General features: G+C 43.4%; 1 protein-coding gene and 1 long non-coding RNA gene across 13 annotated transcripts in view; one reads left to right on the plus strand and one right to left on the minus strand.

Annotated features, from left to right (window-relative positions):
- AKAP7 (A-kinase anchoring protein 7) overlaps positions 1-36,169 on the plus strand; it is a 127,359-nt gene extending 91,190 nt beyond the window's left edge. Inside the window, exons 8-10 of one of the 9 annotated variants that reach the window (XR_012034763.1) lie at positions 434-502; positions 34,256-35,014; positions 35,094-36,169. Coding sequence is in view for 7 of the 9 variants with exons in the window: in XM_072833991.1 (XP_072690092.1) it covers positions 434-502; positions 34,256-34,372; positions 35,094-35,359 (452 nt within the window). In the remaining 2 variants the exon portion in view is untranslated. Of the gene's footprint in view, positions 1-433; positions 503-12,717; positions 12,840-34,255; positions 35,015-35,093 lie in introns of those variants that run through there. The other 8 variants (XM_072834000.1, XM_072833991.1, XR_012034769.1 and 5 more) reach the window with 8 other exon arrangements.
- A 14,865-nt stretch (positions 36,170-51,034) lies between these two features.
- On the minus strand, positions 51,035-115,316 carry LOC140637742 (uncharacterized). Of its 4 annotated transcripts, XR_012034783.1 has the most exons (8): positions 114,986-115,316; positions 94,966-100,009; positions 90,844-91,006; positions 73,437-73,558; positions 68,452-68,563; positions 67,652-68,345; positions 67,380-67,565; positions 51,035-51,686 (listed from the first exon to the last, which is right to left on the minus strand). It is a non-coding gene; the product is annotated as an uncharacterized lncRNA (long non-coding RNA). The 4 variants fall into 4 exon arrangements; XR_012034773.1 differs by having other exon boundaries at positions 67,380-68,345; XR_012034784.1 differs by lacking the exon at positions 51,035-51,686 and adding an exon at positions 58,974-63,719 and having other exon boundaries at positions 67,380-68,345.
- Between the last annotated feature and the right edge of the window lie 28,863 nt (positions 115,317-144,179).

Raw genomic sequence — 144,179 nt, forward strand, 5'->3', positions numbered from 1 at the left:
GGCCCCGACTGCTGTGCTGCTGGTAACACGTGTCTTACAGTACTTACAAAGGGGGCTTGAGAATAAAGTGGCAGAGAAGTCATTAGCCATAAATTAGCTCTAACTCTAGGTAGCCAGTCCGTACGTTGTGTTGGTAACGTGTGAAAGAATCCGTAGCAGACATTTGCGAGGGCCCAGCATGTTTCTGATCCATGCTGGATGCTACAGTACCTCCTGGGTCTCATCACTGTGTCCCCACCTAGAAGCCTGGTTAGTCTGCTGGGAGCCACATGCTCAGCGGGGAGTACAAGAGGCAGAGCACAAACATGCACATGCCTACACCCTGCAATTCTGCTGTAAAGGATGATGGCTCCTCGGGGCAGCTCAGATTACGGAGAATTAAATGAGGTTTTGATGAAAGTTTAAATTTGTGGATGTCGTTCTCAAAACACAGGTGAGTTGGAAAGCCCGTCCTCTACGGTCCTGCAGAGGTACACAGAGAATAGACCCAGCTGGCCAAGCGGTAAGAGTCAAGTGACCCCTTCTCCCCTCCCACAGCTGCTCTATCCTGCTTTTACCCTTGGTGGTGGTGGTAGATGGAAAGTGTTGCCATTTAATTCATCTGTTAGTGTTACTCTTTTAACCTATCAATAGCAAACAAGAGGATTGTTTAATCAACTAGTTGTGCCAGAGGCCTAGGTTTGTGTGAAAAGTTACCAGCATGTGTAGCTAGAAGTCTTGGTAATGGGGTGAAGAGCCAAATATAGTAGAACCCATCTTGGTTTATTCTTCAGTTAATGCAGCACAAAGCAGTTGCACCCATTTTGTTTAAATCCCAATAGTTTAAGGTTTTCAAGCATGGGATGAGAAGCCACGGGTAGGGATGTTGAAAGGGTGAGCGCAACAGCTAATGAATGGAGACACTGGCACCTCGGTTACTTTCTCGCCCTAATCTTCTGTGATACCGAAAATAAAACAGTATATATTTCAACAAGGCACATGTTTTAATTTTACAAGTCTGTGTCTTTTTATTGAAGTATAAGTTACATACAATATTATATAAATTTCGTGTGTACAACACATGATTCAACATCTGTGCACTTCAGGAACTGATAACAGAATAAGCGTAGTGACCATTTGTTGCCCAAGTTAATGCAGTGTTATCAGCTGGATTCCCCGTGCTACGTTTCCTTGACTTATTTCATAAGTGGACTTTGGTGTCTGCCTCTTGGTGCCCTTCACCCATTTTACTTCCCCATCCTCTCCTCTAGCAACCACTAGTCTGTTCTCTGTGTCTATGAGTCTGGGCTTTGTTTTGTTGGTTGGTTTTAGCTTCCACAAATAAGTGAAATCCTGCAGTATTTACCTTTCTCTGTCTGGCTTACCTTATGTGGCATAATACCGTCAAGGCCTGTCCATGTTGTTGCAAATGGTAATTTTCACTCTTTTTGGTGGCTGGATAGTGTGTGTGTGTGTGTGTGTGTGTGTGAGAGAGAGAGAGAGAGAGATACACCTTCTTTATCCATTCATCTATCAACAGGTTGTTTCCAAATCTTGGCTATTGTGAAGAAGGCCGCAGTGAACATGAGTATGCGTGTATCTTATCAAATTAGTGTTTCTGTGTGTTTTGATATACACCCAGAAGTGGAATTGCTGGATCGCATGGTAATTCTATTCTTAATTTTTTGAGGGACTTTCACAATGTTTCCCACAGTGGCTCCACCAACTTCATTCCCACCAACAGTGCATGAGGGTGCCTTTTTCTCCACATCCTCACCAACACTTCTTATTTCTTGTCTTTTTGATAATAACCATTTTGGCAGGTGTGAGGCGATATCTCACTGCCGTTCTGATTTGCATTCCCCTGATGATTACTGATGTGGAGCAGCTTCCGAGTGCTTATCGGCCATCTGTATGTCTTCTTTGGAAAAATATCTATTCAGGTCCTCTGCCCATTTTTTAAATCAGATTTTGTTGTGTTTTGTTTTTGAGTTATATGAGTTCCCTATATATTTCGGATATTAACCCCTATGGGATATATAATTGGTAAATATCTTCTCCCATTCGGTAGGTTGCCTTTTAATTGTGTTGATGGTTTCCTTGACTATGTAGAAGCTTTTGTTTTGTTTTGTTTAGAGGCTTTTTACATTTGGTATACTCTCATTTGTTTATTTTTGGTTTTGTTGTCCTTGCCTTTGGAGTCAGACCCAAAACCACATCACTAACATTATTGTCAAGGAGCTTACCAGCTATATTTTCTTCAAGGAGTTTTATGGCTTTAGGTCTCACATTCAAATCTAATCCATTTTGAGTTAATTTTTGTGTATTGTGTAAGATAGTGGTTCAGTTCTGTTCTTTTGAATGTGGCTGCCCAGTTTCTCAACACCAACGATGATACTCGCCTTTCTGCGTTGTATCCTCTTGCCTCCTTTGTCATAAGCTAATTGACCATGTATGCATGGGTTTATTTCCATTCTGTTCTATTAATCTGTGTGTCTGTTTTTATGGCAATATCATATAGTTTTGATTACTCTAGCTTTGTACTATAGTTTGAAATCAGGGAGTGTGATACCTGTAACTTTGTTCTTTTTCCCCAAGATTGTTTTGGCTATTTGGAGTCTTTTGTGGTTCCATACAGTTATTAAAATGATTTGTTCTAGTTTGTGAAAAATGCCATTGGAATTTTGATAAGGATTGCATTGAATCTGTAAATTATGTTGGATAGTATGGACATTTTAACAATAATAATTCTTCCAATCTATGAGTGTGAAATATCTTAACATTTATTTATTTCATTTTCAGTTTTTTTCATCAACATTGTATAGTTTAGTTTATAGTCTTTCCCCTTTTGGTTAAGTTTACTTTTAGGTATCTTTTGATGGAATTATGAGATTTTTTTTCTTGATTTCTCTTTCTCATAGCTTGTTACTAGTGTATGGAAATGCAACAGATTTTTGTATTTTAATTTTGTTACTGTAACTTTATTGAATTCATTTATTACTTTTAACAGTTTTGGGTGGAATTTTTAGGGTTTTCTCTATATGATATTGTACCATCTGTTAAACAGTGACAGTTTTACTTCTTTCTTACCAAATTGGGTACCATTGATTTCTTCTTTATGTCTTGTCTGATTGCTGTGGTTAGGACTTCTAATACTATGTTGAATGAAAGTGGGGAGAGTTGGCATCCAAGTCTTGTTTCTGGTCTTAAAAGCTGTGGGCTTGTCATATATAGCCTTTATTATGTTGAGGTATATTTCCTTTATGCCCATTTTCTTGAGTTTTTATCATAAATGGATGTTGAATTTTGTCAAATGCTTTTTCTGCATCTGTTGAGGTCATCATATGATTTTTATCTTTCGCTTCATTAATGTTACATTATTTGATGTTGAACCATCCTTGCATCCCTGAAATAAATCTTATTTAATGTTGGCATATGATCTTTTTAATGGATTGTTGAATTCAGTTTGTTAATACTTGATTGTAGATTTTTGCCTCTTTATTCATCAGGAATATTGGCCTATAACTTTTTGTTTTTATGGTGTCTTTGGCTTTAGTTTCAGGGTTGCTGGCCTCATAAAATGAGTTTGTAAGCACTTCTTTCTCCTCAACTCTTTGGAAGGATTTGAGAAGGATAGGTATTAAATCTTCTTTGAATGTTTTGTCAAGTTCACCAGTGAAGCCATCCAGCCCTGGACTTTTGCTTGTTGGGAGGTTATAAGTAGGTGTTTTAACAATATACACATATTTTATTTTACATTTGAGATATTTTTCAATATAGTCTTTTTGTTTACATGAGGTACCAGGATCATATTTGTTTCATAAATATGAGCCAAATCTCAAGGTATTTTGTTTCGGATGATTTGCAATTGGATGCCATAACATTAATATAAAAATTGAGATAAGCAGTGTTTCATGTCCAGTGAATACTTCTATCTTTGAACCTTAATTACCACAGTGGATATTGTTCAGCTATACTCAGGGAAGTCTATGTTTAGATTTTCTAATTCTCTGGAGGTCTTCCTAGAAGTCCTATAGCCTTATCCTTTGCTCTTCTCATTTGTACTTAGATACACCAACTTTGAGGTCCTCTTTCATATGTGTGTGCTAGCTCATCACAGATTTAAAGCACTGCCTATGAAGGGCCCAAGCTATGTACCTCTCTTCATAGCTCCAGAGGCTGCCTTAGTGTTTTCCAGAGGAGGCGTGGTCTAAATGTTTGTTAGTGAGGAGAATGATACGCATTTCCTGTTAACAAGTACGAGAGAACTTGGGTGTACATCGTCTGGCAGAGGACAGAATTTGGAATGACTCTGGCTGATGCTGTCACCTGTCAAGAACTTTGGTAACTGAGTGTATCAGAGAAGGCTTTTAATGTGTTCTCATGTAGATGCTACAGCATGCGCCCCAAGAAATGTGTGATAGGGAACCTCCCGTCAGCCGACAACACCTGTCCTCCTTCCTTGCCTGCAGAAATGGTTTTATACACAGGGACACAGCGTCACTCCAGTCCTGCTGCTGCCTATTGACAACGCCTGGCCTGTCCCTTGGCATGAAGGTATACTGGGGAAGTTCTTAACCTCTCTGGGCCTCACTTCCTCATATTGAAGAAGTAGGGGTTGAACTGTTATGACCTTGAAAGTTTTTTCTCTCCAGTTGTCCCTTGGAACTAAGAGTCTAGGAAATAAATATTATAGGTAGAATGTAGTTCTTCCTCCTTCAGTCTCTTCCTCCCTCCTTTCCCTCTTTTTTGTCCACCCCCACCACCTCTTCTTTTTAATTTGTTGAATGCAAATTAAAATTTCATTTGCAAAATTGCTTATGAAGAGAAACTGTTAGGAAATAAATGCTTCCTAACTGTCCCAGTTCAGAGGGGAAGTGGCTGAAAGCCAGTGGTTAGGAGGCATTCTCAGGAAGTCGTCCAGAGGTGCTGTGGCGTGGGAGGCTGGCAGGAGGCTGGGACCCATTATCTGCTGCCCCCTTTCTTTTTTTCTTTTTATTTATTTATTTCTTTTTAAATAATAAATTTATTTTTTATTGGTGTTCAGTTTGCCAACATACAGAATAACACCCAGTGCTCATCCCGTCAAGTGCCCCCCTCAGTGCCCATCACCCATTCACCCCCACCCGCCCTCCTCCCCTTCCACCACCCCTAGTTCGTTTCCCAGTTAGGAGTCTTTATGTTCTGTCTCCCGTTTTGATATTTCCTGCCCCCCCCCTTTTTTTTAAATTTTTTTTAAATTTATGATAGTCACACACAGAGAGAGAGGCAGAGACACAGACAGAGGGAGAAGCAGGCTCCATGCACCGGGAGCCTGACGTGGGATTCGATCCCGGGTCTCCAGGATCACGCCCTGGGCCAAAGGCAGGCGCTAAACCGCTGCACCACCCAGGGATCCCCCCAGCCCCCTTGCTGAAGCAGTGAAGCACCGTGAAGCCAGTGGTGTAACCTGAGACTACATTTTGTATGAAATTCCCGTGGGTAATATTGTGGTAGCACCAGTAATGTTGTGTGATGTAAAGCATTTAACCATAGTCATTAAAGATTAAATTTTTCCCCCTTTACTAAATAATGTATACCCAAGAGGTTTATGTTTCTAAAATTAAGTATGGAAACATTAGTGTAAATTCTCACAGTTACTATTCCTGTCTTAATTCCCTGATTCTCTTTGCTAATTCATAATCTATATAGTAACTGTATTTCTTTTTGTTGCTCTTCTCAGGCCTTTTTACAGTTTTCCTGGGTTATATGATCAAATGCTGAGTAATTTTCATTGGGAGTACAAAGGTTACAGAATTTTTCCCAGCCTCTTTGCAGTCTACTGGCTGCTGTGAGCTCTACCCAGATGTTCTGTCGAGCAATGTGACGTGACCTGTCTCCTGTCTCTTTCCTGGGGAAGGGCCATATGAAAAGGAGTGGAGGATCTGATGGACATAAAGGTCTTGGCTAATAGAAGAAAGCCTCATGTATTACCCCTTCCTGGGGCATTTGCATTTTAACAAGGCTCATTATCCCAAGTATCCCAAGTGCTCTTGGGAAGTATTTATAGTGAAAAAAATAAAATAAGCTAAGCAGCAGTAATTACTTAGTCCAAAATAATCTCTAGTGGAGGAATTTTGGGCAACTAGTAAAACTCTCTCAGGACATCTGATAAATCACTTTCTATGCGTAATTGCCTTCTTTTTAATTAAATTGGCCTTGTTTGATCTGTAGGTCTTTGAGATTTTATCCATAAATTTCCGATATCCACAGTAAAGAAACTCAAAAGAGCCCTAAAACTCTCAGTGCTGAAAGCAAGGGATTTTGAAGACAGGTAGACTCAACTTACATTTTTGGTTCTATTATTTGTTATGTAACTTCTCTAAACCTCTGTACTTTCATCCTAAATATCTACATATTATGAGAATCAAATAAGCCAATGTCTATAAAATGCCTGACACTGTCGTTGGCGTAGAGTAGACCCAGTAAATATCATTTCTCTGTGCCAGTGAGAGTGTACTGTATAATTGTAGTCATTTTAGAAGTCCGCTTGGCAGAACCATGGTTTTATTTCTATCATGCCCAGAAGGAAAACAAAAGAACTTACAATTTCAGACCTTGAATTGTTGAGTAGACTTATCAGTGTGGCAATTTTTCCTTTGGGGCACTCCCTCCCCTTCTCCCGGGGGTCTGTCCATCAGGATGCATTAATTCCCTGCCCGAGGAGAGACGTGTGGTCCAAGCAGAGTTAACTGAGAGTCTTCCCTAAGAGTTGGTAGAGGGTCTGTCTGTCTTCTCTGTCTTCCTTCTGGGTTGTGAGTAGAAAGGATATAAACATAAGATTGCTAGTTGGGAGGGAGCCAGTGGGAGTCTTCCTGAGAATGAAACCAGCATAGAAGAAGGGAGGCCAGAGAAGAAGAGAGAAAAGAGTCAGTCTTGATGATAGTATTTGAGCCTCTGAGTTATCTTCTTCATTACAAGAAGCATTAAATCCTCCTCTTTTTCTTGGCTTAAACTCGCTTGAGTTAAATTGTTGTCACCTGCAACCAAAAGGCTTCAGATACTATTATGGAGGATACTCAGTATCTGTAAAAGTGGGCCCATTCTGAAACAAATATTTATAAATCTGGCAAGGAAGTAAAAACTCAAAAAAAAAAAAAAAAGAAGAAGAAGAAGTAAAAGTTGATCTTTTCTGAACCTTCATGTTCCATTTTAATGGCAATGAAATTTAGCTTTAAGTGATAGCTGTCCACTTCAACTAATATTTTGAGCCCCATACATTTGGAAATCTCTGAACCATGTGTTCTGGAAGGTGCAATGCTGATACACAGTCCCTGTTGTTGAAGGATTTCTTTTTAATTTGCATGACTTTTTAAAAAGAGGTGTATTGGGGGGCACCTGGGTGGTTCGGTCAGTTAAGCATCTGACCGGCATCAGGCTCCCTGCTCAGTGGGGAGTCTGCTTCTCCCTCTCCCTTTGCCTGTTCCCTCTCTCTGTCTCTCTCTCTCTCTCTCCTGCTCTTTCTCAAATAAATAAAAAGTCCTTAAAAAGAAAAAATAAATAAATAAAAAGAGGTGTGTTGGACCCCAGTGTTTATTATGCCCTGAATGGAAAAAGCCAAGATAAAAGGCCTTGGTGTTCGCAGACGAGCAGGGCCACACCCCTTCCACACCAGGGAGGTTCCATGGCTGTGTGTGCCAAGTCCAGTCAGAACGAGTCCATTAGAGCTGCAACTAGAAGTCGCCTCAATCACCCGTCACAGGCAGTGGTTATAGCTTGATGCAAGCAAAAACACTGTTTCTACAACAAACATTTTAGAAAATTAAGTTTCCTACAACAAACATTTATAATGCCAAAGGTACAAGTTAGCAGAACTTGGAACCCGTAAAACCAACCTTCCCATTGTATAGTCAACTTCGTTGCCCTTAGCAAGTAGTCATAGACAGAAACTGAGCTGCATGATGAAAATATAAAGAACAAGAATGGTTTTAACTTAAAGTCTGTGGAAACTTGGCTATGAAGGATGTTAATTTTACTAAAGGCTGAGTCAAAGATATTTGAAGTTTGTAATTTTCTGTTTCCGCATACTGTCCCCAAAACTTGTGAGTTTATTCAGGGACGTTTGTAAGCCTAAGACATATATTCAGAAAAATGGTAGTGCCTGAGACAAAGTGACATGACAACAGGGTGCCTGGAGTAGATGGAGAGGAGATTTCCCGAGAGCTGGAGCTCCCCTGGTTGGTGACACAGATGGGAGAGGGAAGAAAGAATTCCATGGAAAAGGGTGACCCACTTTTCACGTGTTCCCGCAGCCCCCCCCCCGCCTTCGTCTTGTGGTTAGACTGTTGGTATTGGCATTTGCCACGTAAATTACTGCAAGTTTCAATTTGAGGTCTCACATCTGACTGTTAGAACAAAAATAAAATTCACACTTTCTAAGCATTTAAAATATCCAGCTAAAGTTAGCTGTGAAGCTCAGCTTTTTCAGAGTTTTGATTGATGTTTATGATAGCTAATAAAGTGGCAAGCAGATGATCTGTTAATCTAAGACCTTCTATCTAGATCTGTAGCAGTTGGACCTTATTTAAAATTCTGACAAGTGGGAGTGTGTCCTGAGGAGGGAGGCCAGGATGGTGAGGAACCTGGAAACCACATCCTAAGAGAGACCATGGCTGCTGAGCCAGAAGGAAAGAAGGCTGATGAATTAGTGGTCCTGAAATATTTGGGGGACCTTTATTTATTTATTTTTAAAATTTTATTTATTTATTTCAGAGAGAGTGTGTGAATGAGAATGAAAACGAGAGCGCTAGGGGCAGTGGGAGAGGGAGAAGCAGGCTCCCCGCTCAGCAGGGAACATGATGAGGGGCTGGATCCTGCAACCCTGGGATCACGAGCCCAGCTGAAGGCAGACGCTTAGCCAATTGAGCTACCCAGGCGCCCCTGAAGGACCTCTAATGTGGAAAGAAAAGAATTATTCTGTATGGTTCCAGCAGGCCAGAATTAGGACAATGGGTGTCTGTTTTTACATATTTTCTTTTGGTGGTTTTAGATATATAAAACCCAGTAATACTTTAATTAGGTCTGTAATAACTCTTGTTTAAAATAATGGAAATACTGAAATGGAGTCCTAAAACACAGAGAAATTATCATAGTCAAATTTCCCATTAATAGTTTTTTAAAAAGATGTATATATTTGAGAGAGAGAGAGAGAACACAAGAGAAAGGGGCAGAGGGAGAGAATCTCAAGCAGACTCCGGGCTGAGCAGGGAGTCTGATGAAGGACTCAGTCTCATGGCCCTGAGATCATGACCTGAGCCAAAATCAAGAGTCGGATGCTTAACTGACTACACCACCTAGGCACCTCTGCATTAATAATTCTTCATTTTGATCCACTCTAAATGGAAGACCAGAGTTTTTATGAAAAAAATGTATGCCTCTTTATTATTTTTTATCTTATAATAACTATTAAATGATCATTTTAAACTAATTTCTTTAGGATCAACTGACTTGCTTTAAAATAGAAATGTAGGGGCACCTGGGCGGCTCAGTCAGATAAGCATCGGGCTCTTGATTTTGGCTCAGGTCATGATCTCAAGGTTGATACTCTCAAATGAATGAATGAATGGATAAATAAATATTTAAAACCGAAATGTAATATACAACTTTGGGTTCTTACCTAGATATGTTGTTGTATGACATAAGCACAACATTAAATGTTGGTTGTTGAATTCAGTAGTAACAGTGGGAAGTTGGCATCAATAAATCCTAGAGTCATCAAGCTAAGGTGCACTGCCTTTTGTTTTTATAAATGAAATTTTTATGAAAACATTTTATCCAAATTTAGATTTTACATTAAATATGGGTATAGTAAATTTAAGATAACAATACATTGTGATGCCCTTGTGTGCCACTACTGTGTACTGTACACTGTACTTAATTTTCTATGTAAAATAAGATTTACAGATTTGTAGGGTTTATAGAACTTAAAGATGTGTACATAAAACTATATGAAATTTGAATATTAAATTCAAAGGCATAATAAGTTGTTTTATAGGGAGGCAAGTTCATGAAATATGCAGTTTTTCTAAAAAAAAAAATCAGCTTTACAGCTGCTTCTAACTTTGTACCATTTGCTCTTAATCGTCCATATCTTAGTCCTCTGTAAATACCACACTGTGGGGGGAAGGATTAGAAACCCATCATGTCAGTTAGGGTCCCATCAAGCAAATAGGAACTACACCAGGTTTTTTAACAGAGAGAATTTAATGTAGGGAAATGATGCAGGGATTTTGGAGGAATAAAGAATGAAAAGCCAATACTGAGGAAAAACATAGGTAGTGACTTTCAAGCTGGGATCACTTGGGGGAAGGACCCCAGGGGGCTGAAACTCAGGCTTTGGAGAAGGGGCTGCTGCCTCCCAGCAGGTACCCCAGAGCACAGCCAGGCCCTGGGGGGCTAGGATGCCAGCCTCCAAGGAGGGGACCCTGGCCCTCTTCTCTCTGAGGGAAGGCAGTGAGGTGCATTCCAGGAGCAAGGAAATAAATGAAAACTGGAACCAATTGGAACTAGTGGCCGCTGTCAGGGGGTCGAGCTCTAGCTAGGGCAACCCTATGGGAGCAATGAGCAAACAGCAAAGGGCAGGTTCCTTTCCCCCTCATACAGCTGTCCAATGTCCCTTTGGAGCTTCTTCTTGGAAGAACCACATATAAAAGCTGTGGAAGGTACAGGTTGTAGACTGCACAACCTGGAGGGTACTATCATACGCATCAGAGACCTCCCTGGCAAAGGAGAAACACATTTGCTGAGTCCCAGCTCCAGGATCATAAAGCTGAATGAAGGTCCAGAGCTGAGGGCCAGTAGGTTAGTAACTGGCTCACAGTAATTGGCTGTGTTTTAAACTTGTCTTTTATTTTCATCCTTCCAAGATAAACTTCTAGTTTGTCAATTTGTGGCCCTTATTTCTTTGGGGATAAAAATAATAATAATTGTATTAAAATAATGGGGGTATAAAATATCACAAGTATTTATAAACTAGGTAGAAATGTGAATATTTCAAAAGAAACGCAGTTTAGAAATAGGTAGTAGTGGGCACTGAGGTGGGCACTTGATGGGATGAGCACTGGGTGTTATTCTGTATGTAGGCAAATTGAACACCAATAAAAAATAAATTTATTATTAAAAAAAAAAGAAATAGGTAGTAGTAATCAAACTCATTGTTAAGATGTTTCTAAGGAAACCCATCACCCAGCCCAATGTAGCAAGCTTAGAACAAAATTTTTTGAAACTAAAAAAAAAAAATTGAAACTAATTCATAAAGTTTATGAAATTTGTTAAAAATAATTTATCTTTTTAAAGTTTGTGTTCTGCAATCTTACCAGTCTTACTTATAGTATATTTTTGGTGAATATTTTCTCTTTTCCAGTTTTATCAAGATATAATTGACATAATTTTGGCGAATATGTCTTTACACCAATCCTCTCATTCCAAATTAATGATATTCACAGTGAATGCATGACAGAGGGACAGGTTAGTGGATTAGGTGGGGGGGTACAGCTGCAGCCAGGCAGAGATTGGCGTTTGGAATGATAAGCGGTGCTCTCATGGCTTTGGAAATTAAAGGGAACCAAAGGCTCTGATGCCAGGAGGCCAAGGCAGGGTGTGGAATGTTCTGAAAAGTCTGAGGAATTTTTAAAAGGATCTTGGATCAGTCAGAACAGAAATAGAAAAAGAGCAGTCAAAAGGGTCAAGACAGTGAGGTTAGATGCCAGGAAGTCACATACATCAAGGCAAATTTATTCTTTTTTTTTTTTTTTTTTTTTTTTTTTATTAAAAGGGAGAGCTTATAGGCTCCCACATACAAACAACAAGGCACCTCGATTGACCTTGAGGCTGACGGGTATTGTCAGTCCTCCACCCCTTCCAGCGGCGTCTGTGTTCTCACCCTCTCAGCTTCACTCCAGCAGCTCTTTGGAGCATTTTGAGAAGAATGGGTCTCTCTTTTCTAATCCCCACATATAGAATCTGAAGGAAGGTACGGGTTATCAACTGCACAGTTATAAAAGTTGTACATTGTAAAATATTTTGAAGCAGTAGAAATGAAGTGTCTTGAGGAAGGGGCACTTGAACGCATTCACATGGGCACAACACATGTCCTATGGAGTGTGGGATGTGCGACCAGCGGTTGACTGCAGGGGAGAAGTGAAGTGGGGGCTCTTATCAGAAAGGGCGGGTGGTAGGGAGAAAAGGATTTGGGCCAATCATAAAGTGGACGTGGCCTGGAGCCCTGTGGGGTGGCCCGCAGTGGAGCCGTCACTGATCCTGGAGGAACCATGGTCTTCTAGTTCTTGACAAGGAGAACCACCGTGCATCCCCTTTCATTCTAAACATTGGGAAGCTCAGAATCCAGCTTGTAGCTCTGATGATCTGCACCTGTGTGGTCTATGCTTCCCTCTGTTCTTGCTGTTATAATTAATGTCTTCCCTTGGTGCCGATTTTTACTTTTTTACTTATCGTGTACTTCGTACTACATATATTTCTTGCCACTAATTATCTCACATCTCCTGAGATGGGATGAGGAACCGACGAATGATAGAAAGAAGCATGCGGCTGAAGGAATGGAGTGGCCCTCCTAGGAAAACAAGAGCAAAGATCGTGACAATCACTACACATGCATCCTGCACGTCCTAAAGTAGATATGTCCCTGGAAAGTTGCATAGAAACTAGACTCATGTGATTGTTTTTATCATTTACGATTTACAGAAAATCGCTGTTTCAATGCCTCACATTCAGTGTGGTGCCTCTAGAAACCCAAAACCATCGGAACCTCATTGTTTCAGCTGCTGTCTTCATGCGTCTGCTGAAAGGCCTGTTGCGAGATGAACTAGCAGTAGCTCTTCTTTGTTCAGTTGCAAAAGCAAGTAAATTCGAGCTCTAAAGAACAATGCACACATTTCTTGTTTGCGTCACTCCAACACTGTTTTAAGAAACATATTGTGTACGGTGAGTAGGGTACTCATTCTGCATTTGCTTACAGAGGTGTACAGCAAGGAGGTCATCAACAGATAGCCTTGAGACCTCATATGTTACGGGAGGGTCTTGATATCTCCTCCACTTACAACCAAAACAGTGAAGTAGCTAATTGTGTTGAATACTTACTATAAGGGGGGTGCTGCACTGTTTTGTATTATTATCTTACTTAATTTTCACAACAGCCGTAAGGTACAGAACTTCTGTTATCCTTGGTTTGCAGGTAAAGAAAATGAACCTCAGAAGGGTTAGGCAGATTTTACAGGGATACAGAGCTAGTAAACGGAGGAGCTAGGATTCTAGTCCTGGGGTTCTGACCCTATAGAGTAATAGGAAGCATTTTAAACATTATCTGGTTGGAAGTCTCATTTTAGTGCTGAAGACATATGATGTCTTCAGCATCATAGAAATATATTTCCCGCTGCAGGTAGGGAGCAGCATCGTGGTTTGAAGGCAAAGTGTGGTTTGAGTCCCGGTTTGCTGTATTTAGTTGCATGGGCTTGGGCAAGTCTGTTGGCTTTTCTGATCCTTGGTTTTCTCATTGGTAAAATAGTGATAATAATAGTAAGCTTTTCACTTAAATGAAATCCAGGCACGTAACAGGCACTTAATATTAGGCAGGTTTACTATTATTGAAAGGACCTACAAATATGATTATTATGAGTAAGTAAAGTAAGAGTGGGTGCTGCGGAAACACGGGCAGAGAGCGCCTCAGGGCTCCATGAGCAGGACCCTGGGTCTTCGGAGACGCTGGTGACGGGGAATGTGGCTCCTCAGCCTCCCGGGTGCTGTGTGAGAAGAGGCCCCAGCAGCCATACGGAGGATAGCTTCTGGCTTATTCTTCAGAGAAAAATGCCGGGCAAGCCCCGGGCACCTCTGATCTCCCTCCTCTGTGTCTTTGGTGCCTGCTGTCCCCAGGGCGCCAGGCTGCCCCCCGGGGGACTGGGATAGGAAGCCCAGTGTGGCCCTAACGGTGCCCTGGCCCCGGGACACACAGGCGGCTTCCTGCCCACTCTGGAGACTCCTTGCTGGGAGCAGGGGTCGGGGCTGGGGAAGCAGACTTCGGCTGACGGGGTGAGTCGGGTCCCCCGTGGAGCCTCCCGCACCTGCTCAACAAGCGGAAATGCCAGGGCCAGCTCCTGCTGTGGGAATCCCGTATTCAGAGAAGGTTCGTAAACGGTAGGTAGCGCCAAAAGGAACTTCAGGATTGTTTCATTTTCGTCGGAGTGCTTTTCTGGAAGCCTCTGGTAAATCGATAGTCACAGGTCATTGAGAAAAGAAAAGTAAATCCTAAATCACGTACTTCGGTCATTCTTCCTGAAGCTAAAGCAACACGTGTGTGGGCTCCCCACGCCTCGGTCTGCTTTATTTTTATTTATTTTATTTTATTTTTTATATAAATTTATTTTATATTGGTGTTCAATTTGCCAACATATAGAATAACCCCCAGTGCTCATCCCATCAAGTGCCCCCCTCAGTGCCCGTCACCCGGTCACCCCCACCCCCCCGCCCACCTCCCCTTCCACCACCCCTAGTTCGTTTCCCAGAGTTAGGAGTCTCTCATGTTCTGTCTCCCTCTCTGATATTTCCCACTCATTTTCTCTCCTTTCCCCTTTATTCCCCTTCAATGTTTTTTATATTCCCCAAATGAATGAGACCCTATAATACCTCGGTCTGTTTTAAATGAGTAATGAGACTGTGTCTCACGAGGACGAGCTGCCAGTGCAGGTGAGGAAGTGAGGGCGGCCAGGGCTAGGGGGTGGGGGGCATCACCTCTTGGCGCCTCTCCCTCTTGAGGGACTTATGCGTCCCCCTTGGAGCCTCTCAATGGTCTGAAGCTACAGCAGAGTAGGATGACTGGCCCCTTTCTCGGCTGGAGAAGCTGGTTCCAGGGCTAGGAACTCAGTGCTCACAAATACACTCTGTTGCTTTATTCATTTTTATCACATGCCCTGCAGAATGGCAAGAATGACCTTAAATTGTGTTTTCTCTTGGTTTTATTTATTTTGTTTTATTAAAAAAGTTTTGTTTTTTTTAAGTAGGCTCCACGCTGGTCATGGAGCCCAACGTGGGGCTTGAACTCACAACCCTGAGTTTAGGACCTGAGCTGGGACGAGGAGTCGGACGTTTAGCTGACTGAGCCACTCCGCTACCCCCTCTGATTTTATTTTATTTTATTTTATTTTATTTTATTTTATTTTATTTTATTTATTTTATTTTATTTATTTATTTATTTATTTATTTATTTATTTATTTATTTATTTATTTATTATTTTAATGATGAATCGTCTTCCAAGTTTTCTTTAGCAGAACAGATTCTCTGTTTGACCTGCTATTGCTGCTTTTAGAATACCTGATAGGTACGGTCCGTGGACTGGTCAGTACTCACAAGCAAAAATCACTGACCAAATAGCTTTGTGTGTACCCGGATTGTCACTGGCCAGACTTTAAAAATTAGCTTTTTGAAGCCATCAGAGAAAACAGTGTCAGTTTAATGTATTTTATGAGTTGGCTAGTTGAGTAGTTAGTTGGAAAGATTTTGTAGTATAAGATGTGTTCTCCAGTCTCACCCAAAAATAGTTTGGTTTAGGCAACTGAGTTAAAAGGAGCTATGCTTTGAATAATTTTTAAAAATACGACTTATCTCATTCCATGATATTGAAGTATTTACGATGCTCTTGCTCACCTTGTAGTTATGGTTGTATTTTGTCTCACTGAGCTTAATGACTGGTGATTTACCTTGAACCTAAAACAAAATGAAGTAAAATTTTTGGTTAGTGGCGGATCTGATGCTCTCCTATAAAATAACAGGGACATTGTTTCACTCAGGCTTGTATTTTTTAAACGTCATCAGGAATGTGAATATCTCATTTTCTTGAACGTGATACCTCATGGGTTTGAATAAGGAATTCCTGGGCGACAAGACTAAATAATTGGTGTCGCAATAAATGATGCGAACTACTTGGTCTTCCCCGGTGGAGCCTTCGTGGCCTCTCGCCCGAGCCCATCACCAGCCACATCGTCCTCCTCCCGCTGCTAACAGTCACTGTATCCGAGGCCACGTTCTGCGGTTACCTGAGCACGCCGGTCGTCTCACCACCTCCACTGGGCACGTCATTTCTACCCTGGCCCCCTGAGAAGCACTTAGAAGGTCCAGCTCAAGTGTCACTGCCTCCAGGAGACTTTGATACCTTCCCCTTGTTAGAACTGACCACTCTTTACCTCCCTTCTAGGTGTTCACCACCCTTTATTTCTCTCTTAACACGTGTTTCGACCTCGGCTACGTCGCAAGGGTCCCAATGGCAGGGCCCACGTTGGGTTCATTTCTGTGTTTGTAGCAGCGATGCGATCCCACACAAGGGAGCTCACCAAACGTGTAAGGAAGGGGACATGGAAGGAAGGAAGAAGGAGAGCTGGGGGATGGAGGGACAGGGTTATACTTCAGTAATCCGTCTCCATGATTTAGTATAAAAATCTTCATCTGAGAGCGAAACTTGCTGAATTTGGTTTTCCTAGTCAGCCAACCACTCAGCCATGCTGCTTCCCTCATGGAGGCTCCGGCTTCCCCGGGCTGTGGGGCCCGAGCGCTGCGGTGTGTGTGCCTGGGGCCGGTGTCCTGGATGAACCCATCCCCCTGAATCTGGGGGAGAGTCCGGATTTCCATCCCTTCTGCTGTGTGACCTCAGTGTGTGTGACCCCTTGCGTCTCGTTGTTCTTACTTGTCATCTGGGCAGAACAACGCTTATTTCACCTCAACAGGAATGTTTGAGAACCAGATGCAATAATAATGCTTCCGAGAGCACGTTGAGAAGTGTGGGGTGTCAGCTAACCGAGTGGAAGGAAGTATCCCCGTGACCGCCATCGGCGACCGGCCCATGGGGATTTTCTCGGCCGGGACCTTTAGATCACGGTGCGTCCTTATTGCCTGTGCAAGAGGGAACGTGGACCTACAGTTAGTTTAATTCAGCGGATTAGAGTGACGGCAGCGTTTGTGCTGCTGGCCTACCTGCTGCCTACCTGCTGGCCTACCTGCTGGCCCCACCTTCGGTCAGGAAAGGGGCCTTTGCTCTGCTTGAATCAACCCGGGGCCTGGAACGTCAGCCCAGGCCCGCGAGCACACGCGTTGGTCGAACAAGTGAAAGTTAATCCCAGCTAGTTGTGCTTTTAAGTTTTATGTAAAACCCTCTCTCTCTCTTCAAAGATTTTATTTATTTGTTTGTTTGTTTGAGAGAGGAGGGGGAAGGGCACAGGGGCAGGAGAGTGAGCATCTCCAGCAGACTCGTGCAGAGCCCGGCCCGGCGTGCGGCTCGGCTCCTGGGAGCCTGAGATCCTGACCTGAGCCGCAACCAAGGCTTGGACACTCAACCGACTGAGCTTCCCAGGTGGCCCCCTTTTATGTAAAGTTCTCTTAAATATTAAGATGATAAAAAAAAAATCACATGAACATGGTTTTACGATTTAAAGCGACGCTCATTTTCTAGCCCCCTTATTTTTCTGTCAGACAAGATCATGATGCCTTTGACATGGTTGAAACTACCATTTATTTGCTCCCTGTCATAAGAACAATTTTCTAGGCATAACCATGCTCCTGTTGATACTCTTTTGTCCCAGGGCTTGTGTTTGAAACCTCTGCTGCTTTTATTACAACTTGAACGGCATTTCCCGGGCATTTTCGCACAAAATGATGTGGAGGGGCCCTTGAGCAAACAGTCAAGGATATTGAGAACTCCTCACGTTCCAGCCTGAGCAAATATAAGAATCAAAATTCAGGGAGAAAAAAAAAAACAAACCGCATGCTCTCTATATAATAGAGAACATTTTAGGTTAGGGAAAGCGTACAAGCAATACAAGGCACAACGAGTGAGCAAAACAACCCGCAGTGAGCACAGCGCCCCTCGGAAACAGATTCCAACAGTGACAGTGACCGCTCGTCGGGCGGGGACCGGCTGCCACGTTAGTTTGCTCTTTTTGAACATTTATTCCATCATTGGAACAAATGATACATGTTTTGTACACCAAAGGGGAGAATCAAAATGATTTGGATTTCATTCATTATCAGAAACCACCCGTTGTCTGTTACACTGGAAATTATTTTTCAGATTTTTGTATCGAGCACGATACAGAATAGGATTCAGAAGGAAAGCCCCTGTGCCTGGAGCCTGCAGCCGCGAGAGACCGCAGGTAGACAGCAGAGAACAGAGAGGGGCGACGTGCCAACTGCAGGGTCCACCGGTGACCCCAGTAGGCCCCGGCATTGCCCCTCATCGTGGGGAGAAATTGTTCTTAGTACTTTTTAAAATTGGGGTGTCATTGTCATACAATAGAATTCACTCTTTTCGTGTGTGCGTATGGTTTGGGGAGTTTTGATCAACATGTAGGGTCACATAACCACCACCACAATCAAGACCGGGAAGTGTTCCCTTATCGCCCCAATCCCCGTGTGCGCCTTTGAGGCCAACCCCTGCCTTCGTGCCCAGTCCTTCGGTGCTGATAGTTTTGCCTTTTCCAGAATGTCATAAAGTAAACTCCTGTGTTATGCATCTACTGAGTGTGGCTTCTTTCACTTCGTATCAGGCACTTCGGCTTCATCTGTGTTGTTGACGTATCAGCACTCATTCCTCTGTATTGCCAAGTCCTGTTCTATTACGTGGTACATCACAGTCTGTTGATGCATTCGCCAGTTGAAGGATATTTCGGTTGTGTGGGGAAATTAGGAATAAAGCTACTAAAATTAAAAAAAAAAAAAGGAATAAAGCTACTACAAACATTTATGTATAGGTTTTTGTGTGGCCATATTATTTTATTTCGTTTGTTTTCAATTCTAGCTAGAAATGAGATCACTGGTTACATGTCAAGAATATGGCCAACTTCGGGATGAGCACTGGGTGTTATTCTATATGTTGGCGAATTGAACACCAATAAAAAATAAATTTATAAAAAAAAAAAGAATATGGCCAACTCTCATAAGAACAATTTTTATAAGAAGTTTTGAAACTGTTTTTACAAAAAATGACTGTACCATTTTTGCATTTCCACCAACAGGAAGGAGTTCTAATTGCTTTTCATCCTCACCAACACTTGATATTGTTAATCTTTTACATTTTAATTTTAGTGGGTGACAGTATCTCATGATAATTTTAATTTGCATTTCCTGGATGGCTAACGACATTGAGCATTTGTCACGTTTATTGGCCATCTGTATATCTTTTGTGAAGTAACTCTTCAATTCTTCTGACCATTTTTAATCTTCTTCTTTGTTCTTATACTAAATTGAAAGAGTTCTTTTTTTGTATTCTGGATACACATTCTTTAATGGCTACGTCTTGCAAATATTTTCTTCCACTCTGTGTGCCTTTCCCCCTTAATCATGTCTTAAGAGCAAAAGTTTTACATTTTGATGAAATTCACTTTATCCTTTTTTTTCTTTTTTTTTTTTGGTAGATTTTGTTTTTGGGGTCCTATTTAAGAATCTTTGCCTAGGGATCCCTGGGTGGCGCATCAGTTTAGCGCCTGCCTTTGGCCCAGGGCACGATCCTGGAGACCCGGGATCGAATCCCACGTCGGGCTCCCGGTGCATGGAGCCTGCTTCTCCCTCTGCCTATGTCTCTGCCTCTCTCTCTCTCTGTGTGTGTGTGACTATCATAAATAAATAAAAATTAAATAAATAAATAAATAATCTTTGCCTAATCGAAGGTCACTAAAAAATTCTATATTTTCTTCTAGACACTTTATACTTTTGGCTCTTATATTAGATCCGTGATCCGTTATGAGTTCATTTTATATATAATGTGAAATAAGGGTCATAGTTCTCTTTTGCATGTGCCTATACCATGGTCATAGCACCTTTTAGTTTTTTTAAACAATTTTATTTATTTATTTGAGAGAGAGTATGAGTGGGGGAGAGGGGCAGCGAGAGAGAGGGAGAAGCAGACTCTCGCTGAACAGGAGCCCAACATGGAGCTTGATCTCAGGACCCTGAGATCGTGACCTGAGCAGAAGGCAGACACTTAACCAACTGAGCCACCTGGGTGCCCTCTCGCATCATTTATTGAAAAGATTATTCTCTCTGTGTGTTGAATTATCTTTGGCACTTTTGTTAAAAATCAATTGGCCATATGTTTGTGAGTCTATTTCTGGATTTTCTGTTTTGTTTCATTGATGGTGATGCTGACACCCATACTTTCTCTATTTCTATAGCTTCATAATAAGTCTGAAATCAGGTACTAGAAGTCTTCCATCTTTGCTCTTTTAAAAAAATTGTTTTGGCTGTTCTAGTATCTTTTGCATTTTCCTAGTACATTTTTGTATACGTTTAAGAATTAACGTGTCAATTTCTATGAAAAATCCAGATGAGATTGTGATGGATATAGTTTTGCATCTGTCGGACAATTGAAGGAGGTTTGACATCTGAACACTATTGTATCTTTTGATCAATGAGTATAGTTTCTCTCTCCATTTATTTATGTCTTAATTCCCCTCAGGAAATCTTGTAGTTGTGTATACAGAATGTATAGGTGTTGCAGACAGTTTGCTGAATTGTCCCTACATGTTTTATATTTCATGCTATTAAAAATATTTAAAAATTTTTCATTTTCAATTTAGAGTTGTTTGGGCTAGTATATAGAAATGCAGCTACTTTTAAAAATATAGTCCTTGTATCCTGTGACCTTGCTAGGTATGTTTTTGTAGATTTTCTTTAGGATTTCTAGAGAGATGATCATATATATTGTAAATGAAGACAGTTTTACTCCTTTTTCAATCAAGAGGCTTTTTACTCAGTTGTTGTTGTTTTGTCTAATTGCAGTGACTAGGACTTGTAGTACAGTACTGAGTAGGAGTGGTGAGGGCAGATCTTAATATTGTTCCGGACCTCGGGGGAAAATCATTGCCTTTTACCAGTTAAGTATGACATTACTATAGGTTTTCTTTTTTTTTTTTTTAATTTATTTATTTTATTTTAATTTATGATAGGCACACAGTGAGAGAGAGAGAGAGAGGCAGAGACATAGGCAGAGGGAGAAGCAGGCTCCATGCACTGGGAGCCCGACGTGGGATTCGATCCCGGGTCTCCAGGATCGCGCCCTGGGCCAAAGGCAGGCGGCAAACCGCTGCGCCACCCAGGGATCCCTACTATAGGTTTTCATAGGAGCTCTTTTAAGCCTAAGACTGTTTCCATTTTTAGTTTGCTAAAAGTGCTTATCATCATGTTTATCATGAATATTAAATTTTGTCAAATTCTTTTTCTGAATATATTGAGGTGATTGTGTTTCTTTATTTAGTCTGTTAGTATGGTGAATTATACCGATATTCAAATTTACCTCAATCTTGCATTTCTGGAATAAATTCCTCTTGTTTATGATATATTATCTTTTTCATGCATCGCTCTATTTGATATGGCGGTATTTTCATAAGGGTTTTTGTTTTCGTGTTCTATTTGTGAGGGACATTGTTCTATAGTTTCCTTTTTTCAGTGTCTGTCTGGCTGAGGTATCATAGAATGAACTGGGGATTGTTCTCTTTTTCTTCTATTTTTCCAGAAGATTTTGTGAATTGGTAAAAATTTCTTCCTAAAATACTTGGTAGAATTTACCAACAGTGAAGCCATCCGTCAAAGATTTTTTTTTTTTCAAGATTTCATTTATTTACTTGAGAGAGAGAGAGAGAACAAGCGAGAGAGAGCACACAAGCAGGTAGGGGCAGCAGTAGAGGGACAAGCAGGGGAGCCCCCCCTCACCCCCCGAACTCAGGGCTCCACCCCAGGACCCTGAGGTCATGACCTGAGCTGAAGGCAGAAACTTAACTGACTGAGCCACCCAGGTACCCCAAAACATTTCTTTTTTTTTACTATAATTTCAATTTCTTTAATAGGGCTATTTAAGTTATCTGTTTCTTCCTGAATAGTTGTGTAGTTTGTTTCTTTTAAGGAACTTGCTCATTGTAGTTAGTTTGTTGCATCTGTTGGCATAAAATTGTTCATAATATTATTATCCTCTTAATGTTTATAAGTTAATGGTGATGTTCCCTTTCCCATTCCTGATATCAGTAATATATATCTTCTATTATTTGTTCTTGATCAGTTTGGATAGAGAATTATCAATCTTACTGATTTCTTTTTTTCAACCAGCCAGCTTTTGGTTTTATTTCTTTTTCACTACTGTGTATTTGTTTTCTATTCATTCTGCTATTGTTTTAATTATTTCCTTTTCTCTATTTACTTTGGGGTTCATTTGCTTCTCTTTTCCTATGTTTTTAATGTGGCAGCTTTGATGACTGATTTGAGACCAACCTTTCTTATTTTCTAATCTTAGCATAAAATGGTATAAATTTCCCTCTAAGTACAGCTTTAGCTGTATTCTACAGAATTGATATGTTTTAATTAATTTCTTTTTAATTTTCATTTAGTTCACAATATTTTCTTTTTTTAAGATTTTATTTATTCATGAGAGAGAGAGAGAGAGAGAGAGAGAGAGGCAGAGACACAGGCAGAGAGAGAAGCAGGCTCCACTGCAGGGAGCCTGACACAGGACTCGATCCCGGGTCTCCAGGATCATGCCCTGGACTGAAGACAGGTGTTAAAGCACTGAGCCACCCAGGGATTCCCCATTTAGGATTTTTATATCCTCTTGATGAATTGATTTCCTTAAGATTATAAAATGTTCCTCTTTATCTCAAGTAATTCTCTTTTTTTCCCCTGAAATCTGCTTTTGTTTGATATTGACTCTCAAGCTTCCTATTGATTAGCATTAGCATGATATATCACTTTCCATCCTTTTACCTTTAATCTTTCTGTATTTTGAAAGTAGATTTTTGGTAGACATCATAGTTGATTCTTGTTTTTTATCCAAATTAACAATCTTTAACATTTTATTGAAGTGTTTAGACTATTCTTTGTCCTATTCGATTAGCAATATGGGCGAGTTTAAATCCTCCACCTTGCTTTGTTCTTTTTCCTCCTCTTTTACTGCTTATTTTGTATTAAGAATGTAGAATTCCACCTATGTTTATTATTTGATTTATTAGTTATACCCTTTTTAATTTTTACTTTAGTGGTTGCTCTAGGGTTTTAAAATATACATTCTTAACTTATGATGGTGTGCCTTCAAATAATAGTATGCCACCTCACATTTTATATAAGAACCTTACAATAGCTATTTCCATTTTCTTGCCTAGTCTTGGTGCTGTTGCTGTCATGGGCTTTATATCTATGTATTTTATAAACTCCATTTAAAACAGGTGCCTTTTTTTTTTTTTTTTTTTTTTTTTTTTGAGAGAGAGAGAGAGAGCAAGGGGGGACAGGCACAGAGATAGGGAGAGAGAGAATCTCAAGCAGGCTGCACACCCAGCACAGAGCCCGTGACCCTGAGACTATGACCACCCAATCAGAAATCAAGAGTCACATGCTCAACTGACTGAGCCAGCCAGGTGCTCCCAAACAATGGTCTTTTAAAGAGAGTAAGAATGAGAGAAATTCTTTAATTTTTATCTACATATGCATAGTTTTTAGTTCTTTTTTGTTTTTTAGTACATCCATATTTCCATCTGGTATCTTTTTTTTTTTTTTTTCTGCTTGAAGTTTTTCTTTTTCTTCTAGTGCTGGTTGGCTGATGATTAACTCAGCATTTATATGTCTGAAAAAAATCTTTCATCCCCATTTTTGAAAGATAACGTGTCCAGATAAAGAATTCTATGTTGCCTTTTCTTTTTCTTTTAGTACTTTAAAGATGTTGTTAATCTTATCTTTTGGCTTGCATTGTTTCTGATGAGTAAGTCTGCTGTCGTTCTTGTCTTTGTTCTTCTGTGTATAATGCATCCTTTTTCTTTTGGCTGTTTTGATGGTTTTCTCTTAACATTGGTTTTAGCAGTTTGATCATGATGTTACTTGGTATGATTTTCTTCACATTTCTTAAACTTGGTATTTTTGAGCTTCTTGAATTTAGAGTTTAAGTTTTTATAGAATTTCAAACATTTTTGGTCACATTTCTTCATATGTATTTTTTCACGCTCCACTTCCTCTTTCCTTAAAACCCTTTCCTAATTAAATTGGGTCCCTGGTCCAATATTCCTGTGTTTTAACTCTCTCTGTAATATGTCTCTTATTTTCCTGCCTCTACCATAGTTCAGGTCCTTATTGTTTCTCTTTTTGTCTTCATAAACTTGTCCCTATTTTTACTCCTCTCCAACCCTTCTTCCGTATTCCACATGGCAATTAACAGTGAATTTTCTAAAATATGTTATGCTTAAAATTCTTCAATAATTGCCTGTTGCCTATAGAATGAACTTAGATTCCATAGCATGGTACGTAGTACATGGTACAGGCCCTTTATCTGTGCTTGCTCTCCAGCCTTCTTTCCTCCTGCGCTACCCCCACCTTACCCATGACACTTTCACCACTTTAGGCCAGTACCATGGAAGTACCTTCAGTTCCTTAAGTATTTGTTTAACAATCATTATTTCTCATCCTCCTAGACTGACTTTTGTGTGGTCAGAGATTAGATTTTATATCCATTCATTCATTCATTTATTCATTTTTTAGAGAGAAGCACAGGCGGGTGGGCAGGGCAAAGGCAGAGGAAAAGAGAGAGATTGAGTTTTGAGCAGGTTCCATGCTCAGTGCAGAACCTGATGAGGGCTCCATCTCACGACCCTGAGATCATCACCTGAGCCAAAATCAAGAGTTGGATACTTAACCAACTGAGCCACCCAGGTGCTCCAATTACATTTATTTTTAAATACTTAGCAATGGCACATAGTAGGCACTTAATAAAATGTTTGAGTAAATTAATGATTAGCTTATAGTAAGTATTGAGCTCATTCTTAAAATAAATTGAACTCTGGGGCACCTAGGTGGCTCAGCAGTTGAGTGTCTGCCTTCGGCTCAGAGCATGACCCCGGGGTCCTGGGATCGAATCCCACATCGGGCTCCCCACAGGGAGCCTGCTTCTCCCTCTGTGTCTTTGCCTCTCTCTCTCTCTCTCTGTGTCTCTCGTGAATAAATAAATAAAATTTAAAAGAAACATTGAACTCAGATCTAATCATAATACATGTATAAAATGTACTAATAGGGATCCCTGGGTGGCGCAACGGTTTGGCGCCTGCCTTTGGCCCAGGGTGCAATCCTGGAGACCCGGGATCGAATCCCACATTGGGCTCCTGGTGCATGGAGCTGCTTCTCCCTCTGCCTGTGTCTCTGCCTCTCTCTCTCTCTCTCTCTCTCTCTCTGTGACTATCATAAATAAATAAAAAATTAAAATCTTTAAAAAATAAAAAAAATAAAAAAAAATAAAATGTACTAATAAAATAGGCACCGTATTTTGAGAGCCTACTATATTCCAGGTACAATGTTAAGTGTTTTCCATACCTTATCTCTCATGCTTCCAACAGCAATGCAAAGTATGTTATCCTCACAAATGACCTAGTGAAGGAAAATTCAGGTTTAGAGAGATTGTGAACAGGCTGTGCAGATAGAAAGTGGCAGATTGGCTCTCAGACTCATAGCTACATAGTTTTCTGCCCTTACGCACATAGTAGGAGTTGTCACATCGCCACCCAGAGTTCTAGCTCGTCACCAAGGCTTCCAATAAGACATGATAGCATTACAGTAAAACTTGTATGAGAACAGTGTGGATCCTAATAAGGACTCAGAGAACCGATGTTACAGATGGAGGAAAACGAGAAATCTCTACAAGGCGATTACATGATGTCTGGAAAGATTTCTTTGGCAGGCTGTTGGGCCTACAGACATCCAGCAAATGTGTCTTGTCCCTTCTGTGATATGACTGTAGGAAGGGCGGTCTTGAGAACCATCCTAAGCCACATGATTTGGAATGTTTGCAAGGATCCTACAAGGTTCCTACAAGGATGTGTGGATCGGGGGTTGGGTTCAGGCTGCGACCCGGGGAACAGTGGAATGAAGTGAGGACTCTGTAGGTACCAGCACCAGTGTGTTAACAAAAGACCTGAGAGGCTCATAACTTTGTCATCACGACAGCTTTGGCTGCGGCTGTAGATCGACTGCCTGTTGGGACCTTATCTCTCCTTTGTTTCCCCTTAAGGCTATTAGTGGTATTCAGTTTAACTGCATGCCATCTGCCCCTCCAATTTAAAAATGTCAAGGGTGGGGTGGATGGAGGGACACAGTGTGGGGATCTCCAGGATCCCTCCGGAGGGATTGTCCATTTTTTTTTTTACATAAAGCACCATCTGTGCTACTGAATCCAGAATAAAACTTACAAAGGCATGTTTTTTCCCCCTTTTGAAATTTATGTTATAGGAAATATTTAAAATATAGTTTTAGTGTTTTTATTCTAAAATATTCTGGGGTGTGTGTGTGTGTGTGTGTGTGTGTGTACGCGCATGTCTGTGTATGTTGGCGATGGAAAGGCATTTTGGTATTTGGCAAGAAGAGGGAAGCTTTATTTATAGGAACTCTATTTCCTGGAGTGTTACAGCTAACACTTTGGGTGGATAAGCGCCCAAGGACAATGTGAGTTAAATGTGCACTTGGGGACAATTCTTGATCTGTTCCTCATCACAGTTAAGTTGGGAGTGGTGTGCAGGGCAGTTGACTGTGCCACCCTAATCTTCAGAAGAACCTACAGATCTATATTAGCGTCTCGTTTTACCTGGGTAGATGAAAAAAAAAGGTAAGCTCAGTCAAAAAAAAAAAAAAAATGCACTGCTAAGGAGCCCACGGTTATGCCACGGGAAGTGGAGGCGGAATGGGGCAAGTGGCCAGAGAGCTTGGGAGGCCTTTGTTCAGGTACCACGGCAAGTTCCTGGCAGCTGGGATGTGAGCTAGTGGGAACTTTTTTTTTTTTTTAGACTTTGTTTTTTTGGAGCAGTTTTAGGTTCAAAGAAAAATTGAGAGGAAGGTACAGAGATTTCCTGTTGGCCCCGTCCCCCTCGCATGCAGCCGCCCCACCCGCGCCTCCGCCCAGAGCCTGTGTGGACCCGCTACACCTGGGCCTCTAGGTGTCAGTGGTCCAAGGCCTTGGACGAGCACACCCTGCCACATTCTCCCCATGATGCTGTCCTACAATTTAGCGTCCCCCCACGATGCTGTCCTACAGCTTAGTGTCCCCCCACGATGCTGTCCTATAGCTTACTGTCCCTCTGCCGTCCACCTCCCCAGCCCACCCTGCGAGCTCCCATCCTTTTACTGTGTCCATAGCTTTGCCTTTTCCAGAGTATCATAGACTCGGAACCAGGCAGCAGGAAGCCCTTCCAGGTCAGCTTCCTTACTAACATGCATTCGAGGTTCTTTCGTGTCACTGTATAGCTTGATAGCGCATTTCTTTTTGGCACTGCCTAGAATATTCCATTCTCCGGATGTACCACAGTTTATCCATTGACCTACTAGAGGACATCTTGGCTTCAGTTTTGGCAATTATGAGTAAAGATGCTATAAATAAAAATAAATATAAAATTGAACTAAAAGAGTTAACATGAAGAAAAAGATGCTGTTAACATCCATGTGCAGGTCTTTGTATGGACCTAAATTTTCAGATACTTTGGGTAAATACTAACGCATATGCTTGTTTGATTGTACGGTAAGAATATGTTTAGTTTTTGTAAGAAACCACCCACCATCTTCCAAAGTGGCTAAAACATTTTGCATTCCCACCAGCAGCGGATGAAAGTTTCTGGAGCCCCTATCTGGTCAGCATTTGGTATTGTCAGTGTTCTGGATTTGGGCCATCCTGATAGGTGTGCCCTGCCATCTCGTAGTTGTTTAATTTGCATTTCCCTGATGGCCTATGACACGGAACATTGTTTCATATGCTTATTTGCTGTCTCTCTCTCTCTCTCTCTCTCTCTCTCTCTGTATATATATATATATTTTTTTTTTTTTTTTCCTTTGGTGAGATTTCCATTAAGATCTCTGACCTATTTTTTAAATGAGTTATTTGTTTTCTTACTGTTGCCCAGACTGTGGCTTGTATTCCAATTTGCTTTACTTTTTTTTTTTTTCTTTACAGAGCAAAGGTTTTAATTTCAGTGAAGTCTAGCTTATCAGTTATTTCTTTCATGGGCTATATCTTCAGGTATTTTTTTTTTTGAGATTTTGTTTATTCATGAAAGACACGGAGAGAGAGGCAGAGACACAGGCAGAGGGAGAAGCAGGATCCCTGCAGGGAGCTGGATACGGGACTTGATCCCAGGACCCCGAGGTCACACCCTGAGCAGAAGGGAGCCGCTCAGCCACTGAGCCACCCAGGTGTCCCTGTATCTTCACAGTTTTATATAAAAAAGTTATTGTCATACCCAAGGTCATCTAGATTTCCTCTTATGTTATCTGCTAGGAGTTTTATGGTTTTGCTTTTTATGATTTAGGTCTGTGATGCATTTTGAGTAAATTATTGTGACGGGTGTGAGTCTGTGCTAGATTCATTATTTTGCATGTATGTGTATGTCTAGTTGTTCCAGCATCATTTGTTAGAGAGACTGTCCGCCCCATTGTATTGCTTTTACTCCTTTTGCAAAGATCAGTTGACTGTTTTTGTGTAGGTCTGTTTCTGGGCTCTCTCTGTTCCAGTGATATATTTGTCTATTCTTTTGTCAATACCAGACGGTCTTATTATAGTTGTATAGTTGGTCTTGAAGGTGGGTGGTTTCAGTCCTCCAACTTTATTCTTCTCCTCCACTATTATGTTATTTTTTCCTCTCCATAGAAACTTTAGAATCAGTTCATTGATATCCATAAAATAATTTGCTGGGATTTTGATTGGGACAATTGAGTACTTTTAATGTGGTTGTACTTTCTCCCTTGGTCTTGCATGGCATTGTAAAAGAGATTTCTTTTGTTCTTTTTAAAAAAGATTAGCATGACTTACTCTTTTTTTAAAAAAAAAAAAAAGAAGGCTGCTTCTCCTTCTGCCTGTGTCTCTGCCTCTTTCTCTGTGTCTCTCATGAATAAATAAAATCTTTAAAAAAAAAAAAGAAATTTATTGAAGATATTCTAGGGAGATTTCTAAAATAACAGTGTCAAACACACAGGTTAATCTGTAACTTTAAGTAGGTATGATATTGAATAACCCAACTAGACCAAGAAAGAAAATTTTACCAAGAAATTGCTTCCCAGGTTGGGAATATTTTTGTGTGTGCCTTTGTTGGAATATCAAAAGATAGTTTGTGTACCTTGCAATGACATGTTGAAATGCCATTTTACTCTATGCTTCAGGTAAAAGGAAGGTAGCCATTTATCTTAGAGGTCACTCTGGAGACATACATTTATTCAAGTAGTAGGTGGAAGAAAAATACAGTATTACTTAAATCTTAGGATGCCTTTTGTTAAGTAAGTTGAAAATAAGTCTGTTAAAAGCGGGACTACAAATAAGGTCTTACTGGAATGAAGACACACATTCTTGGAATTGCTCTGCTCTTTCGAGGCTCCTTGATGAACCTTCCAGTAGGGTCTTCCTTGAGCTCATGGTTAGGGTTGATGATGCTTTATGGAAATCATAAGGTAAAGTTCAGGACAGATTGGAAGATTCATTTCTAAATTTCTTTGCTTTTTTGGTTGATTGGTTCGTTATCGTAGATGGTTAATATTTATCCCTTAGGCTGGATATTTTGTCATATTGGCCAGGTTTATCAAGCCAAATGTTTGGAGATTTTTCACATGACTATTTGAATTACTCTGGAATTCTCTGCTCTTGCTTTAAATTAATATTAAATGCAGATTTCTGGCCAAGGTATGCTATCCTTATAGCAAGATAGCAACATTTAGAGTCCTCAAGGATTTTAATCAATAGTTCATTAGACTAACAAATATTTGTTGAGCTCTCATGGTATTCGATAAACTGTCCTCATACATTAGAAGAGTGAGAGATGACTGAGAAGCCTAGGACCTGGCTTCTGTACTCAAGACCGTATATTAAGCAGAGCAGATAATCAATAGTTGTTGAATAAATACATTCATAAACAATGCTCATAATTTCTAAAGGAAAACCAGTAGGACTTTGTTTTGTTCTCTGCTCCATCTCCATAGGTTAGACTAGCCAGGTGTACTGGAAGTCCTCAGTGCATATGTGAATGAATGACCGAATGACCTTGTACTATCCTGGCTGGGTTAGTCAGGGAAGGCTTCATGGAGCAGTGGGATTTTAAATAGAGAAAGGGAGGGTCATGTAGAAATAGAGGATGATATGGAGGCCCCTCAGGAGACACCGGAAGCTGACAGTGGGAGCACAGCAGTGGTGGGAGATCACCAAAGGTCAATTTTAGAAAGCTTAGGAAGATGAGTTTAAATTTTCCTATAGATTCAATGGAGACTAAAAGGGACATTTTAGAAATATTAATCTAGAGGGATTATGCCAGATGCACTGACGAGAGGAAATTGTGAAAAGCACGTTGATGGGGCTTGGTGATTAAATCAATTGATGAGAGAAATGAAAGAGTCAGAGATGAAGACAGTCTTGAGCTTGGTTGACTTCGATAAGAGCGAAAACATGATCAGAAATAGGAAAAGCAGAAGGGAAAATTAACTTTTTTGTGGGAAGATTTTTGTGTTTTAAATCTTTTAGTGTTTGAAGTAATGAGAACATTTCATAGCACACAGAAAAAATCTCAGAAACAGAGATTATTTGACCTGAGGCATTTTAGGGAATGAGTTAGATCAGACTCCAATACAACCTCTGCTCTCTTACTGATGACCTGTCAGTGACGTGATGACTGATGTTATCTTCAAGCTGACTAGGGTAAGGGACAGCCTAGAGAAATGCATTCTTTGGCCTAGGCGCACAGCACAAGTAGGGTGGCAGGTACAGTCATCTCCAGTGTTTTGGAGGGTACTTAAAGAGCATTCCTTTATTTGGAATTTGAGTTTTCCTTTTTTAATGTTTTTATGTTTGGGGGATTTTTTTTTTTTTTTTTTTTTTTGAGAGAGAGAGAGCAAGCATGAGTATGAGTTGAAGGGTGGGCAGAGGGGGAGAGAGAGAGAATCTTAAGCAGACTCCCTGCTGAGCATGGAGGAGCCCCATGCGGGTCTCCATCTCACCACCCAGAGATCATGACCTGAGCTGAAATCAAGAGTCAGATGCTCAACCAACTAAGCCACCCAGGCACAACCTCCCTTTTAAATTTGAAGGGCCATTATACAGATAGTTCCAGATGGGTAACATATTTGGAGGTATTAGCTACACAGTATAAACATCTTATAAGGTGTAATCCTTTAAGTATTACGCAATATATTCATTCATTCTTACTAATAAAAATAGTCCTAAATTGCCTTCACACGTGGTATTAGTAATGAATTTCTTTATCTTTCTTTTAATAATATCCTAACATATTTATGTTTAACGACTTCCACGTAGATATTATGGAGTTGAAGCTTACTGAATTCTGAGCATATTTTGCACCACAAATGTTCTTTCTAGAACATTTGATCATGGGTTTGGGTTGCCATGTTGCCACTTTTGAGGAGAAAGCCATTGCTAAGGCCAAGGCCTCCCTCTTGTAGCAAGTCTAGATGGGTCTTCAACGTATCTCTCATTGGCTTGGATGTTGCTAGGATTGATGGTTATAAACAGAGCTGCTCCTGGATGTGGGTTGAGTAGACGTGGTGGGCTCCGAAGGAGGGTTGGAGACCTTTAGCATATGTGCTTTTGAATTTCAATCCCTGTTATATGTAAGGATAGAAAATAAGTGTCCATCTTCCTGCTCAACACCCTTAGTAACTACCTGCCCCAGACCTAAGAATGCAAGCTCAACACTGGGCTTTTACCTTCTGGAGGCCACGGATGACATTCCAAAACTGAGCTGACCTTCACGTGCAAGCACTCTAGTTACCTCTTGTTCTTCCCCAACCTTTTGGAGATGTAATTGACATATAACATTGTGTAAGTTTCATGTATAGAATGTGATGGTTTGGTACATATGTAGATTACAGAAATGTTTGCCACAAAAATATTAAATAACACATCTTTACCTCATAGAATTATATTTTGTTGTTGTTATAGTGAGAACATTAAGGCTCTACTCTCATAGCAACAGTGCAGGTACACGACACAGTGTTGTTAGCTCTAGTTACCTGGGGCCCCTTAGATCTTGGAGTATTCATCTTATAACTGAAAGTTTGTGTCCTTTAACCATCATGCCCTCAAGTTCCATCCATGTTGTCACAAATGTCAGGATTTCCTCCTTCTTATGGCTGAATATTTCATTTTATATAAATACCTCATTTTCTTTATCCATTCATCACTACGCTCATATCTTAGCTGTTGTGAAATATATTGCGATAAACATGGGAGCCCAGATGTCTTGTTGGGATTGTGATTTTGTCTTCTAAAGATATATACTTGGAAGTGGGATTGCTGCATCCCATGGTAATTCTATTTTTAATTTTTTGAGGAACCTCCATACTGTTTTCCATAATAGCTGCACCAATTTACATTTTCATCAACAGTGCACAAGGGCTCCCTTTTTTCCACATTCTTGTCAGTATTTGCTATCTCTTGCTTTTTGATAACTTTAATGGGTGTGGGGAGTTATCTCACTGTGGTTGTGATTTGCATTTCCCTGATGATTGGTAATATTGAAGCACCTTTTACCTTTTCATGTACTTGTTAACTATTTGCATGTCATGGAAAAAATGTTTATTCAAGTCCTCGGCCCATTTTTAAACTGGATTGTTTATGTCTTTGCTATTGAGTTGTAGGAGTTCCTCATATATTTTGAATATCAAAATATATGATATTTTATCAGATATATGATTTACAAATATATCCTCCTATTCTGTAGATTGCCCTTTCATTTTGTTGATTATTTCTTTTGCTCTGAAGAAGATTTTTAGTTTGATACAGTCTGACTCGCTGATTTTTACTTTCATTGCTTGCTCTTTAGGGTCATCCAAAAAAATCATTGCAAGACCGATGTAAAGCAGCTTTTTTCCCTTTGTTTTCTTCTAGATGTTTTCTGGTTTTAGGTCTTAGGTTTAAGCCTTTAATCCACTTTGAGTTAATTTTTGTGTATGTGCATAAGCTAGAGGTCCAGTTTCATTCTTTTGCATGTGGATGTCCAGTTTTCCCAGCATCATTTATCAAAGAGACTGTCTTTTCACCATTGTGTTTTCTTGGCTCCGTTGTCAAATATTATGCATGAGTTTATCTCTGGGCTCTAGATTCTGCTCCCTTGGTCTATGTGTCTGTTTTTATGCTAATACCATACTATTTTGACTACCATTAGACGTTCTGTATATGTCTGTTAGGTCCATTTAGTTTAAAGTATCGTTCAGGGGATCCCTGGGTATCGTTCAAGTCCAGTTGGTTTTCTGGCCAGATGATCCTCTCATTGTTGAAAGTAGAATATTGAAATCCCCAACTATTATTTTACTGCTCTCTGTCACTTACTTGGGATCTGTTGATATTTGTTTATCATATTTGGGTGCTTGAATGTCTTTGCCTCCAGTCATCTGCCTTTCTGGGTTAGCAGCTTGGTGGAAGGAGATGAGGGACTGAATGGGCATGAGCCACGAGTCCCGTATGTTTTTTCCCCAGTTAATGGAGACAAGGAAGAGAGTGAGTGGGAAATGTCTAGCATAGGAATAGATGAGAACCAGACCTTTTACAGTAAAATGAAAGATGGAATAGTCAAACCTTGATCATCACTAGCTGGGAAATAAAATGGCTATGAAGTATTAACATCTGGTAATTTACTGTCATCATCCTAACTCTTGAAGAGTTTTTTATTTCTTCAATTGCAGTGATAGCACTGAGATTTAAAAAAAAGAATATTAGTTTTACAAGGTTAAACCAGTTCGTAGCAGTAGTAATCGTCTTCACGGAAGTTCTGCAAGTTTATTAGCAACTAACCTGTGGGCCAGCAGGTTGATTGGGAAAAACGAGTTGATTGGGAAATCCTAATCACCTGACATTTGGCAGTGGCGAAGGAAAAGCAGATGCAGATGTAGTAGGTGCAGTCCACGTGCCAGAGGCTCCCGGTGTGGGCACATGGACTTTCATAGTAGCAAACAGCCATGGATGAAAGAAGAACAAAAATTCTAGAAATGGGAAGCTTCTAGCATGAGGAGGTGGAGTATTCTTAGACTGGGGTTACTGAACTACTTTTCAATCTGAAATCTCCAGGAATAGGCAATTTCCTGTTTCTGCAAATACCGAATGAAAAGCCAAACCTGTGTTCTCGGATGTAAAGGTCCAATTTGCCAGATTGAAGGACACTTGCACTTTTTAGCTAAGTGAGCTAGCCGGCCGTGCGTGCGAGTCCCGGTGGCAGTATGACCTCTGTGACCTCTCTTCTCTGTCGCGGAATGTAGGTGCTAAGAACGGAGGGGAGCCCGACGATGCTGAGCTGCTAAGGCTCAGCAAGAGGCTGGTGGAGAACGCAGTGCTCAAGGCCGTGCAGCAGTACCTGGAGGAGACGCAGAGCAGAGGCAAGCCCGCGGATGGGAGCTCCGGGAAGGCCCGAGCGGCTGACCGGGGTGGTGCTGACGGCGACCAGAGCGGGAGGTGAGGCCCGGGCAGGCCCCCGCCCCGGGAGGCACCTGCTCCCCTCTGCCGGGCCCACGGGCCCGCGGGCCCACCGACCGCCCGCACCGCCTGCACCGCCGGCTCTCGTCCAGTCTGTGGAGACGGCCTCCTACGTCCGTGGCCAATGTGCTTGCGTTTCTGAAGCACCACGGGGGACAAACGGCGCCACGGGCAGCGGGTGCACTGTGGGAGAAGAGGGGCCCAGGTCCCACCTGCCCTCCGCACAGCCCAGGCGGGCGGCTCTGGGCTGTGCCTCCTGGACACAGACGGAAGGCCACCGAGGGCCTGGGCTGGAGGGAGCCCTGCCATCCCTGCTGCCTGGCTGGCAGCTGCAAGTGCTAAACCGAAGACCCTGCCCGTCGGGATCGTCCTCCACCCTGTTGGTCCACAGTGTCTCACGTCTGTCCTCCGTCTGCTGTTGCCACGCGGGGACTTTTATTTACAGCAAATTCGTTTCGTGCAAATGATATATTTTTTGGCAAAATGCAACCACCTTTTCTATAAAACGTGGGCAACAACATAAAGGTTTCTTTTAACCTCCTTTGGTAAGTCGGTGTGCCCTATGTAATGCTTTTCACTGGCATTTGAATGTAAAATGTGTCATATAATTTTTTCTCCCCGCAGGCAAGAGGCCCATTGGACTCCAGGACTTAATTCGTGAAGCTCTGCGGCGAGAAAGGATGGGTCTGAAGTCCAAGGTGAAGCAGATAAAGGAACTCTTGTTAAAACCGGAGACTCAGGCCAGGATAAGGAGGGAGCTTCTGGAAGGAAGACCTGCTAGCAGCCGGCCCGGCGGTGACCCGGGTGACCGGGTGCTCCAGGCGCCCCCCCGCACCCCAGGCCCTGAGCGCGGCCACGCAACAGGCCACGACTGCTCCGCCAGGAGCTGACGATTTCTTGCCAAAGAAAACTGGTTCTGCCCTGTTGTGTTTAGAGCTGACCCTGTGCTTTCGCATGTTTGTTTCTGTAATATCAAGAATCATTTTACAGAAAGGACTTCATTAGCTGTCGCGACATGGTCCTTGGGTTCCCGCAGGTGATGTGCACAGACTGTGAAAAATCATTTACAGACAAAAAAAAAAATACAGTATTTTAATGGTCACTTGCCTTCTGTTGATGTGATTTTTTTTGTTGCTATTAAATCAGAAGTAGTATTGTCCACACAAGTCTCTATCTAGTGTTACTTTTAATGGGAATCTGAATGTTTATTGAACACTAGTACTTGAATGAGCGTTTCTAAGTGTAATTATTATAATTACTAGTTAAGAATGTTTTATAACATCCATATGTATTATTTTTTAATGATCAAAATGTAGTTTGCTTTTTCATTTCTTAATGAATGAATGTTTGGGATTTTTATTTTCTACTTTTCTGAAGATAAGCCCTAGGTCTTACTGTATTCCTTATAACCTGAATTTGTTTGCACTGGTTCATTTTTAAAGAAAATCCTTGAAAAACTCCCCCCACCCCCCCTTGATACTCACTGGTAACGGCTTTTTCTATAAGTCATTGCAAAATTGCTGCTACTAAGAGATCATGATGGAGGGGAAATTATTGGAGATCAAATATGTAATCATTTCATATGTAAAATCCAGTTTACTCATGGATTTTAGCTATTTTTTCACTGGGCAAATCCTACATTTATTTATAAATGAGTTTATGCATTTTCATGCGTTTTAATAAATGTATCGTTTTCCCTTGTTGCCTCTCCTCACTTTTTTCCTCATTCATGGAAGTGGGTGCTGTGTTGGTGTAAGGAAGTCCTAAGCAGGAGCTCTGGTAGTTTCAGTGTGTTTTCACCATTACTTACACGTCCTTATTCTTCATGCTCGGACAACACCATTGCCAGAGCACCGTCAACTTCAGAATTTTAAATCACCTCAAATCACTTAGCTTCACAGAGAATTAACAAAACAACGCCAAACACAAAGAAAACCCAAATAGCACCCCACAAACTGCTAATTATGTGCCAGGGAAGTGACAGCAGGAGCAAAGATGAAAGGAGTGAGGCCTTCCAGCTGGAAGGCAGGGAGCTGCCTACCATGAAGTCCCTTGATGGTGGAGGGCTTTCCTGCTCCGAGACAGCTTCCTTACATAAACCTTTAAGATAGGAAGCAAAGATATTTTGGGGCTTGCCTTGATTTTCAAATGAAGAAATGGCCTTTAGGAGACTGAGTGCCTAATGCAAGGCCTCTGCTGTTAGGGAGCTGGCCATGAGCTGCAACCCCGGGGCCCCATCTCAACTTTCCGGGGCAATTTTCACTGTCTCATAATCCAGGTTAACAGGATTTCAGGAGAAAGAGCTCTTCTCAGCCTGTATCCATAAATAACCTTTATTCCCAAGGAACTCCTCCAGTCTTCCCAAACTAAGTGAAAGGCTGAGGGAGTGTCCTGTTTGCAATCTGGGGTTACAGGTCTCTTAGGTAAGAATCATTGCTTCCATTGGTTAGATGCCTGCGTGCCAGGTGATTTAGGCAGGTCCTTACTTTTCTTCCCTTCACTGACCCTGCTAGGAAGGTACTAGGATTGTTTTACAGATTAGGAAGCTAGGAAACAGGGTGGGGGGCTGGGGTGTAAATGGTTAAGTGGCTGTAAAGCTAAATGGCTATTTATAGAGCTAATAAAAGGTGGGGCTAAATTTAGACTTGGATCTTCAAAGCCACCGACTTTCCACAATGCAACACTTCCTCTCTACCACGTTAAGGACTAACGGGCAACCAAGGGGGTCACTTTCTTATGACTCAGCCAGCTCCCTGAAGCCCTGAAGTTCTATAACATCAGAGTTGTCAGCTGATAGGATGGAACTGGAGAGGACGGATCCCCAGATATTTAATTTAGGGTTTAAAAATTCTAATTCTTACCAATAAAATCTTCCTTTAAAGAAGGTTTCTGAAAATAATGGAAAATATACGGCAAAACATGTTGTTTTCTTCATGGATCCATTCTAAAAACCAAAGAAGAATTTGTAAAAATCTAAGTTTGGGATCTGAAATATTCAAAATGACCTTTCCCCACTAATCAGAGTCATAGAGTAATTGCTTGTAGGGTTACATCACCAGAATATGTTGTCCTAAGATGGTATTAATTGGTCTTGGTTTGGTCCAGGACATGCATTGTGGCTTCTGGATCGTCCACCACTGAGAAGTGATTTTCTTTATTAATACAGACTCTGTGCCCAGCACGGATCCCAATGAAGGATCCCAATATGGGTTGAACCCACAACCCCGAGATAAAGACCTGAGCTGAAAATCAAGAGTTGGATGCTTCACATTCTGTTCCATGCGTGTTAGTTCCCATCTTGAGGCAGGGAAACTGCGATGGTACCTATGTTTATAACAAAAGTCCAACATCTTTCAGTCACTGGAAAAATGGTAGGTCCTAGATAACTACTTTAAGGGGTGTTAAAAAGTTATATTTTCTTTTTTTTTTTTTTTTTAAAGTTATATTTTCAACAGCAGGACAAGAGTCCGTCAGCTTTGCACTTGGCCTGTTTGCAGAACGTTCTCTCACCGTATCAATCCACTTCTCGGTCTAGGCTAACTACCGCCCTGTGAGACCTGCCGACTCGGGAGCGCAAGCATGCTTAGGATTCACACTGTTCTCTCCAAACCCCAGTGTGCCCCCACCCAGCTATTCCAAACACCAGGTGTTCTCCCAAGGAGGTAAATCAATCAGTGTTAACTGCATATTCTACACCTCATTTCAGATCTATGACCAATAAGATACGTTTGCACTTCCGCACACACTCACAGATGCATAAACCGGCTACCATGTTATGTGACAAATTCAGATTTATTTCATTAAGTAATTAAAGACAATAAACCTATAGTATGTCCAAACGTAACTCGGATGATCGATTGTTATCCATTGTATTCATCATGTTCAAAAATTCTATTATAATAATTTGTTCTTTGGACAAATTGTAGATGCATTTCTGAATTCCAATCTTTCTCAGGTAAAGAGAACCCATATAAAAAATAAATAGATCCAGTGTACTTTAAAAAAAAATAGTTTCCAAGTCCCTACATGAATTTGATAGCAGCACGCAGGCTAACAACACAAAACCTTGTATTATTTCACTCATAGTAAACATGAATATTAAAGAAATTCACTTTGAGTCAGCGAATTTAAAATTCTGATACAGCTACAGAACTTTCCCCCTGGATTATGGTTCTGGGAATAAAAAGGAAGTTGAGTGCTGAAGGAGGGCGCTGGCATCACCAATGTGATACACCGGAAGCTGCTTATTTGCACCCGGTAAGGGCAGCTGATACCCTGAAGCGACTTGGGATGATTTTAAGATGCAAACTGCAGTAGTTGCTCCTCTGCAGAGTCTGCCTTGGTCGCTTATGGGAAGGTCATTAAGTCCTTAAGGTCAAAGCATCAAAGTTAGGAACAACACAACTGAGGAGTCACTTCATACTTTCCAGTAAACTTCCGTTCTTTCCCTTTAGTGGTTCAAACCATTTCTGAAAAGCCACTATCCCAGGACGCTGCCCTATACCTGTGTGTGTTCGGCACAACTCCGACCCACCGGCCTGCAGGCCTGCCAGCCTGAGCAGCTGTATGGCGTTCGGGGCTCTCGTTCTTAACCTTAGAGCGAACTGGCACGACCCTTCAGATTGCTTCCCACGCTTCCCGCCAGAACCCGGGTGGGCACAAGGTCAGTGTCCTCTCCTGGCTTATTTTTAAAAACACATATATGGTATCCATAATTTTTAAAAATCTTTTTTTTTTTTTTTTTTTGGTAAATGCTTGTGTGGGATCTATAAAGCTGCAGGCGGAGAGAGGACAAAGAGTAAGTTTATACCTGGACAGGAATTATAGTTCTGACAAAGGCAACATTAGTGATATGTATGCACCAATCCAAAAAATACCTGATATGGTAATTGAGGCAGAAAAAATAGAATGAATATGGAACAGTGGGGAGAAGCTAAGTATACCCTTGTAAGACTCTAGAAAGCACATTTGGAAGCTATTTTTCTCCGGTTCCTGCTTGAGAAATGTCTGTATGAAGGAGCTGTGATAGGGGCTTCGGAGGATTTCATGGATATTTGCCAACTCTGACTTCCCAGCATCTTTGAACACCTTCCTCTTGGGAGAGAACTTGCTACCGCAAGTGCAGGGTAGAGGGCCTGAGGTAGGGGCTGGAGCTCACTCTGTCAGCCTTCTTTGTCACTGGGGTTCAGGCACATGACCTGGGGTACCCCAGGCGAGTGCTGACTGCATGGACTCAACCCGTTCCAGTGAGGGTGGTGGAGGGGTGGCCGGCCCTTGGGAATGGTAGTGGCCGGGGGGGGTCCCCTGGGGGTCCCCTGGAGCAGCTGGCCGTGTAGTGGGGCCTTCCTGCTGCTGTTGGGTCTCCAGCCTGATGCTCTGCACCTCCTGGGGATTCTAGGAGCTCCTGGTACCTTACCCTAAAGTTCCTCATGCACTTACAGCCGACACGCTGCCTGCGACTAAAACTCCCGATCGACACCAGCTACACTCCCCTGAGTCGGTGTTTGCACACCAAGCACAACTGGCATTTTGAACGGGACACGTCTCCGCAGAGCAGGATGCTCCTGGCTGAAGTGACCATTCCTGGCTTCCGGCCGTAATGTCAGCAGCCCGCTTCGGCCCTTGTGACAACTGAACACACACCTTACACCCCAAATCCCCTCCGATTGGGGGCAACGTAAGCCCCAGTGGGGTGCGTACTACTGAGCTGTGTGCCCCTGGCAGCACAGAAGAGCCCGGGCTCCTTCTCATGCCCACTCTTAACAAGTAATTTAGGCCTCAAAGAGGATGTGCTCACGGGGGCTCTGTCCACGCTTTACCGGATACCCAGGTCGACACAGAAGAACAAAACCCACCTGCACATTGTATGTGACATGGATCAGAAGACCTGGTTGCTGTCCCTGGAAAATGATTGACAGGATCAATTGTGATGGTAGTGGTATCACCATTGAAAGGATTTTAAAGGTTTATATAATTTGAGGGGCAGACTTAGAATCCTAAAGCAATATCATATGATGGGTAATATAATAATAGGGCTATTTCCTACTTATTTCATAAAAATAAATATTTTACATTATGTGCTTAAGAGCGAAAGTCTGTAAGAAGCAGATGTAGGGATATTTTAAGATGATAATTTGGAGAGAAGTTAGAAGTACAGAAATGCCTTAATATATGAACAATCCTGGTTTTCCCTGAGAGGCATGCTAGAAAGATTTCAGACATAAAAATGGGAAAGAGCTATTACTATGGGCTCCACTGAAACCCGAAGGTTGGATTCCTGAGACAAATGACATGCATGGAAATACAGAGAAGAGCTCAGTGGCACATTTACACCAATGGGATGTACTAAAGAGCCAGAAGGAAATGAGTCCATCACATTAAGTATAGATCGTGGAAGATTCAGACTTTCCGTGATAAATGACCAGTGTTCAGTGCATTCACAATGCCTGCCTTTTATGCTTATGATAAATAAACCTCATAGTTTGTTGCTTTCCATAATGAATTATTAAAAAAAGAAATCTGACTATTCTAGATCTAGCTAGAAGAAAATGAGATAAATTAGTATGGTTAGGCCGGAGTAGGTTGGATTATTGGCACCAATTCTTCACCCCTCCCTATACCCTTTTCCATGTGATTGCCTGTTTCCTGTGATTTAACAGTTAATCCCATTAAAGGCAGATTGTATTTTTCTGCCCTCTTGATGGTGGGCATGGCCACGTGCCTTGCTTTGACCAATGGGATGTATCTGGATGTGAAGCAAGCAAGGCTTGAAATTTTGAGATCTGGGGAGCAAACCTGAAACATCCCTGCAGCCTGGAGCCAAGCCCAGCCCCGAGCAGGTGTGCTCGTGCAGATATGGGAGCCAGAAATAGATGCTTACTGTTCTCTGTCACCTGGTTTTTTGTTATGCAGCATTCTTGCAGCAAGAGCTGACTAGGTCGGACCTACAAGCCAAACTGAAACACAACAGAAAACTTGAGCAAAATTGTGCCAAAAAAAAAAAAAAAAAAGCCCTAGAATCCAGGCAGGATGTAGCACTTGGAGGCTATATGAATTCTGTACCATATAACCTAGCTTACTCTTTTATCATTTAGTAGTTTTGCTTTTAAATAATTTATACAATATGTTGATATATGACTATAAAATATTAACAGTGATGAATTCTGAGTGATGGGATTACAAGTGAGCTTAATTCCTATTTTGTGCGTTTGAGCATTTTAAAAATGTCATGTAATTAACATTTATTCCTATAAAAATCTTAAAGCCTACATTAAAATAAAAATAATCTGTTCAGCTATCAGTTGATTTCTTCAGAGCCATAAGTGCTGCGTAAACATTGCACTACTCAGAAATCATTCATTCATTCATTCATTCATTCATTCATTCATTCAGTGTTCCCGTGGGCCAGATACTGGGCTGGGTGCTTAGTACATGAAAGACCCATTTGTTGGAACGATGTGTTTATTCCTTTCTTTATAATCCCTGTTTCTCCTCATCGCCCACCTCATTTCAAATAAGACCTTATCTTTGGGGGGAGGGCTAACCAAAATAAGAAGAGAAAGAAAGAAGGCTGATTTTCGTAGTGGCCCAATTCTTTTTTTTTTTTTTTTTTTTTAAGATTTATTTATTAGAGGGGAGAGGGGAGAGGGAGAGAGTCTCATGCAGACTCCCTGCCAAGCACGGAGACCGAGGTGGGGCTCCATCCTAAACCCCTGAGATGATGACCTGAGCCAAAATCTGGAGTCAACAGGTAACCAAGTGAACCTCCTGGTGCCCCTGCAGTGGAGGAGGAGGAGGAGGGGGAGGAGGACGAGGGCCGGGGTGTAGGCCTGCCCTCCGGCAGAGGGGAGCTCCCCAGAAGAGTCCAGGGGAACCCGTGCCCCAGACCCGCCCAGCTTGGGGCCCTGACCCTGATGGCCCTTCCTGGAGCTCCCCGGGCGGGGGGGTGGGGACCTGAGGGCGCCCTGGGTTCCAGCCGACCCTCGACCTCCCTTGGTCTGAGTGCGAATCCCTCCCTCATCCCTTTGGGAACTAAATGCATCTCCTTCCGCCCAGAGGACCCGAGGGCCACTCCTGGGGGACGGAAGCCTCCGGAGGAACCGGGCGCCTGCGGCCTCCTCCCGCAGGGCCGGGAGCCTAAGTGGCCCCAAGGCCAGGGGCAGCCGCGCCCGCCGCCCGCGGTCCTTCCCTGTGACTCCCCTCCGCCCGCTTTCTCCACGCACCGCCTCGCTCCACGCCCGGGCGCGGGGTCCCTCCTTCAAACCTGGTGCCTCGACGGCCAGCCCCGCGGGGGCTCCGACCTCGGGCTGCGGGGAGGCCTCCTCCTCCCGCCTCTCCCCCCCGCGGGCTCCTCGTCCCAGGGGCTGAGCCTGGGCAGAGGCACCGCGGGGGGCAAGGGGGGCGGGGGCAGGGGCTCCCCTGGGGGGGGTGGGGGCCCCCTGTCCGCAGCCCTCTCTGGTGGAAGTGCCAGGGAGGCTGCCGGCTTAGGATAGAAGGACCCCTTGGCTGCTGTCCCGAGTCACCCTTAAGAGCCGAAGGGGTGCGGGGCTCGTCTGGCCAGTGGAGGCGTGAGAGCAGCTGCCTTCACCGCCTGATGGGTTTGCAGAGGCCTCAGGGCTGGGGAGATCGGCTTCTACCCCACAATGGGCAAAACCTGCAGTAAATGGAAAGATATAAATTGGCAAAAGCATGTTATCATATGCAAAGATACAGACCTCCCTAATAATTAAATAAAACAAGTTAAGACAGTAATGAGGTACCTTTTTAAAACCGTTCAGAACATAAAGAGTCAAGCAAAGATTTAGAAGTTTGATAATATATGAGGCTGGTGAAATTGTGTGAATCGGGAATCTTTTTATCATTTTGGTAAGAATATGTATAGATATAACATTTTGGAAGGACAATTTAGTGAAATTTATGAAGACGCATAAACTGAAAATGTTAACCTAGAATTTAGTTCCACTGCAAAAATTTTTCTATAATTATATTTGCATGTGCTTGCAAAAATGCAAGTGCAGGGATGTTCATTGCACCACAGCTTATGCTGGCAACCACAGCAAAAAAAAAAAAAAAAGATAACTAAAATTCAATCAAAATAGGTCTGATTAATACATTGTGGTGTATGCCACTGTTACAAAGAATAAAATGGATAGAGATGTTTTGAAATGTAAAGGTCAGTAAGTACATTAAGCAAAGTGGAAAGCACAAGACAATACCAATAATATGCTTCTATTTGGGAAAGTTCTGGAAGGATACCCAAGAAGTTTCTGAAGATGCTTCCTTTGGAGACTGTGACTGAGGGTCTGGAAGGTGCTGGGATCCCCTCTCTGTCGGTGCCCTGGGAGTCTTAAGCAACCCTCAGCCCAGGGACTCCGTGGGGGTCCGGGCTGGGGAACTGGAGGATGGAGTTCAGAGCAGCAGAGGCTTCAGGAGAAGCTCAGTCTCACGTGGGGAATGAGTGGAGTGACCCGGTGGACAAGGACAGGGGACCAGGAAATGGGGGGCAAGTGGGGAGGGAGGGGGGTGCAGGTTCGCAAGGCTGGTGAGGCAGGAAGCCCCGAGGAGTGAGTGTCCAGGACCCCTAGTGACAGGCCCTGCAACATACCCAGAGGAGAGGGTCGCCCCCAAAGGTCACCTCGGGGATTTGCTGCTAGTGCAGGACTTGAAGGGCCGGGCGGTTGGTGGAACGCATGGTGTGGACACGCATGTCCCCAGGAGCACAGCAAGACAGAAAATGCCCCCCGGGGAGGGGGTGGGGAGGCGCCAGAGGGAGGGTGGCCGTGGGCCCGTCCTCTCCTATGAGCGGGTCCTCGCTCTGCTTCTGCTGCTGGGGTTGGAGACAACACCCTGCAGCAACTGTGTGGTTCGAGCCTGAGGTTAGAGACCAGGTTTCGTGAGCAACTTGGACGACAGGGGAGGGGAGGGGAGGGGACAAAGGGGGGTACGGAGCCACACACGAGGGCTTCTCTGAAAGCTGGGTTCCCAGCATCAGGGTTTTTTTGAACTTGGAAGGCTGAGTTCATTTTCCCCAACTTTTTTGAGGAGTAATGGACAAATATGATTGTTCATACTTAAAGTGACCAATCTGGTGACTTGCTGCCCGTACACACTGTGGAGCGATTACCAAGGTCGGGAATTAGGGCGTCCACCCAGCACCCCACTAACTACTCGGTGAGTTTCAGGCACAGGCCTCTGTGTGGTTCTGCATAGTCACGGCCCGGCCCGCACGTGGGACCCTGGAGGGTCTCCCTGCGGTCGCTGCAGGTGTCACCTCTGGCCCCTTCACCCCACCCCCCAAACTTGGCTCCTAAAACCCGTGGATCCGCGTGTACGTGATAACACACAGTGTTTGCCTTTCTCATTTCCCCGGGATGAGCCTCCAGGTGCACCTGCCACGGCACCGTGGCTCCCCAGTTACAGAGCAAACTGCTTTTCAAAAACGTGCAACTGACAAAAATTTCTTGCAATTTCTGTTTTTTCTTTTAAAGAAAGAAGGGAGTGAGGGAAACATTAAGAGAATTTGCGGCGAGCCCCACCTTGGTGGGATATCAAAATCCTGTTCTTATTGATCTCGTCAGGCACGTATCTTGCTGCTTGTGCATCTAAACATAGTGCCCAGAGCTGGGGGCACGAAGGGAAAGTGAGGGGAATGGGAGAAGTGGGTGCTTCACATCCGCTATTAATTACTTCAGTCTCAGGTGACTTAGGCGACCGCTTCGAATGCTTCGACAGGGAATAGCCACTTTGTCACGATGCTGGAGGCAGCATTTTAACGATGCTCTAAGAAGGCTCTATGGGTGCCAAGTAAGACTGTAGGTGAGAAGCTGAAAAATCCAACAGTATTATAACAGGGAGAGTCTCGTTGCTGCGTGGCACAAAATAGGCACTCAAGTAATTTCTAAGCCGTTTCAAACATTTCTATGCAGCAAAATTCCTTTTTCTGGCCTACAGTTTTATGAGTTTTTATGCATGTGTGAGTTCTTGTAAGCGCCACCACAGACAAGACCCAGAAAAAATTTCATATCCTACAGAGTAATGAAAGCTGCCCCTTTGTCTTGAGACCCTCCCTCCGCCCTGAGCCCCTGCTAACCACTTACCTGTTCCCTGTGCCTACATTTTCACCTTTTCCGCCAGGGCAATCATACAGCAGGAATCTATCCGAGGCTACGTTCTTTCACTTAACATAATACATACACATTTTTTTTAAAAGAATGTTTATTTTTGCTGAATACAAGATCAAGGAGTACAGGAAAGCCTCAGTTACTGTAGGCCTTACATGGGTTGTGCCCTGATACCCTAAAAGAGGCGGAGAAGTCCCGCAGACACTGCTGAGACACCGTTTCCCTTCATCTGTAACGAGTGCCTAGTCTTTAAAGCGTGTGCATCCGGATTTGCCTCTTCTGTTCCGGGCTGTCCATGTCCTCCCGAGGCTTGATGGAAGGAAGCAAACTGGCCGCCCTACAGACCTCCTCGGTCTCTGCATGCGGACACCTAATTACTCAGTTTTTAATTAAATCTGTTAGTTAGATGGGCACTTGAACCTATTCCGTGGCTGGTGAGATAATCCTCAGCAGCAGATTTCCTTGTTCCCTGGAAAACTGCTGACCTCCCCAGCTGTCAGGGTGCACTCGGGCTGTGCTGAGGAGCACAACTCTGCGCAGACAGCATTAGTTGGATCCGTGAGAGGCGGGAAGCGCCAAGGCTTGCACTTTATGGCCTGAGGGGCACTTGCAGCTTCCATCAATAGGCTCCCACTTCCACCATAAGCAGCACATTCCTCCCGCGCTGGAGCTGCTCTCTGTAGACGGAGCCCTTACTTGGGAGGGAACGAATACTGTGCTCGGAACTCCCCTCGGACGAGCATGGTGAGCGGATGCAGAGTTCCGTGCCTGCTGAGTAAACAGAACCAGCAACCTGCACTTCCAGCTCTCCTCACACACGCACAGGTGCACACAGGCACACACATTCACTCTCGTGTGCTGTGGGGGATGCGGAACTGTGGCCCTCAGGGAGCAGTCTACGTTGCAAACTGGTTTGCTCTGGCGTTCCTAATGATACAGAGCCCTAAGGAAGCAGATGTGCTGTGGGTTGTTTAGGGTGGAGAAGACCCTAGAGAATGGCTGCATGCAAACTCACTCCATTTCTTCCAATGGTTAATATCAGGCAATTTGAGTTGATCTTTTCCAATGAGCTCAGCTCTGTACTTCCTAGGGCTTCCTTTTAAACATGTTATAATTTACAAATGGATTTTTCCCCCATTTTAATTTTTTAATGCATTTCTGTTGAGGTTCTCTGTTTATTTAAAATTTTGTGTTTTAAATTATGGAAAGTCTGTGATCAAGAAATGGAGTAGTTCGATCACCAAGCACAGCATTTAGATATTTCTACTTAGATCACCACCATTGTGCTGATCAGACCGGGGGACTCTTCACTGGTATGTCTTCCCCGCTGGAGAAGGGTAAAGAACTGTGCTAAAGACTAAAAAATGAGTAGGCCATTGTTTATACGTACCTCACTGGGAAAATGCAATTAACTCCACTTCTTCTGGCTGGGTTGCTCTCTTTTGAATTCAGGAATGTTATAATGGAAGGTCTGTCTGGAACTGTCTGTCTGGCTGTCACCCAAACGGCAGTAAATACTTCTTCTTTGTGTGCTCGTTACACCGTGAACACGCTCACACTCTTAGAACTCTTGGCCTTAATGCAGTTGTCCTTCCTTCAGGTGTCTTGGACGCCTCCCGTGACAGGAACTTTTTTTTTGTACATGTAAGGTCTCAATAAATATTTTTGACTAAATATAATTTTTGAGAATTATAATTTTTTTCCCATTTTTTCTAGACCTAAAAAAACAGTATACTATGGCTTTGGAAATGCAGGTTTAGACAATTTTCTGTAAAAAATGTCATTTTCCAGGTCATTCTTCCCTATATTTCAAGAACACCTAAGAGGACTCAAGTACCTTGTGCCCTAGGTGCTGTTCACCGCCATTCTCTTGCCCGGAGTGGCCAGTCTCAGCTGCCGGAGCTTCGCCATGCACTCCCCATGCTCGCTATGTACGCCTCTGGTGCCTCTCAGAACGGTCTCCAGGGCAGAGCCGTGTTCTCTGCTGCATCTCAAAGGCCAAAACACAGACGACAAAGTGCTGCTGCCTTCCCATCAGTACTTACGGGGTAAAGGCATGATTATTTCTCACAGAAATGGAGAGTTCTCCCCCTCACTTCAATATTGTGGCACAATATCATCTGGGCTTTTAAACACATTGCCTAGTCTTACAATGTCACTCATGAAAAATGACTTCAAAAGTCCATTCTTGGCTATAATGAAATATCAATGACCAGAGATAATTTTTCCCCACAAACAACTTGAAAACTGGACAAAATATATAACACAATTGTGTTTAGACATTAGAAAACAAGCAAGATAAGGGACGCCTGGGTGGCTCAGGAGTTGAGCACCTGCCTTCAGCCCAGGGCGTGATCCTGGAGTCCCGGGATCTAGTCCCGCATCCGGCTCCCTGCATGGAGCCTGCTTTTCCCCCCTCCCTGTGTCTCTGCCTCTCTCTCTCTCTCTCTGTCTCTCATGATTAAATAAATAAAATCTTAAAAAAAAAAAAAACAAGCAGAATAATGTTGTGATCATTGAGAGGAAAGAAACAAGCCCTACATGCCTCAGCTTTCACCCAAAGGCAAATTTCCAGACTGGAAAGGGAGCCTTCCCAAAACATGGGTAACCTTAGAGAGTTGAGAGTGGAGATCAATGTTCAGAGAAGCTGTGATGGCTGGAAGTTGTGGGTCAGAGTTCTGGAAAAGGGGAGCTACACAGAAGACCAGCACCCTTCTCACATAGCTTAAAACAAAGCTTGTTTTAAAGCAGGCTAAAGATAGCCTACTATCTTGAAGACAAAAGCCACTGATCTTCCATGGAAGGCAGCAAACTCCAGATACTCAACACTTCATAATGACAAAGTCCAGCATCTAATAAAAAAAATTACTAGATATTCAAAGAAGCAGGAAATGTGATCCATGAAAAGAAAAATTGTCAAGAGAAATAGACCTCAAAATGATGAAATTAGCAGAGAATATTGGTAGAACGAGAATGAAAAGTATATAAAGTACATAGAGGAAAACATAACAATGAGAAGAGAAGGGAAAGACCAAAAGTGGAACTTCCAGAGATCAAAAATAAAATATCTGAAATGAAAATTTCACTGGATAGGATTAAGAGCAGATTAGATCCTAAAAAAGAAAAAATTAGTGGGATTGAACACCTAGTAATAAAATTGGCCAAAATGAAATAGAGAAAAACAGTTGGAAAAAAATAGAGCCTTTAGTGGTCTGTGAGATGGTATCAAAGAGAGTCTGGCATTACTTATAACTGGGGTTTAAGAAGATATTACAGTTGAGTGTGGGATAGAAAAAATGGTTGAAGACATAATGCCGGAAAAAATCCAAATTTGATAAAAACTATAAATCCCCAAATTCAAGAAGCTCAATAAATTTAATTAAGGATAAACACCCACATATCCATGCTTTCATATACCCAAGCCCACACCAAGGCAAATCAGACATTTCTAAAAACCAGTTACAAGGTAAGAATGGCATGGGATGCCTGGGTGGCTGAGTGGTTAAGCATCTGCCTTTGGCCCAGGGTGTAATCCTGAGACCCAGGATCGAGTCCCACATCAGGCTCCCTGCATGGAGCCTGCTTCTCCCTTTGCCTGTGTCTCTGCCTCTCTCTCTCTCTATGTCTCTCATGAGTAAATAAATAAAATCTTAAAAAAAAAAAAAAGAAATCTGGCGTGGATATGTTAATATTAGTCAAAGTTGACTTCAGAAGGAAGATTATCAGGGGTAAAGTGTGTCATTTCATAACAATAAAGGAAAATTCATCCAGAAGGCAAAGCAGTAATAGATATGTATAAACTAGTAACACAGTTCCAAAATACATAAATCAAAAACAAAGAGGACTAAAGTAACACTGTCAACCAACTTGACCTAATTGATGTTTATAGAATATTCCACTCAAACATTCTTTTCACAGAGGAATTAAGAAAGAAGAGAAAGGTTTCTGGAAAATGCTTAACATTTGGAAACTAAACAACAAATGTGCAAATAGACCAAAGAAAGAATTACAAGGGCAATTATAAATTCTTTCAAACTGGATGAAAATAAAAACAAAGAATATGAAAAGTTATGAATACAGTTCAAGTAGTGGTTAGAAGAAAATTTATAGTTTTAAGTGTAGTAGAAAAATGAAAGTTCTCAAGTCAATGATCTAAGCTTCCACCTTAGGAAGCCAGAAGAAGTTAAATCCAAAGTAAGTGAAGAAAATAATAAAACAAGAGCAGAAATCAATGGAATAGAAAATAGAGAAATAATTGAGAACATTTAGCAAACCCCAACAAATCCTTATTCTATGAAAAAGAAATTAAATAAACAAGGCTCTTGCCAGACCAATGAAGATAATAGAATGAAGATGCAAAATTGCCAACACCAGGAGTGAAAAAGGTGACATTGACAGATTTTATTGATATTAAAAGGATAGTAAAGGAATATGGAAAACTGTATGCCAATAAAGTAAAAAACTTAGATGAAATGGACAAATTCCTTGAAAGATATACATAACCATCATTGACCCAAGAAAAAAATAGAAAATTGAATAGTTGGTATACCTAGAAAACTTCAGGCTCAGACTGCTTCAGTATCAAATTCCAACAAATATTTATGGAACAAGTCATGTAAATTTTACACAAATTCTTCCAAATAATGGGAAAGGGAACATTTTAAAACTCATTTTATGAAGCCAGAATAAGTTTGATTCCAAAACCAAAGAAAATACAAGGAAAAATATACTACAGATCAATAATACTCATAAACAGACAGAGTAGTAAGTAAAAACAAAACAAAATAAAAAAACTTAACAAACAAAATCTAACTCTGAGAGTGTGTACCAAGTATGGTCAAGTATGGTTCACCTTATGATTGAAAGGTTGATTTAATATTTGAAAATCAATGTAATTTACCACATTAATAAAATAAAGGAGGAAGCGATATAATTATTTCAAGAGATGCAGAAAAAGTACTTGACAAAACGTGACATCATCTCATTATATGGAAAAAAGACTCTCAGTAAACGAGGGAAAGAAAATACTTTCTGATAAAGGGCATTTATTCAAAACTATCAGTGATGAGCAGCAGATGTTGTATGTGAGTCACTAAGTTCTACACCTGAAACTAATATTACACTGTATGGTAACTAACTGGAATTTATTAAATAAAAACTTAAAAAAAAAAGCTAGGGCAGTCAGGGTGGCCCAGGGGTTTGGTGCCGCCTTCAGCCCAGGGCGTGATCCTGGAGCCCCGGGATTGAGTCCCACGTCGGGCTCCCTGCATGGAGCCTGCTTCTCCCTCTGCCTGTGTCTCTGCCTCTCTCTCTGTCTGTGTCTCTCATGATTAAATAATTAAAATCTTAAAAAAAAAAAAAAAGATCCCCAACTTACTTTAAAAAAAAAAAAGCTATCACTAACATCATACTTAGTGGTGAAAGACTGAATGCTTTCCCGATAAGATCAGAAATAAGGAAAGGATGCCTCCTCTCACGATAATTTCTATTCATTGTTGTATTAGGGGTTCTAGCCTATGCAATAAAGCAAAGAAAAAAAATGAAAGGAATAATTAAAACGGTTTTAATTCACATATGAAATACTTATATACATAGAAATTTCCATGGACTGTATTAAAAAGCTAGAAGAATTCGTAAATGAGCTTAGCAAGGTCATAGGATACAAGGCCAATACAAAACTTAGCTGTATTTGACAGATTAGCTATGACAATTAAATACTAAAATTTTTTTTTATTATATTTTTTGGTTTTTTGTTTGTTTTTTGATACTAAAATTTTAAAAAGTCATTTACCATCGCTTCCCCAGACATGAAATACTCAGCAATAACTTTCATAAAATACATGTAAGATCAGTATAGTGCAAACTACAAAACTGCGAGAAACCAAGGTGACCTTGAAAAATGGAGAGATATACCGTGTTGATGAATCAGAAGACTCGCTCAGATGTCAGTACCCCGCACACTGACCGATGAGTTCAATACACTCTTTGTTAGTAGGGTCTGCGTCGCGTTAGGCAGGGGGAGCTTTGCCTTCTGGATGGTTCACCCGTGTGTTCTGAGCTGGATGGCCAGTGTCGGGCTCAGCTTCTGGAGTTTGTGCTGCACGTAGAACATGATACATTTTTTTACTTGTTCTTCCTTTAAATTTGATATCTTGGAAATACATATGAGTGGATGGAATGTTTTCTCTGGCAGCAAAGGTGATAATATCTCAGAATTAAATTTTGTAAGATTTTCTGGTTTTAAATTAGTTCTCCATAGAAACCATTCAAGAAATAAAAAGGGTGAGTGAACTGATAATAAGTATTCTCCTTCTCATAAAACAAGTTCAATAACTGGGGTCTGAATAGGCAGTGGTTAAGTTCATAGTGATTTAAGACTTGAGATATTGTCACTGGAAATGAAGTTGACAGCAATTACCTTTTCTTATTCTTCATTGCCTTACTTTTCAAAGGGCAGGCCATGGACCAAGAAAATGGACAACCCCAGGATACATTTCAGAAATGCAGAAATTTAGACCCTACCAGGATAGATTTAATCAGAATCTGTATTTTAACATGATTCATAGGGGATTCTGTATAAATTAAAATTTTAGAAGTGCTGCACATTCATTCTCCATTACCAAACCCTCAGCTCATCTGAGCCGGCGTAGCTCATCCTGGAGAGGAATGAAGGAGCAGCGATCTTACCAGTGCACAGCATCATCCCACTGATTCTCAAACTTCACACATGAGATCTCTAGCAACTTTGATTCACTATATTCTCTGACAAGACTTTGAATAAAAAAAGCTAAACATGAATATTGAGACGGGTTCATGGAACAGAACCTCAGAATTACAAAATGCTTTAATCTGTCAAGTACTGTAGGAATTAACATGAGAAACACTTCAGTAGATTCCTCAAGATTGTCAGTGGGGGTGGGGTTTGCAAAAACACACGAGGAAATATAGTGAAAGGATAATGTCAGTGGCTTCAGAAATCACTTGCAAATTTTTCCAAAAAAAAAAATTGTGCTTAGTAACTGGACAAATGCAAGGACTATTAGAGAAGACTTCTAATTAGCAATCAGTCTGCCTTATCTCAGTGTTTTAGTCCATTTCAGTTGCTACTTAATCAACTGAAGGGGGCTGCTGCTTTATACAAATAACACAGGTTCCAAGCACCTCTAAAAGTGTTTACCTTCACTCATCAATCAAATATTTATTGAGTATCTACAGTGTGCCAGGTGTGCTAGGCTTGGATACAAGGCTAGTTACAATACCCTTCCTCTCTTTGCTGAGTTAGGAAGGTAATACGTGTTAATATAACCCTTAAATATATTAATATATTTATTTAATATATTAAATTATTTAAATATATTATTAAATATAAGCTTTAAGTACAGAGAGGAAGGAGAGATTCATCCTGCCTTGGGATTTAGGGAATACTTTGCAGAGGAGGTGACATTTGAGACAGACTTTCAAGGGTTGACTAAATCATGTTGGCTTCATAATTTCTCCTGATTCACCTGTGCACTTTAGATTTCTTTTTAATTTTAAGCTTCTTTATGGATAAAAGTATACAAGGAGGTAAACAAAGGAAAATGGGATTAAAAAAGAAAATTTGCCTACTGTAGTTTAGCAGATTACTGAACACCAAAGGAAGTGATATAAGACTTTGAGTAAATGGAATAACCTAATTATATATTAGGTAGTGACAGCTCCTATTTTTATGTTTTATTGTAGTAAGAACACTTAACGTGAGATCTATCCTCTTAACACATTTTTAAGTGTACAATACAGCATTGTTAATTGGAGGCACAATATCTCTAGAATTAATTCATTTTGCAAAACTAAAACCTTATACTCTTTCTGCAGCAACTCTCCATCTTTCTTTCCCTCCAGACCCTGGCAACCATTATTCCACTGTTTGTTTCTATAAGTTTAACTACATTAGAGACCTCATATAAATGGAATCATGTGGGACACCTGAGTGTCAGTGGCAGAGCGGCTGCCTTTGGCTCAGGATGTGACCCCGGGGTCCTGGGATCGAGTCCTGCATTGGGCTCCCCGCAGGGAGCCTGCTTCTCCCTCTGCCTGTGTCTCTGCCTCTCTCTCTCTCTGTCTCTCATGAATAAATAAATAAAATCTTTAAAAAATAAAAATAAGTGGAATCATGCAAAAAGCACAAAGATTTTGAATTATAAAAATTATTCTCAAGGTATCATTGAACTTTTATGAGCATTATATTTTGGATATGACTATATATGTAATTTAAAATTATATATGCCTTAATGAGGTGTGCACATATAATTGGGACACACATAATGAAAACGATTTTATGATTTGCCTCCTAATTTAGAAAGAGGCTGTTTAAAATTGTTTTGTTCATGCATCTTAGGTAGCAGTTCACTCATTCATTCATTCATCTATTTGTTCTTTCATTCATTCCTTGATTATCTCTTCAGTGCCTATAGTGTACCAGGTACTGTACTAGATGCCAGTGATATGAAGTGAGGTTAAAACACAGTCTTTGCTTTTATAGAGGTAACAATAGCTGAGAGAGAAAGAAATGCCATAAAGCACTGGGTATTGTAACTGAGGCATTTATGGGGTTCAGGGGTTTAGGAGAAATTGCACCTTGTGGAGGCAGTATTTAAGGAGGGGTTCAAAAAAGGAGATGTAGCTCGAGTTGACTATTCCCAAATGCTTTCGCAAGGGGTCAAAGATGAAGGAATGCGACTGTGTTTTTTAAATACCAAATACTGTTAAAAAACAAATACAAACAAATCATATGTTGTGAAATTCTATTCAAGTGAAATACTACGTATGTGTGAGGAAGGGGTGTGTGAGGAGCTTTACGGGCATAAAGAGATTCAAGAAAGGATAGCCACCAAAATGTTAATAGTGCTATTTCATGGGGTTGGCTTTCCAAGGGAAAATGAGTAGACCGAGGAGTAAAACATTTCTCCTTTTAAGGGCAAATGAATTTCTTTTTTGTTCCTTAATACTTAACAGTTATAGCCCCTTTTAAAGCATTCCAAACATTACTTTTCTTGATTTTCATGTCAACCCTATGAGTCTGTTAGCATAAGCGTGATTATTACTCTCATTTTGCAGATGGGAGGACAGAGGCGCACAGACTCATAGATAATAAATGAAAAACGAATGCATAGGTTCCTGAAACTCAACCTAGATTATCCCATAAGCATGGTCCCTGACTTGTAGTTGCAGAGCCTCCGGAGGCTGGGTCTAAGAGCACCCTGCGGGAAAGCGGGACATAGCGCGACATCACACACGCAGGTACTGTTAGACTGCACGGACACATGGCAGTCCTGTAAACTTGTTCATTATTACTCCTGTTTTATAGAAGAGGTTATAGCCTGAACGATGCAAGCGTGGGGCTCGGTCTCCTGCTCTGGTAGGCCATAAAGATTTCATGGATCGCATTCAGGTACAGCCCCACCACGATGAATAGTTGAGGATGAATACATCTTGGGGTGCAGTTTGTCCTCCTTTCTCAGGGTTGCCTCTCCTGTGCGCTTCACTCTCCTGCAGATGCTTGGATTACATGCTCATTTACACTCTAAAGTGTGCACTTCGCCTCTTCTCTCTCGTGTCTTTTACCAGTTTGTGGACAATCAGATGGCATCTCACTCATTGTTGTACCCGACGCGACGTCCTGCAAACACAAAGTGCTCAGAAAGAGGGCTATTAGTGAAAGCCAAGTGGAAGAATGACTGGGAGAATGGAAACGTGGTCATATGCCTAAGGCCACTGGAGAGGAACGAAGGCAGGGTGCAAGCTGTCGGCTGCAGATCTGGGGACAACCGATGCCGCTCCGCATAACAGCAAAATCTTGAGATGAAAAAGTTCCAACAAATGGCATCAGAGAACCAAATTTAGACCTTCTGCTTGGCTCTTGTCTTGTGGGTGGCACCTGGCTGAGTCCATATTAGGAATTCCATTTCCATAGTGAATTGAAGTTTGATGAAGTTTTAAATCCAAGCAGTCGGAGAAGATACTCAGTAACTGCAAATGCAATGTCTGTGAGCTTCTCCAGCCCCAGAGGTCATCCCCGAAGGTCGCTGTCAGGCCCAGAGGTCACCGTCAGGCCCAGAGGTCGCCCTGAGGTCGCTGTCAGGCCCAGACGTTGTCCCCGAGGTCACCGTCACCCCAGAGTTCGTCCCCAAGGTTGCCGGCAGGCGCAGAGGTCATCCCCGAGGTCGCCATCAGGCCCCGAGGTTACTGTCAGGCCCAGAGGTCGTCCCCAAGATCACCATCAGACCCAGAGGTCTCCCCAAGGTCACCGTCAGGCCCAGAGGTCGCCCCGAGGTCGCCGTCACCCCAGAAGTCGTCCCTGACGTTGCTGTCAGGCCCAGAGGTCACCCCAAGGTTGCTGTCACCCCAGAGGTCGTCCCCAAAATTGCCGTCAGGCCCAGACGTCGTCCCCAAGGTCGCCGTCAGGCCCAGAGGTCGTCCCCGAGGTCAGGCCCGTGCAGGTGGCAAGGGCCCGGGTTGCCGTTGGGGCTGCAGCGTGGGCTCCACTGCGGGGCCTGCACCTTGGGGCCTCGGGCAGTGCCGCGGGCCTCTGGTCGCCGCACCACCCCCCGCCGTCTGCCCCAGAATCACCCAGAACCACCATCCCGAGTCCTTTGCTCCGAGGCCACCCTCTCTTGGGCGAGTTTGTGGAGCCCCAGGCGCCGAGGAGGAACATGGGCACGGCGCTGGGCTGGAGGCCTTGCTCCCCGACCTGCTGAGTGTACCCCGCGCCCTGGGCAGGTGAGGTCGTCATCGATGGGTGATGAGCCCCCGCAGGGCCCGTGGGCAGGGGTAGCCAGTGGGCAGCCCAGAGCCCGGGCCCCGAGGGGCGGGTGACACGGCTGGGCCTGGGGCCGAGGCCTCTGGGGTGGCCGGCCAGGTCTCAGCAGTAGGCCAAGCAGCTGCTCTGAAGCTGCCCTTGGGAGCTTGGGCCAGTGTCACTGGAAGAAGTGGTGCCACAGCTGCCGCAGCACAGACAGTGCAAGACTGTCCGGAAAATGAGACCAGATGTGAGAACAGGCCCCACTTTAAGAAATCGGGTTACAGAAGGGAGGAGAGAGAGAACTAGCTGGCTTGGGTGGGAGCTTTTTAGTTTGTTTGTTTCTAGTGAGAGAAGATGCACTGGAGAGGCAGAGGTAGGAGACGCAGGAAGGAGAAGGGACGGGTCACTCATTAGTAGGTGCCCGTTGAAATGAGGATAGAAAGTGTAGACTTTGCCTTTGGTGAAGGGGAACGCTCTTCTACTATAAACCCTGACCAGGTCATGGAAGGGACGGGATTGTGAGGTTTTCCCCAAATACCCCAGAACAATGGGTTCCCTAGATGCCGGTGATGAACAGCGTGGTCTGTGCCACTCACCAAACCAACCAAAAACTGTGAGATTAGGCCAGAGATCCTTCGAGTCCACACTGCCAAGAATTTGGGGAAATATCCTTGTGATACTCTGAGGAGCTGGAACCTCGGTTGACGTAGTTTTTCTTCTGCAGAACATATAATGTTTTGTTAGTTGCCAGTCCCCACCAGTCTGGAGACTAATACACTGTGGGCAAAGAATCTGCAGTAGATGCTACAGTAAGATGGAGTTTTTGATTATCCAGCCGTAAGCCAACGGGACTGCCAGGACTCAGCTCTGTATCCTGGGATGAGCTGAAGAAGGTGTACTGAGTTTCAAAGATCGTCCTTCTGCCAACTTCCCCATTTGTATTGGATGCTCCCAATACCCCCAGCCCCCACCTCACCCCTGATTTTCCTTTTCTCAGGGATGTTCTTCCCTGCTCCCTTTGGATACAGCCATCTGTTGGGTCCTACTTGCCCATATGCTTGGGCTAATAAATTTGATCTCAGTTCATCTTCTGCTTGGGTCTGACCCAGTGAATGCCAAGGTATTGAAAGACTTTTCAGTGAACAGAGGAATCCTGTCTACCATCGCTATTCGTTATAAACTGTTAGGGAGGCAACGTTTTCATTGTCATCAGAAACCTTCCAAAAGTTCCAAAGCTTTGGCAACGTCTACACCTCTTATAGGTGTATGTTTTCTACAGTGATTCAGTTACCAAGAGCGGATTGGCAGTAGGAGTGAGGAGTGTGACTGAGGAGTGGCTGGACGATGCTGAAGGTCATCCCTGACCAGTCCTTGGAAGGCTTCAGGGGTCTTCCAAATGTTTTCTTAACTCTGTCCACTGACTCCTTTAATCACGGGTGAGGCCTGGGTTTTATTAGATTTATCAGGGGCTGGATATGAAATCCTGTACCAGGCACACGGTTAATATGATTTCTTAGAGTTCTGCTGTCTGTCCTATCTGGTTACCAATTCTCTTTTTTAAGATGGAGTATTAACAATGGAAAGAACAAGCTCAGATGTTCCTTTTCTCTGAGTGATTCACACTGTGCTTATGAAGGAAACCATTAGTTTTTCCCTTTCCTTTGATAAACCAAATGTTTTGACAACAGGTTCCTCAATAGGATACCAGAATTACATGAATAAACGAATACAATTCACAATCACTGAACATATCCCAGGTACCATAGATTTTAATATAATATACTTTAGCACATACTCAAAAAGATTAGTACTAGGACTGAGCATCAAATTTAGGTTTTTTGGGATCCCTGGGTGGCGCAGCGGTTTAGTGCCTGCCTTTGGCCCAGGGCGCGATCCTGGAGACCCGGGATCAAATCCCACATCGGGCTTCCGGCGCATGGAGCCTGCTTCTCCCTCTGCCTGTGTCTCTGCCTCTCTCTCTCTCTCTGTGTGTGACTATCATAAAAAAAAAAAAAAATTTAGGTTTCTTCTGTGCTGCAGTAATTAACACATGACAATGAAAGTTGGTCACCAGTACCTCCCAGTCTATGCTGCTTTCATTTTCAATAGTACAAGACAGCATCGGCTTGTTACAATGAAGTTTTAGAACTATTTCAAACAATAGTTTTTCCAGTTTTTATTGTTCCAGAAAAAGAATAGTTTTTCTCATAATCATAGAAGAAAAATGAAATATCTGTGAAATATCAGACTATCAGACTGCACTTAAATGTAAAGGCTTAAATTTTTTTTTAAGCATTAGGAAATCCAAAAGAGTTCAGATTTTTCCTATGCTTCCGACCTTCTCTGATTTACTTTTTAAATCTCTTTGTACTCTGATTTACTTTTTAAATCTCTTTGTACTCTGATTTACTTTTTAAATCAGAGTATAATTTACATATTGTACAATTCACCCATTTTAAGGGCATAGTTTAGGTCTTTATATTTCAACAAAAATAAAAATAAGTGAAAAAGTAAAACCACTTATGAACATTTTTTTTAAAAAATTGCACAAAACATGAATATGGAATAAAATGAAAAAGTTGTCCATATTCCTCCAAAGACTCTAAACTTGGATCGATTTATAGGTGTACTGCTTTCTACTTTCCAGGATCAATTTATTCTCAGGTTATAGAAATGAATTCAGAATGGAGAAAAATATTGATTATTTCTTACTTCATTTTATGAAATAAACACAATCCCAATATCAAATAGATATAGACAAGAGGCCATAGTGAATCTTACTTAATGATTTATATGTGAACATTCATAAACAAAAGATCTAGTAGAATCTAGTAGTATGTAAGATAATAACCTATCATGTACAATGGAGTTTATCTTAGGAATACAAAGGCAGTTAAATCTAATATTAGGAAACTTACTGAAATAACTTTAATTAGTAAGTTGAGAATGGAATATGTTCTTCTCAAAGGAGGTTATATAGTATTTGAGAGAATCCTCTCATTTTTTATTTAAATAAAATAACATAAACTCTTTGTGATGTAAGAATGGAAAGAACATTCATTAATGTGACAAAGCAAATCAGTTTGAAACCAACAACCTAGAGCCTATTTATTGCTGAAACTCATACTCAAACTTTAAACTCAGAAATACATTAGGTGATCCTATAGCATTATTTAATAACAGTCTAGAACTTCTGGTCAGTGTTATAGGATATAAAACTGGATTAATAGATATTTTAGAAAGAAAGTCTCAACATGATTATTTTTGGATGACATTATCCTATACCTATCATATATCATCATACATAGACGGCTCAAAAGACTTGACAGAAAATTTCTAGAAATTGATTGTAAAGTTCAATGAAATGGCAGGATACATGATAATGACACCAAAAGTATACCTTTAAGCCAGGAATGAGTTTAAATATAATGGAAAAAGAAGTGGTATTCACAATTGCAACCAATATTTAAACCATACACCAAAAACTTTAATAGAAAATGATCAGTTATAGGATGCATAATATTCATAAAATAATTTCAGAGAAATAGCTCAGGAGAAATATATACTGTCCTAGTACTGAGCTCTAGGAGAGGAATGGTGTGTAAGGAGTGCATGACTTCCTGAGCATGGATTTATAAGAAGGGCAAAAGCAGTTTTTTTCTAGGAGTCTCATGAAGTATTCATCAAAGCATTCCAAAGTTACAACCATGGCTAAATGTAATTTGGTGAAAGCAGTCCAGAGGCTAATAATATAACTCAGATGTCTGGTCATCTGATTGTCTGGCTTGATTTAAAGCCAGATTAAGATGAAAGCCGCACAGAATTGTCCTGGGACTAATGGCTGTTGGGATTGGGTGATGCATACGTGTAGGTTCATTATGTCATACTGCTTATTCTGGTCTGTTCTTGTGTGTTCGAGATTCTCTGTAAGAAAAGGTTAAACAAACAAACTCAAAATAGCAGCTCTTAATACAGGCTTATCTGACCCAGAGAGGGATCTCCTAGACTTATATACAAAATATTGTCTATATAGATGTATGCCCTTTTTTTTTTCTAGGGAGGAGGTCTAAAACTCTGATCACATTCTTAGTAATTGGAATAAATAGCTTCTCTGGTCAAAACTCCATGAGGATTATTTCTTGCAACTATTGTTTTTACTAGAAATTAAGAAACAGAGATTGAGAGCACCTGGATGGCTCAGTTGGTTAAGCATCCAACTCTTGGTTTTGGCTCAGGTTGTGATCTCAGGGTCGTTAGATTGAGACCCATGTTGGGCTCTGTGCTGAGCACAGAGTCTGCTTGTTCCTCTCCCTCTGCATCGCCCCCCCGCCTCTCTCAAATAACTTTTAAAAAACATTAAAAAAATAAAGAAATAGAGATTGTAAGGCTATGATGTCTCGCACAGACTCTAAGGTACAAATGGGACTTGCTAAACTGTGAGGGTTCTTGGAATCTTTGTGAAAGAAGAATTTGTGATTAAGGAATCCAAGCCTTGAGGTGGAAACGGTTATGGGGGGCAGGATTGAGGATCCAAGTGAAGCCCTGAAAGGTGTTATAATAGTCTGTAAACCTATTAAAACAATGTAAATGGGGAAACGTGTTCAATAAGTAAGCAAAAGTGACATTTCATAAATACTACAAGAGTTAATTATGGGCATTATAAAATTAATTTCCATTTACCATTTCTAACTCTGCAGAACTTATTCATCATCCCCTATTGAGCTGCTTTCAAATTCATTTTGCTTTGCTGCTGATAATATGTATTCTAAGAAGGCCTCCTCCTCCCTGCCTCCTACTGCCTACTTAGTTTCATTCTTGGTTCCAATGTTCAAGACCTTTTAAGTTTTGTCACTAGAAGATTTTGATTCCCACCTCCCAGGCCCACGGTGTTCTAGAGACAAATAGAGTGAAATAGCACCTCTTAAGAATGTTCCAGTACCCTCTTTTAGAAAAGACTCAGTCCTGTGATGATTTTTTCCCCTCAACTTTCAGTATATCACATATGGTTTCATTAGAAAACTCCTACTCTGTCATCTACTTTATCTCCTTTCCTTTTTATAAGTGAATGGTCTTTAATTAATTAATAAAATCTAAAAGCCCAGGTGTGATGATGATGATCATGATGATGGTAACTGATGACAATTCTGTGCCAGGCACTTTTCTCTGTGCTTCGCATGTATTAACACATGCAATTCTCATTCAACCCTACAAGAGAGTGTCAGAAACTATTTGAAGCCTAAAAAGCAAGGAAAAGAGATGAGTGGGTGACTTTTGAGGGCATGGCTGGGCTTGCAACTTATCTTGATTTTCTATTGCCTGAATGGATTATTTTGCAACTCCACAGAGGCAGAGGTCAGCTTGTAGATTTGTGTTGAGACACAGAGAATTTCTCTTGAGTTGGTGGGCCAGTGCAGGGGGGATTTGGTAATCCCAAAGGTTATGGTTCATTGCCCTCTTGGACATTAACTAATTTTGTTTCTTATCCTGCAACCTTTTCTGAACATTTGTTTATTACCTTGTCTATAAATGCCTATCTTCTCAGATGCTCTTTGGACCAGTTTTATCATAATAATGTTTCCTTACTAACTAAGGATTTAAACAAAACTCATGATTGTTTGTCAACACTTTTTTAACCTTTTGAAAACCATACCCTCAACACTAGATGTGATTGTGTTCTACTCTATTGTGTGGACTTCAATCAATTTACTCAACTGTTTGACCCATTGTAGGGTACTGAGGTTGCTTCTGATATTTTTCCTTTTAAGAAAAAAAAATGCTATATAAAATACTTAATGGCTAGAAATTTATGTTTGTTCAATTATAACCATATAAACAAAATTTCCGGGCCAAATCTATTCACATTTTAAAGATTTTTGGTACACATTGTTCAATTGCCCCCCAGAATGTTTGTTCCAATTTATATTTCAACAGAATATGGGAATACCCACTTTCACTTTTCACATTTCTTTTCCCTTGAAGATTCTCAACAAGAGTGACTTATACAAGTAAATAAAAAAAGGAGAGATTGATGAAAGTGCGTAACTAAGATTTTGAGGAAAGACAACTTAGAATTGGGGACAACTTACTGCATTATGTATTAAGGGGAATTCTATGATAGGAGAATCAATTGTGTAGGTTTGACAACAAAGCTATTTTCTAACTAATCTAACATTTGTGCTTGGATGGCTGCCTGAAGATAGGGCAGTGGATTATTCATAGAAAGAGTCAACTTTTTTTCCTCCCTCATTTTCTTTCCGTTTCTTCTTTCTTTTCCTCCCTTTTTTTTCCCTAACAAAACATCTAGATGCTCTACAAAACAATGGGTAATAAAAGTCACACATTTTTATGTTATCAAGTAGGACAACAGTAATTTCAGTGTGGGAAATATATTTATTATGAATGCCTAACTAAGTATGGCCTTGCACAAGAGAATACCTAATTTTAAAAAAGATTTTACTTATTTATTTTGAGAGAGAGAGCAAGGGGAATGGCAGAAAGAGAGAACCTCCAGAAGACTCCCCACTGAGCATGGAGCCAGCCAAAAGGCTGGATCTCACAATCCTGAGATCATGACCTGAGTCAAAATTAAGAGTCAGATGCTTAACTACTTGACCCACCTGGTGCCCTGAGAATATCTAATTGTAAGCCATGTTGTTTTGTTCACATAACCATAATCTAGTCTAGTAGTGGAAGCTAAAACTTGTTTCCTAAAGTTAGAAATAAAAAAAAGCTAAGTGAATTTAAAAAGATTTTAGTAAATACATGTTTAGAAGTACATAGAACATTGCAATTTCCACTCTTATCTATCTAGATAGATAAATCTAGGTAGGTCCCCCTTCTATTTTTAAGGCATCAGAAACGTAAATTCTCTAAGCTTGTGGTTTCTTAAAGTCAACTGTGAGAGCAAGTCGCATAACATTGCTATCACTACTACTCACTTTACAAAGTTTTAGTGCTTTATGAATATTTGTTTTAATATTTAGTGAGCCATGTCACCAAGCCCAGGCAAAGAGTGGGTTACCAGAAATCTATTTCGGCTCAAAGAACTAAGAAGAGGAGGAGCGGCAGATGCAAGGAAGAGAATCCGGTGCTTCCACAAAGAAGCTACATGCGTTGTCTTCTTGCTCCTGAAGAAGGTCTGATACAGTGAAAGCATTGGCAGTTTGTCTTGAATACCTCCCACTTCCCTTTTAGTTCCAGTGTGATATGGGGTTGGGAGGGAAATATATGTATATTAACTAATTTAAACTCATTGATAGACTTAGTCTTGAACTTGAACAGACCTAAGGGTCTGAAGGTAAATCAGGCAGCCTTTGCCCTGTCTCTGAGATTCCCCAGGGAGGCAAGAACCTGTGGAGAGAGGAGGAGAAGTCAAGCAGGTGACCACTGAAGAATCAGAGATTACTAAGCTGGTATTGGACTTGAGTTTGGAAAAATAAAATAAAATTTAAAAAAACCACTCTTGGCATGCTCTGCCAGGAACTGCGTCTGATTCTTTTGTGTGTTCACTGAATTTCCGCTAAAAGCACTTAGCTCCTTCTGGTCCTTCAACAGGGTCTGGGTTTTCATAACCATTAAGGTGAACAACAACAGAAGTGATGCCAAAGTCGTTAGCCTCAGTGATCCACTATCCAGATGTTGGGGGATGTTTACCAGACATTTTCCCTAATGAGCCAGACCATTTGGCACAGGTTATGGGTGTTGCTAGAAGGCTTTCTTGGAAATTAGTTCAAGAATATCCTCTTTGACAAAGGAGCCGGACCTCAGGCCTGATTGAGAAATAAAAGATTTATTTCTAATGGAGACATGTTCAAGATAAAAAGACAAACTAAAATGGAGTCCAGAGCAAGGGTAGAGTTTGGAGGGTTGAGTTTTTCTGCCAGCTGTAAAATATAGTTTTAGGGCATGTAAGCGTAGTTTTAATGCACTGAACAGACGAGGTCGGTGAATAATATGTGTTGATTTCTAGAATTCGCACTTTCCCCAGCACACTGATTGCAAGTGCTCTGCCTACCTATAGGCCAATGAAAAATATTTTTACTGAAGAGAGGGGGATGTGGTATAATGATTTTCCCAAGCTTCTTGGTTTGATTTTCTTGAGGAAATCTGTGTTCTTTGAGGTTCCACGTTGGCCAGAATCTGCCCGGTGTGACCCTCCTCCCTCCTGCAGGACTGAAGGGCGACCCGGACCCCAGTCCATCTGTGACAGGCCCGGACCTGCCCACAGAAACACTGGGGCCGCCACAGTCTGGGTCTCCGGGGTCCCTGCAGGAGTCCGGGCCGAGGGAGAATTGGAGGCTGGGCCCAGGAGAGAGACGTCCGGAGACACTGGGCCCGTCCAGACGCCTGAAGCCTTTTCTCTGAGCCGAATCATACAGAATGCGTCGGTCCCCAGTAGGGATTGGAAAGTGGCTGCTGGTCCTCGGGTTGGGTGAGTGGGGCTTGCCTCTGTGACACAGGTGTGACACAGGTGGCCAGGGTCCAGACGCTGCCGTCCTGGTTGGACGCCGGCCTTACCGCAGCCTGGCCGGTGGACCGCCCTGGGCTCAGGGTTGTACTGGGGGCACAGCGCGGTGCGAGGGCTGGGAGTTGGGCAGGAGCTACTTAGGGACTTCTTCGGCAAACCCTAATACTAAAAACGTCTGAGACCCACTGTGTCAAATCATGTCAGATCCTGCAGGTTGTGCTCTGGAACAAGGCCCAGGCAGGAACGGCTTTCTAAATGGAAGTACCTTGCCTTCGGAGACGTTCTTAACCAAACCTAATTTGATTTTTCTGCATGTTCCCTGTGTTCTTTTCATTTCTCAGAAACCAATTTCGGAGATAAATAACTGCCTGTCAACTTCACAAATTAAACAAATGTCATATAATTGTATAATTCTTCACTATTTCCTGATTCTTCTTCTGCTGCGGATTGCTGAAGGAGCACATTTATCCATGACATTAGCTTGTTGATATAAATCCTAGGCAACCTAATTTCCAAAGAAGTTGACATTTACATTCTTTTAATATGATGTTGCAAATGTAAGGTTAGTATTTATTGTGGAAATAAGTATTTCAAGCACATGGGTTTATTTCCAATTTCCTTTCTCATTATTTCTCATTATTTCTTATTTTTATTCTGCTATGTCCAGATTATTGCAGACTTTCTTTAAAAACTCTTTTCAGATTCAAGTATTTTCTGTGATGAATTCTAGTCCTGGTCAGAAACGCCAGATGAAATACATAGATTTCAGGCCTTGTTTGGCATCATATGTAAATATGGAGACCAACGGACATATCTTTTTATGCCAGTTCCAAACAAACACTAATAAAGTTAGCTTTAAAATGTATACTATGATTAGTTATAAACACCCAAGGTTTGAAAAAAGCTGTTGAAATTGTTAGGTGGGTTGCACAGCTGAATGCCAACAGTAACCATCAAAGTTCTGAGTTGAAATAAGCTTTTTGCATGTGTTCTTTCATTTAATCCTCACAATGCATCATGAAGTGGTTGTTACAAATAAGGAAACTGATGTTTAGAAATTAAGCAATTTACCTCAATCACTCACTAATATGGAGCAGATTCCAGGTTTGAATTCAGGTTTTTGGTACCAATGCTTTCTACTCCTAGAAAGTCTCCTTAGTCAGAGTTAGAATAATTCATATAGAAATATAGTCATAACTTTCCTTAAGATTCACTAGATCTCCTTCTTTGGTTTTCAAAATATTTTGATTTCTTAATTTAAAATTTTGTCTACATGAATCACCATATATGGTGATATTTAGCATCAAGGAAATAGGCTGGCTGATGGATGATGTGATACCACCTGGTATCCGTAATTGTTTAAAGAAGTTCAAAAAGGGGTGCCTTGGCTGGGCCAGTTGGAAGAGCACGCAGCTCTTGATTTTGGGGTCATGAGTTTGAGCCCCATGTTAGGTGTAGAGATTGCTAAAAAAATTAAATACTAAAAAAAAGATTTTTTTTTTTTACTTTAAAAAAGGAGATTTTTAAAGAAGTTCATAAAATTTGTCTTTGCAATATACCCAAATTCTAATGTGTGGTTGTAACAGCAGGATTAGAAATGGAAACTACACTGTGTCTATCTACCATCCAATTCTTTTTTCTAGTTCCATATTTCCTGGTGGTGTAAATTTCTTTTCTTGTGCTTGGCTTCTTCCTGGGTGATTTTATGCAAAACCGCAGGCATTTTTCTTGTCTTTGAAATCAAATTTAGTCCAAAGTTCCTCTGACCTTAATGGCTCATTCAGTGAATGACACTTACCTACCACTTGCAGAAACATGCTCTCTAGGTTACATGCCTCCTGAATTCATTGTTGGCACAAACAGATGATGATAACACAGCTTTCTTACTCTTTTCTTTTCACCCCATTGTATTATTCCATTCTGGATATGTATATATCTTTTTGGGGATTAAAATTTTGATTGTGCCATTATTTAGTTTGATTTATCAGCAGCCATTTGGATTCTGAATGATCTCATTTATGACGAATCAGGATTCTAATCAGTTAATGAGATAGGATCAGATTCCAAGTGTATGTATTTTTATTCCTAATTCTGGCACAGAGATAGAATTTAATGTTCAGAAGAATAAAATTACCTCAACCAATGTTCAGTACACAACACATTAACCATTATAGTTTCTTTGGCTGCTTTGAAGTTCTTTGGATTTGTACATATTTGATTTTGCTTTCACATCTGCCACCAAGATCTGTTCTCATAGTGTTGAGTCAAATAACCATTGTAGAAATTTAAAAGATGACCCTTTGACTTTTTCTTTTATTTTATATTATTGTTGTGCAATAAAGTTTATTTAAAATAAAAGCTAATATAGAAAAGAATCCATGGGGGAGTATATCAGAATTAAATCTCATGTTCTTTGCAACTTCCCCAAGGCTAGTTTCCAACCTACATTGTTTTCACAATAAAGCAGCTGATTTCACATAACATCTGTCGCTATGGTGACAATAGGACAATGATAGCTGGAAAAGCTAATAGTGTTTTTCTACCTTGCCTTCTGGAATGTGTAGCAGATACGAAAGCAGCAGCAGAGCAATTCCTGAAGGGCGAGGTCAGTGATGAGCCCTCCAGTGAGGCATTGTCTGTTCTCCCAATCAAGAAGGACAAGAGACTTTGCCAAGCAATCCTCTGAGTTTCTGCTTAAATGTCCAGCTTTCACTTGTTTGCCCCAGTTCCTTGAGAAGAAATCAAAAGAATAACAATAAGCATTGCTAGGAAGAGCATGATGGAAGGACGGAAAGAGGGATGGAAAGATGAATACCTAAATAGCAATGTCATGGCTCCAAATGATCTGAATTGAAGTAAGCCCCAGGAGAGGGAGAAAAGGGGGCTGGGATTGCATCAAAGGGTAAATGGGGAGGAAGAGAAGGCATGGAGGTGTGGCTTGCCTTCAGCAGTGGCAGTTACAGTCTGTGTGACTAATGAGTTTAAAAGCATTAGCTTTTTATATGGTAATGTACGCGTGCTTCTGGCTGTGTAGAGTTATTTGGGCACAGATGGAAATACGGAAGGGTACATGGATGCATGTAAGCAGTTAACATGAGTTACCTTGGAGATGGGTTGTGTGTGGGGGACCGCGAGGAGAGAGGCAAGTGAGTGCCAAGAAAAAATAAGGTGAAGCCTGTATGTGATCACAGTGTTGCACATCTCTAAGATCATAGAAAGATGTAGAAAGTAATTAACTCTCCTTTAGACTTTGGAGGGGCTTGTGTAGCGCAGATAATTCTGGGGCACTTGCTGAAAGGTGTGTTGCCTGGACATGTCAAGCGGGGGCTGATATGGACCAGAAGACAGGATGTAGGCTGCTCTAAGGCTGCCCTGGCACTCCGTTGTAGATTATTTTCTCATATTTTTCTTATGCTTTTTCTGGGAGGTTGCGGGGTGGGGCATGATGGTAAGATGGGAACATCTTGGTGAGGTAATTTTCCGGAAAGGTAGCAGAGCCAGCATGATACCTAAAGGTGAAAATAAATAAACAAACACCACTGAGTGATTTGAAGAATGTATAAAGGTTATCTATTTAAAAATATCTTACTTGTACATGCCTAAAATTTCACTTACAGTTGGGCAAGGGATGGTAAATGGGTTTCAGTTCATGGGCATCTCCATTCCATTGGCGGTCTCCATCAAGTGCACCATTATAATTATATGTTACCATCCCAGGACCTAGTGGCTTAAAACAACAGTAAACATTTTATCATTACTTGGCTTCTGTAGGTTGGGAATTCAGAAAGGGCTCATGTGAATGTCTCCCATGAAGGCTGGTCAGACAGTGATTAGGGCAGTGGGGGTCTGGAGCAGCTGGGGACTGACAGGGGCGTCTCTCTCCCTTTTTATTTATTTATCTATGTCTATCGATTGAGCAACTGATTTACCATAGATAGTCTTTCCTCAAGACTTCCTCATAGGCCTCAGGGTAATTGAATGGCTGAAGACTTCAAGGAAGCATGTATTCCACCTTTAAGAGTGAGCATTTCTGCTAAGAAGGCAGAAGCTACATCATCTTTGATGACTTACCTCGGAAGGCCACCAGAGTTGCTTCTGCTACATTCCGCTGGTTATAGGTGAGCCACAAATCTATCTGCCCCGACTTACGAGGAGGAGAATTGGACTCCGTCTCTTGGTTGGGGAGCAACAAAGTGTTGGAAAGCTCATGGGAAGAAAGACACAGCTTGGCCATCTTTGAGCAACACCATCTGCTAAAGGTGCTTTTTGAGAAGGGTTTCAGGCCACATCCATGGCGCACGGGAGTGCTGGAGTGTGGTGACCTGCAGCGGTTGGTATGTGTGGCAGGAGATGATGTCATATATTTGCTCTCCCTGCATTAGGCACTTTCTTCTCTCTAGTCTTTTTGTATAACAAAAATGTCCTTGCTAATAATATTCCCATATTATTTTCTCCTTTGACAAAACAGATAAAGTCTGCAAACAAAAAAGACAAACAAACTCTCCCCATGAAATCCAGGATGACTTAAGAGAAAGCAGCATGGCCAGAGAATAGGTAGAAAGAGTTTGGGAAAAAATAAGCAAAGGCTGGCTCTGAAAAGTGTCATGGAACCTACAGTTGTAAGACTACAGAATGCAGAGAATCTCTGTATATCTTTCAGGTGCAGATTGCAGTGGGGTAAACTTCTTAGGAAAAAAGAATAAATGAGAAAATCTGAGAGAACTTTACACAGAAATTAAAACTTTCAATATGACAAAAGAAAACATTAAAAAGCCAGAAGACAGGCTGTAGAAAAATGTTTGCAATACACATAACAAAGGATTATATTTCAAAGAGCTTCTAGCAAATGTGCAGGCAAATTATAAACAACCCAATAAAAATATGGCTTAAGGATATCAACAGGCAATTCACAAAAAAGAAAGGGGAAATGTCCAACAAAATATATGAAACTGTGTCATCTGGAAATACAAATTAAAACAAAAATGAGCTACCATTTTTAACCATTAGGTTCCAATATTGAAAACAATAACAATATTGGGGCAGCTGGGTGGCTCAGTTGGTTGCATGTCCAACTCTTGATTTCAGCCCAGGTCAGGGTCTTGAGGTCATGGGATGGACCCCTGCATCTGGCTCAGCTTGAAGTCTGCTTGGTATTCTCTCTCCCCATCTCCCTCCCTCCATGTCCCTTCTCTCCTGCTCACTCTCTCTCATAAATAAATAAATAAATAAATAAATAAATAAATAAATAAATAAATAAAAATCTTAAGAAAATAATGACAATATCAAGTGCCAGCTAGGGTCTGAGGAATTCACATGCATCATTGGTGTGATTGTAAATTGCCAGAACTTACACAAAAGTCATCTGGCATTTTTATTAAAATTGAAAATGCATATGTCTTTAACACAGCAGTGCAAACCTTTGAGAATATATTCAGCAGCAAAAAATTATTTGTCTTATAAATTTAATGTATACATTAACAAGTGTGTGACAAAAAAAAAGAATAAAAACAAGTGTATGACGATTTTCTTATTTACGAAAAGTAGAAAAAAAATAAAGGCTTGTCAATAAGGTAGTGATTGAATATTTTAGATTATGAGCTTTAGTTTACAGAACACTATGCAGCCAAATAAAATATTGAAATATATCTCTACACATGTCTTTATATCGATATAGAATAAAGTAAAAAAAGTTACAAAGTAATATGTATGTATATATTCTATAGTTTATAATATGCATAGTGTAAAAATGATAAATATATGTGCATATCATTAGTTAAATAAAGGAAGTGTAGAGTGACTCGCTTGAAATTTTTAGTGGGATTTAACGAAGGGCTGTTAATGCCCATTCGGGGAGACAGGAAAGGAAACAACCTTCCTTTATAAACATCTTTATCTTTGGAAATGTTTCCTGATGCATGTATCGCTGTTTCATCCAAAAGACTAAAGAAATGGAATGGCCATTACTGTGTAGGCTAGCTTGGCTCTGGTGCAAATAGATATCTGTTAAATGAATAAATGAATTCCTTGGATCTATCCCTTCATTTATGTGAGTCTGCTTTCTGCTTAGAGGGAGCCTGGGATTTCTACATTGAAATCTCCTTCCCCCATTTTTCTTTCTTTTAAAAGTCATAGTGATAATACTTTTTGTTCTTCCCATGAGGAAAGTTATTCCAGTAAATCAGGTTTCCATTTTAATAATTCAGGCCTACATAGTATTGTCAAAATAATTCTAGCAAAACAAAAAACACACAAAACAAATGTAAATGGCTCTGCTGCTCCTGTAGTTAGAGGATCAAAGATTGGTGGCATAGATTTTCCAAATGGATTCAGTTCTCTGCCCAAATTAACAAGAAAATGCTCATTTCATGCAATTATAGATCTTTATTGCTTTTCATTATAGAATGTCTTCCTTAAGGAATAGGTTATTTTTGAGAAAGCCTAATTTTCTGCAGTGATTTAAAAAATTATAACACCTCATCTTTTTGAAAATTGAAATTGAACAAAATCCAAGAACAGTTTAAAATTCAATTTCCTGCTTTGGAGGATCCATCAATACCTACCACGTACCCAGGAAAAGTCTATGTTTCTACTCATTGTGTTTTTGTCATCTGATTACAACAATGGCTTAGTTTTTGACGAAAAATCTAGTTTTTTTTCCAACCCTCTGATTATGTCTATGTGAACCTGGTGGTCACTAACTACATTCATGCTTTAAGGGAGGAAGGGCAGGTGGCTCCTTCAATATTATTGCCTCTTCCTTATCCATCCAAAGTTCTATTACTAATGTCCCCGGGTTGTGCGTGATCACTCATCAAGCGAGGAGCAGGATCTTCCCTGCAGATACCCTGTGAACCTGCCCCAGCTCCTGGGCTGCTCTGTGAAGGCAGAGCACCCACCTGACAGAAGCGTCCCATAAACACTTGCTTTCCCCATTTCTAGGTACCTGATCTGGATGCACTGCAGAAAGACTTTGCCCCCTCAGGGAGAGAGAGTTCACCTTATTGTCCCACCTGCAGACAGGTTGGGAGGGCCATGCAGGCCATGGTAGTGTGACTCAGGTGGCTTTGAGGGTGTTTGGTGACAGGAAATATAATAAAAACGCAAGGGGTGTGTGTGTTGTGTGCGTGTAGCTAGTGAATTTTTCCAGGAAGACGGGCTTAATTTAGAAGGCCTTCACACCTGCCAGATTGAGGAGACAGGCAGTCCTCCTGTGACAGTGACAGGCAGCCCGTAGGAGGCTGGGAGCCAAGGGGCAGACTGCAAACTGCACATTTTTCTCTAGGGACAGACATTTTTCGGAGAGATCGCGACTCAGAGGGAACGACTCTAATTCTGTGTAATTAGGGAGTGAGATGGAGCACAGAAATCCAATTGATGCAGTTTCAGCGTCTAAGATACAGACTCAGAGCAACTCCAGGAGGCCTGAAAATGTTGGGATGCTGGTATCAAGTGTCATATAATGAGGAAATGGCCATTCCAGTGAGATCAGCCTAAAATAGGAGATGAATAGGGCACAATACAGGGGCCAGGCAAGGAAAAACAATCCAGATGAGACCAGGAAGAGGATAATTTCTTGAACCATACCTGGCTAAGGATTTTCCTGATTCCAAATGAGAAGGGATTGAACGTTAATAGAAACACCACAGGATATTTAAACGGTAGTTTTAGTGTCTTAGCATATATCCTCACACTTGAATTACTTTTTAGAATAAGATTTATGTAATTCTCCATTTTTTGGGGGGAATTATGTAACTCCCTCCTTGGGTGTAGATCGAACGGAGGCTGTCTCAACTGGGAATGTCCTGCAGATACTGAACTCATCGTGGAGAAATCCTAGAATCATGCACATTGGCACTACCTCACAGTGCTGGCCTCTCCCTGGCTGGGTCCTCAGGGGTGCCCAGTGTGCTTTAGGCTGTGGTGCCTGGGAAGCTCACTCCTGTGTTCCTTACCTAGGTACGTGGGCCAGAGAAGGTGGGGAAGTGAAGAAATCACAAGCAATTATTAGCTAGACCACACTGGCTGATCAATTGAAGAAATAAGTCATAACATTCAATTCAAATCACATTTATACATTCTCTGGGGCCAGATCTTAAAGACCCACATGTATTAATTACAGATTCCAAGTCAAGTACTAGGTCTGCGTGGGAGCCAGAAGTTAGCCTTTTACAGAAGAATCTCACGTGACTCCAATACAGGTGGTCCATGACCCATAATTTGAGAAATGTTGATTTAAAGAAACTCTCATTCGTGAGCTAAGCAATTTGCAAATTTATTAGATAATAAACCATTGGAATCTCCTGACAGGTATTTCCAGTGCACGCGTGTAGAAGTGAGCTGAGATACAGGCATTGTCGGGAAGCAGAGATGTTTCCCCTGGGGGACCACTCCTTCCCATGCCCCGTCCTGGCTTCCTTCTCGGAGGTGCTAAATCAGACTGCTAGCAACATGGAAAGGAAAAAAGGAGAATTTTGAAGGCATATTAAAAATCATGCCCCAAGTTTAGTCTCTCCACCAAACCCAAAACCATTATTTATTAGCAAATAAAAACAATGCCCCGAGGTCCAAGAGGTGCCTCGGTGGCCCAATTGGTTAGTCACCTGGCTCTTGGCTTCCTTTCAGGTCTTGATCTCAGGGTCGTGAGATTGAGCCCTGCTTCAGGTCCATGCTCAGTGGGGAGTCTGTTGGAGATTGTCTCCCTTTCCCTCTGCCCCTCCTCTCCCTAAAATCAATAAATAAATCTTAAAAAAAATAATACTAGTATTAGTATGCCCAATGCAATAGTTGGTAGGCTAATACACTGGCAATGTGTGAGCCACTAAGTTTGTGGTAATATTTACAGCAGCAAAGAAAACTAATATAAAAGTATCATTTTAGGGTACTGTTTTTTACATTTTAATGTGGTAGCCCCATCATCCTCAGTTGGCCCAAGTAATTAAGTAGAATATTTCACTTTGTAATGATTGTGCTAATCAAGGATTCTTTGTATTGTTCAGTTGAAGAGGTTTGGTTCACAGTTCCTCAGATAATGAATTCCCACCCATTTCTAGGACTCAATTCCTGCATTATTGACTTGCTTGGAAGGGGAATCAGGCAAAGAGGAAACCCTAGAATGGAAGAGGGAAAGGTTCTTAAAATGTTGAATCAGGAAAGACAGTGGAGTAAGGGAATTAGGAGCGCAGGTTCTCAGCTTGAGTCTAGCTTTATTATTTTTTTTAATTTATTTTTTATTGGTGTTCAATTTGCCAACATATAGCATAACACCCAGTGCTTATCCCATCAAGTGCCTCCCTCAGTGCCCGTCACCCAGTCACCCCCACCCCCCCGCCCACCTCCCCTTCCACCACCCCTTGTTCATTTCCCAGAGTTAGGAGTCTCTCAAGTTCTGTCTCTCTTTCTGATATTTCCCACTCATTTTCTCTCCTTTCCCCTTTATTCCCTTTCACTATTTTTTATACTCCCCAAATGAATGGGTATGGTGCTGAGTGAAATAAGTCAATCGGAGAAGGACAAACATTATATGGTCCCATTCATTTGGGGAATATAAAAAATTGAGTCTAACTTTAAATTCAGGCTCGATTACCTGCCAGCAACGTGACTTTGAGAAAACTTACTTAATATCTCTGTGTTTTGGTTTATCTTTAAAATGTGGGTGACAAGAATAGTACCTAGGGTTGCTGTCATGATTTAATAAGTTAATATAGAGAGAGTGTTCTTGCAATATGGCCTCAGAATATGCACAAATGATCTAGGGTTAGCTGTATCATTAATCTTTGCTGCAGAGGCCAGGTGGGGGTAGAAATACACCAGATAAACAAAGCTCACAAAGATTTGTAACCAGAGAACTGGAAATTAAAATAACAATGAGATAGCATTTTAAACAAATTAAATAAGCATAAATGAGAGAGTTGGATAATGCCAGTGTTGGGGAGACTGTGGAACAATGGGTACCACCCTCACCGCAGGTGGTGGGAGTGACATCTATGCAGTCATTCTGGTGAGCAACCAGTTACTACTTAGTCAAGGTAAGTAAACACCCCGTGTCTCAGCTTGGGTTCTTCCAGAAACAGACCCCAAGATAGGGATTTAAGGGAAGTGATTTATTTGGGAGATGAGCCCAGGAAACCCTGGTAGGGGAGTGGAGAAGCAAGATAGAAAAGGAAAGGCACTCAATAAAGAGTATATTTTCAAGCAGGTTACCACTGTGGGTTAATGGAGCTTGACTGAGGATTCCAGGCACCAGTGGAGAACAGGAACTGCATAGTTTGTCCACTGGAGGGATTTCACTTGGTTGGGGGCTGCTGAGAAAGCCCAGAGGCAAGGAGATGCAGATGCTGGCAGGAGGCAGTTGAGGAAGCCTGTGTGTGTGTGTGTGTGTGTTCAGTGCAGAGGCCAAGGAGATATGGGTATGATACTCCTAGACATTGCCATGAAGATGGCTCAGAATTCCACTCCTGAGTATAAGCTTAAAGGAATGATCACAAAGTCCCATATAGGATATGTATAAGGGTGTTCTTTCCAGCATCATTCGTGGTGTCAGAAAATTGTAGGCAAGCTGAGTAATCATCCCTGGGAATGTAAATAGACACGGCGTGGAGAATGGGCGTAGGGCATAGCATTATGCAGTGGTTAAAAGTAACAGATTGGGTTATACATAGCTGCATAATGAATCTCAAAAATAATCTGAGGTGAGGCCATAAATAGAACGGTATCTGTAACACGTACACATATCAATGAGCATTTTGCAGCAACACACTTAATCAAAAAATATATACAAACATATCCGAATAGTTTTCTACAGGGGCGTCAAGGAAATAGAATTGGCTATGAGAACAAGATAGTAAATAAATAATTGATTTAATTATTGTTTTTTACAACACAAAAAGCGAACCTTGTGTAGATGGCTGATGGTAATGTGCTAAGGACCAAGGAATGGGAGTAACTCCACAACCTGCCCCTGACACCCGAGAGACAGAATGCACCTCAGTGATTTCTGACCACTTCCATTTCTCTAATCCCAAGTGCTTGTGTGCCGGTCTCCAGACTAGTTTCTCCTCAGTTGTGAGTCCATGGCATGAGGAGGGTGAGCTGGGAAAGGGCAGCAGAGGCCACAGCACCGAGGGGAAGGGCTGCAGTGCAGTCGGGGTGCAGGGGTTGCCTGCATGCGCCTCTGAGGGCCAGAAGGATGTGAGCCAGGCTAAGGCCAGAGCAGCTGGGGATGGGCGGGGGTAGAGGGTGGGGGGTACGGACGAGGTTGGGCCGAAGGTGGTATGTAGGCGCTCTGCTCCCCAAGCGGAGTCCTAAGGCAGCGCCAGGTGGAAGCCCTCTCAAAGGTAACCTTTCCCTGTTTGTACCTGCCCCTGCCAGGGAAGGTGTTAGAGGAGCAGTGAAAGTTGCATAAAATACTAAATACAATTTGAAGGTGTTTATCCTCAAGATGGTTCTGATTTTGATTTTTATACGGTCTGTATGCCAGCTGTAGGCTTGAGTTCCAAAAAGGGGATATTTTTTTTTCACATTAAAAATCTGTTTGTGCCAGTCAAGAACAGCTACCTTGCCTCTTGTGATTTCCAGCAATCACGGTGCAAATATTTAATGGTAAGCACTATGGAGTAGACTGTTTTGCACAGGATGCATGAGACATTTGTGGACTTTATTTTGAAACCATAATGAATTTTAGGTATCATTCCTAATACAGTTGTGTAGATAAAGATGAGAAAATCACGGACTATAAATTTCATCTGTCTCAAAGGTATATCATACTGTTGTAAGTCAGTGTTCTAGAAGAAGACTAGGGAAATTTCCAAGAAGTTGGGCATTTTCTTATATCACACTTCGGAAGAAATTTGGAAAAAGGGCTTTTGCTCTAAGACAGTACCTAGAAAAAATTATTTGACCAAGGACTTGGAAAAAGTAAGTGTTTTCAGTTGGTAGAAACTGAAACTAGCACCCTGGAGGTGTATCCATACGTGTTCTGGCCGGTTTACGGAGCCACTGGGGCAGTTAGATTATTTCTGCCTTCTTAGCCACGTGACAGTGGCTCTGATTGATTGAAATGGCCCGCTGTTGGTGGGATGCCTTCTTGTTGCCAATACAAGGAATCCCATTTAATGGCAAATTATAAAATCTCTGAGTAACTCCCGGCTGAAATAGTTTGCTTGTGTTGTCCATAATAAGTGCTTCCTTTGAAGCAACTGCTATTTCAGAGGAGGTTGTAGGCATTTAAAAAATCTGGGTCACTCCTCATGCATTACAGGAAGGAATATGTGGCAGACTAAGGCCCAAGGACCCATCTGTAGTTATGTGGGAACTGGGTGAGGTTGTAAATAAAGCTGGTGGGGGGCCCAGGGCAGCTTTCAAACCTTGACCCTCAGCACTGAGATTGCCAAATACTGAAAACTGTGGCTGAGAAAAAATAAAGGAGAGATGGAGTCTCTGTGTAAACACATAATTAGAATACTGGTCATATTCACATTAATGATGAGAATTTTCATACTGAAGAAAGGATGACAAAGGAATAGGGTTACATGGGAGGGTCACCAAAACTTCACACATGATGATTTCTCTTCCTGACCATCAACCACTTTTTTTTTTTTAAGATTTTATTTATTTATTCATGAGAGACACAGAGAGAGAGGCAGAGACACAGGCAGAGGGAGAAGCAGGCTCCATGCAGGGAGCCCGAAGTGGAACTCGATCCCAGGTCTCCAGGATCACGCCCTGGGCTGAAGGCGGCGCTAAACCGCTGAGCCACCCGGGCTGCCCATCCAATTGACCACTCTTAAAAGAAATGGTCACGTTAACCTCTTTTTGCTTTTTTAAAAAAAGGTCACATTGACATTTGTTAGGGCAAAAGAAGGACTTCTGATTGGTAAAGAATTCAAGTGACAGAAGGTAAGAGGTTTACTTTCCAGTTTGCCACGGTCACACAAGCACACACACAAACTCAGATACTCTCTTAGTACTTTTCACTTTTTAAAATGGGTTTTCAAAATTTTCTAAATATATTGTGATGAACAAATTCCATGATGGGGAAAAGGAAGAATGGGTAAGAGTGCAGATGTTGGAGCTAGACTATAGTTTTTAAATCTACCAATTACTGGCTGTGTGACCTTGGGAAAATTATCTTGCCTTTCTGTGATTCATCTATTTATCTGTGCAAGGGATTTTATGTTAGGGATATAATTAGAATGCTGTTTACATTCACATTAACAATGCATACATTAATATTGTAATATTAATAGGGTTGTTGTGAGCAGTAAATGAGTTTATTTTATTTTTTTAAAGATTTTATCCATCTATTCATGAGAGATACACAGAGAGCGGCAGAGACACAGGCAGAGGGAGAAGCAGGCTCTCTGCGGGGAGCCTGATGCGGGACTCAATCCCAGGACCCCAGGGTCATGCCCTGAGCTGAAGGCAAATGCTCCACACTGAGCCACCGGGGTGCCCCTAAATGAGCTTAACATAGCAAATAATATAGTTACAGCATCTAGCATGTTAAAACCTTCAGTAATTATTGGATATTGTGAATTCTTGCTTAATGACTTAGAAAAGAAAGATGTATTCTCTACGTCGGAAATTTGTATTAATTGGTGATTATGATTACCAGTGAGCGTTGCCAAACTCATTTCTATCATTTAAGTTTCTAGAAGATTATTTCCTTACCAACATGGATAATACCTCCAGGGTTTACTGACCTCTTATGCTTTGCCTCATAAACTCACAGGCCAGGCACAACTGGGGCAGGCCGATGATGCTCTGAACTTTGATGTTGCTAATTCAGACGTGTGCTAGTTTGGTAGGGCTACCCTAACAAAGTACCCAGACTGGTGATTCAAGCAACAGAAACTCCTTAGCTCATGGTTCTGGAGGCCAGAAGCCCAAGGTCAAGGTGTCGAGAAGGTTGGTTTCTCCTGAGGGAGGAAACCTCTTTTTCCCTTGGCTTATAGATGCCTTTGCATGGTTTTCTCTCTATACATCTCTATGTTTGTCCTAATTTCTTCTTTCAATTCTGTTGGATTAGGGCTTACCTTTTATACCACCGGGATTTCATTTTACCTTAGTTACCCCTTTGAAGGCTCTATCTCCAAATACAGTGACATTCTGAGGAGGTGGGGGTTAGGTCTTCAACGTATGAATTTCCAGAGTAGGGAGACGGTTCAGCTCGTAACAAGGAGTTCTGCTTTCTAGCTGGGAGGTAGAAGAATTGCAGTTGCCAGACTGAGCTCAACCTTGCCTCAGGATTTGGCATCAATCCTGTTCTCCCTCGGAGGCTGGTATGAAGTTCTAGTTCAATAGCTCAAGTGATTACTGGCTGATATCACTCCTGCTATGAGTCATCCTCTGGCTTTCTGATCTGGTGCTCACAACAATAGCAGCTAACACGTATATGGTACTTGCTGAGGGCCAGGGACTTTGCCAACTCTTTTACTTGTATTTTCATTTCCTTCTCGATGAGTCCATGATCCACCAGAGCCAGTCCTAAGGAAGTGTTACATATATATTTTCTACAATATGTGTGTACAAGATTTGACATTACATTCCAACAGTGTGCTCAGGGCTCTGCCATTGGCTCCCTCAGTGGGCCTCCCCATTTGCCACAGCTAAGTAGTTGTCTGTGTATCACTCCAGACTAATATCCTACCTGCTTAACAACAAAAGTACAGCATTCCCCCCCTCCCCACTCTGAAATAGCCCATTCTGGGAAGGATTCTGTTGAGCTAGCCCATAGTGGACAGGTTCACCGGGCCATACACTAAGTCCGGCATGGGAATCTCACAAGGATGTAGGATACTGCTACCAGAACAAAGAAGAAGGGAAACTGACAGTCAAAACCAGGACGTGTCTACAAGAAGATTTTGCATTGACTAACATAGATGTTTTAAAGAAAGGTCTACACTGGCAAACCAGGTGGAACCCTGCTGTCCCCAGTGTACAAACGTTTGCTTTAAGCCCCAGGTTCATATCTCCATCCTCCTTTGCTTCAACTCTCAGCATCTTTCAGCACATGGGAATTTCACTCATTCTTGACAAGCTGTTTTTTCATGGGTCATGTCGTCATTTTGGTCTGGTTTCCCCCACCACTCTTTCCCTCCTTCCATTTCTTCTTTGCCAGCTTTTTCTCTTCTAAAGTGTTGAAGTCCTCTCAGTTCCGAGCCTTCATCTTTATTCACATTCTCAAATGAATGATCTAGGAAATCTTTTTTTTTTTTTTAATTTTTATTTATTTATGATAGTCACAGAGAGAGAGAGAGAGAGAGGCAGAGACATAGGCAGAGGGAGAAGCAGGCTCCATGCACCGGGAGCCCGACGTGGGATTCGATCCCGGGTCTCCAGGATCGCGCCCTGGGCCAAAGGCAGGCGCCAAACCGCTGCGCCACCCAGGGATCCCTGATCTAGGAAATCTTAATCTAGCCCCAGATGATACATAATGTAATAGTAATTGTGATGATGATGATGATGATGATGATGGTAATAATGATAGAAGATACTTTTCTACCACCATATGCTATGTACTATTGTAAGCACTCTGCATATATTCCATAATTTAATCTACTACAGCCCCTTTGAGATTGGGAGTTTCATCCCTGTGAGGATTAATTTTGTGTCAGCTGACTGGCCATTGGATGCCCCGATTAAACATTATTTCTGGGAGTATCTATGAGGTTATTTCTGGACAATATTAACACTTGGATTGATGGGCTCAGTAAAGCAGATGGCCCTCCTCTGCGGGTGGGCATCATCCTATTTGTTGAGGTCTTGAATAGAACAAAAGGCAAGGGAAGGAAGAATTTGCCCCACTTTTTCTTTCTGCCCGCTTGCTTGAGCTGGGACATTGGTCTTTGTCTAACCTTGCACTAGGATTTGCACTATCAGAAACCCTGGTTCTCAGGCCTTCACACTTGGACTTTGTTATACCACTAGCTTTTCTGGTCTCCGGCTTGCAGCTGGCATGTTGTGGGACTTTTTGGCCTCTATAACCATGTGAGCCAATTCCTCTCTGTCTGTCTGTCTCTCATCTATCAATCTATGTGTATGTCTATGTATCTATCTATCTTTCTGTCTATCTGTCTTATTGATTCTGTTTCTCTGGAGAACCGTGGCTAATATCTAGATTTGACAGATGAGGAAGCTCAGAGAGATTCAGTTACACGTGACCCAAGGTCACATGGGTGGCAAATGGTAGAGCTGGGATTCATGTGCAATGCTCCAGCTTTCATGGTCTTAAAAGGGCATCGTAGACATTGGCAGTGGCTCTCCTGCTTCTCTTGGGTCTTCTAGTGACGCTTGGCCAACTTCCACTGCCAGTACCTGCAACTGTGGGTCTTATACCATGAAGTTTGTTCTACTTAGGCATGTAGCAGGCCAGGAGGATATCCTTGACCAATGGTTTTTCAGAAATCAGCTTTTAGATGGGGGAATTCTGGGTACTGTGTTTTGTACTTTTACCCAGACTTTCCGGTCACCCCTGCTTGTGTAACTGGCTTTCTACTATCTCTTCAAATGTTTACCTTCCCTTGCTTGAACTCCTTCCCACTTTCCCTACTACTGTTTTCTGCACTTCCCAAATAATATATTTGTATCCAAATGCCTGACTTGGGGTCTATGTCTGGCAGAACTGACACTAGGGCAAGTGCCAACTGTACATGCCAGTCACTAATCTGCCTCTCCCGCCCAGACTCTCTCCTGGGCTCCTGATTCATATTTCGAACCTCCTGGCTAAGTATGCATTTCAATATTGACAAACAGTTCGGCCTGAATGGAGGATACCAGAGTGCTCAGGATCTCTTTAACCTGTTTCTTTCAAGTTCTCCCCAGCGTGCTCTACTGATACGGAGTATGACGTACAAAGTCCTTGCTGTGGTTCGAAGTCATAGTGACGATATCAGCTGCTCACCTCTCTGGGCCATCTTGTTTGACTCCCATCGTGTTCACTGGGCTATAGGGCACTGGTATCATTCAGGTTCCCAAACAGGTCGTGTCTGTTTCCCCTCTAGAGGCTCTGCTCCTGCTCCTCCCTCTGCCTGGAAGTGTCCTCCCACCCTTCAGGCACCAGCTTAGAAGCTGCCTTCTCTAAGAGACTTTCCCTGGTGTCCCCTCCCTGGAAGTGCTTCTCTTCTTCTAGTTGTGCTCCAAAACATCACTCTTTTATTTTCTTAATTTCTAAGCACCCCCTGATATGATCCACCTTATTTGTTTATATGTGTATCTTCAGTCTTCCCCATTAGCAGAGCAGCTGTCTTTCCTGTCTCCACAGTATTTCCCAGCTGGGACACTGGGCTGGCGCAGAGTAGACCGACTGTCCAGAAATACCTGTTTGCACTTGTTGGAATGAGATTTTTAAAAAGATAACATCCAGAATTTCTGCAAGTATATTTCACTTCTTAGTATGTTTGTGTTACTTTCAAAATCGACTATCTTGGGAATATTTAATTGAAATGCTTTACATTTTTACCTCAATTGTTCTTAAAGAGTATTTAACCACCTGTTTTAAAAATTATTTATTTATTTAAAAATATTTTATTTATTTATTCATGAGAGACACACAGAGAGAGGCAGAGACACAGGCAGAGGGAGATGCAGGCTCCTTACAGAGAACCCGATATGGGACTTTATCCCCAGCCCCCGGGGATCATGCCCTGAGCTGAAGACAGATGCTCAACTGCCTGCTCACCCAGGCATCCCTAACCACCTGTTTTTCTTTTTTAAACCTTCATTTGATATTTTCATATAAGAATTCCAAAGTGAGGACTTGACTATAGATTTCTGAGTTTCACCAAACATGTCTTTTTGAATTTGCTATTTTTAAAATAAGCTAACCATTGTGGTACATGAGAAATGATTTAGAATTATTATATAATTTATATATATGCATATATATATGATTCAGAAGATGAGATTATATATTTATTTAATCACTGTTATGCTGGATTCTTTACTTATTTTAGAGGAAAACTTAAATATGTTCCAAATAGATTAAAAGGCACTAATAGCCATTATTTTCAGCAGCAAGATGCACTGTTGAAGATTTCAAAGTTTAATTCATTAATTAAATTATAGCACTTAAGCAAAGAAGGCACTAAGCACAAATCTGAAGCCCTTTATCTCATTCTGTTGCTACTTTTCTAAAGATGACTTTGAGTGGCTGATCTTTTAAAGCATATTGTAGCTTCTAAACTGGACCCGATTTAAAAGATAATGTGAAATGAGTCTGAAATAATCATCATCTATGATTTAGCTTTGAAACAAGTCAGGGTCACTTAATAAACAGCAGCACAATAATGTTTCAGCAACCTTCTCTCTGCTCAGGGTAAAGGAAGGTTTTGACTGGATACAATCTGCAGAACTGGGCACATGGCAGACACACAACAGACTACAGAGATTTTGGGGAAGGGATGGGCAAGATTTTGTTGGGTTTGCTCTACATCAAAAGGGAAAAGGGCAGGAGAGATCCAAAAAGATGGTGTTAGGCTGAGACTAGATTCTGTGAAAACATTTTTAAGACTGGTAGTGACTACCCTTCAACTTAAGGTTATTTATAAAATGGTTTTACAAATTGTCTTTGCAAATGCTCAAAATGGGTCAAATCTTTTATTTCTAAGAGGGTGGAGTACACATATTCCCCCCTATTCCTCCTGCTAAGTGCAAGTAAAAGTTCTGGACATTATGTATGAAACAAACATAAGCAGGCCCTGAGAGGTGGGGAGAAGAAAGCAGACTTTCTAGAGACCTCAGAACATAAGGAATGATAGATACAGTGGTGAGTTCTTTGAGTTTTCCTTTAGCTTAATACACCCCAGACTAGGAGCTGAAGAAGCCATCATCCCAGAATGTCCATGAATGTAGACCAAAACCAAAACCAAAACAAAACCCTGACAAAAGCCTGTCTTCTCTAGCTAAAGAACCAGGAAAACAGCAGCCTAGCAAAACAGAAAACTTTTAGGCAATAATTATTGTGCTACAGCCTCATCCCACCTATCCAGCAGTGGGGAGTCTAGACTCCCACCCTTGTTAGGCTATAACACTCCAATCCCCCCACCAAGATGGTGTCAGAAAATGGTGATTAGGGCATCAGAGCTTTTCCCCACACTGGGTAGTAATAAGAGCCACTACCCCCTGGTATCTGTGAAGACTGTGTGGAGAGCCCAGTCTTCCACCCCAAACTAGCAGTGAAGAGGTGTTCCATGCTCTCCCCACTAGAGTAGGGGCAGAAGAGACCTAATGGAGAGGTAGGCCTTTACTACTGCCCAGTGATAACAAGCCCACCCCTTTCTGTAGTATAGAAGGCCACCTGGGGAGCAATAACAAGGTGCTCTGACCCTGCCAACTAGGGAAATACTAGTGGAGACTTAATGGGCAGCTGGATCCCCCAGCCTGGCTGATAGTAGTGAAGAGACCTCTCAGGTGTCAAAGGAGGACAAATGGAAAAGTTGAACTTATTCCCCCACCTGGCAGTAATGAGGTGATACCTCCCCTTTCCATGCTGGAGTAGTGTCCCATGAAGCCCAGCTAAAACAGAAAGTTTAAATAGGCCCTAGAATCTTATAACATAACATCTAAAATGTATACATTTTAATTGATATTCACTCATTATACTAAGAACTAGGAAGATCTCAAGCTTAATGAATAAAGACAATAGATGTTGTATTAGTTTGGTTGTGCTGTCATGACAAAATACCAGAGGGTGGGTGGCTCACACAACCAAAATTTATTTCTCAAATTTCTGGAGACTGATAGTCCATGATCAAGGTGTTGGCAGGCTTGGTTTTTCCTGAGGCCTCTCTCCTTGGCTTGCGGGTAGATACCTTCTCACCATGCCCTCATATAACAGCAAAACCCTGCTATCTCTTCCTTTTCTTATAAGGACACAATATATTGGATTAGGACCCCATTCCATCAGTCTTATTTTGACTTAATCGCTGCTTTCAAGGCTCCATGTCTAAATAGTCATATAATTTAGGGCTCACTCATATGACCACATTTCACCTTAATTACCTCCTGAAAAGTCATTTTTCCAAATACAGTTACATTCTGAGGTTTGAAAAGTTGGGACTTCAACAAATGAGCTTGAGGAGGACATAATTCACCCCATAATAAATGCCAACATTAAGATGTCAGAAATTTAAAATTATTGACAAAAATTGCATTGTAGCATCATAAAAATGCTTCAGTGAGAAACCATCAACACACTTGAAACAAATGAAGAAAACAAAAAAGTCCCAGCAAAGAAATAAAAGGCTCAGCAAAGCATTAGGAAATATAAAGAAGAACCAGCTAGAAAGTATAGAATTGAAATATATAATCAACAAGATAAAAAAAAACTCAGCAGATGAGTTCATCAGCAGAATGGAGGGGACAGAAGAAAGAATCTTATGAACTGGAAGACAGAACAATAGAAATTATCTAATCTGAACAATAGAGAAAAATAGCCTGCAAAAAACAAATAAAATATTCCTCCAGGACCTGTGGAACTATAACAAAAGATTTAACATTTGTTTTCTTGAAAGTCTGGAAGAAGAGGAGAAAGAGTGGGGTCAGAAAAATACTCAAAGAACTAATGGCTGAAAAGTCCTCAAATTCGGCAAAAGACATAAATCCATAGGTTCTAGAAGCTGAGTAAACTTCAAGCAGGCTGCAGAAATCCACACCAAATCATAGACTTCTGAATCCTAACTACAACTAATAAATGGTGACCTGTGCCCTTTTGCACACTTTGTTTATAGGAGAGTGGCAATTAGTGTTTAGAAAATGTGTAAACAAAGATCAGAGGGACTTGGGCTTGAACCTGGAATCTGCTAGTTCAATATGCTCATTCCAGAGGAAATTACTGAATCTCTTTGAGTTTCAGATTTTTCATCTGAAAAGTGGGATAATATGCCTCCCCCAGCCCCAGGAACTATGGTCAGGATTTAACAAGAAAATATATGTAAAGTGCTTAGCACACAGCAAGTGCTCAGTACATGTGTTTCTCTTTCTTCTTCCATACCCTTGACCTCTCTCAACTGATAAGAAGCCCATGAGCACTGAAGCCTGGAATACAAAGGCCTTTGGATAAGATTAGTGGAGTTTGGCCCCAAATACCACAAGATCCATTACATTCTCTAATTTCTTTGCACTTAAAATATTTATTATCCCTTCCATTGATTTTTCAGCAGACACTGTTTCTTTCTAGGGAGACAGTTTTAGGATCATGATTAAGAGTCAGGAAAAAAAAAAAAAAAGAGTCAGGCAAGTATAGGTTTAGATTCTGGGTTCACAAGTCAGTGGCAATTTACTTGGGTTCCTTGAGGATCACTCTCCTCTTCTGTGTTATAGGATAAATTTATTATTTATCTCCATTAGGGTTGCTGTTCGATGGATGGTTTATTACATGTAAAGAGCTTAGAACAGTGTCTGGCCTTGGGAAAGTGCTCAGCAAGGACCACAGCTGTTTGTTGGACATGGATGCATAGATTATCTTGTTGTCTGGGGGCTACATTTAGGAGCTACCTCTTCTCAAGAAAAATCATCTTGATCCCTGATCTCAAATAGAGCTGCTGCTTTCAAATCTTGCCTTACCCACTCTGTAGCCCTCATTCCTCCACTGGTACAGGGTTTTCCTTAATGCCCTTGCCGGCAGGCATTCTTTGAGTTCAACTGGTTCAAGTTGAATTTGGTAGAGTTAGAGTGTATTTAGGGCTCTCCAGAGAAACAGAACCAATAGGATGCACACATACACCGTGTATGTGTGTGTATGTGTATGTATCTCAAATATATATATATATATATATATATATATATATATATATATATATATCTCACAGCACTTCACATATATACATTATATATATCTTTTTTCACATATATATACATTATATATATATACACATTTTAGAGCTCAGAAAGAGAGAGATTTATTTTCAGGAATTGGCTCACACTAATGTGGGAGCTGACAAGTCTGAAATCTGTAAAGCAAGCCAGTAGGTTGGAAATTCAGAGTTGGGATTGCAGACTGGAGTCTAAAATCTGCAGGGATTCTAAACTCAGTCAGGGTTTCTGAGCAATTCTTCCAAACCAGGCCACTACTTGGGGGCATAGTAAATTGTCCAAAATTGGAATATTAAAGTAAGTGGTTCATTTCCATGAACAGTGCAACATCGCATACTATTATCTTTTGAAGGTTCAGCAGCTAGCTCTGCCGCCCTCACCTAGGTGTCGACTGGTGATATGACTGTGACGATGGGCCCTCCAGCACATCTCCCATACGGTGCAAAAATACCTGGTGTGTGGTTTTCTTTTTCCTCGCATAAATGCATTGTGCATTTCAGTTCTGATGGAGCCAATTTTCATTTCTTCAGAGTATTCAGGGAGGGATGTATGAGGCTGAGGTGACTGGCGCTGCATATTTAAATGAGTTTTGTGATGATTTAATGTCATTTATAGATCAGTGTCCTTGGCGGCTCCCAAACTAACACAGCCGGCAGCTGCCTCTGATGGAATGTACTAGGTTGGCAAGTCCGGCTAAAACCCGGGGGAAGGTGCCCACTGCCTGAGGGGTTGCTGGTGCTTCCTCTGAGGAGGAGCTCCTCTGATCCTGAGCCGCATCTCTCGGATCCATCTCACATGCATCTAAGCTCCTGGCTCAGGAAGAGGGAAAGGCTTTACAGAATTCAGAAGGAGACTTTATGTTTTCCTCTCAGTTACAGAAAAACCTTTAACAGATATGAATTAGGTAATTTTAGTGAAAATTGACAGGGACAGGGATCCCTGGGTGGCGCAGCAGTTTGGCGCCTGCCTTTGGCCCAGGGCGCGATCCTGGAGACCCGGGATCGAATCCCACGTCGGGCTCCCTGCATGGAGCCTGCTTCTCCCTCTGCCTGTGTCTCTGCCTCTCTCTCTCTCTCTCTCTCTGTGACTATCATAAATAAATAAAAAAAAATAAAAAAAAATAAAAAAATAAAAAAAAAAGAAAATTGACAGGGACAAAAAAATTAGGAGAAAACCAAATGATAAAATAATATAAAGGAATCGATTTTATGTGGAACACATCAGAGTGTTTTCATAGTTAATTAATAGAATTGGTAGCGTGTTAGAGTCACCTAACCTGGTCTCTTTGTTCCTGGAGGATGAAGCCAGGCCTAGAAAGGTACTGTGTTTGCCAATTAATTCATTAATTGCTAGACAGTGGCCTAATCAAGACAAAAAACAAGCATCATGGCTTCCTGCCCGGGATTCTTTCTGCCACATGCCACGTGAAATTATTCTTTAATGCTTTTAGCTTTTTTTCTTTATTCCTTTAAGAATTCACTTTATAAAAAATCAGCTTTGCTTCCAATTATAAGACTTTTGATGGAGGGCAGGAACATACCGACTAGAACTCAGATGCTTGTGTTTGTACACCACTGCTTTTCTCCAAATGTTTTTATTCTAATGGTGGTTTGGGAGCTTCCGTTAGATTCCTAGAGCATGTCAGTGCACACTGAGCATTTGAGACCCAGTCCCCAAACTAATTCAGTCAACAAAGCACCCACCCTGTGCCAGGCAGTATGCCAGGTACTAGGATTATAGAGATAAATAAGAAATGATTTTTTTTCCTAAAGGGGTTTCATTTAGTTGGAGAAAAGGATATATAATCAGACACAATACAAAGATGAGGCAGTAAGTTCTGTAATACAGGGCCCTGGACTCTACATGAAAAACCTATATCTTTAAGAATTCAAAATAGTTTCTGGAAAAAAGTACCATTTGAAATAGTCTACAAGGATGACAGTAGTTTATCAGGCAATGGAGGGAGAGGCCCCAAAGGATGGGGGAAGGGCCCGGAGGGAGGTGTGCAGGGCCTGCTGGGTAGGGAGACTGAGAAGATGAGGCAGAAGAAGGGGATGGAGGAGAGGGAGGTTTGGGTCGTCTCAGGAGGGTCTTAGGCCACATGCTGAGGAATGCTTTTAACATGGAGGATTTTACCGTGAAGGTCAAAGTCCATGGAATACAATCTTCCGTCACAGAGACTTTCAGAAAGAGAGAATGGGGTTTGACATAGATTTATTTTTTTGAGAGAGAATGCTGATCCTCATTTACTTCACCTAGGAACGAGATAAAATATTCCTGGTAGGAGGTGTGTTGGGGGAATCACATGGTGCCTATGAAAGTGCCTGGTAAATTGTACAGCGAGATGTAGAGGTGACATGCTTATTAATATCACAGAATAGCATCAGACGGTGAAACTCTTGTGAGGATGAATGCTGAGTGGACAGCACACTTCTGAGCATTGGGGGCGTCCTGAGATTTAATCCTGAGGATACTTCTATCAGATTCTGCAGCATGGACTTCATCACCGAGGCCTCTCTCAAAATCACCTTTGCTAAATTGCATATTAAAATTCTATATTTGGCTTTAAATTAGGATCCCTACAGGAAGCAGCATAGAAACTGCTTCTGTATTTGCTGAGAAACCTCTTTCAAGAACTTTGGTCATTAAATATCTCAAGGTTTTCCATATGAGTAAATTAATTAATTCATTACCATGAATATACCATGATCATAATTATTAAATTATGAGTTAATTAACTAATTAATCCAACTAAGGAAATAAGAGGGGGTGCACACAAATATTTATATACTAGAATGTTCACTGAAATGTTATTTATAATAAAAAATATCAGAAATGACTTTGAATGTCTCTTGAAGGTAGGGAAAATAAAATAAACTATGGTCTGCCTCCAGGGTGGAATATTTTGTAACCATCAAAAATGATTTCAAAGCTAATGATATGAAAAAGTGTTTATAATATTAAGTGAAAAGAAATAGGACATACCATTTGCTCCCTATTTGGGTATGAAAAAAAATAGTAGTCCCTCCCAAAAAGATTGAAAAGATAGATCAGATTGTAATATTAATTTTTTTCTGCATGAAATTATTACAAAAGATTTTTCTTTCCTTTTGAAAAAATATTTTCAGAACTTAAAAGAATTGTTACTAACTCTATAATGAGGAAAAACTAATGTTTAGAAAAAGATTTATATGAGTAATCTTGTGCTAAGAAGTTATTATCCTTGATTATCCTTCTGTGGTGTATGCTTTTATATTTTTGATGAAATCTTAGTTCCAACTATTGGTGCCAGTCAGGGAGATTTTATTCTAATGCTTGGAACTTTCTGGGTTTCTCAACCCCCTTTTCACTGAGAGCAGTGAAAGACTGCTCTACTTTCTCACCACTCTATTTTCAATTGCTTTGTTAATTAAAAAAAAAAAGGAATTTTATTTCAAAAACATTTCCATTTGGCCAGCCAAAATATTTTGAGTGATATAAACCAACCATGGTAAGGACACAAAAGAAGTTTAAAGTCTTATTTCTGTACAGAAAGAGCTTATGATTTCTGTGGGAGAGTAAGACAAATGGAGAAAACAACTAAAACCCAAGTATCATAGTGATTTCATAAGAGTACTAGTGATTTTCCAAGATTAACCCATCACTTTGATTCGATATATGAAGATAAGGAAGTTAAGAGAGAAATGGGTTTTCTGATATCACACAAGGATCCAGGAATCTTGGTTCTACTGCACTCTAAAAATTCAGGATAGTACTTGAAATCCAAGAGGAAACCAAGATAAACAGCCTCCATGAAAGAGATAAAGAAAGAATGAGTGAGGGAGCAAGTGAATAACCATCCCCTGGGCTTTGACTCTTCTTCCACAGGCATTGAGCGGGGGGACTCTCAATCACTGAGACTACCTCACTGATAATATCCTGTTGAGTGTAGGGTTAGATGTCTCCCCTTATCCGGGAGGATATATTCCAAGACCCCCAGCGGATGCCTGAAACTGTGGATAATACCAAACCCTCTATGTACTATGTTTTTTTTTTTCTGATATATGCATACCTAGGATAAATTTTAATTTGTAAATTAGGCACAGTAAAATATTAACAACAATAACTCACAATAAATAGAACAACTATAGCAATATACTATAATAAAAGTTATGTGAATGTGGTCTCTCTCAAAATATCTTATGGTACTGTACTCACTCTTCCTCTTTTTGTGTTGATGTAAGATGATAAAATGCTCCATGAGGAGATGAAGTGACGTGATGATGTAGGCACTGTGAAGCCGTGTAAGGCTACTGCCGACCTTATGACAGTAAGTCAGAAGGAAGCTCCTATACTTTCAGACTTTGGTTGACCAGGGTACCTGGAAGTAGAAGAGAAATCATGGTTGGAAGGAACTATTGTATGTCTGTGGCATCAGACACTAGACTTAGGATGTGCTTCACTTTCACAGAGATAAAAATCAAATGTTCAGTTGGGCTGCGAATTGGGGTGCTTTTAATTGCAAGTGACAGACCCCCAACTCAAGCCATAACAAAATAAATAAATTGGAAGTAGAGGAGGAATTTATTGAAACACAACTGGGATGTAGCAGGCTTTTAGGTTGGCCAGTTTCTAGGAGCTCAGATATTGTCAGGGCTTCACTCTTTCTATTTTACTTTATCTCTGCTCAGATTCATTCCGTGGGCAGGTGTTTCCCAGATCGTTGGCAAGATGGCTGTCATAAATCAAAGCTCACACCCACAGTTTAGGAACCCCCTGGAGAAGCTGGGGGCTTTCTGGGCTTTCTCCCTGGAAAGCTCCAGCAGAAAAGTCCTTGGGAAGACCCTTATTCCCCAGGCCCTGCTGTGTGCCTGTCCCTGAGCTGGTCACTGTTAGAAGGGGATCTGGTTTGCTGGAGATTCAGTCCCATCCTAACCATTTGAACAACACTGCCCTTAGTGAAGAGGTGCCCCAGAAGGGGAGGTGGTGTTCACTGGGGGAGGTGGTGCCAACCACCTGAGTATTAACCATGTAACATAGAGGATAAATGCAGAAGGAGACAAAAGAATAATAATGGGACTACAGCACAGGTTTCCCAGAGATGACAGGTGATGACACACGCTAAGGTAATATACAATTCTGTTAATAACAAACTAAATCAAGTTTAATTGGAAAGTAAATCTCCTTTTAAGAAAACTCACACTATGCTCACAGAGACAAATACACTTTTATGACTTATGCTTTTAGAAGCAATTGCAGGGACTAGACCAGTCCAACCTGTAAGCTCTCAAGAATGAGATTATGCTTTTGAGTAAACACTGACTCTGGAGCCTAAGAGGTAGAATGGTAATAGCAATATCTCTTTAGATAATGACTTCAGAGATTAATCACTCATACAGTCAATGGAGCTGTTAATTAGGCAGCCTAATTCCTGAAAACAATGGAGGAACAGAACCTCAGCATTACCTATATGCAAGAGTGAACTCTCTTATCACCACCGTGGTGGGTGCAGCATTTATCACAACGATAATTCCTCCTGACATTTGCCTCCTGCTTTATACTGTCATATATTAACTCAGTTGATCTTTGTAACATTCCCAGGAGACGGGTGCTATTATAATCACCAGCATTTTATGGATAAGAAGACTGAGGCGTAAAGAGATCACAGAGCTAATGAGAAGTGGACTCTGATTCTCCCACTGTGCTTTTCCATAGCTCTTACCAGAGGAGCACATGTTGATGAACGAGAACTGAGTTTGAATCCTGCCTCCACCACCCACTAACTCTGTAACCATGTCCTTTTGACCCTCTTTTTCTCAGAGGTAAAGAACTCTAATCGTGTCTAATATAATGATATAATGCTGAAGGTTGTCTCTCTTCTTAGGTTCTCTCATGGGTTCCCTCTCCTGCTCCCCAGACATCATTCAGTTTAGCCTCGAGGTTGGAGCAGGGAAGAAGGAGGAAGGGCCACAGCCTGTTGTCTGGGCCATGAGCCTAGTAAAGGAAGAACCTACCACAGGACGGGGAAGTAAATGTGCAGCTGGAAACTTCTGGCCCGACGGGTAAAAACTGGGATTGAAAGGGGAGAGAAAGGGTGGAAGCAGAGTTTTACTTTCTTCTTTCACCTTCTCAGGCATAAATACAAGGGGAAGGGATGTGGGTAGGCCCAACCATAGAAGGCCTTCTGCTTCCATTTGTATTCAGATGGGAAGGCAGCTCCCCTTCCTTCCCATAGCTCACCCAGCTCTGTCCTAAGTAGTTCTATCAAAACCTTGGTGCACAGCGGCGCATGATTAGGCAGAGGGAGGGACCTAACTGAGCAGCCCTGAGCACCTGGGGTTGCCCTTGGCAGGGTGAGACCTGGCTGGGAATTTGCTAGTGTCCTTAAAACTGAGGGCTCCAGATGGACAGAAGTGTCCAGAAGATACATCAGGGGTCAGAGTTGGAGAGTTAGTAAGCTTAACTGAATGCTTTGGCTTTTCCTTGTGAAAATACATTTCTGTTCTTATCAGTGAATTTAGCACTAAGGGTTTTCTTTTACAAGTTTATTTTGAGGCCATTATCTCTTCGCTCTGAAAGCAAGGCATTTCGTAATGTCCTTCAGAAGTATTAACTAGCATTGAACAAGTTCCAGGTTATAAGCCAGAATAAAGGATAAATATTCTTAAGACAAATACTGTATTATCTCATTTATATGTGAAATCTAAAAAACCAAACCCACGGAGACAGAGAACAGATTGGTGTTTGCCAGATGCGGGAGGGCAGGCAGGTGTAGGTGGTTGGTGAGATGGGTGGAGGTGGTCAAAAGGTAACAACTTCCAGTTTTAAGTAAGTCCTGGAGATGTATTGTACAACAGAGACTAGAGTTAGCAACACGGTGTTGTACATTCAAAAGTTGTTAAGAGAGCAGATTTCATCGCAGTTCTCATCCCAAGGGAAACAAGTGTGTAACTATGTGTGGCGGTGGATGTCAGCTAGACTTATTTATCATGGTGGTCATTCCGCAGCATATATAATTATCAAATCATTATATTCTATATCTTCAATGAACACAATATGTCAGTTACATCTCCATAAAGCTGGAAAAACAGAATGCATGCTTTTTAAAACCAGCTTTAGTGTTTGTTTGCCTGTGAAATGGGAAGTGCTGCTGTTTCTTTTTTTTTTTAAGATTAATTTATTTATTAATGAGAGACACAGAGAGAGGCAGAGACACAGGCAGAGGGAGAAGCAGACTCCCTGCAGGGACCCCGATGTGGACTCGATCCCGGGACCCCGGGGTCACACCCTGGGCCCAAGGGAGATGCTCAACCACTGAGTCACCCAGGCGTCCCAGTGCTGCTATTTCAAACAAAACCCAAACTCCATCATTCATTCTGTCACTACCGCTTGCTCCCGTGGCTCTGCTGTTGGCTCAAAGGGCTGACGTGCCCAGGCCCTGCTGGGAACGGTCTGTGGATCCTGCCAGAGTCACTGGCCTACGGGTCCAAACAACTGCCAGCAGCATCGTGCTTTACCCACCGTGTAAGCCCCGGTTTGCACACAGCGTCATGCGTGTGCATTCCCTTGCAGACTCTTCATCTTAACGAAGCACAGCTTCTGACCAGACAGAAACAGAACATTCTCCTCCTGTTGGACATCTCTCTCCTCTCACCACGTATTTGGGGGGTGGGGGTGGAAGGGTAGAGTTTCTCAACCTTTTACAATGGCTATTTGTACCAGATGATTTTTGCTTGTGGGGAGCTTGTCCATACGTGGCAGGATGTTTAATAGCATCTCTGGCCTTTACTCACTAGACACTTATTGGCAACAATCAAAATATCTCCCAACATTGTCAGATGTCCCCTAGCCTGGGTTGGGAGTGGGGAACAAAATCACTTCTGGCTGAGAATCATGACATACAGTGACATCTGCGGGCTCTTGGTCTACATATAGTTCACTGGCTATGGTTTCTGCCGGGGAACACACCCCAGCCCACCCCAGGCCCAGCCTCAAGCCCTAGTAACAACTTTGTATGGGGACAGATGGTGATGACACTTCTTGTGGGGAGATCTGAGTATGCACAGAATTGTCAAATCACTAAGCCGTAGCCCTGAAACTACTGTAACATTGTGTGTTGACTGTACTTCAATAATATCAAAGAAAAGGGGTTTCTGATGGGACTCACGGTGGGTCCATGAAAGGCATTAAAATGGTCATTACACATATGAAGGCACCTCTGAAGAGGGGAAAAAGATGCTCACATGTCTTGATGTTAATTTTCAGAAGATTTTCTTGAGAGAGGGTGCAGTGGGGAGGGGTGGAGGGAGAGGGGGAATCTGGAGCAGACTCCTCACATACCAGTCACCAGGTCTGGGTGAGGACCACGTGAGGACCACAGTCACCAGGTACAGGTGAGACCCATGTGGGACCCAGAGCCACCAGGACCAGATGAGGCTCAGGTGGGGACCAAAAAGACCAGGTCCAGGTTGAGGCCCAGGTGGAGCCCAGAGGCACAAGGTCCAGATGAGGCCCAGATGGCAACCAGATTCACCAGGTCCAGGTGAATCCCAGGTGGGGACCAGATTCACCAACTCCAGGTAAGGCCCAGGTGGGGACCAAAGTCACAAGGTCTGGGTGAGGCCCAGGTGGGGACACAGTCTCCAGGTCCAGGTGAGGCAAAACTGAAGACCAGAGTCAACAGGTCCAGCTGAGGCACAAGAGGGGACCAAAGTCACCAGGTACAGGTGAGGCCCAGATGAGGATCAGAGTCACCAGGTCCAGGTGAGGCCTAGAAGGAGATCACAGGACCCAGGTCCAGGTGAGTCCCATGTGGGAACCAGAGCCATCAGGTCCATTTGCGGCCCATGTGGGGACCACAGTCACCAGGTCCAGGTGAAGCCCAGGTGGGGACCAGATTCACCAAGACCAGGTGAGGCCCAGGTGGGGACCAGAGTCACCAAGTCCAGGTGAGACCCAGGTGACAACCACACTCAGCAGGTCCAGGTGAGGCCAAGCTGAGGACCAGTGTCACCAGGGCCAGGTGAGGCCCAGATGGGGACCAGAGTCACCATGTCCAGGTGAGGCCAGAAGGACACCACAGGTACCAGCTCCAGGTGAGATCCATGTGCAAACCAGAGTCACCCGGTCCAGATGAGGCCCAGGAGGGGACCAGAGTCACCAGGTCAAGGAGTGTCCCAGAAGGGGACCAGAATCCCCTGGTCCAGGTGAGGCCCAGGTGTGGAACAGATTAACCAGGTCCCAATGACACCCAGGTGAGGACCAGAGCGACCAAGTCAAGATGTGGCCCAGATGGTGATCAGAGTCACCAGGTTCAGGTGAGGCCAAGAAAGGGACCACAGTCACCATGTCCAGGTGAACCTGATGTGGGAACTAGAGCCACCAGATCTAGGTGAGTCCCAGGTGGGGAACAGAGTAACCATGTCCCAATGATGCCCAGGTGGGACCAGAGTCACAAGGTCCAGACGAGGCCCAAGTGAGGAGTAGATTCACCAGGTCCAGTTGAGGCCCAGTTGAGGCCCAGTTGAGGCCCAGAGTCCCCAGCTCCGGGGGAGGCCCAGAGGGGGACCAGAGTCACCCGGTCCAGATGACATCCAGGTGGGAACCAGAGTCACCAAGACAGGATGAGGCCCAGAGGGGGACCAGAGTCACCTGGTCCAGGTGAGACCCCAATGTGGAACTGAGTAACCAGGTCCCATGATGCCCATGTGAGGACCAGATTCACCAGGTCCAGGTGAGGTCCATGTGGGAACCAGTCACCTGTCCCAGGTGAGGCCCAGGTGGGACCACAGTCACAAGGTCAGGGTGAGGTCCAGAGGGAGACCAGAGTCACCAGGTCCAGGTGAGGCCCAGGTGTAGAAGAGAGTAACCAGGTCCCAATGATGCCCAGGTAAGGTCCAGAGTCACCAGGTCCAGGTGAGGCTCAAATATGGATCAGAGTCACGAGTTCCAGGTGAGGCCAAGAAGGAGACCACAGGAACCAGGTCCAGGAGAGCCCCATATGGGAACCAGAGCCACCAGATCCAGGTGAGGCCTAGGTGGGGACCACGGTCACAAGGTCCAGGTGAGGCTCAGGTGGCGACAAGATTCACCAAATCCAGGTGAGACCCAGGTGATGACCAGAGTCACCAGGTCCGGGTGAGGACCAGGTAAGGACCAGATTCACCAGGTCCAAGTGAAGCCCAGGTGGGGACCAGAGTCACCAGGTAAGGGTGAGGCCCAAGGGGGACCAGAGTCCCGGGCCAGGTGACGCCCACGGGGGACCAGAGTAACCAGTTAAGGGTGAGGCCCAGAGTGGGACCAGAGGTCCCCGGTCAAAGTGAGGCCCAGGTGTGGAATAGAGGATCCAGGTCCCAATGATGCCTAGGTGAGGACCAGAGTCACTAAGGCCATGCGAGGCCCAGATGGGGATCAGAATCACCAGGTCCCGGTGAGGCATAGAAGGAGAACACAGTCACCAGTATCAGGTGAGCCCCATGTGGGAACCAGAGCCATTATACCCAGCTGAGTCCCAGGTCCATGTGAGGCCACATGAGGACCAGATTCATCAGGTCGAGTTGAGGCATAGCTGGGGACAAGAGTCACCAGGTCTGGGTGAGGCCTAGGTGGGGACGAGATTCACCAGGTCTGAGTTAGGTCAAAGTGGGGATGAGAGTCACCAGGTCCAGGTGAGGCCAAACTGAGGACCAGAGTCACCAGATCCAGGTGAGGTCCATGTTGCAAAGAGAGTCACCAGGTCCAGGAGAGGTCCAGGTGGGGACCAGAGTCACCAGATCCAGGTGAGGCCCAAGTGGGGACCAGAGTCACCAGGTCCAGATGAAGCCCAGGTGAGGACCAGAGTTACCAGGTACACGTGAGGCCCAGGTGTGGAACACAGTCACCATGTCCAGGTGAGGCCCAGGTGGGGACCAGAATCACCAGGTACAGGGGAGGCCCTTGAAAAAACCAGAGTCAACAGTTCGAGGTGAGGCGCAGGTGGCAACCAGAGTCAGCAGGTACAAATAAGGCCAATGTGGGGTTCACAGTCACCAGGTCAGGGTGAGACCCAGAGGGGGGCCAGAGTCACCTGGTTCAGGTGAAGCCCAGTTGTGGAACACAGTAACCGGGTCCCAATTATGCCCAGTTGAGGACCAGAGTCAACAGGGCCAGGTGAGGCCCAGATGGGGATCAGAGTCACCAGGTCCAAGTGAGGCCCAGGTGAGGACCACAGTCACCAGATCCAGGTGAGTTTCAGGTGCAGACCAGAATCACCAGGTCCAGGGGAGGCCCAGGTGGGGAACACAATAACCATGTCCCAGTGATGCCCACCTCGGGACCAGAGTCACCAGCTCCACTTGAGGACCAAGTGGGGACCAGATTCACCAGGTCCAGTTGAGGCCCAGGTGGAGACCAGAGTTACCAGTGAAAGGTGAGTCTAGAAGGACAACCCAGTCACCAGGTCTAGGTGTGGTCCATGTGAGAACCAGATCACCAGGTACAGGTGAGGCCCAGGTGGGAACCAGAGTCAGCAGGTCCAGGTGAGGCCAAGGTGGGGACCACACTCACAAGGTCCAGGTGAAACCAAGCTGAGGACCAGAGTCACCAAATCCAGGTGAGGCCCGGGGTGGGGGGGACTGGAGTCACCAGGGACAGGTGAGGCTAGAAGAACAGCAGAGACACCAGGTCCAGGTGAGGTTCATGTGGGAACCAGAGTCACCACGTCCAGGTGAGGCCCAGGTGAGGACCAAAGTTAAATGTTCCAGAGTCTCACTTGGGAAACAGAGTAACCATATCCCGATGATGCCCAGGTGGGTACAAGAGTCACCAGGTCCAGGTGAGGCGCACGTGAGGACCAGAGTCACCAGGTCCAGGTCATATCCAGGAGGGGACCAGATTCACCAGGCACAGGTGAGGCCCAGGTGGAACACAGTCACCTGGTCTGGGTGAGGCCCAGGTGGGGACAAAAGTCATAAGACCAGTTGACGCCCAGGTGGGAACACAGTCACCCGGTCCAGGTGTGGCCAAGCTAAGTACCAGAGGCACCAGGTCCAGCTGAGGCCCAACTGGGGACTTGAGTGACCAAGTATAGGAGGACACCACAGTCATAAAAACGCAGCTAGTTGAAAGCTGGATTCTAGGGATGCCTCCTTGTGAGAGCTGAGCTCAGGGCAGGACCCTCCCGCATCCTGACTGCCTGTAGACATAGCTCCTATCATCCTTAAGTGAGGTGCTGGAAGAGGTTGTGTGCAAAGCATGTGGAAGCGTCAGGCCTGTACTCATGTGTATCTGAGTTCAATACAGGGATTTCCAACAGACTTGTTCAATTAGAGTCGTGCTAGGTTCTAACTCCCATAAATGAGTAGCAAGCAGACATCTGCCTGCAAGGGATACACACTTCTGAGAGTTGAGCTTATGGCCTGTACCTTCCACATCCTGCCTGCAGGTACACTTCACTCCTAACAGGCCTAGGTTTGATGCGTGACAGAAGTGTTGTGAGAGGTAAGTGGAAGGTGCAGGCTCACAAGACAACTGTCTCTAAGCTCAATCCAGTGATTTCCGAGGAATTCCTGTCTTAGATTGGTGCTACATACTAACTTCCATACATGACAAGCGAGTGGAACGCAGTGTCTAAAGGGAACTTGCTTCTGAGAGGTGAGCTCACATCCAGTCCTTCACAGTTCCACACTGCCTGCAGATTGAGTTTCGAACATCCTCACCAAAGATGTTTGTCAGAGGCTCGTGCGATGCAAGTGGAAAAACACAGGCTTGAAAGGTGTCTCCAGGTACAATAGAGAGGTATTCAAAGAACCTCCCGATGTAGAATGCTGCTAGTTTCTCACTGCCATAAGAACGCAGCTAGTTGAAAGCTGGCTTCTAGGCATGCCTCCTTGTGAGAGCTGAGCTCAGGGCAGGACCCTCCCGCATCCGGACTGTCTGTAGACATAGCTCCTAACATCCTTATGCAACATGCTGGATGAGGTTGTGTGAAAAGCATGTGGAAGTGTCAGGCCTGTACTCACGTGTATCTGCGTTCAATGCAACGATTGCCAATGGCTTTGTTCAATTAGAGTGGTGCTAGGTTCTAACTCCTGTAAATGAGTTTCTAGCGGACATCAGCCTCCAAGATATACACACTTCTGAGAGTTGAGCTTTTGGCCAGTGGCTCCCCCATCCTGACTGCCTGTACGGTTCGCTTCCACGGGATTTCGTTCGATGCGGGACACAAGTTTTGTGAGAGGCAAGTGTCTCTTAGCTCAGTCCAGCGACTTCTGAGGAATTCCTTCCTCCCGTAGATTGGAGCTACATACTAACTTCCATAGCTGAGAACTTAGTTGAAAGCAGTCTCCCTGGGGAACATCCTTCTGCGAGTTGAGCTCACATGCGGTCCCTCCCAGTTCCACACTGCCTGCAGATGGAGTTTTATTTTTTTTTAATAATAAATTTATTTTTTGGTGTTCAATTTGCCAACATACAGAATAACACCCAGTGCTCATCCCATCAAGTGTCCCCCTGAGTGCCCATCACCCATTTACCCCCACCCCCGCCCTCCTCCCCTTCCACCACCCCTAGTTTGTTTCCCAGAGTTAGCAGTCTTTACGTTCTGTCTCCCTTTCTGATATTTCCTACCCATTTCTTCTCCCTTCCCTTCTATTCCCTTTCACTATTATTTATATTCCCCAAATGAACGAGAACATATAATGTTTGTCCTTCTCCGATTGACTCATTTCACTCAGCATAATACCCTCCAGTTCCATCCACGTTGAAGCAAATGGTGGGTATTTGTCATTTCTAATGACTGAGTAATATTCCATTGTATACATAAACCACATCTTTATCCATTCATCTTTTGATGGACACCGAGGTACCTTCCACAGTTTGGCTATTGTGGATATTGCTGCTATAAATATCGGGGTACAGGTGTCTCGGCGTTTCATTGCATCTGTATCTTTGGGATATATCCCCAGTAGTGCAATTGCTGGGTCGTAGGGCAGGTCTATTTTTTACTCTTTGAGGAACCTCAACACAGTTTTCCAGAGTGGCTGCACCAGTTCACATTCCCACCAACAGTGCAGGAGGGTTCCCTTTTCACCGCATCCCCTCCAACATTCGTGGTTTCCTGCCTTGTTAATTTTCCCCATTCTCACTGGTGTGAGGTGGTATCTCATTGTGGTTTGGATTTGTATTTCCCTGATGGCAAGTGATGCGGAGCATTTTCTCATGTGCATGTTGGCCATGTCTATGTCTCCTCTGTGAGATTTCTGTTCATGTCTTTTGCCCATTTCATGATTGGATTGTTTGTTTCTTTGGTGTTGAGTTTAATAAGTTCTTTACAGATCTGGGAAACTAGCCCTTTGTCTGATAGGTCATTTGCAAATATCTTCTCCCATTCTGTAGGTTGTCTTTTAGTTTTGTTGACTGTATCCTTTGCTGTGCAAAAGCTTCTTATCTGGATGAAGTCCCAATAGTTCATTTTTGCTTTTGTTTCTTTTGCCTTCGTGGATGTATCTTGCAAGAAGTTACTGTGGCCAAGTTCAAAAAGGGTGTTGCCTGTGTTCTCCTCTAGGATTTTGATGGAATCTTGTCTCACATTTAGATCTTTCATCCATTTTGAGTTTATCTTTGTGTCTGGTGCAAGAGAGTGGTCTAGTTTCATTCTTCTGCATGTGGATGTCCAATTCTCCCAGCACCATTTATGGAAGAGACTGTCTTTCTTCCAGTGGATAGTCTTTCCTCCTTTATCGAATATTAGTTGACCATCAAGTTGAGGTTCCACTTATGGATTCTCTATTCTGTTCCATTGATCTATGTGTCTGTTTTTGTGCCAGTACCACACTGTCTTGATGACCACAGCTTTGTAGTACAACCTGAAATCTGGCATTGTGAGGCCCCAGCTATGGTTTTCTTTTTTAAAATTCCCCTGGCTATTCAGGGTCTTTTCTGATTCCACACAAATCTTAAAATAACTTGTTCTAACTCTCTGAAGAAAGTCCATGGGATTTTGATAGGGATTACATTAAACATGTACATTGCCCTGGGTAACATGGACATTTTCACAATATTAATTCTGCCAATCCACAAGCATGGAATATTTTTCCATCTTCTTGTGTCTTCCTCAATTGCTTTCAGAAGTGTTCTATAGTTTTTAGGGTATAGATCCTTTACCTCTTTGGTTAGGCTTATTCCTAGGTATCTTATGCTTTTGGATGCAACTGTAAATGGGATTGACTCCTTAATTTCTCTTTCTTCAGTCTCAGTGTATAGAAATGCCACTGACTTCTGGGCATTGATTTTGTATCCTGCCATGCTGCCAAATTGTTGTTTGAGTTCTAGAAATCTTGGGGTGGAGGCTTTTGGGTTTTCTATGTAGAGTATCATGTCATCGGTGAAGAGGGAGAGTTTGACTTCTTCTTTGCCAATTTGAATGCCTTTAATGTCTTTTTGTTGTCTGATTGCTGAGGCTAGGACTTCCAGTACTATGTTGAATAGCAGTGGTGAGAGTGGACATCCCTGTCTTGTTCCTGATCTTAGGGGAAAGGTTCCCAGTGCTTCCCCATTGAGAATGATATTTGCTGTGGGATGTTTGTAGATGGTTTTTAAGATGTGGAGGAATGTTCCCTCTATCCCTACGCTCTGAAGAATTTTGATCAGGAATGGATGCTGTATTTTGTCAAATGCTTTCTCTGCATCTAATGAGAGGATCATATGGTTCTTGGTTTTTCTCTTGCTGATATGATGAATCACATTGATTGATTTTCAAGTGTTGAGCCAGCCTTGTGTCCCGGGGATAGATCCTACTTGGTCATGATGAATAATTTTCTTAATGTATTGTTGGATCCTATTGGCTAGTATGTTGTTGAGAAATTTGCATCCATGTTCATCAGGGATATTGGTCTATAATTCTCCTTCTTGGTGGGGTCTTTGTCTGGTTTTGGATGTAGCTGATGCTGGCCTCATAGAACGAATTTTGAAGTACTCCATATCCTTCTATCTTTCCAAACAGCTTTAGTAGAATAGGTATGGTTTCTTCTTTAAACGTTAGATAGAATTCCCCAGGGAAGCCATCCGGCCCTGGACTTTTGTGTCTTGGGAGGTTTTTGATGACTGCTTCAATTTCCTCCCTGGTTATTGGCCTGTTCAGGTTTTCTATTTCTTCCTGTTCCAGTTTTGGTAGCTTGTGGCTTTCCAGAAATACGTCCATTTCTTCTAGATTGCCTAATTTATTGGTGTATAGCTGTTCATAATATATTTTTAAAATCATTTGTATTTCCTTGGTGTTGTTAGTGATCTCTCCTTTCTCATTCATGATTTTATTAATTTGAGTCTTCTCTCTCTTCTTTTTAATAAGGCTGGCTAATGGTTTATCTATCTTATTAATTCTTTCAAAGAACCAATTCCTAGTTATGTTGATCTGTTCCACACTTCTTTTGGTCTCGATTGCGTTGAGTTCTGCTTGAATCTTTATTAACTCTCTTCTTCTGCTGGGTGTAGGATCAATTTGCTGTTTTTTCTCTAGCTCCTTCAGGTGTAAGAAGGTGTATATTTCAGTTCTTTCCAGTTTTTGAATGGATGCTTGTATTGCGATGTATTTCCCCCCAGGACTGCTTTTGCTGAGTTCCAGATTTTGAACGGTTGTATCTTCATTCTCATTAGTTTCCATGATTTTGAACGGTTGTATCTTCATTCTCATTAGTTTCCATGAATCTTTTTAATTCTTCCTTAATTTCCTGGTTGACCCTTTCATCTTTTAGCAGGATGGTCCTTTTTTTTTTTTTTTTTTTTTAGCAGGATGGTCCTTAACCGCCACGTTTTTGAAGTCCTTCCAAACTTCTTGTTGTGATTTAGTTCTAATTTCAAGGCATTATGGTCTGAGAATATGCAGGGGATGATCCCAATCTTTTGGCATCGGTTCAGACCCCATTTGTGACCCAGTATGTGGTCTATTCTGGAGAAAGTTCCATGTGCGCTTGAGAAGAAAGTCTATTCAGTTGAGTTTGGATGTAAAGTTCTGTAAGTATCTGTGAAATCCATCTGGTCCAGTGTATCATTTAAAGCTCTCGTTTATTTGGAGATGTTGTGCTTAGAAGACCTATCTAGTATAGAAAGAGCTAGATTGAAGTCACCAAGTATAAGTGTATTATTATCTAAGTATTTCTTCACTTTGGTTATTAATTGATTTAAATATTTGGGAGCTCCCACATTCTGGGCATATATATTGAGGATTGTTAAGTCCTCTTGTTGGATAGATCCTTTAAATATGATATAGTGTCCCTCTTCATCTCTCACTACAGTCTTCGGGGTAAATTTTAGTTTATCTGATATAAGGATGGCTACCCCTGCTTTCTTTTGAGGACCATTTGAATGGTAAATGGTTCTCCAACCTTTTATTTGCAGGCTGTAGGTGTCCTTCTGTCTAAAATGAGTCTCTTGTAGACAGCAAATAGATGGGTCCTGCTTTTTTATCCAGTCTGACACCCTGCGCCTTTTGATGGGGTCATTAAGCCCATTCACATTCAGAGTTACTATTGAAAGATATGAGCTTAGTGTCATCATGATAACTATTCAGTCCTTGTTTTTGTGGATTGTTCCACTGAACTTCTTCTTAAAGGGGAATTTTAAGAGTCCCCCTTAAAATTTCTTGCAGAGCTGGTTTGGAGGTCACATATTCTTTCAGTTCCTGCCTGTCTTGGAAGCTCTTTATCTCTCCTTCCATTTTGAATGAAAGCCTTGCTGGATAAAGTATTCTTGGTTGCATGTTCTTCTCATGTAGGACCCTGAATATATCCTGCCAGCCCTTTCTGGCCTGCCAGGTCTCTGTGGAGAGGTCTGCTGTTACCCTAATACCCCTCCCCATAAAAGTCCGGGATTTCTTGTCTCTTGCTGCTTTAAGGATCTTCTCTTTATCTTTGGAATTTGCAAGCTTAATTATTAGATGTCGAGGTGTTCAACGGTTTTTATTGATTTTTGGGGGGGGGATTTCCCTATTTCTTGGATCTGAATGCCTGTTTCCCTTCCCAGATTAGGAAAGTTTTCAGCTATGATTTGTTCAAATACATATTCTGGCCCTCTGGCCCTTTCGGCACCCTCAGGAACCCCAATTAAATGTAGGTTTTTCTTCCTCAGGCTGTCGTTTATTTCCCTTAATCTATCTTCATGGTCTTTTAATTGTTTGTCTCTTTTTTCCTCAGTTTCCCTCTTTGACATCAACTTGTCTTCTATGTCACTCACTCGTTCTTCCACCTCATTAACCCTCGTCATTAGGACTTCTAGTTTGGATTGCATCTCATTCAATTGATTTTTAATTTCTGCTTGATTAGATCAAAATTCTGTAGTCATGAAGTCTCTTGAGTCCTTTATGCTCTTTTCTAGAGCGATCAGTAGCTTTATAATAGTGCTTCTGAATTGGCTTTCTGACATTGAATTGTAATCCAGATTTTGTAACTCTGTGGGAGAGAGGACTGTTTCTGATTCTTTCTTTTGAGGTGAGGTTTTCCTTCTAGTCATTTTGCTCAGTGCAGAGTGGCCAAAAACAAGTTGTATTGGGAAAAGGAGAAAAAGAGAGGAGAGAAAGAAGGAAAGAAAAGAGAAAATGAAAAAAGGAAGAAAAAAAGAAAAAAAAAGAAGAAAAAGAGAAAGAAAAAGAAAGAAAGGGAAAAAAGGGTGGGGGAAGCATACAGAAATCAAAAAGCAAAAACAAAAAGAAAAAAATAAAATAAAACACCGGGGAATATCTTCTGATTCTGTATACTTTATGTCCCTTGACTTCCCCTGGAACTTGTCCGTCTAGCTGGTCTTCTGGGGGAGTGGCCTGTTGTGCTGATTTTCAGGTGTCTGCACTTGGGGGAGCTGCTCTGCCCCCTGCCTGGTGCAGGGCTCAGTGTGGGTTGTTGTTTACCCTGTGAGGCCCCAGGAGGAACAACCACAGTGGCGGCGGCCAGCTCTGGAGCCCTGGATTCAGCTCCCACAGTAACTACAGAGCTCTCCATCTACAGGGGTCCGGATGCTCCGGGGCAGGGCCGCTGATCTGCTCAGCTCGGGGCAGGAGCGTCCTTGATGTCCTGGGCCCTCCTGGCCTCTGCCTGTCCCAGGGGGAGATCAGATCCTGGGCTGTGTCCCCCCACGGCCTGGGCTCCAGGGCCTGCGCTGTTGGATTCACGCTCCCGGCCGTGCAGCCTCCTCTGCGGAGCTGCCACCCGAGCCCCTCCAAGCTGCTCCCAGGTCCAGTTGTGTGCGTGCTGCAGCCTGTTAGGGACCTCAGCCGCAGGATGTGGCACGCTCTCCCCAGGGCACAGGTGTCTGTTAGTGTCCCAGGGAGCCTGAGGGCATCCCCACCCATCTGGGATCCTGCTCTAACTCCCTGCCAGTGCCTTTCCACCCGGGAAGATTGGTGAAGCTTCTGCTTCTCTGGGACGGAGCTTTCCTGTCCTGGGGGCACTCGCCCCTGCCTTAGCCCAGCTCCTCTCAGGACCCCTTGGTTGGATGCCTTGGATGCCTTTTGTTTCCTTATTTCTATTTTTCCCGTCTTCCTACCTTGATAGAAGTGCGAACTCTTCTCACTGTAGCATTCCAGGTGTTCTCTCTTTAAATCTCAGGCCGAATTCATAGATTTTCAGGATGATTTGAAGGCTACTCGGTAATTTGGTGGGGACAGGTGATTTGGGGACCCTTCTCTTCCCCAAAGTTGCCCCTATTCTGCAGATGGAGTTTTGAACATACTCACTAGAGATGTTTGTCAGAAGCTCATGCAATGCAACTGGAAAAATGCAGGCTTGGAAGGTATGTCTTCAGGTGCAGGAGAGCAGTATTCATGGAACCTCCTGACTTAGAATGCTCCTAAATTCTCACACCAATAAGTACACAGCTAGTTGAAAGATAGCTTAACCCCTAACCCTAACCCTAACCCTAAGCCGTAACCCTAACCCTAACACCTAACCCTAACACATAACCCTAACACCTAACCCTAACCTTAACCCCTAACCCTAACCCCTAACTCCTAACCCTAACCCTAAAACTACCCTAACCCCTAACCCTAACACAAAATCTTAACTCTAACACTAACCCTAACCCGTAACCCTAACACCTAACACTACCTTAACCCCTAAACCTAACCCTAACCCTTAATGCTGACACTAATCCCTAACCCTAACCCTATCCCTAACCACTTACCCTAGCCCTAACTCCTAACCCTAACCCCTAGCTCTAACCCTAACACCTAACCCTATCCCTAAACCAAACGCTACCCCTAACCCCTAACCCTAACCCCTAGCCCTAGCCCTAACCCTAACACCTCAGCCAAACCCTAACCCTAAACACCCTAAACCTAACAACCCTAACAGTAATGCTAACAACCCTAAACCTAAACCTAACCCTAACCATAACCCTAACCCCTAACCCTACCCCTCCCGCTACCCCTACCCCTACCCCTAAAGCTCCCCCCTAACACTTACACTAACACTAAACCCTAAACCCTACCCTAACCAATAAACCAAACCACCTAACACTAATCCTACCCCTAACTCCTAACCCTAACCTTAACCCAAACCTAACCCTAACCTTAAACCTAAACCCTAACCCTAACCATAACCCTTAACTCTCACCCTAACCCTCACCCTAAACCTAACTCCTAACCCTAACACCTAACCCTACCCTAACCCCTACCCCAACCCGAAAACCTAACCCTAAACGTAATAAATAACCTTAACAACCCTAACCCCAAACCTAACCCTAACAATCATACCCCTAACCCTAACAACCATAAGCCTAACCTTAACAAACCTACCCTAAACCTAACCCTAACCCCCTAAACCTAACCCTAATCTCCTAACCCTAACCCTAACACCCTAACCCTAACAACCCTAACCCAAACAACCCTAACCTTAACCCTGACCCTAACCCAAACCATAACCCCTAACCCTAACCCCTAACCCTAGCACTAAACCTCAAACACTAACCCTACCCCTAAACCAAAACCCTAACACTAACCCTAACCCAAATCCTAACCCCTAACACTAACCCTAAATCTAACCCCTCACCCTAACACTAACCTTAACCTAACCCTAACCATAACCCCTAAATGTAACCCTAAACCCTAAACCTAACCCCTAACCCTAACCATAATACCTAAACCTAACCCTAACCCTAACAAACCTAACCCTAAACCTGTAACCCTTATACTAACCCTCTAACACTAGTCCTAACCCTAACCCCCAAACTCTAACCCTCAACCATAACCCTAACATTAACCCAAACACCTAGCCCTAACCCTAACCCCAACCCCTACCCCTAACACCTAACCCTAACCCTAAAAACTAACACTAACCCCAAACCCTAACCCTAACTCCTAACCCTAACTCTCACCCTAACCCCTTACCCTAAACCTAACCCTAACCCTAAACCCTAAACCGAACCCTAACCCATAACCCTAACCATAAACACTAACCATAGCCTTAACCCCTACACCTAGCCCTAAACCAAACCCATATCCCTAACCCTAACCCTAGCACCTAATCCTAACACTAAAACTAACCCTAACGCCTTACCATAACTGTAACCCTAAACCTAACCCTTAACCCTAACATCTAACTCTAACCCTAACGTTAATGCCTAACCCTAACCCTAACAACCCTACCCCTAACCCTAAACCTAATAACCCTAAGCCTAACCTTAACAACCCTAACCCTAACCCAAACCCTACCCCTAACCCTAACCCAACCCTAACCTCTAACCCTAACCCTAACACCTAGCCCTAAACCTAAACCTAACCCGTAACCCTAAACCTAACCCAAACCCTACCCAATACCCTAACCGTAACCCTAACACTAACCCTAACCCAAACCTAACCCTAAACCCTAAACCTAACCACAACCCTCACCCTTAACTCCTACCCTCACCCTAACCCTATACCTAACGTTAACCCCTAACCCTAAACCTAACGCCTAACCCTAACAACTAACCTTAACCCCTAACACAACCATAACACCTAACCCTAACACTAACCAGCTAAGCCTAAGCCTAAGCCTAACCCTATCCCTAACCCTAACCGAAACACTAACCCCTAACACTAACACTAACCCTATCCCCTAACGCTAACCCTAAACCTAACCCCTAACCCTAAGCCAAACCCTAACCCCTAACACTAAACCTAAAACTAACCCCTAACCCTAACCCTAACACTAACACCTAAACCTAACTGTAACCCCTAACCAAAACCCTAACTCTAAACCCTAATCTTAACCCTAACCCTAACCCTAACCCCTAAAGGTAATCCTAAACCCTAATGCTAACCATAACCCTAACCCTAACCATAATCCTCTAACACTAACTCTAACCCTCTAACAATAACCCTAACCCTCACACTAAACCCTAACCCTAAACCCCAAACACTAACCCTAAACACGAACTCTAACGCTATCCCAAACACCTAACCCTAGCCCTAACCATTAACCCTAACCCTAACACCTAACCCTAACACCTAACAAAACCCTACCAACTACCCCTAAACCTAACCCTAACCCTACCCTAACCCTAACCCTAAACACCCTAACCCTAACAACCCTAACCCTAACCCTAACAACCCTAAACCTAACCCTATTACCTAACCCCTAAAACTAACCCTACTGCTAAGCCTAACCCCTAACCCTACCTCTCCCTCTACCCCTAACCCTCACTCTAACCCTAACACCTAACCCTACCCTAACCCCTATCCCTAACCCAAAAACCTAACCCTAAACCTAACATATAACCCTAACAACCCAAACCCTAACAACCCTAAACCTAACCCTAACCCTAACCCCTAACCCTAAAACTAACCCTAACACTAATTCTAAACCCTAACCCTACCCCTCCCTCTACCCCTAACCCACACCCTAACCCTAACACCTAACCTTACCCTAACCCCTATCCCTAACCCGAAAACCTAACCCTAAACCTAACAAATAACGCTAACAACCCAAACCCTAACAACCCTAAACCTAACCCTAACCCTAAACCCTAACCCTAAAACTAACCCTAAAGCTAATACTAAGCCCTAACCCTAACCCTACCCCTCCCTCTACCCCTATCCCTAAGCCTAATGCTCACCCCTAACCATTACGCTAACACTAAACCCTAAACCTAACCCTAACCCTTAAACCACCTAACACTAATCCTACACCTAAGCCCTAACCCTAATGCTAACCCAACCCTAACCCTAACCCTAAACCTAAACCCTAACCCTACCCTAACCATAACCCTTCACTCTCACCCTAACCCTCACCCTAACCCTAACAGCTAACCCTACCCTAACCCCTACCCCTAACCCAAAAACCTAACCCTAAACCTAAAAAATAACCCTAACAACCCTAACCCTAAACCTAACCGTAACAACCCTGTACCCCTAACCCTAACAACCCTAAGCCTAACCTTAACAACCCTACCCTAAACCTAACCTGAAATCTAACACCATAACCCTAATCCTAATCTCCTAACGCTAACCACCTAATTCTAAGAATCCTAACCCTAACCACCATACCCCTAACCCTAAACCTAACAACCCTAAGCCTAACCTTAACAACTCTACCCTAAACCTAACTCTAGCCCCCTAACCCTAACCCTAATTTCCTAACCCTAACCCTAACACCCTAATCATAACAACCCTAACCCTAACCCTAATCCTAACAACCCTACCCCTAATCCTAACAACCCTAACGCTAACCATAGACCCTAACCCTAACAACCCTCACCCTAACAACCCTAACCCGAACAACCCTAACCCTAACCCTGACCCTAACCCAAAAAATAACCCCTAACCCTAAACATAACACCTAACCCTAACCATAACCCTAACACTAACCCTAATAAGTCTAACACTAAACCTACCCCTAACCCTGTAACCCTTATACTAACCCTCTAACACTAGTCCTAACCCTAACCCTAAACCCTAACCACCAAACTCTAACCCTAAACCCTAACCCTAACATTAACCCAAACACCTACCCCTAACCCTAACCCCTACCCCTAACACCTAATCCTAACCCTAAAACTAACCCTAAACTAACCCTAATGCCTTACCGTTACTGTAACCCTAAACCTAACCCTTAACCCTAACATCTAATTCTAACCCTAACCCTAATGCCTAACCCTAACCCTAACCCTAACCCTAACAACCCTACCCCTAACCCTAAACCTAATAACCCTAAGCCTAACCTTAACAACCCTAACCCTAACTCAAACCTACCCCTAACCCTAACACCTAGCCCTAACCCTAACCCCTAACCCTAACCCTAACCCTACCCAATACCCTAAACGTAACCCTAACACTAACCCTAACCCACCCCTAACCCTAACCCTAAACCCTAAACCTAACCACAACCCTCACCCTTAACTCCTACCCTCACCCTAACCCTAAACCTAACGTTAACCCCTACCCTAAACCTAATGCCTAAATCTAACAACTAACCCTAACCCCTAACAAACCATAACACCTAACCCTAACACTAACCAGCTAAGCCTAAGCCTAAGCCTAAACCTAACCGAAACACTAACCCCTAACACTAACACTAACCCTATCCCCTAACGCTAACCCTAAACCTAACCCCTAACCCTAAGCCAAACCCTAACCCCTAACACTAAACCTAAAACTAACCCCTAACCCTAACACTAACGCCTAAACCTAACCGTAACCCCTAACCATAACCCTAACACTAACCCCTATCCTTAACCCTAACCTTAACCCCTAAAGGTAATCCTAAACCCTAATGCTAACCATAACACCTAACCCTAACCATAATCCTAACCCTAAACCTCTAACCCTAACACTAACCCTCTAACACTAACCCTAACCCTCACACTAAACACTAACCCTAAACCCCAAACTCTAACCCTAAACACGAACCCTAACGCTATCCCAAACACCTAACCCTAACCCTAACCATTAACCCTAACACCTAACCCTAACACCTAACAAAACCCTACCAACTACCCCTAACACCTAACCCTAACCCTACCCTAACCCTAACCCTAAACACCCTAACCCTAACAACCCTAACCCTAACCCTAACAACCCTAAACCTAGCCGTATTACCTAACCCCTAAATCTAACCCTACCGCTAACCCTAACCCTTAACCCTAACCCTACCCACACTCTACCCCTAACCTTCACCCTAACCCTAACACCTAACCCTACCCTAACCCCTATCCCGAACCCAAAAACCTAACCCTAAACCTAACAAATAACCCTAACAACCCAAACCCTAACAACCCTAAACCTAACCCTAACCCTCCCTCTACCCCATCACTAAACCTAACGCTCACCCCTAACCATTATGCTAACACTAAACCCTAAACCTAACCATAACCCTTAAACCTAACCACCTAAAACTAATCCTACACCTAAGCCCTAACCCTAATCCAAACCCAACCCTAACCCTAACCAGCCTAACCCTAACAACCCTAACCCTAACAACCCTAAACCTAACCCTATCCCCTACCCTAACCCCTAAAACTAACCCTACTGCTAACCCTAACCCTTAACCCTAACCCTACCCCTCCCTCTACCCCTAACCCACACCCTAACCCTAACACCTAACCCTACCCTAACCCCTATCCCTAACCCGAAAACCTAACCCTAAACCTAACAAATAACCCTAACAACCCAAACCCTAACAATCCTAAACTTAACCCTAACCCTAACCCTAAAACTAACCCTAATGCTAATCCTAAGCCCTAACCCTACCCCTCCCTCTACCCCTATCACTAACCCTAACACTCACCCCTAACCATTACGCTAACACTAAACCCTAAACCTAACCCTAACCCTTAAACCACCTAACACTAATCCTACACCTAAGCCCTAACCCTAATGCTAACCCAACCCTAACCCTAACCCTAAACCTAAACCCTAACCCTACCCTAACCATAACCCTTCACTCTCACCCTAACCCTCACCCTAACCCTAACCCCTAACCCTAACAGCTAACCCTACCCTAACCCCTACCCCTACCTCGAAAACCTAACCCTAAACCTAACAAATAACCCTAACAACCCTAACCCTAAACCTAACCGTAACAACCCTACCCCTAACCCTAACAACCCTAAGCCTAACCTTAACAACCCTACCCTAAACCTAATCTGAAATCTAACACCCTAACCCTAACCCTAATCTCCTAATGCTAACCACCTAATTCTAACAATCCTAACCCTAACCACCATACCCCTAACCCTAAACCTAACAACCCTAAGCCTAACCTTAACAACCCTACCCTAAACCTAACTCTAGCCCCCTAACCCTAACCCTAAACTCCTAATCCTAACTCTAACACCCTAACCATAACAACCCTAACCCTAATCCTAACAACCCTACCCCTAACCTTAACCCTAACAACCCTAACGCTAACCCTAAACCCTAACCCTAACAACCCTAACCCTAACAACCCTAACCCTAACAACCCTAACCCTAACCCTAACCCTGACCCTAACCCAAACCATAACCCTTAACCCTGACCCTAACCCCTAACCCCTAAACCTCAAACACTAACCCTGACCCTAACCCAAACCATAACCCCTAACCCTAACCCTAACCCCTAACACTAAACCTCAAACACTAACCCTAACCCTAAACCCTAACCCTAACCCAAACCCTAACCCCTAACACTAACCCTATATCGAACCTCTAACTCTAACCCTAATCTTAACCTACCCGTAACCATAAGCCCTAAATATAACCCGAATCCCTAAAAATAACCCCTATCGCTAACCATAACACCTAACCCTAACCATAACGCTAACACTAACCCTAACAAACCTAACCCTAAACCTAACCATAACCCTGTAACCCTTATACTAACCCTCCAATACTAGTCCTAACCCTAACCCTAAACCCTAAGCCTAACCTCCAAACTCTAACCCTAAACCCTAACCCTAACCTCTAACCCTAACTCTAACCCATACCCTAACCCGTACCCTAACCCATACCCTAACCCTAACCCTAATCCCCTAACCCTAATCCTAACTCTAACCCCTAACCCTAATCCCCTAACCCTAACCGCTAACCCTAAGCCTAACCCTAACCCAACCCTAACCCTAACCCCCTAACCCTAACTCCCTAACCCTAACACTAACCCCTAACCCGTACCCGTACCCGTACCCTAAACCTAACCCGTACCCTAACCCTAACCGTAAACCTAACCGAACATGTACCCTAACCCTAACCTGTACCGTAACACTAACCCTAACCCTAACACTAACCCGTACCCTAACCCTAACCGGTACCCTAACTCCAAACCTAAGACTAACCCTAACCCTAACCCTAACCCCTAACCCTAATCCAAACCTACCCGTACCCTAACCCGTACCCTAACTCCTACCCTAACCCGTACCCTAACCCTAACCCTAAACCTAACCCATACCCTAACCCTAACCCATACCCTAACCCCTAACCCTAACCTAACCCAAACCCATACCCTAACCCGTACCCTAAACCTAAACCTAACCCATACCCTAACCCTAACCCGTACCCTAACCTGTACCCTAAACCTAACTCTAACCCATACCCTAACCCTAACCAGTACCCTAACCCTAATCCGTACCCTAACCCTAACCCGTACCCTAAACCCAACCCATACCCTAAACCTAACCTGTACCCTAACCCGTACCCGTACCCTAACCCATACCCTAACCCGTACCCTAACAGTAACCCTATGTCTAACCCTAACCCATACCCTAACCCGTACCCTAACCCGTACCCTAACCTGTACCGTAACCCATACCCTAACCTTAACCTTAACCCCTAACCCTAACCCCTAACCCGTACCCTAACCCGTACCCTAACCCATACCCTAAACCTAACCCATACCTTAACCCGTACCCTAACTCATACCCTAACCCGTACCCTAACCCTAACACGTACCCTAACCCCTAACCCGTACGCTAACCCATACCCTAACCCTAACCCGTGCCCTAACCCCTAACCCATACGCTAACCCATACCCTAACCCGTACCCTAACCGTAATCCTATGTCTAACCCTAACCCATACCCTAACCTGTACCCTAATCCCTAACCCTAAACCTAGCCCAAGCCCCTTGCCCTAACCCTAACCCTGCCTTAACCCCTAACCCTAAACTCTAACCCCATCTCCCACTCTAACTCTAACCCTATTCGCTCCCCCTATCCCCTAACCCTCAACCCTATAACCTGTAACATCACCCTAATCCAGACCCTAACTCAGTTTCCTAATCCCTAATACCGTACCTTAACTCCTAACTCTTGACCCTTACTCCATCCCTCATCCTAATCACTAACTCGTACGCATAACCATGATCACTAATCCATAACATCTAACCTAACTCTAACCACCTATGGCTCACCCTAAACCCTAACCCTACTCTCAATTCTCCCCATTCACTTACCTTGTCGTTCTGAGTAGCCCCTGCTGAGGTGGATGTGACTCCCAACAGCGCCTCCAGGGTCCTCCAGCGGGTCCTGTGGAAGCCGGGCTCCTGTCATGGCGGACGCGGCCCCATGTCTTCCTGAGTCACAGACAGAAGGTCCTGAGGACGAGGGGGTCCTGTCACTGTGGACTAGGCCTCACATCCTCCGGAAGCCTCCCCGCGGGTCCTGAGGAGGCCGGGGCTCCCGTCAGCGACGACGCGGCTCCAAGTCCTCCTCAGGCCTCCAGAGCGCAGACGGGCTCCTGTTAGTGCAGGCGGACGAGGCCTACTGCGCACACGCGCTCCCTGATCCGAGCCTGGGCTCGGGCGCCCCCTGCGGGACGCTCAGGCGCTGCAGGAGGCCGTGCAGGAGGCGGCGTCCCCGCGCCCAGGGCCGACCGGACCTGCCTCCTTCCAGGCGCCAGCTGAGACCTATGAGCTTCGGAAACGTCGCGCTGAAATGAAGCCCAACACCCGGCTTCCCCAGAAATACTTAAGGACAATGAATTGGAGCCCACAGGACGCGAAATGAAATGTGGACCAAACTTTTACCACGTCCCGCAAAATTCCCTCAACCCTCTTCCACTGTGGGCGGAACCGCGGGCTGGTGCAGCCGCCTTGGAAACAGTGTGGAGGCTCCTCAGGAAGTTACAAATAGAGCCGCCCTGCGACCGGCAGGTGCACGGCCTGGAGCTCACTCCGAAGATACAGATGCAGTGAGACTCGGGGACACCTGCACCCCAATGTCCACAGCAGCCGGGTCCACAGTAGCCACACTTGGGAGGAGCCTCGGTGTCCTCCCGCAGATGATGGATAAAGAGGATGGGAGATAGATGATGGTCATAGAGAGAGGAATGTTACTCAGCTATCAAAGAGAAGGAAATCTTGCCATTTGCAATGACGCGGATAGAACTAGAGGGATCCTGTTAAGTGAAATAAGTCAGTCAGGAAAGAAAATGACCGTGTGGTGTCATTCATAGGAGACATTAAAGAAGCAAAGCAGATGGACATCTGTGAAGGGAAGGAAAACCAAATAAGATGAAAACAGATGCAGGAAATACAGACTCTTAATCATAGGAAACAAACTGAGGGTCGCTGGACGGGAGGGGAGAGGGGAGGGGATAACGGTGGACGGGCACGAAGGAGGGCACGTGATGTCATGAGCACTGCTGTTATCTCCAACTGGTGAATCCCTGAATTCTTCCTCTGAAAGTATAATATACTATACGTTAATTAATTGGGTTTAAATTTAATTAAGTTAAAAAAATCCGTTGTATCAGAGCACATTTCCTTCTGGACTCTCTGTTCTCCTTCAGCTTATGCTGGAACCACCCCCTGTGAGTCTGGTTTAAGTAGGCGCCACGCCTCGTCCATGGCCCAGCCCAGGGCTAGAACTCACGACTCCGAGATCAGGACCGGAGGTGAGGTCAGGAGTCGGATGCTTAACCGACGGAGCCAGCCAGGGGCCCGGGAACCACACTGCTTTATCCTGTGTCTCTGTGACATCGTTTGAAATAGGAAAGTGCTGCGTCCCGCTCTGTCTTGCTTCTCCAATACTGATTTGCTGTCCGGGGTCATTTGTGGGGGCGGACGAATGTTATGGTTTTTTTTTTTTTTTTTTTTTTTTCCTATTTCTAGGATCTGCCACCATGATTTTGATAGGAATGACCCTGAAACTGAGGGTGGCTTCAGGAACTGCGGACATTTTCACAAGATGAGGCTCCCACCCCACGAGCCCAGGACTTCCTCCCAGAGCCTGGTGTGGCTCAGTGCACAAGTCTTGTGCTCCTTTGGTTCAGTCTCATTAATATTCTCTGTGATGCTCCTGAGAAGGGAGTCACGTCCTTAATTTCCTTCCTGAGTGCTCATTGTCGGGACACAGCAAGGCTACTGAGCTCTGTAGGTTCAGTTTGTGTCCCGAGAATTTACCGAATTCAATCATTAGTTCTAACAGGTTTTGGCGGGGCTCTCGGGTTTCCTGTTTCTAGTACCGCGTCTTCAGCAAATAGCGACAGTGTGACGTCCCCTTCCAGGTGTGGAACCTTTGCTGTTTCCTGTCTGTTGACTACATTAGGACTTCCAGCGCTGAGAGGGGACCTCCTTGGCTTGTTCCTGCTCAGGGGAGACGATTTCAGGTTTTCACCCTTGAGGATGACGTCAGCTGCGGGCCTTCCTAGCGGCCTTTATTCTGTTGATAGACATTTCCTCAAAACCCACTATGCTTTTGATGTTGTATTTTGTCAAATTCTTTTTCTGCAACTCTTGAGAGGATCGTATGCTTTTTGTCCTTTCTCTTGTTTTTCTGTTTTAAAAAGATTTTATTTATATATCCTTGAGAGACAGAGGCAGAGACACAGGCAGAGGGAGAAGGCGGCTCCATGTAGGGAACCTGACATGGGACTCGATCCCGGGACTCCAGGATCACGCCCTGGGCCAAAGGCAGGCGCTAAACTGCTGAACCACCCGGGCTGCCCCATGTCCTTTCTCTGGTTAATGTGATGGATCCTGCTGACCGATGGACAGAGGGGCCGTGGGTAGGACATGGGCAACATAGATGAACAATAGTAACAGCTATAAGTGTCTGGTTTTAAATAAGTCACAGAAATTTAGAAAGTACACCCTAGGGAATAGAGTCAGTACTGTTGTGACACCTTTGTACGGGGACAGACGGTGACACCGCTTCTCGTGGGGGGAGCTGAGTAAGGCACAGAATTGTCAAGTCACTAGTTGTAGCCCTGAAACTACTGTCACATTGTGTGTTGACTGTACTTCAATAAATATCAAGGAAAAGGGGTTTCTGAGGACTCCCGGTGGGTCCATGAAAGGCATTTACACGGTCGTTACACACATGAAGGCACCTTTGCAGAGGGGATAAAGATGCTCACATGTCTTCATGTTAATTTTTAGAAGATTTACTTGAGAGAGGGTACAGTAGGGAGGGGCAGAGGGAGAGGGGGAACCTGGAGCCGGACTCCTCACCCAACAGAGCCCGAGCCCCTCGTGAGGCTCCACGCCACAACCTCAAGATCCTGAACCTGAGCCAAACTAAAGAGTCGACGTGGAACCGACTGAACCACCCAGGAGCCCCTCAAATGTTAAGTGCAACCACATGCTGTGAACTCTGGAGGTCAGGGGGACATCTGTGACCCCCAGTCTGCCTAGAATGGTGGGAGGCCTGCAGGGCCCGAGGATGGGAACTGAGGATGTGGGTGGGTGCCTGCATCCCCTTCCTGCCTGGTGTGGGGACAGGACCCTCCCCCGGGACCCTTGGCCTTCAGGGTGATTGCTGATTGGACACCGCCTGCCCACAGTCATGATGCGGGACCCCACTGTGGGCAGAACTGTGCCGCCTCTGGGTTCCACCGCTGCCTGGTGCTCACTGTGCGTCCGCAGACCTTCGGAAGCACTCGTGCTCTGGATCTGGCTCACAGCGACCCGACTCCCGCTCTCCCCAATAGCTCAGTACTCCCACTCTCCTCAGTACCCCAACTCTCCCGTTCTCCCCAGTACCCCAACTCTCCCACTCTCCCCAGTTCCCCAACTCTCCCACTCTCCCCAGTACCCCAGAACTCCCACTCTCTCCAGTTCCCCAACTCTCCCACTCTCCCCAGTACCCGGTGCATAAAGAGGAGGCGCTCACACAGCGACAGGTCACAGGTGAGTGGCCGCTGATGCCTGCTCCCCGGGGGCCACTCTGGAGCCTGTGGGTCCGGGTGGGGGTGCTGGCCTCTCGGGGTTGGGGTCCAAAACACCCCGACCCCAATGCGATGACTGTGAGCAGCTCCTGCAGCCCTTCCACAGCCCCACAGGGTGAGGGCGGCCCCCTAAGGCCCTGTCCAGGGAAGGAGGCTGCAGTTGGAGTTCGGCAGCTCCCCCGGGACCCCCGCTCCCCTGTAAGGCCTGTGCTATCTATGCAGGGAGACCCAATACATGACCTTTCCAGCCCGTCCTAGACGCATGGACCCCAACAGGGGTGACACACCCCCCCGCCCCACCCTGTGGTGAGGGGAGGACAGTCAGGGCCTGCTGGGTCCCCCTGGCCGGTGAGCAGGCTTGTTCTTCACGCACTGGAACGCGGAGTCCCTCGTGCTCCCCCCAGACCCCCCTCAGGCTATTCACGCATCGTTGCCCTCAGGGTGGGGAGTTTGGTCGCACTCTTGCTGGCATCAGGTTTTAATTTTGATGAAGTCCAGTCCGTTGCTTTCTCCCCTTGGTCGTTGTGCTTGTGGAATCTAAGAGAAACCTTTGATCTCCCCTGGGCTGGGAGACATCACCCCGAGCATCAGATCGGCAGTTCCCCAGAGCCTCCTGGGTCCCCCGCCCGTGTGCTCCTGATACCGTGGTGGGAGCGCTCTGTGATCCCAGCGTGATGGCGTGTCCTGGGACAGTGGCTGGGAAGGTGGACTGTAGTTGGGCGAGCGACAGACAGGCAGTGAGGGCCCGTGTGTGATGTTCCAGCCCAGCCTGTGCCCCTCAGGGCTATGGGGTTGTCTCCGGCTCCAGTCAGACGGAGGGGGACCTGTCCACGGGGAGCACCGGACGCATGTGTCCTTGGAAGGTTTTCATGCGCCGTCATTCTTGGATGTGTTTGGATTGCAGCACCATGCAAGAGGACTCAGAGAACCTACTGGCCTTGCAAAGGGCCAATATCGTGGCCCAGTACCATCAGGTGAGGTCCAGAAGGGACCATAGACACTACACACCCACAAGAGGGGGGACCATACCTGCAAGAGCAGGGGAGGCCCAGGAGAGGATCAGAGCCAAGGATGAGCCAGGTCAGCCCAAACAAGGACCACAGTCACCAGGAACAAGTGAGACCCTGGGGATGGTCCCGGTGTCAGTAGCAACTAAGGGTCCATCCTGGATCCTAGTCATTGGCAGCTGAGGAGCCCAGTCACCAGGTACGGTGAGGCCCAGGCGGGGACCACAGTCACCAGGTCCAGATGAAGTCCATAGCTACCATGTCCAGGTGAGGCCCAGGTGGGGACCACAGTCACCAGGTCCAGGTGAGGTCAAGGTGGAGACCACAGTCACCAGGTCCAGGTGAAGCCAAGGTGGGGACTACAGTCACCAGGTCCACATGAGGCCCAGATGGGGACCAGAGTCACTAGGCCCAGGTGAGGCCCAGTTGGGGACTAGAGTCACCAGGTCTGGGTGAGGCCCAGGTGGGAATCACAGTCACCAGGTCCAAGTGAGGCCCAGGTGGGAACAGCCTTGATAGAAATGTGAACTCTAGCTATTCTCTCTTTAAATCTCAGGCCGAATTCATAGGTTTTCAGGATGACTTGAAAGTTAACTAGGCAATTTGGTGGAGACAGGTGACTTGGGGACCCTACTCTTTGGCCATCTTGCCCCTCTGACAGGAATATTTTTAGCAGTGAACAGTAAAGTCCGTTTATTAAAAGTTGTTATTAATTTGTGCAAACAAATTTCTGTAGACTTAAAGCAACTGTGAATCACACATATCCACACTGGCTAGAAAATTTTGTTAACCTGAGTTTCTAGATCATTTTCATTATGTGAGTGATTTCTTTCCAAAACTAATTACCAAAGGAAGTAGGGCAATGTGACAAGAGAAATAGCCAAGCAACATGAGAAAAAAGAAACAAACAAAAAAACGCTAAGCATTTTTCTTGGGATGAGAGAAATCCATTAGTGTAAGGTTTTTTTCACCCTGCCCTGAGAAAAACCAATTCCCTGACTCAGATGCTTCAGGAGAGAACTGGGTTTCTGATCCAGTAAATCGTGACTGCCTCTGGCACTTGGTTCCCACAGCTGTGGATGTGTCCTCAGACCAGCTCGGTGGTTTCCAGGCTGCACTTGGAGGAGTTGGAAGGGCTCTGAACATGCACCTTACGGGCAGTCTGGGATCCATACCCTAAAGCTTTTAATTGATAGGTACACCAACTCACATAAAACTTTGCTAGAAAGAAGTCGAATTGTGTGTTTTAAGAAGAATTGAAAAGGGGCAGCCTGGGTGGCTCAGCCATTTAGCACTGCCTTCTGCCCAGGGTGTGATCCTGGAGACCCAGGATGGAGTCCCACTTCGGGCTCCCTGCATGGAGCCTGCCTCTCCCTCTGCCTGTGTCTCTGCCTCTCTCTCTCTCTCTCTCTCTCTCATGAATAAATAAATAAAATATATTTTTAAAAAGTATATTGCAGGGCAGCCCCAGTGGCTCAGCGATTTAACGCCGCCTTCAGCCCAGTGTGAGATACTGGAGACCCAGGATCAAGTCCCACGTCAGGCTCCCTGCGTGGAGCCTGTTTCTCCCTCTGTCTGTGTCTCTGCCTCTCTCTCTCTCTCTCTCTCCATAAATAAATAAATAAATAAATTAATTAATTAATTAAAAAGTATATTGCAGCTATATTGGTAGCTATATTAATAAAGTGTGTTGTTTTTACATTTTATGGTGACTGGACCTAGCAAGTCTTTACATCAGCAGCCATTGCTTCTAGTCCTCACAACAGTGTTGCGGGACAGGCGGTATTATTTCCTTTTTATAGATGAAATTGATGACCTCAAGCACATGCAGTTCCTTCCCTTTCTTTTTTTCTGTTCAGAATATACAAGCTGTAAGTGAATAAATTGCAAGAAACCCACTTCCGTGATCAACACCTCTACTTTCCTCAGACGATTTTAATATTTTTCTCAATTCTGAACTCCTTATCTATCTTACTACTCCTTTTCAAATAACTTAGGATACATTTTCCCAAGACTTGTTCAGAGAACCAGTCCCTGGATTAATGTCTCTCCCTAAGTATGAATCAGTGACCTGAAACAGACCCAGCATACACAGATTCTCCTATTTATTCAACACCCACTTATTCCAAAAAGAAGTCTATTCGGCCTTCTATATGGCAGGTACAGAGACAGGCTCCATCCCAACCGGATTTCGATCTATGTCCCAGAGTACTACCTGCAGTCTTTTGAACTTTATATCAGGAGCCTTAATGCTGATTTCTGAAGGCAAAACAAGCAAGTCCACAGTTCTCCTTCATACTTCCCCAGCAGACCCTTGGGTTCTCTCCACAGAGTTGAACTGTTGTGATACTTACTGAGTCATTGATTGTGTAGGTCAGTCACAGAGCAGCATTGCCATCCAAAACAAAAAGGAGGAAAAAGGAGTTTGGAAGTAATTGGGTCTCACAAATCGTGGGGAGGGAATATTGAAACTGTGACAATGTTTCTTAGTGCACCTTTTCTCAGAGCCACATCTCTCCTGTTCTTGACTGAGGGACAGGAGAGTCTAGGTAGGGAGAAATAGGTAGGGGGCTACAGATTCAGGCTCACAAAGATCCTAAAGATGCTGAGATGTAAGGAAACCAGAAATAAAGAAACAAACGAGACCACCCTGCCCTAGGTATAGGTAGAGAGGATCTTTTTTATGACAGTCCTCTGTGCCCAACAAAGAACAACCAGACTCTAAAAAGAAGTAAACCATTAAAGATGTTATCACTAGTCCTTACTCAAACCAAGACATCCCAAGAATGAGAAGGCCACAAGCTCCCTGATCAGTTCTAAATGAAAAACTGTCAGTGGAGGCCCATGTGGGCAACCCAGCCTGGGCCCCTCCCACTCCTGAGAGCTTTCTCGGTATCCTTGCTTAATAAACTCCCGTCGCTTTATTCACTCTTCTTTGTCCACCAGATTCATTCTTCGACTCCATGAGACAAGAACTTGACTTTCTCACTTCATTCCACCTGCTGCACTTCTCTTACCCAAGCTCCCTGGGAAATTACTTCATTGGCTTAATCCCATCTCACTCTCCTCCTGCCTCATATCCTTTGGATTCTTCACCACCAAAGGCCAACAAACCAAGAGATGCAGGGAGGGAGAGAAGACCCAGGTGATAGGGGGAACTAAGGCCAAAGAAATATAGATTAAAATTACATCTGCTTTTTTTAAAAAAAGATTTTGTTTATTTACTCATAAGAGACACAGAGAGAGAGAGAGAGAGAGAAAGAGAGAGAGGCAGAGACAGAGACAAAGGGAGAAGCAGGCTCCCTGCAGGAAGCCCAATGTGGGACCCCATCCTAGGACCCCAGGATCATGCCCTGAGCCAAAGGCAGATGCTCAACCACTGAGCCACCCAGGCATCCCTACAATTACATTTCCTAACAAACTTGCAGTCCATAAACAAATACTTGAAACTGACAGAGTGGGACATTCTTCAAAGAATTCACAGCTGCCTGAATGTTAATGCTTTGCTAGAGGCCAAAAGCAACATTTGTTTGCTAATAGCCAGACCTCCAGGATCCTGTAAATCTTGCATGTGTGAAAATCCTTTTGGAAACTTCTTTTATCTCTAGAGTCCCCACCCCACACAGCAACTTCAAAGTTTATAACCAAGGCTCCTGATAATCCTGGTGAAGCTCTTCATGCCCAGGGGTCCTGTCCCCATACTTTAATAAAAACACCTTTTTGCATGGAAAATGTCTCAAGGATTCTCTCTTGACCACTGGCTCCTGGCCCACAGTACATCACAGGTACATCTCTGAGTTAATTGCATCAGCACATCAGGAAAGTACAGAAGATTTTTGCCTATCTTCTTGTATGACACATTCTGGAGGGGGACACTCCCATCTGTTCGATCTGGATTTTTCTCTTCCTGGGATATATAGCTAGCTAGCTAGGTAGATGATAGAGTGATAGATCTACTGGTAGATCAATCCCAGGAACATAAATAGATGTTTATATAAACAAACATATAAACATAAATCTATGTTTCCACTTAATATATTTATTATTAAATGTATTACTGATAATATAATAATTATTATCTATAAACAGAACTATATATATTTAAATATGCAAAATAAATATTTCTATATCTAATCTCTATACGTCCATATATAGATCTCCCTATAGAGATAGAGACAAAATGCTTAGAAATAGATGTGTGCAGAAAGAGAGAGAAATAGATATAGACCTATAAATATGGAGAGGATCTGCTTTCAAATTCTATCCGACCTCTCCTCACAGGCACAGGCAAACGCACACACACATACTCAAGAGCCTTCTGGTATGTGGCCATGACAGGAAATAACACCCCTTGAGATGCCATCTCCAACTTAAAGGTACCAGCCGTTTTTCCAAAGAAGACCTACACAGAGTGAGCAAGCACATGAAAAAAAAAATGCTCCATGTCACTTTTCATCAGGGAGATAGAAATCAAAACCACAATGAGATACCACCTCACACCAATGAGAATGGGGAAAATTAACAAGACGGGAAACAACAAATGTTGGAGAGGATGTGGAGAAAGTGGAACACTCTTGCATTGTTGGTGGGAATGTGAACCGGTGCAGCCACTCTGGAAAACAGTGTGGAGGTTCCTCAAAAAGCTGGAAATGGAGCTATACTACAACCCATCAATTGAACTACTGGGTATTTACCCCAAAGACACAGATGTAATGAAATGACTGGACACTTGCACCCCAATGTTCACAACGGCAATATTAATAACCAAACTGTGGAAGGAGCCTTGATGTCCTTCAACAGATGAATGGATAAGGAAGATGTGGTCTATATATACAATGGATTATTATTTAGCCATCTGCAAGATGAATACCTACCATTTTCATGGACATGGAACTGGAGGGTATTATGCTGAATAAAATAAGCCACGTGGAGAAAGAATTATCATATGGTTTCACTCTTCTGTCGAATGTAAGAAACAGTGAAGAGGATCATAAGGGAGGGGAGGGAAACTGAGTGGAGAAAAATTAGAGAGGCAGTGTTGTGCCCAAGATTGCGAATCTGAGAAACCACCCAGGAGCCGACACCGATGCAAATACACGAGGGTTTATTTACAAGCTCAAGCTTGGGTCCAAGTGTACCCAACACAGCGGAGCAGGGACTTGGACCCCGAGACTAAGAGGCGTAGCAGCTTTATAGGGGCCAGTGGCCCATGGGATACACAGAAAGTTGCACAGTCATGTCAGTCCACACGCAGGTGGCCAATTGAATTACATCTTACCCTATAGTATCCATTTGAGCTGGCCTATTACTTTGGTCAGAATTGGCGCGCAGTTTTGGCAGGCACAAAGCAGGGTTACATGGTTATGAGCTGATTTCCCATTAGGGTGTGCCCAGTGGCTTGACTAGGGTGGGGCAGCGCCTTAAGCAATAAGCAGGTTATGTGGGGGTCATACAGGAGGTGGCAGGTGTTTCCGATTAGGGTGTGCTCAGTGGCTTGACTAGGGTGGGGCAGCGCCTTAAGCAATAAGCAGGTTATGTGGGGGTCATACAGGAGGTGGCAGATGTAGCACAAAATGGAATCAGTCCTGCTCTGCTTGTCCAGGGGTAGGGGATTTTTGTTAAATTTCCTGGGTCTCACAGAAGATAAACTATGAGAGACTCCTAACTCGGGGAAACAAACAAAGGATTGTGGAAGGGGAGGTGGGTGGGAGGATAGTGTAACTGGGGGACAGGCATTAAGGAGGGCATGTGATGTGATGTGCACTGGGTATTATACTACATGTTGACAAATTGAATTTAAATAAAAAAATTTTTTAAATTTAAATTTAAATTAAAAAAAGGTACTGGACGGCTCAGCCATCCTCAGCAATTCATTTATGAAATGGCCTTCAGTAGATCATAAAAAAGTTACGAATGTGAATGGAAAATGACCTGAAACTCTTTCCCAGTTCAAATAAATAAGTATTCTGAAAAGCAAATCAAAGTTCCAGAATGGAGAAATGCAAAAAAAGAGGGAGAGGGAGAAAGAGAAATGAATTCACTTTTTGTGATATTTATTAGTGATGGTCCAATAATGACAAATCCATGATTGTCATTAAAAACAAAGAGTTAATGAACGGTATGGAAACCGATCCCCTCAACTAACAGATAAGGAAACTGAGAAGACAAGAGAAGTAATGCACACTGCTCAGGATCACACGGGTGGCAAGGGGCAAAGCCAAGACTTGATTATGGTCCAGAGTTCTTTAAATGACCACAAAACGTTAACATCATAGCTTCAGGCTCATCTAGAATTAATGTCGCTTTAGCTCAATAAAACATTCAACCAAAGTAGTCTTTCTTCTGCCAGCTAGTTACATTTCATGAAGCACCCGAAAAGGGATTCGAATTATGTCTCCATGTGCATCATCAGAATACTGCCTGATGAATTAATTAAACAAAGGTATTCCCTGGAAACACCTCAGCCTTGAGGCCTTGCCTACCCTTTCACTTTCCAAGTCTTCATGCTTCTATATCTAATTGCCTATATTGTCATAGAAGCCAACCTTACTCAGATTAAGTTTGTCCAAGCCAAGAACTAAGTGCCAGTTTTAATATTTTTAAAACTCAATTTAAAAATAGTTAAACAGAGAATTTCAAATGGCAAACACTGATATTTACATCATCTACTCTTATAACTTAACAGAAGGGGTAATCCTGAAACCTAGATGCAGTCGTACCTTTATATGAAAGTATAAAAGCAGAAAGAGTAACCCAAAATTGTCTATTTCACAAAAGCCTATCTAAACTAGTTATGTTCAATGGTGTCTGTCTTGATGGAATAATCTCTAGGAAGACCTTTTTCAGACCTTGCTCCACCACCAATAAGCATGTGAACTTGGACAATCCAATCCTCCGGAACTCTCAGTTTCTTTCCTGTGCCTCAGAAGAGAGGACCAGAGCTGATGATCCCTCAGTTCCCTCTCAGACCTAAAATGCTGCTGTGGGGTCCTAAATACTCTATACTGAGTACAAAAAGACATGGGATCTTATATATACTCAAATGCTAAAATATAAACTAATTCTGAGCATAGATCCTGAGTATTTTAGGGTTCTTTCCTATGGCAATAGAAAATACCCAAATCTATATCCCTTTTTATCACAAGCAGTTGGTATATAGGTCTAAGCCACTAGAAATAATAAATATGTGTATCAGAACAGCCATCTGCCCTCATGCTCACTGCTTTTCAAAGCAAAGCCGTCAAAGAACTCCATTATTATTTTCTGAGGGTACCTGTTAACATGTAGAATCCTAACCTGCCCTTTCCTTTAACTTAAAAAGAATTAAAATGTTAGCTGGCCATATTAACAAGCTCTCCTGGTTATTCTTTTGCACACTAACATTTGAGAACCACTGGCTAGGCACCAAGGAGAATTGATTTACCTTAACATAGCAAAATTTGAAATCCTATGTCCTTTCCTATTTTCAGATCATAATAAAGAAAGAAATGAAACAGTGAAGAGAGAGGGAAGGAGGCAAAGATAGGGATGGGGACAGAAACAAAGTGCCAATCAAAAGTGAGATTTACATAAAGTTTGTCTTTCAAAAATTTATGAACAGACAAAAGACTCCATACTGATGGAAATATGTTAAAGGGACACAGGTGTCAACTGAAAGAGTTCCCGTGGCCAGAGCAGAGACAATATAAGCAACAAAATAAGTAGTGTTGGATTATAACCCAAAGTGTAAAATAAATATCTATGGATCTATACTAATATTAAAAATTGTAAAAGAAAGAAAGAGGGGCACCTGGGTGGCTCAGTCAGTTAAGCTTCTGGCTTAGGCTCAGATCATGATCCAGGTCCCAAGGCAGGCTCCCTGTTCAGCAGGGAACCTGCTTCTCCCTCTCCCTCTGCCCCTCTCACTCATGCTTTTTCTCTGCTCTCTCTCTCAAATAAATAAATAACATCTTTGAAAAAGAAACAAACACAGAAGAAAGAGAAATCTCCCATGTAGAAGAATTTCAAACAATTTGTGCAGACATTCCACCCTCAAGTTGATGAGCATAGCTTCCCACTCTTATGTGTGGAATACACATAGTAACTTCCTTCTACAAAGTATATAATGAAAAAGTTAAAATAATATAATAATAATAATAATAATAATAATAATAATAATAAAGAATCACTTTACTATGGAGAAAGCTGACAAACACTACCTCAGCAAGATGATCAGGTCGATACCAAGACTGATAAATCATGTTGATAGTATCTATCCTTTATATGATATAATAAAAATGGCAGTATATCTCTGTATATAATCCACAATCATAGTTCAATCATGAGATAAACAACAGACATGTCCAAACTGAGGGAAATTTTACAAAATACTCTACTTCTCAAAGTGTTCCAGTTCAACAACAACAAGGAAAGCCTGAAAAACTGTCACAATCCAGAGGAGCCTAAGAAAACATGAGGACAAGTGTAATGTGATGTGAGGGATGGTAACTTAGCAAAAACTAAGGAAATCTGAATAAAGTATGGTCTTTGGTTAATGCGAATATTTTAATATTGATTCATTAAGTGATATTTGTTCCGTACTAATATAAGATATCGATAATTGGAGAAATTGAGTGCAAGTGCATGAGAATTCTCTGTACTATCTTCTCAATTTCCCTATAAATCTTTGTGTTTTTTTCTAATAAATAAGATTTATTTTGAAAATTGACTTAAATGAATCAGGCTCCAAGTGTGAAGACATTTTAAGAATAGTTTAATTAATTTTTGCCTTATTCTTAAAGAGTTCCTTCGATGGGAACAAAGTAAGAATTTTATATCAGAAGGAAAGAAAAACACTCATGAACACGTATAATGCCTCCTCAACCTGAAAAGCAGGAAAGGATAATAAATAGCAAAAATCACATAAAAATACTTCTTTTATATTAGACACCATATTGCAAGTGCATTTAAAATTAGCAATGCATAACATTTATTTCCTTGACATTTGTCTTCCAAAGAGTTCACAGTGCTTCAGTGTCAGTTAAAAAATGATTCATGTGAAATTTTTATTAAACCAAATTTACTGGGAAATTACTGCCCAGATAATACTTTATTTTGATTTTATTGAGTTCCTTCCTAATCACCGAGCCTTTTAGTTAGAGCTTTCAACTATAGCAAATGCCTTAGAAGGCCAATTTTTAAGTTGCTATTATAATACCCTAATGGAATCACGTGTCGTTTTCCTTCACTCAGATATGGCACACAGTAGGCACCTGATAACATACTGAATGAGTGAATGGATAAAATTGCTTTTTATCATTTCATTCAGCAATTTCATTCTTATCTTTGTCCATTTCATGTTCTAATGTTTATCAACATCAACTCAAGAAGGTTAGGGATCCATTAATTTATTAAGTATTTGGTGCATACCTACTATGTGCAAGGTGCTAGGAATACCAAGTTAACCAGACATAGATGCAGTCCCTATCTCCCTCCAGGCCATGCTGGTTGGAGAGACGGATACTAACCAAAAAGTGACAGAAAGACAACTAAACAAGATTATAGTAGCCAATATAAAGGTAAATATACAGCTTACTACAAGTACATATAAGAAGGCTTAGTCTAACTGGGGCCTCAGAGAAGATGACCAGAAGAAGCAACATTTATATTAAGACTTAGAGAAAGGAGAAGGTAAGTGGTGGAAGGAGAATATTATGAGGAAAAGGAAGGTTTCTGCCTCTGAATTGTAGGGCTCTGGGCAAGTCCCTTGAGCTTAGGCTCTGAACCTACTTCTTTCTCTGCAAAACTGTGACAGTAATAATGCCTGTGCCATAGAGTTCAAATGAGTAAAGAGTTGGACTTCATTTGTACAATACCTAGGACGTTAGTAAGTAGTTAATAAATATTTTCTGGTGGCCATAACAGCCTGGAGCCACGCTTCCTGAGTTCGAATCCACTTAACTAGCTGTTTGACCTTGGACAAGATGTTTTCTTCCTATCCTTTAGTTGGCCCATCAAGATGACAGTATCTGCCCATAGGGTTGTTGGAGGATCCCATGAGTTCTTTTATGTGAAGCATGACACAATTCTTGGCACATAATATGTGCCATATGAATGTTAACTTATATTAGCAATAAAGAAATCCTACAACAGTCCAATGAGGTGTTTAGAAATTATTCTATAGCTTTTAAGGGAATTGAAATTCAAAAAGAACCTAAGTGCCTGTCCGTGTTTACTTAGCTAACCAGTTCCATTATCTGAAACCCAAACACACAATTTCTGATTCTAACCTCACTCCAAGAGGCCTCCGCAAGCCCGAGGAAAAACTGCCTTCTTGGGATTTTAGGGAAGAATCCTTAACATAATAATATGACCATTGGTAATAATGTCTCTCAGTTCTTTCCAAATCCATAAAGATGCATTTCCTGATGAGTGACTGAGCTGTGAAGAAAGAGATGAGAAACTCTCATCCCTCTGAATTACTTGTGTCAGAATATTTTAACCATAGTACTACGGATAGTAAATTATCCTTATTAACAGGAAATACGTCTCAGATTGGAATCTGAGCAATCAGATGGGCAGAGAAAAAAATGCTTTGACTGGCTCTTCGTCTTTTAAAGACAAAGGAGAGCTTTTCTATGTACAAAGTCAGTTGTCAAGATAGCCTTAGGGAATAAGAGTCTGCAGCATCTAATCATGCTGCACAGCCAGGACGCCCGCGCTCCAGGTCTTCCTGATTCCAAATCCCTGGGCCTGTCTCCCAACACATGCTGCCACCAGAGGTCATTTGCAATTGCTCTCTTAAGAGCTCCAGGGAAGGGGAAAGGAGCTAGATAGGACGGGACGTGGAGGCCGAGAAAATTAAGGCCACTCCACTTTAAGTTCAGCGTTAGCACAAGTCCAGCCATCCCAGGCCCCTGTGAATAAGAGCTGAAATTTACATTACTTCAGTTACAGGAAAAAAAAAAAACCGTTTACAGCTTAACGTCCTAGAAAGCCCCATATTAGAATAAAAACTGAGCCCAAGCCAAGGGCAGGAAGCCCCTATTAGAATGAGAACAGAGCTCAATACCCTTGAAGGCACCATATCAAAATGTAAACAGAACTTGAGGAATTGCTCCAGCCCTTCTGGAGGTCCCCAAGACCAGCCCTTAAAACTAAGCTAAAACCCACCTCGGGGTCCAAGTCCCTGCTCCGCTGTGTCGGGTATACTTGGACACAAGCTCCAGCTTGTAAATAAACCCTCGTGTGTTTGCATCGGTGTCGGCTTCTCTCATCGGTGTGGTTTCTCGGATTCGCAATCTTGGGCACAACAGTCTGAGATAAAAAAGCAAAACCAAAAGAAGCTCGGACGCAGGCAGAGTGAATGCAGGGTTCTGAGAGAAGCGGCGGAGACCCGGGGGCTTGGTGGCTCTTCTGTGGAGGCCCCTGCAGACTGGGGGGCGGGATGCTCAGCCCCAGAGCCAGAGGACTCAGCGTCCCCACCCGCATCCCGCCTATCAGCGCCCAGTCTCAGGGAGCAGCACAGCGCCGCCCGCTGGAGGCCAGAGGCGCTGACGCCCACCCGGCCTCTGACCCCGCAGGTGCATCTCCCAGGCAGATATGCACCTGACAATCAGCTCCACGGCCCATCCCCAGACCAGGCACAGACCACTTGCTGCCACCAAGTGGTCGGACCACAGAGGCTGCAGAGCTTCAGCTCAGCCGGGAAAGTAGAGTCTAGCTTCCTTTGTACTTTGTGCTTTATTTTCATTTATTTTCTTTGATTCTTTTTTATTAATTGCTTTATTTTAATTTTTATGTATGTACCTTATATATTTCTTTCTTTTTTTTTTTTACTTTCATGGTCCTTTAATTGTGTTTCTTATTTTGGGATTTAGAATCTTTTAACAAGCAGGCCAAAATAAACACAGAATCTGGTGTTTTTTTGGGAGGGCAGTTGTTATTGTTTTTCTTGGTTTTTCTTTTTATTCCTTCTTTCTTTTCTGGAAAAAATAATGAGATGGAGAAATTCACCTCCATAAAATAACATGAGGTAGCACTCACAGCCAGGAAGTTCATCAATACACATATATGATGTCTAACTAGAGTTTAAAACAATGATTCTAAAGATAGCAGCTGGGCTGGAAAAAGAGCACTGGGGGGCGGGAAAACTCTAGAAGAAAACTAGAGAATCCCTTACTGTAGAAATAAAAGAACTAAAATCTAGTCAGGCCAACGTTAAAAATGCTATAACTGAGATGCAGTCCCAAGTGGAAGCCTTAAAAACAAGAAAGGTTATGGAACACAGAGGCAGACTGAGGGAACTCAGCCACTTATTAAAACAATAACATTCATATCATAGGAAACTCAGAAGATGAAGAGAGAGAAAAGGGGGCAGAAGTTTTATTTGAACAAACTATGTAAACTTCTCTAACCTGAGGAAGGACACAGACACTGAAATCGAGAGCACAGAGAACTCCTAATAAATTCAACAGAAGCTGACCATCACCCAGGCACATCAGAGTCAAAGTCACAAAATACACAGACAAGAAAAGAATCCTGAAAGCAGCAGAGGTGGGGCTTTGGGGGGCGGGGTAGTGCTTAACCTACAAGGGAGGATAAATCGGTTTGCAGCAGATGTGTCCACAAACTTGGCAAGCCAGAAGGAAGTGGAAGGAAATATTCAATATGCTGAATGGGAAAAGTATGCAGCCAAGAATTCTTTCTTTTGCTTTTTTAAGAATACTCATCAAAATTTATTTAATCTCCCTAGGAAGAAATTAAAAATTTCTGAACATAAAATGCCATTTTCCTCAATCATAATAGCAAAAATTTATTTTATGTTTTTAAATTTTTTTTATTGGAGTCCAATTTGTATGAATTCTTTCTTCAGCAAGGGTGTCATTTAGGATAGAAGGAGAGATAAAGAGTTTCCCAGACAGGCAAAAAATAAAGGAGTTCATGACCACTAAACCAGTCCAGAAAGGAATTTTAAGAGGGACTCTTCTAGTGGAGGAAAAAAGGAGACCAAAAGCAACAAAGACTAGAAAGGACCAGAGAACGTCACTAGAAACACCAACTCTACCGGTAACACAAAGGCACTAAGTTCATATCTTTCAATAATCACTCAGAATGCTGATAGACTAAATGCTCCAATCAAAAGATATAGGGTATCAGAGTGGCTTAAAACATGATCCGGGATGCCTGGGTGGCTCAGGGGTTGAGCCTCTGTCTTTGACTCAGGGTGTGATCCTGGAATCTGGGATCGAGTCCCATATTGGGCTCCTGGTGGGGAGCCTGCTTCTCTCTCTGCCTAATTTTCTGCCTCTCTCTCTCTCTCTCTCTCTCTCTCTCATAAATAAAAACGTTATTAAAAAAACAAGATCCATCTGTATGCTGCCTACAAGATGCTCACCTTAGACCTATAGACACCAGCAGATTGAAAGTCAGGGGATGGAAAATCATCTATCATGCTAATGGACATCAAAAGAAAGCTGGAGGACTCATACTTATATCAGACAAACTAGATTTGAAACCAAACCCTGGGGGACACCTGGTGGCTCAGTGGTTGAGCATCTGCCTTCGGCTCAGGGTGTGATCCTGGGATCCCAGGATCGAGTCCCACATTGGCCTCCCTTTGGGGAGCCTGCTTCTCCCTCTGCCTATGTTTCTGCCTCTGCTTCTCTGTGTATCTCTCATGAATAAATAAATAAAATATTTAAATTTTAAAAAAGAAAGAACAAATACTGTAAGAAGAGATGAAGAAGGGCATTATTTCATAATTAAAAAGACTCTCTATCAAGATCAAACAACTAAATATTTATGCTGCCAACGTGGAAGTACCTAAATATAGAAACCAATTAACAACAAACATACAGGAACTCACTGATAATAATACAATGACAGGGGATTTTAACACCCACTTATGGCAATGGACCGATCATCTATGCAGAAAATCAACAGGGGAACAATAGCCTTGACACACTGGACCACAGGGACTAAACAGATATAGTCAGAACATTGCATCCTAAAGCAGAATACACATTCATTTCAAGTGCACATGGGACATTCTCCAGAACAGATCATATCGTGGGCCACAAATCAGCCCTCAACAGGTACAACAGGTACAAGAAGGTTGATATCGTACCCTGTACATTTTCGGACCACGACGCTATGAGACTTGAAGTCAACAGCAAGAAAAAATTTGGACAGACCAAAAATACATGGAGATTATGAACATCCTACTAGAGAATGAATGGAGCAACCAGGAAATTAAAGAGGAAATTTATTTATTTATTTATTTATTTTTAAAGAGGAAATTTAAAACAAATGAAAATGAAAACATGTTTCTCCAAACCTCTAGGATGTAGCAAAGGCAGTCCTAAGAGGGAAGTACATAGCAATACAGGCCTACCTCAAGAAACAAGAAGTCTCCAATACACAACCTAACCCTACACCTAAAGGAGCTGGAAAAGGAATAGCAAACAAAGCCTAAAGCCTACAGAAGAAGGGGAAAAAAAAAAAGGTGAGAGCAGAAATAAACAATACAGAAACAACAAAACAGTAGAATGGAATAACGAAACTAAGAGCTGGTTCTTCAAAATAATTAATAAAATGGATCAAGCCCTAGCCAGCCTTATCAATGAGAAAAGAGAAAAGACCTAAAGAAATAAAATAAAAAAAAAAAAAGGAAATAAAATCACAAATGAGAGAAGAGAGATCACAATCAACACCAGAAAAATAAGACAATTATAAGGGAATACCATGAAAGATTATATGCTAACAAACTGGGAGACCTGGAAGAAATGGACAAATCCCTAGAAATGTGCAAACGAGCAAAACTGAAATAGGAAGAAATAGAAAATGTGAACAGACCCATAACTACCAAAGGAATTGAATCAGCAAGGCACCTGGGTGCCTCAGTGGTTGAGCATCTGCTTTGGCTCAGGTCATGATCCCGGGGTCCTGGGGGATCAAGTCCCACATCAGGCTCCCCGCATGAAGCCTCATTTTCCCTCTGCCTATACCTCTGCCTCTCTGTGTCTCTCATGAATACATAAATAAAATCTTTAAAAAAGAAAAAAGATAAAAAGATGAGAAAGGACCCAGATAAAATCACAAATGAGAAAAGAGAAATAACAACCAACACAAGAGAAATACAAACGATTATAAGAGAACATTATGAAAAATTATATGCCAGCAACCTAGAACCTGGAAGAAATAGATCAATTCCTAGAAATATATAACATAGCAAAAATGAAAAAGAAAGAAATAAGAAACTTGAACAGACAGATAACCAGCAAAGAAATTGAATCAGCAATCAAAAATCTCCCAACAGGAGACGCTTAGATCAATAGAACAGAATCGAAAGCCGAAAGAAGATACAAACCTGTAACTCTATGATCTACAACAAAGCAGGAAAGAATATCCAATGGCAAAAAGACAGTCTCTTCAACAAACCCTAACCCTGACCCCAGGATAAGAACAAATGGTGTTGGGAAAACCAGGCAGCCACATGCAGAAGAATGAAATTGGACCACTTTCTTACACCACATATATATAAAAAATAAATTCAAAACTGATTAAAGACCTAAATGTGAGACCTGAAACCAGAAAAAGAAGAAAAGATAGGCAGCAACGTCTTTGACATTGGCCATTGGATCTTCTTTCTAGATATGCCTCTGAGGCGAGGGAAACAAAAGCAAAAATACTATTGGGACTTCATCAAATTGAAAAGCTTCCGCAAAGTGAAGGAAACAACCAAAGCTAAAAGGCAACATACAACATGAGAGGAGATATTTGTAAACAACGCATCCAATAAAGAGTTAGTATCCAAAATACATAAAGCAAATATAAATCTCAGCATCCTAAACACAAATTATCCAACTGCAGATGGGCAGAAGACATGAATGGACTTTGTCTCTGACAAGACATCCAGATGGCCACCAGACACATGGAAAGACACTCAGCGTCACCCATCATCAGGGAAATGCAAACCAAAACCACAATGGGATGTCACCTGACAGCCATCAGAATGGCTAAAATTAACAACAGAAGAAACAACAGGTGTTGGTGAGGCTATCGAGAAGGGGGAGCCCCCTTACACTCCTGGTGGGCATGCGAACAGTTGCAGCCACTGTGGAAAACAGTGTGGAGGGTCCTCAAGAAGTTAAAAGTAGAGCTACCCTCCGATTCCAAAATTGCACAGCTAGGTATTTACCCCGAGGATACAAAAGTAGTTTAGTAGATTCGAAGAGGGACACGCAGCCCAGTGTTTGTAGCAGCGTTATCAACAACAGCCAAACTGTGCATACAGCCCAGATGTCCATCGACAGATGAATGGGCAGAGACAATGTGGTAAATATACACACTGTGACATCACTCGGTCATCAGAAGGGATGAAATGAAGCCATTTACAATGACATGGGAGAAGTGGAAAGGACTTATGCTAAATGAACTCAGTCAGAGAAAGACAGATACCAAATACCATACAATTGCATTCACATGTGAATTTTAAGAAACCAAACAAACTGGCAAAGGGGCGGAGGGGGGCGATGAGAGAAGCAAACCAAGAAACACACTCTTAACCACAGAGAATAAACTAATAAATACCAGAGGAAGGTGGGGGTGGGGATGGGGAATCAGGGGATGGGGATAGTGGAGGGCACCTGTGACCAGTACCAGGCGTTGTATCCAAGGGTTGAATCACTATGTGGTAAACCTGAAACTATATCATACTGTGTTTACAAACAGGAATTCAAGTAAAACTTTAAAATAATAATTGGTAGTATTGATGAAACATGTGCGCACAAGAGATAAAAACAAAAAGGCAACTGAAAATCCAAATAAAGAGTATTTAGAGCCACAAATCCCCTCCTTAGCTCAGCTCAGGAGAAGCCTGCCATGTCTATTCTCACCCCAGCTTCAGAAGCCTGGATTTTGATTCTCTGGGGAGGCCACTGACTTGGTGGAGTCAGGCTATCTTTGAATCCAAAACCTAAATATAGTGCATAAAACTAAACTGCTGAAGATACTAGGAGGCCCAGTGCAGGCACATGCCAAGACCCAAACTCTAACCATACACAGACATAACCCTAAGCCTACACTTAATCCTAATGTTAACCTAACCCTTAAACAAGACTTATCACTAATCGAAAACCAAACACAAACCCCAAGACCGAAACACATTCACTGAACCTTCCTGACAACCCTCACCCTAACTCCTAAACCTATTCAAAACCCTTAACCCTGACCCCTACCTTAAATCTAACCCTAACCTCTAACTCTAACCTTAACTTAATGTACTCAAATCCTATTCCTAACCCTAAACTGTACCCTAACCCTAACCCTCTAATACTAACCCTATCTCATACCCCAAACTGTACCCTAACCTGTACCCTAAAACTAACCCCTAACCCACTCCATAACCCTATCTCTTACCCTTTTCCAAAACCGTACCCTGACCCTGACCTGACCCTAACCCTAACCCCTAACCAAACACTAACCCTAACCCTAGCCCTAACCCCTATCCTAACCCTAACCCTCACCCTAACCCTAAACCTAGCCCTAAATTTAACCCTAACCCCTAACCCTAACTCACACCCTAACCCCTAACCCTAACTGCAAACCTAAGCCCAACCCTAACTCTAACCATAACCCTAACCCCAACTCCTAACCTCCAGCCCTAATCCCTAGCCTAAACCCTAACCCTAACTCTAAATCCTGTCCCTAACCCTAACCCCTTTCCCTAATCCCTAACCCCCATCCTAACTCCTAACCACTGACCCTTACCCTTATCCCTCACCCTAACCTCTAATCCATAACCATAATCATAATCACTAACCCCTACCATCTAACCTAACCCTAACCACCAACTGCCTCCCCTCCTCTAACCCTACCATTAATTCTACCCATTCACTTACCCTGTGGTTCTGAGTAGTCCCTTCTGATGTGGATGTGGCCCCCAACGGTGCCTCCAGAGTCCTCCAGGGGGTCCTGAGGAAGCCGGGCTCCTGTGAGTGCGGACGTGGCCCCATGTGTTCCTGAGTCATAGTCAGTGGGTCCTGAGGACGACAGGGGCTCCTGTCACTGTGGACTATGCCTCACATCCTCTGGAAGCTTCACAGCAGGTCCTCAGGAGGCCGGGGGCTCCTGTCAGCCTGGACATGGCCTCACGTCCCCCCAAAAACTCACCGCGGGTCCTGAGGAGGCTGTGGGCACCTGTCAGCATAGACGCAGCCCCATATGTCCCAAAGCCAAAGTGCAGGTCCTGAGGTGGACGGGGGTCCTGTCAGTGTTGACGTGGCCCCACATTTTCCTCAAGCCTCACCATAAGACCTGAGGAGGCTGGAGGCTCCTCTCAGCATGGACATGGCCCCAAATCTTCCCAAAACTTCACAGTGGGTCCTGAGGAGGCCGGAGACCTGTCAGTGTGGATGTGGTCCCCACATCTTTCTTAGGCCTCATCACGGGCCCTGACAAGGCTGGGGTCTTCTGTCTGCATGGAGGCATCCCCATATTTCCTCAAGTCTATGCAGGGGGTCCTGAGGATGTCAGCGTCCTGTCAGTGTGGACGTGGCCCCACGTCCTCCCAAAGCCTCACCGTGGGTCCTGAGGAGGCCCAGGGGCTCCTGTCAGCGTGGATGCGGGCCCACATCTTCCTGAAGCCTCCCCGCGGGTCTTGAGGAGGCTGGGGCTCATCAGCGTGGACGCGACCCCACGTCCTCCTCAGGCCTCCCAAGCACAGGCCGGCTCCTGTTAGTGCAGGTGGACGAGGGCTACTGTGCACGCGCGCTCCTTGGGCGGGGCCTGGGCTCAGGCGCCCCCTGCGGGACGCTCAGGCACTGCAGGAGGCCGTGCAGGAGGCGGCGTCCGTGCCAGGGCCCGCACCTGCCTCCTTCCAGACTCCAGCTGAGGCCTGTGAGCTTCGGAAACGTCTCACTGAAACGGAGCCCAACACCCGGCTTCCTCAGAAATACTTAAGGACAATGAATTGGAGCCCACAGGACGTGAAATGAAATGTGGACCAAACTTTTACCACGTCCCGCAAAATTCCCTCAACCCTCTTCCACTGTGGGCGGGACCGCGGGCTGGTGCAGCCGCCTTGGAAACAGTGTGGAGGCTCCTCAGGAAGTTACAAATAGAGCCGCCCTGCGACCGGCAGGTGCACGGCCTGGAGCTCACTCCGAAAATACAGATGCAGTGAGACTCGGGGACACCTGCACCCCAATGTCCACAGCAGCCGGGTCCACAGTAGCCACACTTGGGAGGAGCCTCGGTGTCCTCCCGCAGATGATGGATAAAGAGGATGGGAGATAGATGATGGTCATAGAGAGAGGAATGTTACTCAGCTATCAAAGAGAAGGAAATCTTGCCATTTGCAATGACGCGGATAGAACTAGAGGGATCCTGTTAAGTGAAATAAGTCAGTCAGGAAAGAAAATGACCGTGTGGTGTCATTCATAGGAGACATTAAAGAAGCAAAGCAGATGGACATCTGTGAAGGGAAGGAAAACCAAATAAGATGAAAACAGAGATGGAGGAAAAAGAGACTCAATCACAGGAAAAAAACTGAGGGTCGCTGGAGGGGAGGAGGGTGGAGGGACAGGGTAACTGGTAGAGGGGCATGAAGCAGGGCACGTGATGTCATGAGCACTGGTGTTATCTCCAACTGGTGAATCCCTGAATTCTACCTCTGAAAGTATAATACACTATACTGTTAATTAATTGGGTTTAAATTAAATTAACTTTAAAAAATCAGTTGACTGTATCAGTGCATTTTCTTCCAGGCTCTCTATTCTGCTCCTTCAGCTTATGCCAGAACCACACCCCTATGGGTTTGGTTTGTTTAAGTAGGCTCCATGCCTCGTCCACAGCCCAGCACAGGCCTAGAACTTATGACCCCGAGATCAAGACCAGGGGTGAGGTCAGGAGTCGGATGCTTAACCAACGGAGCCAGCCAGGGGCCTGAGAACCACACGGCTTTATCCTGTGTCTCTGTGACATCGTTTGAAATAGGAAAGTGCTGCGTCCAGCTCTGTCCTGCTTCTCCAACACTGATTTGCTGTCCAGGGTCATTTGTGGGGGCGGACAAATGTTATGAGTGCTTTTTCTATTTCTAAAATCGGCCACCATGATTTTGATAGGAATGACATTGGAACTGCGAGTGGCTTCTGGAACTGTGGACATTTTAACAAGATGAAGGCTCTGACCCCACGAGCCCAGGATGTCCTCCCAAAGTCTTGTAATTTTCAGTGTACAAGTCTTGCACTCCCTTGGTTCAGTCTAATTATTTTGTTCTTTTGGATGCTCCTGATAAGGAGTCATGTCCTGAATTTCCTTTCTGAGTGCTCATTGTCGGGACACAGCAAGGCTACTGATCTCTGTTCATTTTGTGTCCCACAACTTTACTGAATTCACTCATTAGTTCTAACAGTTTTTGGTGGAGTCTCTCGGGTTTCCTGTTTCTAATGCCACGTCTTCAGCAAATAGGGACAGTTTGACGTCCCCCTTACAGGTGTGGAACCTTTTCTGTTTCCTGTCTGTTGACTACGGTAGGACTTTCAGTGCTGAGAGGGGACTTCCTTGGCTTGTTCCTGCTTTTAGGGGAGACGATTTCAAGTTTTCACCCTTGAGGATGATGTCAGCTGCGGGTCTTCCTACACGGCCTTTAGTCTGTTGATATACATTTTCTCAAAACCCACTATGCCAAAAAAAATAAAAATAAAAAACCCACTATGCCTTTTTTTTAAACAATAAATTTATTTTTTATTGGTGTTCACTTTGCCAACATACAAAATAACACCCAGTGCTCATCCCATCAAGTGCCCCCCCTCAGTGCCCATCACCCATTCACCCCCACCCCCCACCCTCCTCCCCTTCCACCACCCCTAGTTCGTTTCCCAGAGTTAGGAGTCTTTATGTTCTGTCTCCCTTTCTGATATTTCCCATACATTTCTTCTCCCTTCCCTTATATTTCCTTTCACTACCCACTATGCTTTTTATGTTGTATTTTGTCAAATGCTTTTTCTGCAACTCTTGAGAGGATCGTATGCCTTTGTCCTTTCTCTTGTTTTTGTTTTTAAGATTTTATTTATTTACCCATGAGAGACAGAGAGCGAGAGAGCAAGAGAGAGAGAGAGAGAGAGAGGCAGAGACAGTCAGAGACATAGACAGAGGGAGAAGCAGGCTCCATGTAGGGAACCGGACCTGGGACTCAATCCTAGGAATGCAGGATCATGCCCTGGGCCAAAGGCAGGCGCTAAACCACTGAGCACCCCCCCACCCCCCCACCCCCCCCTCCCCCCGGGCTTCCCCATGTCCTTTCTCTTGTTAATGTGATGGATCATGGTGACTGATAGCCAGAGGGGACACAGGTGGGAGATGGGCAAAATAGATGAAGCATATTAAGAGCTGTAAGTATCTGGTTCTCAAATAAATAAGTCACAGATATTTAGAAAGTACAGCCTAGGCAATCGAGTCAGTACTATTGTGACAACTTTGTATGGGGACAGATGGTGATGACTCTTCTTGTGGGGAGATCTGAGTATGCACAGAATTGTCAAATCACTAAGTCATAGCCCTGAAACTACTGTAACATTGTGTGTTGACTGTACTTCAATAATATCAAAGAAAAGGGGTTTCTGATGGGACTCATGGTGGGTCCATGAAAGACATTAAAATGGTCATTACACATATGAAGGCACCTCTGAAGAGGGGATAAAGATGCTCACATGTCTTGATGTTAATTTTCAGATTTACTTGAGAGAGGGTGCAGTGGGGAGGGGTGGAGGGAGAGGGGGAATCTGGAGCAGACTCCTCACATACCAGTCACCAGGTCTGGGTGAGGACCACGTGAGGACCACAGTCACCAGGTACAGGTGAGACCCATGTGGGACCCAGAGCCACCACCAGATGAGGCTCAGGTGGGGACCAAAAAGGCCAGGTCCAGGTTGAGGCCCACGTGGAGCCCAGAGGCACCAGGTCCAGGTGAGGCCCAGGAGGGGACCAGAGTCACCAGGTCAAGGAGCGGCCCAGAAGGGGACCAGAATCCCCTGGTCCAGGTGAGGCCCAGGTGTGGAACAGATTAACCAGGTCCCAATGACACCCAGGTGAGGACCAGAGCGACCAAGTCAAGGTGTGGCCCAGATGGTGATCAGAGTCACCAGGTTCAGGTGAGGCCAAGAAGGGGACCACAGTCACCATGTCCAGGTGAACCTGATGTGGGAACTAGAGCCACCAGATCCAGGTGAGGCCCATGTGGGGACCACAGAAACCAAATCCAGATAAGGCCCAGGACGGGACCAGAGTCACCAGGACCAGGTGAGCCCAGGTGGGAAACAGATTCACCAGGTCAGGGTGAGGCCCAGGTGGGGAACACAGTCACCAGATCCAGGTGAGGCACAGGTGGGGAACACAGTCACCAGGTACAGATGAGGCTAGAAGGAAATGAGAGACACAAGGTCCAGGTGAGGTCCATGTGGGAACCAGAGTCACCAGGTACAGGTGAGGCCAGGTGAGGACCAAAGTTAACAGATCCAGGTGTGTCCCAGGTGGAGAACAGAGAAACCCTGTCCTGATGATGCCTAGATAGGTACCAGAGACACCAGGTCCAGGTGAGGCCCAGGTGGGGACCAGTTACCAGATCCAGGTGAGGCCAAGCTGAGGACCAGAGTCACCAGGTCCTGGTAAGACTCAGGTGAGGCCCAGGTGGGGATCAGAGTCATCAGGTCCAGGTGAGGCCCAGGTGGGGACCACAGTCACTGGGTCCAGGTGGGGACCAGAGTCACCGGGGCCAGGTGAGGCACAGATGGTGACCAGAGTCACCAGGTCCGGGTGAGGACCAGGTAAGGACCAGATTCACCAGGTCCAAGTGAGGCCCATGGGAGGACCTAAGTCACCAGGTATGGGTGAGGCTCTGATGGGGACCAGAATCACCAGGTCCAGGTGAGGTGCAGGTGGGGACCAGAGTCACCAGGTCCAGGTGAAGTCCAGGTGGGGACCAGAGTTACCAGGTACACGTGAGGCCCAGGTGGGGACCAGAGGCAACAGGTCCGTGTGAGTCCGGGTGGGGACCATGGTCACCAGGTCTACATGAGGCCCAGGTGTGGAACACAGTAACCAGGTCCAGGTGAGTCCCAGGTAGGGACAACAGCCACCACGTCCAGGTGAGGCCCAGGTGGGGACCAGAATCACCAGGTACAGGGGAGGCCCTTGAAAGAACCAGAGTCAACAGTTCGAGGTGAGGCGCAGGTGGCAACCAGAGTCAGCAGGTACAAATAAGGCCAAAGTGGGGTTCACAGTCACCAGGTCAGGGTGAGACCCAGAGGGGGACCAGAGTCACCTGGTCCAGGTGAGACCCAGTTGTGGAACACAGTAACCGGGTCCCAATTATGCCCAGTTGAGGACCAGAGTCAACAGGGCCAGGTGAGGCCCAGATGGGGATCAGAGTCACCAGGTCCAAGTGAGGCCCAGGTGGGGACCACAGTCACCAGATCCAGGTGAGTTTCAGGTGCAGACCAGAATCACCAGGTCCAGGGGAGGCCCAGGTGGGGAACACAATAACCATGTCCCAATGACTTGAGGACCAAGTGGGGACCAGATTCACCAGGTCCAGTTGAGGCCCAGGTGGAGACCAGAGTTACCAGTGAAAGGTGAGTCTAGAAGGACAACACAGTCACCAGGTCTAGGTGTGGTCCATGTGAGAACCAGATCACCAGGTACAGGTGAAGCCCAGGTGGGAACCAGAGTCAGCAGGTCCGGGTGAGGCCAAGATGGGGACCACACTCACAAGGTCCAGGTGAAACCAAGCTGAGGACCAGAGTCACCAAATCCAGGTGAGGCCCGGGGTGGGGGGGACTGGAGTCACCAGGGACAGGTGAGGCTAGAAGAACAGCAGAGACACCAGGTCCAGGTGAGGTTCATGTGGGAACCAGAGTCACCACGTCCAGGTGAGGCCCAGGTGAGGACCAAAGTTAAATGTTCCAGAGTCTCACTTGGGAAACAGAGTAACCATATCCCGATGATGCCCAGGTGGGTACAAGAGTCACCAGGTCCAGGTGAGGCGCACGTGAGGACCAGAGTCACCAGGTCCAGGTCATACCCAGGAGGGGACCAGATTCACCAGGCACAGGTGAGGCCCAGGTGGAACAGAGTCACCTGGTCTGGGTGAGGCCCAGGTGGGGACAAAAGTCATAAGACCAGTTGACGCCCAGGTGGGAACACAGTCACCCAGTCCAGGTGAGGCCAAGGTATGTACCAGAGGCACCAGGTCCAGCTGAGGCCCAGTTGGGGACTGGAGTGACCAAGTATAGGTTAGGTTAGAAGGACACCACAGTCATAAAAACGCAGCTAGTTGAAAGCTGGATTCTAGGCATGCTTCCTTGTGAGAGCTGAGCTCAGGGCAGGACCCTCCCGCATCCTGACTGCCTGTAGACATAGCTCCTATCATCCTTAAGTGAGGTGCTGAAAGAGGTTGTGTGCAAAGCATGTGGAAGTGTCAGGCCTGTATTC

This window comes from Canis lupus, chromosome 1 (genome assembly GCF_048164855.1).
Source record: "Canis lupus baileyi chromosome 1, mCanLup2.hap1, whole genome shotgun sequence".
NCBI classification, from domain to species: domain Eukaryota; kingdom Metazoa; phylum Chordata; class Mammalia; order Carnivora; family Canidae; genus Canis; species Canis lupus.